Consider the following 136170-nt stretch of genomic DNA (forward strand, 5'->3'; position numbering starts at 1 on the left):
CGCTGCCCTATAAAGATCTGTACGCAGTGGCTTCGAACTGTCTTTGCTAGCCATCTGACATGGCGGGTGGATCAAAGACCTGAGCTAACATGGGGTTAGCTCGTTAAACTACAATAAAGCCTCATGCAATTTGCATCAAGCTTTCGCCTCCATTCTGTGATTGGGGTGGCTGAGGTCCTGGGCTAAGATTCTGGAAGCCTGAGCTTTCCGAGGGTCTTACAAATACAGTGTATTTAGGTCATATCCTCTCCCCCTCCCCACTTCAACTCCTTTTAGAACCCCTCTACTCCCTTCCCAACTTCATGTCTTCTTTAAAAAACAAATCCAATGTGTAGTTGGACATTTTTTGTCAGGACCATCAGCTCCCCAATAATGACATGGAGACTTAATATTAATTATAAAAGCTCAGACGATAACTTAGGCTTGTTTGTAGCTAGCTCTTATAACTTAAACTAACTCATTTCTATTAATTTACTTTCTGCCTCGTGGCTCTGTTACTTTTACTCTGTACTGCTCATGCTGCTTACCTGTTTCCTTCGTGTCTGGCTGGTGTCTCTGCCTTCTTCCCAGTGTCCTCTCTATCCTGAAAATTCTGCCTAGCTATTGGCTGTTCAGCTTTTTATTTGACCAATCGGAGTGACCCTTCTTCACAGTGTACAAAAAGATTATTCCATAACACCTAAGTTCAATTAGTGCTGACTGTATGTAGATGGGCATTGGATGCCATCCACTGGAACATGGTGACCTATTGTGGACCACAATGCCAAAGAAAACACTCTTCCCTTCTCTAGCAGCCATCAGCTGACAACAGCAACTCAGATAAGTATAGGGCATCCTGAGTCCCATGGTAAAGTGTTGACAGGCTCAATCTTGTGCAGGTTTTCTTTTATTTTTAATTATGTGTGATGTTTAGTCCTCTCTCTCTCTCTCTCTCTCTCTCTCTCTCTCTCTCTCTCTTCTCTCTCTCTCTCTCTCTCTCTCTCTCTCTCTCTCTCTCTCTGTGTGTGTGTGTGTGTGTGTGTGTGTGTGTGTGTGTGTGTGTGTGTAAACAGTGCCCACATAGACCAGAAGAGGACATCAGATTTCCTGGAGCTGGATTACAGGCAGTTATGAGCAAACCAGTGTAAGTACTAGGAACTGAACTGGTGTTGCGGAGTTTCTTGTCCCAGCCTGGTTCTGCCACCTTTGGGCCCCAAATATATACACGGGCACTATATTAATGATAAAACCATTGGCCAGTGTTTTGGGCTTCTTTTTTGTTAGCTCTAATTATTATCCCATTTCTATTAATCTATGTATTTCCACGTGGTCTTGTCTTATCAGAGAAGAGTCTGGACCTGTTACTCCTTTGGCAGCCTACATAGCGGCTGCTCTGACTATGTTTCCCAGAATTCTCCTCATCCTAGCCCTGCCTATCTTCCTGCCTCATTGACCAGTCAGTGTTTTATTCATCAACCAATAAGAGAAACATATATACAGAAAAACCTTCCCCATCAAACTGGAGTCCTTTGGAAGAGCAAGAGACTCTCTTAACCAATGAATTATCCCTCCAGCTCCTCACTCAGGTTTGGGGGGCCAGGAATACAACAACCTGTCCTATCTAGGGGAGACATGTGCCATGTCCAGGGGAGAGGATATGAAAAAATGAGCAAGTTGAGAATTTTCTGTGCTAGGATTAATTGTGACTTTCTGTATCCCTCATCCTTGGCATAATGAAGCTTCTCGATGACAGGTCAGGTCAGGGTTGTGCTAGTTCATGGGTACAATGATACACATTTAGAGGATAGTGTAGTGTTTGTCCTTTTAGCAAAATAGTAGTAGAGTTTATGACCTGTGGTGATATATTGTTTGTGATTTAGTAAAGCCACTGGAGATCAAAATAGCAAAGCAGCCATAGAATCCAGGCAGTGATAGCACATACCTTTAATTCCAGGACTCAGGAGCAAAAGGAGATGGATCTCTCTGAGTTCAAGGCCAGCCAGGGCTACACCAGATTGAATCAGTCTAAAAGAGTAACAGAGCTCATACCTTTAATCCCAGCACTAGAGAGGTATAAAAGATAAGAGCAGGGTCTTCACTAGTCAGTTTCAGACGTTGATTCTCCAGCCACATTGAGGATAGGAAGGCATATATTCTCTATCCACGCTAAGGAGAGGCAGCATTCTGAGGCTTGGTGAGAACTCGTGCAGACAGGATCAACCCTTTCAGCCTGGAGTAGAGGTAAGAGCTACTGGCTTGGCTGCTTTACTTTCTAATCTTCAGCTTGAAGCTTGAACCCCAACATCTGTCTCTGGATCTTTTATTTATCATGCTACAATTGGCACCCAACGTTAAAGTATGAATTCATGAAGAAGCTGCTTTGAGACTACCAGATCAGGCCCAAGCTTGAGGTGCAGGCAGGACTCTTGCATGAGTACCTCCTGCTCAGTCCCAGTTAGGTTTTCTTTTGTTTTCCCCTCAAATCTTTGAGCGAGATTTGAGGGGAATGTTTTTGGTTGTAGCTTTTCTAAACAGTCTTCAGCTGCCGCCAAAACTCAGGAGGCTTTTGGGCTTTTCCTAGAACCCCTTTCCTCTGGCTGACACTTTCAGCTCACAGGCAACAGCTGGTTCTCTGATTCAGACGTGTTATGCCTCACAGTTCACTTACATTGTTGGCAGATTTGGTAAGCCAATTGGAAATTCTTAAAGGAAGGGATTAGCTAAAAAAAATACAGTTTTTTTTCTCATACACTAAAAAATGGAAAACACTATTAAAGTGGAGAGAATTAGGTCTTGGTATGATTACATAATGGGTGTTTCAAAAATGGAACAAGTAAATGAAGAGATAATCAACTTAACTGGCATTGACATACTGTTATCGTTTTGATAATCTTTGTTGTCAGTTTGATAATTCTTGGTTTATCTCTAAAAGAGTTGGTTGATATGAGTGCTAAGATGCCGAATTTATAATAACTTATTAAAGCATATTATAGAGACATTCAAACCAGACTGAGGAATTACACGGAGAAACAAATTCAGCATTTCATTCTGAGGCTAAAAAGGAACACTCTAAGGTCTTAAGAGAACTTAAATATATCCAGTAACCTTACAAGAAGTGCCAAATGAAAAAGGTTCTATAAGAGCTACTTGGAAGCCTGCGACAATGTTAGATTTAGGGAAATTCAAGGAAGCTGTAGTCTCCTATGGCATCCATGTACCATTTGTGAAGCAGATGATAAACACATGGTCTGTTTGTAATAGGGTTATCCTTATAGATCGAATAGATTTGATTAAAGCTGTTCTAGAGCCTGGACCACAATTATAATGGGTTTCTTGGTTCAGAGAAGAGGCTAAGAATATTGAACAAAAGAATAAAGCAAGAGATAGGGATATCTTCCAAGATCTTGGGTTTATGATGTACAGCAGCTTTGAATGCTTGGGAAAGAATTGGGAGAACCAGGAAAGAAAATTTAATCATTTACAAAAGTTATACAGGGCCCAAGGAAGCAGTCACAGATTTCTTACAAAGACTTCTATCAGCAGTAAATAGAATGATACCAGATTCAGAAGCTAGAAAAATAAGATTGAAACCATGGCCTTTGAAAATGCTAATGCCCACCGGGCGGTGGTGGTGGTGGTGCACAACTTTGATCCCAGTACTCAAGAGGCCGAGGCAGTCTGATGTCTGTGAGTTTGCAACCAGCCTGGTCTACAAGAGCTACTTTGACCAGAGCTAGTTCCAGGACAGCCTCCAAAGCTACAGAGAAACACTGTCTCGACCCCCCTCCCCCAGCAAAAGAAAGAAAGAAAATGTTAATGCCCAATGCAAAAGGATAATTAGGCCTTTAAAAGCAAGGTCAGCATGTTTGGAGGATTAGATCTGAGTACAATTAATATTGAGACTCATGACCATAATGGCAATACGTGGATAGGAGAGGTGATTTCAAGAGGTTTAGATGAAAATTGAAATGTCAAATATTTTAATTGTGGAAGACAAGATCACCTGAAAAGGAATTTCAAAAAGAGCATTTCTAAGAAAGCATTATTCTCTCTACATCTATTATATAGTAATAATAATATATATTACCTTCTGAGAGGGCATACCACTGAGCCGTCTCTCAAGCCCATTTTTTAAAAATTATATATATATCTTTTCCCTCCCCTTAAGATGTGACTGAAGGGACCAGCTCCCCATTTTGGCAGCCATAACAGCTGAACACGTACTTGCCTGACCTTGGCTTGGTCACTAGGAGGTCAGATGCCTGCCTCGTGGCAAGGAACCAATCAGAAGTTAGCTGGTGGTGCTATGCTTTACGGCTCTGGGTGTGCTTTACGGACAAGCCCACAGCAATGACGCACAGAGCATAGCAACTGCCCTGGGAGGGCCTATGGGCCGTAACAACCAGTTGACCAATCAACACAGGGCAAACCCTCCAAGCCTGAAAGCACACCAATCCTGAGCTTGTGCATACTCCTAGACACTCCCCTTACGCTGCCCTACAAGATCTCTATGCAGACGCTTCGCAGCGTCTTTCCTAGCCACCTGCCATGGCGGGTGGATGAAAGGCCCGAGCTAACATGGGGTTAGCTCGTTAAACAACTACAATAAAGCCTCGTGCAGTTTGCATCAAGTTTCTGCCTCCGCATGGTGATTGGGGTGGCCTCGGTCCTGGGCTGAGATCCTGGGGGCCTGAGTCTCCGGGGGTCTGGGGGGTCTTACAGAGACCTTATGCTGTCCATAACATGATGCCATGCATCATCCTCACCAGAGGCCAAACCTCCAGGGCCACTACTCAATGTTGAGCTTTAAGCCACCAAAACTGTAGGCTAAGTGAGTCTGTCTCAGGGATCTCATTACAGGGAAGAGCGCTGACGAATACAGACATATGGGGACGTAGCACACAAAACAGTATAAAGCATGGGATAGGATGGAGGTATCCCTGAATGAAATTAATCCATTTTACAGCAACTAAGTCACGACTAACTTGAAATTAGTTATGATAACTTAAAAGTATATTTAATACCTACAGCAAACAGTAATATAATCTCTTTTCTCAGAAAGCTGTAAACAAATAGTCTAGTTAAAATGCTTCACTAAACAAATTTGTTCAACATAAATAAGATGGTAAGAGAGGAACTGAGAAATGAAAAAGATAAAACACAGAAAACAAGGAGCAAAATGACACCATTCGTGTGAATGGACTAAATTTTCCTAGCAAAAGCTTGATGATTCTGCTGCCCTCCTCTGAAGATGTGGATGGCGACCTCGCAATCTCCCTGCCATTCTAAAGCACTATTCCCATCTGTGGGTGCCATCGCTGCTGAGCAGGGCTTTGGTATCACATAGCACATCTGAATTTTCAGGACAAGAATCTGAGGCACTCATGTAGGGATCACAGTCAGTGACAAAGCCCTTTTTACCCCTGACCCACCCACATCCATGGCAGATAACAAGCAGAGCCAGGACTCCAACCTCCTAGAGTCCATCGCTGAGACACTGCTGAGTGGGCTGGACAGGAAGTGGGCACCACCAGTGGACTAGCATGGAGGGTGAGGCGCAGCAGAGGGGACCAGCCAGCAGCCTGAGGCCACACTGGGGCAAAGGTAAGAGTTTTTGCCGTATTTACTATAGCTGTTTTTCCTTCCTATATTTTTGCTATTGCTATAAGAGCCATTAATACAGAAGTGATGGGTTCCTATTTTCTCTCTATAATTCAGGGTTATTAATACACTCAGTGCTGTCCCTGAAAGTCTAATCCTAATATTCTCCTGCATGCTCCCCACAAGGCCCTGGCAACCACTGTCTACTTTGTGTTTTTGTGAATTTGAGAACTTTGGGGGCCTCGTTTAAATAGAATCGTGTGGCATTTGTCCTTCTGTGACTGGCTTATTTCACCGGACATAATGTCCTCAAGTTACAGCACATGTTGGAATTCCCTTCCTTTTTAAGGCTGAATAATATTCCATAGAGAACACACACACACACACACACACACACACACACACACACACACACACACAGAGAGAGAGAGAGAGAGAGAGAGAGAGAGAGAGAGAGAGAGATACACAACTACTAGTAACACCAACTTTAGGAGATCTGACGGCCTCTTCTGGCCTCTGTGGGAATATAAACAAAGATACATAAGTAAAAAACAAAAACAAAGAAAATGGATATTTTCAAATCTGTTTTTTTTTTTTCCTTTGGGTATGGATCCAAAAGTAGAACTGTTGGGCCCCCAGATACTGATTTGTTTTGTTTTGAACTGTGACACTGTTTTCCATAGCAGCTGTGTCATTTTACATTCCTACCAAGAGTGCACACAGGTTCCTGTTTCTCTACCTTCTCCTCAGCTTGGGTTATTTTGTTTTCTTTTGATAGTTGCCATCCCACTGGTTTTGATTTGCATTTTGCTGATAACCGGTTGTGAGTCTTTCCTCAGGCCTGTATTACGGTTTAGGTGTACTTCCAATGAGTTGTTGACATGAGATTTTTGGAAATTTTACAACAGACAATTGACATCTTCGCTGGGCTGGACAATCCCCAGGGAGGCAGGGCTCTCTCCAGCTGGCACCCAAATGCTCGGGTCTGTTCACAGAAGGCCGGCTGCCTGCTGCCTGACCTAGAGGTGGGGTGTGGGGGGCACGGGTTTGTGACTCCACCCTCAACTTGTCTCTACTACCAGGTCTTCAGGCCAGGACTCACCCAGCCCAGCCCTGCACGCCCTTTCTGCCCAACCCCTAGGCCTTTGGAAATTTCCGGAGCCACTCTGGGGACTACATCTGACTTCACACATTTCTTATGATCATCTCTGAACACCAGCCAAAAAATATTTGTCAAGCAAATTAACAGAAAGGAACCTTTCCCTGTAAACCCGAGAAAGCCTGCCAAGAATCTGGGCATGAAGGCAGCAAAGGCTTGAGTGGTGCCAGGCCCTTGTGCAGCTGTGGCCATGCAGGTCGCCGCCCATGTTTCTGGCTCTTTGCTCTGACCCAAAATTGCTTGCTGTGGCTTCCTGAGATAACAGAGTCAGTCAGCAGCACCAGAGAAGGTGCTGGTGTGGAACCATTCTTTGTTGCAGTAATTGCGCAAATGGGCCAAGGCCCCTCTGATGACTAAGTCCTTAGCTATACCGTCAGGGAGAAACCGTGGGCCCAGGGCTCTCCCACGGTTTGTCACAGATAATCACGAAGTGTGGATAAAGACACCAAGCCTTGGAAGACAAACATGGTATCTTGCCTATCTGAGAAGCTAGGCAGGACCCTCAGGGACTCCTCCTTGGCTGTACACACTGAATCCCCCTGTATCTGACTGTGAGCAACTTCAGAAGAGTGCTGGGGATTTGAACTCTGGTCCTCAGACTTGCACTGCTAAGACCTTTTTACCCATAGAGCCATTTCCCCAGCCATGATATGATTTGTAAAAGTACTAAAGTTTTGCCTTTAGTCTTTACCTTCTTCAAATAATTTTTGTTTTGAAGAAACCTAAATTACAGGAAAATAAAAAAGGTCAAGGCTTTATAGCCAGACCACAGTTACTGGACGTTACTTCAGCACCTCCTGAATGCTACTTTCCATCTCTGCTAGACAGGAAATCCTTTCAGGGTCCCAGTGGCTACTGTCTGAGGTCTTGCTGGTCCTTGTGCTGTGCTGCTGGTGGCCTGCCTGCAGTGACCTCCTTTCTCCCTTAGCCAGCAGTGAGCTGGTAGGAGCTGCTCACTTGGGCCCCAGTGCAAGTATATGTAAGAGGCTTTGCTCGGGTCTTAGACTCCTATACTCTGTTGGTGTTTCCTGGACTTCCAGCATTAGGTCTACTGGGGGGTGCATCTAGGAACTGGTGCTGGCCAGGGGCGATGAGTGTACAGAAAGGAAAACAGACAACCGTGTTAACAGTATCATTTGAATATACTTGGCTGCAAGTCAGGTTTTTAAGTATTGGTCTTTCTTTTCTTTTGGGGGGGGTATGAGTGGAGTGAGAGTAGGGTAGGTTGGGGGGCGGGTGGGGACACAATATGTAACCCTGGCTGCTCTGGAACTTGCTATGTAGACCAAGCTAGTCTTGAACTCACAGAGATCTACCTGCCGTTGCCTCCCAAGGTATGCACCACAGCACCTCACTTTTTTTTTTAAACATCAGAACAACAGTAGTTAATATTTATTGAGCATCTGTGGAACAATATATATATATATATATATATATATATATATATATATATATATATATCACATTCAATTCCACAGTGACATTATGAAGCAGCTACTCCTAAAATCATATCCTTTGCTACAAATGAGGACCCAGGCAGGTAAGGACCAGATCTCTGCCCTGGGGTGTCCAGAAACTGTCAGAACAGACAGGCCTGTACCCTGGGGGACTTGGCTGCAGAGCTCTATGCCCTAATCAGCATCTGCTAATGAACTAATAACACAGTGAGAAGATGTTCAAAAAGGCTGGAGAGACGGCTCAGTGGTTAAGAGCATTGACTGCTCTTCCAGAGGACCTGAGTTCAATTCTCAGCACCTACATGGTAGTTCACAACTCTCCATAACTCCAGATCCAAGGGATCCATCACCTTCTTCTGGCCTCTGACGGCACCAGGCCAACAAGCGGTGCACAAGCGCAAGTAAAGCACCCGTAACATAAAATAATAAAAGAATTTTTTAAAAAAAAACTTAAAGAAGGTATTCAAGAGTGCTGTTTCCATCAAGCTCTGGGGCTTTGGTGAACAACTTTAATTTTCTCTTTTGTTACAAAGCAAAAGGGAAGTAAAATATAGTCCTCAGTGGCATTTTTTTAAAAAAATCTTTTTCAAACTGAAGGTGGTTAATATTGCTACAGAGCACTGCCTGTTTGGGATAATTGAAACACTGAGTTACTCAGTTATGAAATACAGGTCGGGACCTTTAAGTTCAGCTCAAGGCAGGGATGAAACTGATACAGCCACCTGTAGGGAGACATTGTAGCCCCACCTCCTAGTAGCCCCTACAGGTGTGCCTGGCCACGCCTGTGAGGGCGAAGATGATTCAAGGACAATTCTTAAGGGACCGCACAAATGTGGATGCCCCCTCTCTCTGGCCACGATAGCTTGCGGCCTCTGGGCACGCTCTGGCTTGCATGTGGGCTGGTGTTTATCTAAATAAAGAAATCTTAGCCTTGCGGACTCCGGATCATCTTTGAGTGCACACAGCATGCAATACTCAATAATCATCAGCCACCTAGAAACCTGCAGGGCACAACTTCCCAATGCTGAGCAGGCCCTCACGCTCTGACCCAACAATTCCACTCTTACACACATACACTGAGTACACAGAGGCTGTGTGCCCAACAGAGATGTTTTTCCCAGAATGTTCTCAGCCAAAGTCAAGCATGGAAGCACAGGTTGGAATACCAGCACTTGGAAAGCTGAGGCAGGAGGATAGGGAGTTCAAGGCCTGGCTGTTTCAAAAACATAAAAATGGTTCTCTTCACTGAACTAAAAGTAGATCCAACATTTCCCCTGACAATCTTATTGTACTTCTTGTTTGTTACAGCGTTAGCTGAGGTGGGGAAATAAGGCATCCACTCATAGATGAATGCATTTTGAAAATGGATTCATTTGTGAGCATGGGTGCTTTTCCTACTTGTATGTTTGTGTACCTCATATATGCAGTGCCCTCAGAGGGCAGAAGATAGGGTTAGGTCCCCTGGGACCAGAGTTGTGGATGGTTGTGAGCCAATATGTGGGTGCTCACAATTGAACCTGGGTCCTCTGGAAGATGAGCCACTGTTCTTTTTTTGTTTGTTTGTTTGTTTTGTTTTTTCGAGACAGGGTTTCTCTATGTAGCTTTGGAGCCTATCCTGGCACTGGCTCTGGAGACCAGGCTGGCCTCGAACTCACAGAGATCCACCTGCCTCTGCCTCCCGAATGCTGGGATTAAAGGCGTGCGCCACCAACGCCCGGCGAGCCAGTGCTCTTAACCACTGAGCCATCTTCAGCCCTGATGAACGCATTTTTAAGAAGTATATTTACATAATGGGATATTAATCAATTTTTAAGAAGAATAGAATCCCGCTGCTTGCAGAACATGGCAAATCACAATAGACATCAGTATGTCAAATAGGCCAGGCACAGAAAGATATATACAATATATTTGCACTCATCTATGTTTTTCTACTTAAATATTTAAAATCTCTATTTTTATTTTTGGTGTATGAGTATTTTGCCTAGATGCATATGTACTTATTGTGTGTATGTCTTGTTGCCTGTGGAGGCCAGAAAAGGGCATCTGATCCCCTGGAACAAGAATTATAGATGGTTTCGTGATACCATATGTGTGCTAGAAACAAAACCCTGGTCCTCTGCAAGAGCAGCCAGTGCTCTTAACCACTGAACCATCTCTCCAGTCCCTTCAACTTGTTTTTGTGAATGCCTGTGTTCAGTGTGTGTGTGTGTGTGTGTGTGTGTGCGCGCGCGTGTGAGTGTATGTGCTCAAGCAAACACATGGAGATCTAAGAACAATGTTCAGGATTCAGCTCTTTCCTTCCATCCTTGGAAGCCAAGGGATTAAGTGTGGGTCATGAGGCCTGTGCAACAAGTTCGTTTACCTTCTGAACCCTCTCATTGGCCCACTTGTTTCTTTTTTGAGTTAGGGTCTCACATAGCCCAGGCTAACCTCAAACTTGCTATGTAGCTAAGAATGACCTTAAACTCTTAAACCTTCTGCCTCTACCTTCCAAATGCCAGGATCACAAGCAGGTACCAACACACCCAGATGGAAAAAAAGCTACTCTCATAGGATATGAATAAATAGTAGTAACCAGTGACTGAGGAGAAGGGGGGAGAGGGGACAGGTGATAGAGAGAGAGTACAAGGATTTGCCTGGACAGGAGGACTGAAGAAGGGGATGATAGCCGCCAACAGTAACTTATTGTATATTACAAAACAGAAAAGAGGATTATGAAAGTTCTCAATGCAAAAACAATAACAAACATACAGAATAATAGGTATGCCAATTCCCATGATGTGATTGCAGGGTATTATAGGTATTGCATATGTAGTGTTAAAGTTGCACTGTATCCCACAAGTGCACAGTTAGAGACCAGTTAAAGAACTTTAAACCAGTACTGGAGAGACAGCCTCATGGTGAGAGCACTGCCTGCAATTCCCATTCCAAGGAATCCAAGGAATCCGAGGCTCTGTGTGGTAGCTGCACTCATGTGGAAACACCCCCTCCCATAACACACATAATTAAAAATAAACCTTGAAAATGCTTTAAGCAAATCCCTTTTTAAAAAAGAAAAAGCTTTCCAATAGCATCCTATTATATAATAAATAAAATAATAATATTTTATAATAATAATAATAATATTGTTCGTATGGTGTGAGAATTTTCTCCCTGGGGCCAAAACTAGGCAACATCTACCTCACTCCTTACAAGATTACAATGACAAACCAAGGTTCAATTCTATCAAAGTTCACCCTGGGGATCCAATCAGTGTATTTGGCTTACTTACAGAACATATAAGTAGGGGGTTACAGGAATGGCATGGGTGACTTTAAAGTAGCCACAAAGTAAGGTCTGCACCCAGCATGATGGTGACCCCATGGCTGCACAGATGGAGCCCCTTCCCCTAGTCCTCTGGCCTTCCAGCCCTCCCCAAGGCTCCAAGGCCCCAAGGCCTTGGGCAATTAAGGCAGCATTGCTTACAACTGTTTGGGAGGAGTGGCTGGATGCCGAGGTGAAAGTTCCATGACCCTTCCTGCCCCATCCTTGTAAGAGGGAAGGTGGGCAGTCAGGAGTCCCAGCTGTCCCAGTTGTGAAGATCCTTTGCAAACAGGCATGGCTGAACTCATTGAGATGGTGGAAATTTGGTTCAGAGGGAGAGTACAAGCATGTGTTTTTGTACTATCTTCAAACTGAAAACTACTCAAGTATCCACCAAGAGAATGGAAGGGTGAATTGTGGTTTGTTGCCACAGTGTAATACTTTGCAATGAGAATGTGGTAAAAACATTCCCTATGTGGGTGTGAACTCCACAGCACAGATGTGGTTTACACAATTGTAACATAAAGAACAAAATCTATTCCTAGCATAGTGCCCACTCTGGGGTTACCTTTATGTACAGTCTGAAACCAGGCAGGGCACACAGACAGTTAAATGTTGTCTTGATTACATTTCCTGTTGCTGTGATTTAAAAAAATACCCTGGTCAAAGTAAATTTAGAAAGAAAAGGTTCATTGTGTCTCACAGTTCCAGAACAGCCCATCACAGTAAGAAAATCTCAGCAGCAGGAGCTTGAGACAGGCGGCCAACTTTATCCAAGTCAAGAAGAGTTTGGATGCATGATTGCACTCTGCTCACTTTCTCCTTTATATACAGGTCAGGACCCCAGCCTAAGGAATGGTGCCACCCACAGTGGATGAGTCTTCCCACTCACTACAACTAACCCAACATAGATGACCCCTCACAAGTATGTCTGGTGGTTTGTCTATTAGCGGTTCTACAATCACAGAGGTACAGATAATGGTGGTAACTCTTTTAATGGCTAATTTGGTATCAGCTGTGGTGTTATGTTCAGTTTGGAAAATTCATCCTACTAAAGTGTGGTGGTTTGAAGGAAAATGACCCCCAAAGGGAGTGGCACTACTATGTGGTGTGGCCTTGTTGGAGTAGGGCTGATCTTTTTGGAGGTGAAAGACCCCCAGACCCCTAAGGGCCTCAGGATCCCGAGGAGCCCCCAAGACTCAGAAACCAGACCAAGAGCTGCAAAAGCAAGAGGGTTTATTGAACGAATGTGCATTTGGGTGTCAGCAATATCGGGAAAGCTGCACACCCAGCATGGGGTGCAAGCTCCTTATATAGGAAAAAACCGCAGATCAGCATACAGGCAAGGGGCACAAAGTGATTGATTACAAAGTATGATCTCACGTTAGAGTGGTCACCCAGGTGTGACCTGCTTTTTTTACAAAGGAAAAACCACAGAACGTACCTTGAAAAGTCCTTGATTGTTGGCCAGCCAGGTGTGACCCAGAGAGGGTTGTCTTGGTGATTGCCCCATCTAAATCAAGGATGTGCCCGGGGTTGGGGCCAGCTTCCTTGTAATGGGCGAAGGCCAGTGGGCAACTTTTTCTCTCTGTGAGAGAAAATCTTTTATAAAAGCCCCTTCCCCTAGTCCTCTGGCCTTCCAGCCCTCCCCAAGGCTCCAAGGCCCCAAGGCCTTGGGCAATTAAGGCAGCATTGCTTACAACTGTTTGGGAGGAGTGGCTGGATGCCGAGGTGAAAGTTCCATGACCCTTCCTGCCCCATCCTTGAAGAGGATGTCTCTTCAAACCACCACACTTTAGTAGGATGAATTTTCCAAACTGAACATAACACCACAGCTGATACCAAATTAGCCATTAAAAGAGTTACCACCGTTATCTGTACCTCTGTGATTGTAGGATATTTAAAATCTTTCAAAACTTTTTCTCTCAGCAAACTAAAATCTTTCAGAGGAAGTATGTCACTATGGAGGTGGGCTTTGAGGTCTTATATATGCTCAAGCCATGCCTGTGAGATAGTTCACTTCTTGTTGCCTTTATCAAGATGTAAAACTCTCAGCTTCTTCTCCAGCACCATGCCTGCCTACTTGCTGCCATGTTCCACCATGATGATAATAGATTAAACCTCTGAACTTGAACTATAAGCCAGCCAATTAAATGTTTTCCTTTCTAACATTGCTGTGGTCATGGTGTCTCTTCACAGCAGTAGAAACCCTAATTAAGACACAAAGATACATTGATCAGCTGGGAGTGGTAGTACTTGCCTTTTGTCCTAGCACTCAGGAGGCAGAGACAGGCAATCTTTGTGAGTTTGAGGCTAGCCTAGTCTACAGCTGGGGCTACACAGATAAACCCTGTCTCAAAAAAACAAAACAAAACAAAAAAAATTACTGAAACATACTAAGAACGTTCAAGACTTGGATACCAAAAACAAAAACAGAAATAAATAAATGAAAACAAAGGGCAAAAGATCTGATCGGATAACTCACCAAAACAGACACACAAATCACAAAAGAACATAAGAAGAGATGCTCCTCTCCCTGTGACCTCAAGGAAATGTAAATTTAAAAGATAATGAGATTTGCCAGGCGTTGCGCACGCCTTTAATCCCAGCACTCGGGAGGCAGAGGCAGGCGGATCTCTGTGAGTTCAAGGCCAGCCTGGTCTCCAGAGCGAGTGCCAGGATAGGCTCCAAAGCTACACAGAGAAACCCTGTCTCAAAAAAAAAAAAAAAAAGAAAGAAAGAAAGAAAGAAAAAGATAATGAGATGCACGTCTATCAGCAGCTTGGCAAAAATCCCAGAACACTAACAACACCAGCTTCAGACAAGGAGGTGAAGCAAGTGGAACTCTGAGCTTTGGCTGTGGGATGCAAACAGAACAGTACTTTGGAACACACTTTAGTATTTTCTTGCAAAAGTATTCTTACTATGAAATCCTTGGCATTTAACCAAAACAATTAAAAAAAAAAAAACATGCCCACACAGACACCTGCACTCAAATAGCTACTTTGTTCATAACTGTCAAAACCATTAGGTGAGTAAAATGTGGTGTATTGGGAGAATGGTGTAAGATTCAGCCGTGAAAAGATACGGAGGAAGCCAAGGTGTAGTTTACTAAGTGAAAGAAGGGCAACCTGAAGGGGTTCCGTAGTTCAGAATCCCAGTGAGATGGCTGTCACATCTGGAAGAAACTATGGAGGTAATGACAAGATGCTTGCTGGACTTGAGGAGTGAGAGAGATGCGTGCAAGGCCTGTGCACACACGTGTGCAGATGTACTCTATGTGGAGGCCAGAGCAGGATATCCAGTGGCATGCTGGACCACTCTCTCCCTTATTCTCTTTAGACCTAGGTTCTAGTCTCATTGAACCTAGAGCTAGGCTGGCAGACAGCAAGCCCCAGTACACGAACATGTACACATACTCACACAAAACTAAAATAAAATGTAAAACCCCAAATAACAACAAAATAAACACCAGAAGTTTATTTTTTAAGATTTATGTTTTTTATTTTAAAAATCATTTAATTTTTAACTGTGTATGTGTGTGTTTGTATGTTGTTTGTATTTTAACTGTATGTTGTGAAAGTGTACGTACATGAGTCCCCTCAGAGACCACACGTCAGATCCCTGGGACTGAAGCTACAGGTGGTTTTGAGCCACCTAACTATAGAGCTGTAAGTGCTCTTAACTACTGAGCCGTCTCTCCTGCCTCAAAATTCTATATTTAATACACACGAAATATAAAATACAGCTGGGTAGTGGTGGCACATGCCTTTAATCCCAGCACTTAGGAGACAGAGGCAGGTGGATCTCTAAGTTCAAAGCCAGCCTGATCCTCAGAGCTACTTCTAAGACAGCCAAGGCTATGAAAAGAAATCCTGTCTCAAAAAACAAAACAAAACTAACAAACAAAAACCCAAACAAACAACAAAAACAGATAAAATACTTGGCAATAAACTCAACTAAATTTTTTTGGTTTTGTTTTTGAGACAGGGTCTCATTATACAGCCCTGACTGGCCTGGAACTATGTAGATCAGGTGTCCTTGAGATCCATCTGATTCTGCCTTCTAAGTGCCAGGATTAAAGGTGTGAACTACCATGCCCAGTGCCACAAAGAATACATTTTCTATAAGATGTGTTTATTTTTAATGTGAGTGTTTACCTGCATGTTTGTAAATGCACCACGTGTGTGTGTGTGGTGCCCTCAGAGGCCAGAAGAGTTCATCAGATCCCCTAGAATAGGAGTGACAGAGTTGTGAGCCACCAGTGTGGCACAGGAACAGAACACACCCTCCTCTTTAAGAGCAGCCAATGCTTTTTAATCGCTGAGCCATCTTTCCAGCTCCACAAAAATGTTTTAAAAGCTTAAAAAAAAATAAAAGCTAAAAGTTGCAAATGCAAAAGATGTAAAGAACTAATAGCATGGGCTGGAGAGATGGCTCAGAGGTTAAGAGCACTTGCTGCTCTTCCAGTGGTCCTGAGTTCGATTCCCGGCAACCACATGGTGGCTCACAACCATCTGTAATGAGACCTAATAGCATGCTTTCCTTCAAAATGTATCTAAACTTGAATGTGCTCTCCACTAAATCCAATGTCTTATGAGGTGAGCTGGTTCTCACTAGTGTAAAAAGTACAAGAAATCCAAGGAAACTCTACAGAAGAAAGCTAATTATGCATTTCAGTGCCTTCCAAACAGTCAGAGGCATCATAACACCTACAGATTAGGAAAGCCTGAAGCAGTCTGTGACGCAGGTAGATCAATGGACAACAAGATCCAAATCCATATGGAACAGTGGCATTTGAAAATAGCGGGGGAAGGATGGATTATTCAATAAATGGCTTTGGGACAGCTGACTGCCAGCTGGAGCCTGGAGCTGTCCCTTTCTCCTTACACCAGAGTCAATTCCAGATGGCAATGCAGTTTGAAAGCGTGTGGAATACCAGAAGATGGCTTGAGAGAATTTTTTTTTTTTCCGAGACAGGGTTTCTCTGTGGCTTTGGAGTCTGTCCTGGAACTAGCTCTTGTAGACCAGGATAGCCTCAAACTCACAGAGATCCACCTGCCTCTGCCTCCTGAGTGCTGGGATTAAAAGCATGTGCCGCCACTGCTGGGCGGCTTGAGAGATTTTAAAATGCAAATGCAAATGCAAACAGGAAAGACCTTTCTAAGGAAGACACATCTCAAGCCCCGAAGACATCACAGAAAGGACTCTACATGCTAGTACAGATATGTTGATTGATATTAAATTCCTATTCTCAAGACTTTCCCAGGACTGGCAAGATGGCTGGCCTCATGCTCCTCAGTTCGTTCCATCCCCGGTTCCCTTGGAAAGGTGGGAGGGGAGGACTAACTGACTTGAACATATGCACCATGGCACTCATGCCTAAACGTTATACATATGAATGATAATACATAAAGTCATTTATTTTAATTGATTTATGTGGGCTTTTTGTTTTGTTTGTTTGTTTTTTAAGACAGAGCTTCTCTGTGCAGCCCTGACTGTCCTAGAACTCACTCTGTACACCAAATGCAGAGATCCACTTGCCTCTTCCTCCCAAGTGCTGGGATTAAAGCAATGTGCTCTACCACCTGGCTATGGTTCCTTTTGAGACTAGGCCTCACTATATAGACCAGGCTGGCCTTGAACTCACAAAAATCACACTTGCTTTTGCCTCCCCACTGAGCACTCTGATTAAAAGCATTCAATATCACACCTGGCATAAGTAAAATTTTCTAAAGTTTTCTGGAATGACAAAGTTGGAAAATAAATAGCCCACTCATGTGACAATGGCTCAATTTGCCTTAATGGATATATAAAGAACTACTGTTATAAACAAGAGCAGGCTGATGAGCTATTTCAGTAAGTAAGGGTGCTTGCCTCCAAGCCTGATAAACCGAGTCCAATTCCCAGAACCCATACAGGAAGGAGAGAAATGATTCCTGCATGTTGCCTTCTGACATGGGCATGCACACACCCACTCGTGTGCCTGTGCACACATGCACAAACGAGCATACACACTCATAAATAAAGACAAATAATTAAAACAAACAAAAAGTACAAGAAGAGCTAGTAAATATCAATAACCCAACCTTTTGCAAAAGGAAACTGAGCAAAAGGAAAGGTTGCTCCACCCAGTTTCTAACAAAAAAAAAAAACACAGAAATTCCAAAAATGACACTAGAAAAATAAAAATAAAAAATTCACACTGTAAATGTGTAGAGAAAGAAAGAGGTGGATGACCGATTCCTTTTCACAGCTTCAGCTACCCCAAACAAAATAGCTGTTGTTCCTTGGGGTGCTCTCTTTCCTGGGATTTACCCAACTTGTGCTCCTGATGGCTATTACTGAGGCTATATTTAAAATAGCATGGGATTAGAAATGACCTTTCCATATAAGACTGGCTTAGAATGGGGCTGCCAAACTCCATCTTGACTGGTCACATAACATACTTGGGCTTTGTGGGTCAATAGGAGAGTCAGAAGTATCACGTAGGACGCAGTCACATAAACTTTATTACCATACTAAGGTGGACTATGAAAACAGGCAATGGGGAGCCCCGATCTGAGGGCTGTAGAATCTTGACCTCTGTTCTAGAATACTCACACTATTTAAAACTAGCCAGGGTATCATGAGATATACTTAAATATTGATTCCACAGGAATGCTGTAGAATAATCCTTCTGAACACTGTGAAGATTTTTTGCTCTCATGGTCGTTATAAAGCTGACTGGGCAGATAGTAAAGCAGGATTTGGGCGGCAAAGAGCATGCTGGGAGGAAGAAGGATGGGGCAGAGAGAGAGGAAGATGAGTGTGCTGTGTCAAAAGAAGTTATTACCACGTGGCAGAGGGTAGATAAGAAATACGGGCTAATTTAAAATGTAAGAGTTAGCTAGCAGCAAGCCCGAGTTATTGGCTTAGCATTTATAGTTAATATTAAGCCTTTGAGTGGTTATTTTTCGAGCAGTTGCCAGGACACAGAGAAACCCCAACTACATAAGGAAATCCCAACTCATATTTTTTTTTAAATAGGAAGTAGAACAGGACACAAAAACAACATACCAAAAATCATCCTGTTTCTACACACTATATGCACGTTCCAGAAAAGAAGTTTAGGAAAAGTCTCAGTTAGAGTACCATGAAACATAACAAAGTATCTAGGAATTAACGAGGTGAAGGATTTGTGCAATGAAAACTACAACACACTACTGAAAAAATTACAAGTGATATAAATACATGGAAAGACTATTTGGATTCAGGGGCAGGAAGATTTAATATGGTTGAGATGTTTCAGGGGCATAATGATGCATTGTGTAATTCCAGAATTCAGGAGACTGAGCTGGATTATAAATCAAGCCAGCCTGAACTACATAATGAGAGTATGTCTTAAGAACAAATAAGCAAATGAACAAAGATCTTGTTATAGTTCAGATCTGGAATAGCGAACAAAACATCATGGGTACTGGGAGGTGGTAGACTTTAAGAGAAGGAGCCTAGCAGGTGGTCTCTAACTGAAATTGAGCTCATCAACTGGCTAGGCTAGCTGGTCAGGAATCCACCCTTCTTCAGTTCTGCCTACCACTCCCCAGGAAGTACTAGGGTTACAAACATGCCTGCCTGGCTTTACTTTATATGGGTACTAGGGATCTGAACTCAGGTCCTCATGTTGGCATGGCAGACCCTTTGCCAATTGAGTCATCTTCCCAGTCCTCAAAAAGGGTTTTCTGGTTTGTTTTCTTGCTTGCTTTTTTAAAAAAAATCCATACATCTAAGTATGTTGCAACAGAATTCAAAGACAACTGACAGGACCTGAAGAAATAAGACCCCTGAACTTTTCTTCATTGTGCTACACAGACATTTGGTTTCCAGACCACTTATCTAATAAAGGAATAATATCCTGAATATATAAGAGTTCCTAAAAATGTAAACAGCAAATAAAATAAAACAAATAACCCAAGCTCCTAAAACTCAACAATGAAAAACAGCCCAATTGAAAAATGGAGCTGGGTGGTGGTGGCACATGCCTTTAATCTCAGCACTTGGGAGGCAGAGGCAGGTGGATCTCTGTGAGTTTGAGACCAGCCTGCTCTACAAGAGCTAGTTCCAGGACAGCCTCCAAAGCTACAGAGAAATGCTGTCTTGAACCCCCCCCCCAAAAAAAAGAAAAGAAAGAAAAATGGACAAAAACCTTGAATAAACATATTTTAAAAAAAACAGATACGCAATTAATAAACAGATGAAATGACACCTAATATCACCAATTACTAGGGAAATGCAAAGCAGTGCCACAATAAATACGACTTCACACCAATTAGGGTGGTTATTGCCAAAACCAAAACCAAAAATGAGCCCTGGGGAGATCCCAGACAAAGTGGAGTCCCCAAATGATTCCACTGCTGTAGGGAACAGAAGGGTGTTTTCTGACAAAGCAACAGACACAGGCATCATTGGTTCTGCATTCCACCTCTGGGTCAGACCCTGTGGTGGTGTGACTGACAATGGCCCCCATAGGCTCATAGAGAGTGGCACTGTTAGGATGTATGTCCCCGTTGGAAGAAGTGTGTCACTGGGCATGGGCTTTGGGGTTTCAAAAACTCAAGCCAGGCCCAGTAGCTCACTCTCTCTTCCTGTTGCCTGAGGATCCAGATGTAGAGCTCTCCTCAGCTCCTTCTCCAGCACCGTGTCTGCCGGTGTGCTGCATGCTTCCTGACACCGTGATAAAGGACTAAACCTCTGAACTATAAAAGTTCAGAAGCTCAAGACAGCCCCAGTTAAATGTTTTCCTTTATAAGAGTTGTTGTGTTCATGGTGTCTCTTCACAGCAATAGAAATCCTAACTAAGACATACCCAGAAGCCAGGGTATGCAATGGACATGTCCACAGATGAGGAGGGGTAGGAAAGGTATGGTGCAGACACACAGTGAGCATTATTTGATCCCCCAAAGAATGCAATAAACAACATGGACATAAACAACACGATGAGCCCTGAAGACGAAGATCTTATGCCAAGTGAGACATGCCAGACCCAAGAGGACAGCTCTAAACTGTGTTCAGATTGTAAACTGCACCCTACAGCCTCATGTGCTTAAGCATTTTGGTCCCAACTGGTGATGCTGTCTTGGAAGGCTGGGCCTAGCTGGGAGTCACTGGCCATAGGACCTGAGCATCAGAAGCCTGGTCCCAGTTTTTCCTCTCTGTTTTCTGAGAAGTCTTCTGTTTCCTAGAGAAGTCAAGAGCAGGTGTCTCACACTCCTACTGTCTTGTCTTCCCTGCCATGATGGACTAGGTGCCTTCATCAACTGCCAGCCATAGCAAACCCTTCCCTGTTTAAGGGTGGCTTTGTCATGTGTTTTGTCCCAGCAAGGAGAAATGTAATGAATACATTAGGGTGCTTCACTTAGGAGAAACTTAGCCACAGCAAGAGAGCCAGACAGTAGAGGTGTAGTGTCCAGGGCCTGGGTGGGAGGAGGGCTTGGAAAAATATTGTTCAAGAGATAGACTCACTTTGGGGTGAGGCGAGCTATGGAGCCAGGTAGCTGCACAATCCTGTGAAAGAAATTAAGCCCTACACAGAAACATTGTTAAAACGGTAAATTGTATGCTATGCTCATTTCACTGCAACAAACAAAGAATAGTGTTACAAAGGTAGAAACAAAGGAGAGAATAGTAAGCTGTCCTTAGCCTAAGTTACTCAGTGTGTGTGCAAATGGGTATTTTTACTGGTCCAGGAGATTTTCAAAGAATGTCTGAATAGTGTAAGTAGGTTTCTGGGACGGCAGAGTCTTACACTTTTGATAAGCAGACCAGACTTTTAAAAAAAGATTTGGGCCATCATATGGTAGTGTTTTCAGCAGTCATAAATCATCAAAATCCGTTTTTGTCATACCAGAATTTACACCTTTCAATCTGGTGCTCCCACCACACACACACACACACACACACACACACACACACACACACACACACACACACGACATTGGTAGTGCCAATGGCAATAGGCCATTGGCAATTCTGGGCAGTTAGGAAAGGGCAACCACCCCTATGAGCAGGGAAGACCCCAGCTGCATTCGGGGAACAGAGAAGAAGATGGGTTCCATTTGCATCTGTCTCTCAGCTGGGAAGCCACACTTTCCAATGAGTACAGTGTTATATTTTATAGATCTTATATTATGTAGAGCGTGGTAATGGTGCCTGTAAATCCCAGCACTTGGGAGGCAGAGGGCAGAGGATCATGAATTCAAAGCCAACATGGGCTACATAGCAAAGACACTGCCTTTCAAAATTACAAAGTAAACAACAAAAAATATAATACAAGTTTTTTTTAAACTTAATGCAGTTTCCTGAAATAGCTTTCTCTGAGAATCACATTCAAGCAAGATCTGTTCTTCTCAGTTGTTTTATGGATGTTATATAGCTTCATCTCTTCCTAACTGCTGGCTGCTATTTCACAACCACAAGGATATGCAAGACGTTCTGGGTTCCTGAACTCTGACCCTCCATCTCAGAATGCCCTAAGAGATTAGATAGTGAGGAAAAGTCTGTTTTTCTCTATTTCCTGTTCATCCTCAACTGGCTCCTAGTAACACAAGTCATGTATTAACAGATGGGGCATCTCTGGACCTGCTCTCCAATGTTGATCCACCAATGTCAGGCCAGAAGCAGTTGTACAGTCAACACAGCATGTGATTTCAGAGAAGTACGGATTGTTGAGATAGCTGCTGAGCAAGTATGAGGATGCGTGCGTGCGTGCGTGCGTGCGTGCGTGCGTGCGTGCGTGCGTGTGTGTGTGTGTGTGTGTGTGTGTGTGTAGAAATAAGCAGACCCCTGGAGGTTTCAGGCCAGCCATTCTACCTAATCTGTGAGCTCCAGGTTCGGTGAGAGACATCTAAAAACACAAGTTAGAGAGTGATAATGGAAGATACAACCTATGATCTCCACATGCACTCATACACATGTACATGCACAGATATGCACAACAAGCAGAAAGGTAGAAGTAATAACTCCAAGAAGCATGGTTCATGTGCACTAGGCTCTATGCTGCCTTGGTTTTCAGGGTTGGGGCAGCAGCCAGGGCCTCACATTGTAAGCAAGCACTCTGCCACTTGGCCTCAGTCACAGCTCTACACTGATGGGTTGTTTAGAACAAGGTGTTGTATATATCACACCCCAATGTGTGATTATTTGTAATCCTAAGTGATGGGTGTTCATCTCAACAAACCTAAAAAAGTAAAATGACCAGGTAATGCTGAGTCAGCAAAGGTGTCAGGTTTTTGTTTCTTATCCATAGACATGGAAGGTGCCGGGGTGGGGTATGCAAACAAGAAAGAGGAGATCCAGCTGGGTAGCCCAGACTTTGAGAAAAGGCAGGAAAGCATAAACAAATTTTCTCCTCAGCTCTGTCTCTGGATTATAGTCAATTTTCCAATGCACTCCAACCATTTACCAAATAGGTAGATAATATAGTGCCCTGCAGCATCTAATGGGGGGGGTATACAATTAGACCTTTCCTTTGTTCCCCACATCCGGTTGTAACAGAGTCCCAAACCTTGGTAGGCCCCCAGACCTTAACATAACCGACTCCATAATGGAAGTGCCATTCAGGTTGTAAAACTCAGCACACAGCACCACCTGCCAAAATATGAAACAAAACAAACAAACCAAAAAAACCTAATCCATCAAAGTCTATAGTTCTGGAAAAGTCTCTAAATGTACTAACCTTGCTTTTTGGCTTCTGGGGTTCTGTTTCTGGCTAACTGTTCTTGTTAACTTAAGTATGTCAACCCAGGATATGCTTGTGCTTAAAGGCTCCCCCTGGGAAGGGCTCGGGGCTACACCAGCATCCCAAACACCCAGTGTAGCTGCTGTACACTAATGAAGACTTTCTATTGGCTTCAGCCCATGTCCGAGCAGTCTTCTCCGGTGACTACTCCACATCTGTTACTTGGACCTTAGGTGAGTGGATTGAGTCACGTACGCAGCTGCCTGCGAATCTTCATCTAAAATAAACCTAAGCGGGTGCTGGCTGCTAATCTGCAACTCATAAACCTTAGATGCACCGAAGTACTTCTTGTTCTGATAAAACTCGTGGGGGACCTTGGTGGATTCCATGGCCGGCTAGGGTGACCGAGGCGGAGGGACAAACATGCCAGGCAGACAGAGCTTGATGAGAAATTTTATTAGAAAGGGAAAGGGAGGGAGGAAAGAGAAAAGAGCTAAAGAGACAGAGGCAGGACAGAAGAGAAGAGGGAGCCAGGAAAAGTCCTGTCTGCCCCTAGGGGAACAGTGGAAAAGAGAGCACGGAGAGAGAGAGTGTAAGCGGGTGGAGGTCTTTATTTTAAAGGGGTCCTTTGCCCCTGCTTGCTGACCAGGGTTCTGCCAGGTGCATTCTGCCAGGTGACAGGGGCAGGCCAGCGTAATGCCTGAATCCTTACACTTCTTTCTCTTGAAAAGGCTCCATCATATTTTATTCTCTACAGTAGTGACTGCTTTTCCTAAGATTTGCTCAGTTTTAGTTCTATTTTGAGGAAGAACAAGGCAACACAGCCGAGAATGTTTTCCCTGGATAGGATAGTTCTGCCCAGGCTTCCAGCCAAGGAAAACAGACATGACTCAAGAACCATCATCACACGGCCAAGACCTGCCACCCTTTGGCTTGCAGGCTTTTTTTTTTTTTTTTTTTTTTTTTACAGGCAAGGGTGAAAAAGTTAGAGGTGTTGTAATCTCTGTCCTCCGGGGCTCCCCTGTAGCTCTGGGCCTGCGTGCATTGTCAGCGCAGCAGAGGTGTGGGACAGGTGTGGCCAGGTGACGCCCTGTGGGAACCGCAGCAGAGCCAAGAAGTACATGACACCAAGAAAACAAGTTTAAAAAGCACGGAGACTGAGGTGAGAGGTCCTCCAGGTGAAGCAGCCAGGACTTGGAGAGGGCGGGAAGCTTGCCTTGGTGGTGAGCAACCTGTAATCCCAGCGCTCAGAGACCACCATAGGAAGACTGTGAGCTACACAGAGAGATCTAGTCTCAGTAACAAAACAAGGGCAGATGGTACTGTCTGCTCTGAGGTGGAGTCTTCAATCCTGTTAGCTAACAAGAAGTATGACTTTCTAGATCAATCCACCAGGTTCAGCTGTCTGAAGCTTTGGATTTAGTTACTTTTTCCAGCTATTGAGAGACTGGGGAAGAGAAGTCATTGGTTTGTCTGTTGAGATCAAGCATGTCTGGCGGCTCCCCACTCCCATCCCCCCATCCCAGAGTATAAAGGTGTGTAAGAGAACTCTGAACTTCTTTACAACTCGATAATCATTTTTTTGTTTTGTTTTTAAAGAGTTATTTATTATGTATACAGTGTGTATCCAGTGTTCTGCCTGCATGTATGCCTGCAGGCCAGAGGAGGGCATCCGTCTCATTACAGATGGTTGCGAGCCACCATCTGATTCCTGGGAATTGAACTCAGGACCTCCAGAAGAGCAGTTAGTGCTCTTAACTGCTGAGCCATTTCTCCAGCCCATAATCCAATAATCTTAAAAATAGGAAACCAGATGAGAAAAAAGAATGAAATCAAGGGAAATGTAGGCTGCTGCTGTGGATTGAATTGTCTTCAGGATACATGTTGGAGTCCCACTCCCAATCCTCAGGCTATTATGCCATCCTTTCAGATTTAGCCAAACCAGGATGAGGTCACTGGCACACAGGGAATGTTGGAGTTTATGGGAGTTGAAGGGTGTGAAGGGTATGGAGGGTGTGGAGGGTTAGGGTTAGGGTTTACGTTGACTCATAAGTTTTATCAGCCCCACGGCTTCAAATTTACAGCCTATAGCCACTTAACCTTGTTGCTTTGGGCCTGTAGCTGAATAGTAGAGGAGGCTGCTCATCTCACGGGAACCAGGCAGCTAGAGAGGAAGGGGTTAGACAAGGTATGTAGCACAGTGTACTTGCCTAGTACACATGAGGCCCCAGGTTCAAGCTCCAACATAGAAATAGGGATGGGGTTCCAAGAGCACTGTTGTTTTAACAAAGTCTCAATTGTTCAATTTTACCAGTAAAGAAGACAGGTGCTGGGGTGAGCCTGCTAGCTCAGAGATACAGACAGAACACCCAGCTGACCTTCCTCCTTCACTGATGTCCTAGAAAAACCGCTCTCACCTACGATGTCTCAAGCAAACAACAAACAAACTTCAAACCGAATGTCCCTCCTTACTGGTTCCTGTACGGCTGCCCTCCTGACTCCCTCTTACTCTCTGTTTTTTTTTTTTTTTTTCTTGTTCACTTCCTGTCAGTTGTTTGCTTGCTCTACCTATTGACCTATGGTTGACTTTATTTAATCCTGTTTACAATAAGCAAAAAGCTCTTGGATTAAAGGTGTGTGCTAGGGCTGAGCCACACCATAACTAGATCAAATTTCTTGCAATACATCCTGGGCCCCGGGAACCTCAATTTCTTCTACTAAGTCACACCTCCTAAAGGTCACACCATCTCCCAGCAGTGCTGAGAACACACTGGCCTCTGTGGGAAACATTTTGTAAGTGAGGACACAGTGAAACCACTAGACTAGGCCACTCTGTGTGTAGAAGGAAAAGTTTATAGGGGGAGCACCAGAGAGTAGAGTATAGCAGATCATACTATATGATGGTCAGTAGTGTGGGTTTAGATTAACCAGGAACGAGATGCCTTCGCTGAAGGTAGTTGACTATGGGCAGATAAGGAAGTAGTGACTTTCCTGGTGACAGAAACCCACCTTACCAGATTCCTGAGGAATGCTGAGTTTAGGTCTCTGTTTACCCAAAAATAGCCCAGATTGTCATTTTAGGACATTGTTGGCAGCACTGTCATTTGGGGGTCTGCTTTGAGCCTAACACATTCGAGGTCTAAATTACAGCAATTCTTACAACATTACATTTTACTTTTTTTTTTTTTTTTTTTTTTTTTTTTTTTTTTTTTTTTTTTTTTTTTTTTTTGAGGCAGGGTTTCTCTGTATAGCCCTGGATGGACTGAAACCACCTCTGTACAAACAGGCTGGCCTTGAATTCAGAGATCCACCTGCGTCTGTCTCCCAAGTGCTGGCCACCACCATACAGCTACATTTTAGATTTTTAAAATTACATCTATCTATTGAATTTGTGTATGTGCATGCACACACACATTGCACATGTGTAGAGGTCAGAGGCCAAGTTGTTAGAGTCAGGTATCTCTTCACACCATGGGGGGGGGTCCCAAGGATCAAACTCACGCCATCAGGGGGAGCGCTTTTACCCACTGAGCTATCTCACTGTCCACCACCATTGTGTTTTAAGTTGTCACAAATTCTTTTCCACTAAGAGGTAAGGTATTTGTCCCTTCCCTACAGTAGAGCTCTTTGGAGAGAAACTTGTTTAGTTTTGATGACACTAAATCCAAGCCCTGAATGTTCTAGAATTTCCTTTCCCAGGTGATACTGTCAAGCTGTGGGATGAAAGGATCTAGTGAAAGGATAGAGAGCCTTGCTTTTAAATGTAGTCTGGTGATGTCTTTCTTGTAGCTGAAGTATTTAGCTCATTTATGTTTGATGTACTTGTTAATATAATTGGACTTGAATTGTCATTTTTCTATTTGTTTTTAATTTGTTTCATCAGGCTTTTACTTACCAATGTCTTTTTTCTTGAAGTCCTAGGCTTAATAAAATCCTTGGCTAAAATTAAAATCTCTGATGCAGTGGAGTTAGAAGGATGGCTTAACAGTTAAGAACATATACTGTTCTTGTAGAAGACCCAAGTTTGAGCCCCAGCACCCATGTCACCTCTAACTCAAGATTCAGAGGGTTCTAACCACTCTGGCCTCTGTGGAAAAATGTACTCATGTGCACATACTGTTCCCCCTCTACACAGAAACATAGACATAAGAAATGTAAATCCTGGGGCTGGAGAGATGGCTCAGCGGTTAAGAGCACTGACTGCTCTTCCAGAGGTCCTGAGTTCAATTCCCAGCAACCACATGGTGGCTCACAACTATTCGTTATGAGATCTGGTGCCCTCTTCTGGTATGCAGATATACATGGAAGCAGAATGTTGTATACATAATAAATAAATAAAATCTTAAAAAAAAATGCAAATCCTGTTTTGTTCTGCAACTCAATCTGTAGACCAGGCTGGCCTCGAACTCAGAGATCTGCCTGCTTCTGCCCCGAGTGCTAGGCCTTTTGTTTTTGTTTTTGTTTTTTGCTTGTTTGTTTTTAATCTCAGAATTTTCTAGGTAATTGCTGATATCAGTAAGCTCTAAATTATGGATTTTGAACTTAATTTTTAAAAATATTTATTTATTCTCATTTTATGTCTGCAGGGTAAAAGGTCTAAGCTCACTTCTGGGTGTGAAAACCCATCAATCCTGCACTTGATCCAAGCTCAAGACTTGAAATCCCCATCCTGGAAATCTCCACCCTAGAAAATTCTGTCCTCAAGAAACCCTATATAAAGCCTGCCTCCCACTCAGTTCACTGCTGCTTCCCACCCAAGCAGAGGTAGCCACCCTCTTATGTCTTTCTCAATAAATCTCTTGTGTGAGGTTTGTTGTATGGTGTGACTTTGTGGTATTCCTTGGCTCCCAACTGCCAGGATGCCTTTCCCCTCCGAGCTGCACTTTTACTGGGGAAACTTTTCCTCTCAGAGTTGTAACACTTACAATGTGTTTTGCCAGCATGTATTTATGTGTACTATAAGTGTGCCTGGTGCCTAAGGAGGTGAGAAGACATCAAATCCCTTGGAACTGAACATTGTTGTGAGTCACTGTGTCAGTGCTGGGAGAAGAACCTGGGTCCTCTGGAAGAGCAGCAAGTGCTCTTATCTACTGAGCCATCTCTCTAGCCCCTGTGAACCTAATTTTTGTTATAGCATGTTTTCTCTACTATGCATGACGATGTTGGTGAAGTCACAATCAGGTTGAATCATATTTGAAATCATCAGAAGTATTTGGGTGTTGACTGAAAGGGTGATTTTGTTGTTGTTGTTTGTTTTGAGCCAGGGTCGCATGTAGCCCAGGCTGACCTTGAACTAGCTGTGTAGCTGAGGATGCACATTACTGCATGGCAGTTTCTTGAGATTAAAGCTTCCATCCTTAAGGGAAGCTCCTTAAGACACCCAGGATCTTCAAGGGGAGGTGAAACAATAGGCTCTTCTAAGGGGAGGTAAAAGATTCCATCCTACTGGGCAGCTCCTTAAACTTGGGAAGTAAACAATTTAATGTCTTCAGGAAGTCCCTCAAACTGACCAAATTCACTAGGCAACTCCCTTCTCAAGCATACATAAGCAGTAAGGTATGCTAAGAGACACTCTGAGACAAGCTGAGCTGCCTGGAAGAGGCTCACCTCAACTGAACTACCTGGAAAGGACACCCTCCAATGTGTTGAGCTGTGTGCAGCTTATAAAGGCTCCGGATTTTGTGAATTGTCATTCTTGATGGTGAGGGCTTTGGTGATACAGCCGACTTTGAGTCACTTCTAGTCTTGTAAGTAGCCCCAATAAAACTTGGTTTCACCAAGTTACACTTTGGTGATATCCTTACTTTAGTCGTCATTGGTTTTCTATCTGGAGTAACTACATGTTTGCCATGTCTTCAAGGAATAGTGTCACATGACAACCATAAACTCTTGATCCTTCTTAATCTTGAGATCCTATAATTCATAGCTGTGTGCTCCCTGCTGTGATCTTATAATGCTCCCCTTTAGCAAGTACTTATTCATTCATTTATGTAGGGAGAGAGCAGTCTGCAAGAAGTCAGTTCTCTCCTTCTACCATATGGGTCCCAGGTATAGAACTCAGGCCATTAGTCTTGGCATAAAGTGGCTTTACTCTCTAAGCGAGGATAACTTTTTAAGCCATTGTTATGTAGAGATGCTTCTGATAAATCCATATAAAGATGCTGATAATTGAGTACACAGTAGTTGCTCTTAGAAAGGACCCAGATTCAATTTCCAGCAACCACTTGGTGGTCTACAGATATCCATAACCCCAGTTCAGTTCTAGGGAATCCAACAGGTATGCACATACATGCAGGCAAAGCATTCATCCACATAAAGTAAAATAAATAAATCTTTTTTAAAAAATCCATATAAAAGAGAAACTACACATGCAAGAGATTAAAGCTCAGGGTGATTGAGTAATCATGGGAAAGATGACAAGTTAAAATGGAGGCAATTAACATTTATTGGTTTCTGGCTATGTTCCCAGCAAATTCCAGCTGAGGGAGTATAAGCTCAGGAGAGATGCAGCCCTCACAAGGAGATCAAGGCTGGTGGGAAAACGCACCTGCGGGCTCTGCAAGTATCACCATTGTGGAGAACAATATGGAGGTCCCATGAAAACCTGACTAGCTCAATCTCATGACCCAGCTGTCCCACTTCAGGCAGATGGCCGAAGGACATGCCATCAGCATATTGCAGAGACACCTGCAGCCCCATGTACCCTGCAGCACTGTTCACAGTAGCCAAGGTAAAGAATCGGTATAGCCACTGATGGATGAATGGTTAAAGAAAATATGTGCACAACAGAATGGCACCCATGCATAAAAAGAATGACATCACCTCATTGCAGCAGAATGGATGGGACTGGAGGCCAACGTGCTATAAAATAACCCAGACACAGATAGAGAAATACTATGCTCTCTCTCACATGAAAAAGTTCATTTTTTTTAATTTTTAAATTTTCAAATGTTCAAAACTAGTGTTGACTAGAAGTTGAGGATGGGGGGCAGCTTAGATGGATACTGGGTAATGGGTACCCAAACAGCAAGCTAGAGTAAGAAGGAAAGAAGTTCAAGTAACTATGGCTTATGGGATATATTATATGTGTTATTTTGTATATTTTATGGAAAACTAGAAGGGGGTGCTGTGCAACAATCTTTGTATACTGTAAATATGTATTACTCTTATTGGTTAATAAAGAGCTGACTGGCTTATAGCTGGACAGGAAGAGACTGAGTGGGAGAGCCAGACTAGGATACCGGGAAGAAAAAGCCAGGCTAGGAGGACACTGGGAAGAAAAGGCTAGACTAGGAGGACACTGGGAAGGAAAAGGGTGGAGTCTGAGGAGGAGTCACAAGGAGATGTCAGGACTCACGGGAAAGCAGCATGGGCAGTAAGTACAGAGTAAGGGTAATAAAAACGACATGGCAGCATGTAAATTAATAGAAATGGGTTACTTTAAGTTGTAAGAGCTAGTTAGTCACAAGCCTAAGCTATCGACTGGGCATTTATAATTAATAAGTCTCTGTGTGGTTATTTGGGAGCTGGCTGACAGGACAGAAAACAACGACTACAAAGGAGGATCTCAGAGGCTACAAGTGAGCTAGAGATGCTAATTATCCTCCTGTGATCAACTTTCCCTGCTCTCTAAATTCTTAAGACTGTCTCTAAGAAAGAGTTGAACCTCATGGGCTTTTTAAGAGAATCATGGGATGATCCTTAAAAGTTTCTGTTTGGATACATTGGCAAGGAGGCGATTAGCTGGTATCATTAATGACACCTACACTAGAAACTTCCACACCAGGTCCCAAAGTAATTTCCACGAGAACAGAATCTGGCATACCACGGATAGAAAAAAAGGGTGAGTATACTTCCATGAATATGCCATCATGAATATTCATAAAACTTTAAACTCCACCCATAGAATTCTATGGGCAGTTACTCACTCCCCTTCAGAGCAGCCTGCTTTACCTTTGTCTTCAGTGTAGAAGGGTCAATTCTAGAGATGCCTGCACCCATGCTCTCAGGTAAGTCTTTCTTTCCAATGTCCTCTATATTAACTACTACTTTTTAATATGTTAAACTTGTCTTTCAGGGTTCAGCAAGATCACACTCAGTGGGTAAGACTCACATTGTGGCAGAGGAAAAGCAACTCCTGAAAGTTAGTTATCCTCTGCCGTCTACATTTGTCAGACACACACACACACACACACACACACACACACACACACACACTCGTACCCACGCACGCACGCACGCGCGCGTACGCCTACGTGCACAATTTTTTAAGAGATTTTTAAGATTTATTTATTATGTACACAGTGTTTTGCCTGCATGTATGCCTGCAAGCCAGAGAGGGCACCAGATCTCATTACAGATGGTTGTGAGCCACCATGTGGTTGTTGGGAATTGAACACTAGACCTTTGGAAGAGCAGCCAGTGCTCTTAACCACTGAGCCATCTCTCCAGCCCCACAAATGTAATTTTTTAAAAAGTCTTTTAGCTGGTTGTGCCTGGCTTTAATCTTCTGGAGGCAGAGGCAGGAGGATCTCTGTGAGTTCAAGGCCAGCCTGATGTATATATTGAAGGCCAGCCAGGGCTACATTGATGTCGTTTAATAAACTAGTGGGGTGGAGGAAATGGCTTCTTCAGTAAAGGGCTTGCTGTGCCAGCTGTTAAGTAAGGCAACAACTGCAAGGCCGGGGAAGGCGTCAGGCCCTCCTGGAGCCTTCAGGAGTACAGCAGTCCTGGGCCATGCTTGATTTCTGTTTAGTGAGTTCCATTCTAGACTTCTGGCCTCCAGGCCTTAGCATCAGGAGTCTGTACTGTGTGCACTGATTATGCTGTAGTAAGGAGGTGCACGAATCTCTATTAAAAAGTAAAGCCAAGGATTCTCCTTAAGCAGCCACTCCGCCTTATTGTTATCATTATCATATAAGACACTCGACCTGCCAAATACCCGGAAATGCTCTTGCTCCAGTGGTATTAGGAAGCTCGGAGAGATGTTGGTTGTTTGAGACAGTCTCACTGTGTACTTCTGGCTAGCCCAGAACTCAGAGAGACCCACCTGCCTCTGCCTCTGCCTCCTTAGTGCTGGGACTACCTTACCAAGCACCTCCTGGGTTTTGTTTTACAAGCTTGAGGTGGTGCCTGTGAGATATCTCAGTGGGTAATGGCATTAAAGTCTGACAACTCAAGTTCAACTCCCCCAAACTGGGGGTCCCTTGTGAAGGCTGAAGGAGAGAACTGACTCCCAAAGTTGTCCTCTGATTGTCACAAATATGCCTCCTGAGACTCGCAGGATGTGCAGAACGTCAGCTGCACCAGACCTGCTGCACCAAAGTGACTGTTAACAAGATGACTATTAAAGTCTGACAAACACGAATCAAGTTCAAGTTGAGCTCAGACTCTCTACCCTGCCTCCAACCCTTAGCTTCCAATATACATTCTAGGACAGTGGTTCTCAACCTGTGGTTTGCAACCCTAGAGGGGTCCAACCAACCCTTTTATGGGTGTTGCCTAAGGCCATTAGGAAACACAGACATTCACATTACAATTTATAACAGTAGCAAAATAACAGCTATGAAGTAGCAATGGAAATAATTTTATGGCTGGGGGTCACTACAACATGAGAAATGTATTAAAGGGTGGCAACATTTTAGGAAGACTGAGAACCACTGTCCTGGGGACTCACCTGACCCTCCCTGATTTGACTTTCTGTAAAGATACCTATTACTTGCCACAAGGTAAGTGTCTGAGGGCACCTTATGTAAAGGTGCTTTATCCACTTTGAGGTGGCATGGGGTGGAATGCAGTTTCTCAACAGAACCCCTATGTCTCAGCACTGGAAATGCCACAGCTGAAGGTGGGCACTTGAGGAACTTTGTCGGCGGTGGCCTTTCCAGGGCAGATTTTGTATGGCAGTCACATCTCTGCTTTCCACGATGCATGTACAGATTCTCGGTAAATGAACAGCCAGGCCAGACTCTCCAGAACAGAGTATCACGGTGGGTTAAGGAACACCTCCCTTAGCATACCATGACTTTCCTGAGACCAAATCTCCACAGCAGAGCCTTGGGAGTTGACTTGAGACCAAGTAGACAGGAGTTAGTTTGGACGTACCCAGGGAACCTACAGCTACATCTTGGTAGCTGTGCCTCCTCACGGCCAGGATGCCATTCAATATCCTTGACGCTGTATTAGGTCCTCCCATTCCATCAGAAACTAAGGCCCAGGGCACCTTCCCAGTTGCAAGCATGCACACTAAAGAAAGGTCTACACCTCAAGACATTGGCTTCATTATAACATAATTTTCATTGTGGTTTTTACCTCCACCACCCCTTGAAGGTCTTTTTTTTTAAAAAGGAGAGTTGGAGTTTATTGGTGTGTGTGTGTGCGGGTATGCTAACCAATATAAATACATGTGGAGGTCATAGGTAAACCACATACATACATATACATATGTGTATATATATATATACTATATATATATGCTCTTTCTATATATGTTCTAAAATGTTTCTTCTATGGTCTCCACCACATATATGTGTATATATACTATATATATGCTCTCTCTTTGTGTTCTGAAATATATGTTTCTATACTCTCCAACACACACACACACACACACACACACACACACACACACACACACACACGTATATATTTTAGGGTGTGTTTGAAACAGGGTCTTATGAAGCCCAGGCTGTCCTGGAATTTGTATGTTGTGGAATATTAGTTTAAGATGTGTTACATTCATTTATGCTGTGGAATATGTGTTTAATGATACAAAGATGTGCTGCATTCTTTTATGCTGTATTTGAAGCTGTTACTTTGCCTGTCAAAAACACCTGATTGGTCTAATAAAGAGCTGAACCACCAATAGCTAGGCAGGAGAAAGGATAGGCGGGACTGCCAGGCAGAGAAAATAAATAGGAAGAGAAATCTAGGCTTGAGAGAAGAAGAAACGGGAGGGGCGAGAAAGGAGAGGAGGTCAGTCACCCAGCCAGCCAGTCATGGAGTAAAAAGAAAAGAAAGATATATAGAATAAAAAAGGTAAAGATCCCAGGGGCAAAAACATAATTAAAGAAAAACGGGATAATCTAAGTTAGAAAAGCTGGCTAGAAACAAGTCAAACTAAAGACAAGCATTCATAAGTAAGAGTAAGTCTCCATGTATTTGTTTGGGAGATGGGTAGCAGGCCCTTAAAGAATTAAAAAAAAAAATACACTCATACACCTGAAGATGACTCTGAACTTCTGATCTCTATCTCTCAAGTGATGAATTATAGGCATGTGCCACCATACCTGGTTTTAAACCTTGTTTTTTGAGACATAATCTCTCACATTGTGAATTTGATGTTTGCTGTTTAGGCTAGACTGGGGCAAGGAAGCTTACCCACCCCACCCCCATGCTGGGTTACAGACATGAGCCACTGTGCCCATCTTTTACATGGGTACTGAGGATCTCTACTCAATAAGCTATCCTCCAGCCACCCCACTTTCAATATAAATAGTAACAAACTATTCTGAATTTTACCCTTTTGGTTCAGTACGTCTTGTAGGTGGTTCCAAATAAGTGCATTAAGATTAAACCTTTGGGGACTGGGGAGATAGTCAATGTTAAAGAGCCAGGCTGGTGCTGTGCCTTTATAATCCCAGCACCAGAGAGGCATAAGACAAGCACATTCCTGGGGCTCGATGGCCTAATTGGCAAGCTTCAGAACCATAAGAGACTATCTCTAAATTCGAACACACACACACATACACACACACACACACACACACACACACACACACACACACACACACACACACGAAAGGAAAGAGAAAAAGATCGAGTTCCCCTTTCTGCCTTTGTTTTTTCTTACTTCAAACCCAGTTATTTCTAGTTCTTTGGTCTATTCTCAAGAATGACAATATCAAGGCGCTGAGCAAAAAGCCCAGTAAAGTCAAAGCTGTTAAGACCAGGCTTAGGTTTACATAATAACTGGATCTAATTTTCTTGTCTGTGGCGTCTTCCAGAGTGATCTCCAACAGCAGCTGTGGTAGAAAGTACTAGATGAGATGGCAGCCCTGAGGCCAGCACTTACTCACTTCAAACAAGGCTATTTGTGCCTTGCCTAGCAGAGGGAGGCAGCCAGCCTCTCTCTGTGTGTGTGTGGCCTTGGATTCCCACGGGGCCTGTCTGCTCTCCTCTCACCTGTCTCCACTCTTAGAGATCACAAGTTCAAGCCCACCCCACCTCTCCCAAGAGGCAGAAAAGACTGGGCCCACAAATGTCTCTCGGAGCCATGAGGAAAGCCAGGGACACCCTTGGGATTCAAGGGAACAGGCAGACATTTGAACACGACCCATTCACAGAGGCCATTTTTTTTCCTGGTAAGGCCAGGTTATGTTAAAGACACAACATATCTTGGCTAGTTCTCAGGGCAGGAACCAGCTGGCTTATTCTGAAGGGGACTGTAGCAGACATTTTAGCCCCAGTGAACCATATGATCTGTGTGGTAACAACCCAGCTTTGTGCCATGAAAGATCAGGCAGTACATACACCAATAAAATACCATTTACAACAAGAAGTGCCATTCAGACAGTTGTCTGCAGACCTCTACTCTGAGCACAGTGGTTAACAAGAAAATTAATGCTAGGCCTACTCTCAGTTACTCAGGTGTAAAAAAAAAACAAAAACAAACAAACAAACAAAAAAACACAAAAAAGTACCTGTCTTCATTTGATAAACATTTCCATGGTACAGAGGCAGGAGAAAACTGTGGAGATGGATGCCTGAGAGATGAACTAGGAAATGGGACAGCCACAGCCTGCAGCCCTTAGTCTACCTGAGTTTCAGTCAGTTATGGGAGCAAGCTCAGAAAAGCCCAAGTTATAGGAACTTGGGAGAAGTGGGTACTATATTAAAAACTTATAAAAGGTCACGGCAACACCCCCCCTCATTCTTCTGTCCCTTCTTGCCTGGCCACAGGTGAGGAACACACCTTTTACACTCCTCTGTGTCTCTCACTTAATAAATATCTTCTTCCCAGTAATTCATTGCAAAGAGGCACATGAACCAGGAAATTTGGCGACTGCCCTCTAGACTCAGATCTGCACCTTTTCAACTGTAGCCCAGCTGTTCATGAGAGCCTTGTCACAGTTATCTCAAGGACCCTAGAAGCCTGCATGGTTATTTTCTGTGACCGTAACTGTAAAAAGTGGTTGGGGGCCCTGACTAGGGTCACACAGTGGTAAATGCAAACTGAATCTGAAGGTAGGTAGCGAATGCTCTTTCCCATGCCATCTAGTGTGGAGAGAACAGGTGCTCTCTGTGGAGGAACAGCCACTGTGCACCGTGATCTGCCTCAGGCTGGAGGCAGCAGTAAGGATCACAGAGGTAAAGAGGACTCAGTCCCACCTCAAGGAGCTCCAGGCCTGTGGGGAGGTGCTGATGCAAATACACAATACATACACCAAGTTGGGAACTCAGAGCTAAAGCTCATTCCATTCATGGGGCGATCACGAATGAACAAGTCACCTCTGGGGATAAAGGTCAGAAAGTGGCCATCTTGGGGAGGCACAGGGAAGCCTCTGCAGCCCCGGAGAGGGCCGTAACCTTTATCTAAACATCTGATGTACCCAGGCAAGAAGTCAGCAAGCAGACACAAAACACCAGCATGGTTCCAAGGAACCAGGAACACAGGTTTTGGGAGCTGGCAGGTGTGAAGCAGGTGGGGCAGAAGCTGCAGTTCCCTGGGGGCCCTTCTAGGAGGCTGTCCCTGCCCTTACATCTGCAGCCCATCCCATTTCCTCACAATTATTTGTGGCTGGGAATTGGGTTTGGACAATGGCACAGTGAGCCACCCTGTAGGGCAGCCCAATTTCCAGACAAGAATTCAAGCCTTTCCTACAAAGCAGTTTGGGCTGGTCTGAGGTGCTTGACACAAAGCATGGTTAGACATGTATCCACAAAAGAGCCATCCATCCAGAGTGGCCCATCAAAAGGGAAAGACTGGTCACCAACCTAGACGCAGGCCGGCAGAACCCATTGCCAACTTTACCTTTAGCTCTGTGAGGGGAGGCCTGACTCCACGTAGGATCACAGCACCTTGCATAGGGAGGTTTAGCAGGTCAGTAGTAGAATGTGAAAAATGAGATGTGGAAACTGATCCAGCTCAGGTGCTACGTTGTCACATTTCTGATGAGAAAGCCAGTCTCCCTCAGTTGGAAGAAGCTCAACCCAAGAGATGCCTCCTATTGGCCCTATTTCCTGCCTCTAACGTCAGTGAAAACCAAGCAGAGAAGATGGAAGAGCTATCCTCAGCCCCTCCTATCCACTGGCCAGCAGCTCGTTGGTGTACCCAAGCACTCATTCTCCTATCCATACACCTACACCCCTGTGTTCCCAGCACCCACCCAGGCTCCACCTCCTGCCACTCACCCATGCCGCTCACTCTCTCATTCAGTCACCTATCTGTATGGCCACAAACCATCTGCATGCCACCTTCCACTTCTCCACACACCTCTCCTTCAAGGACCCAGTGCTCTTTCAAGACAGTTTTCTTTCTGAGGCCCACCTATGGGCTAGCATTCTCTATAAGTCCAGGTCATGGGAAGTAGCTATGGTCAGGAAGCCAGCATAAGCCCAGACAAAAGGGAGAAGGGGGTAACTGCTTATGCCTTACTGTCTGATCTGCCTTCCAACCTACCTACCATTTTTGGCTCAGTTCTTCCTTCTTTTGACCTACAAAAACAAGTCAAGCAATGACAAAAGGTTTGTCAAAACTTTTTTTTTTTTTTTTAAGACAGCAGTCTAACTACGAAAATGTATTTTTAAAGATTTTTGAAGCCAGGCTTTGGTGGCACATGCCTTTAGTCCCAGCACTCAGGAGGCAGAGGCAGGCAGATCTGTGAGTTTGTGACCAGCCTGGTCTACAAGAGCTAGTTCTAGGACAGCCTCCAAAGCCACAGAGAAACTGTGTCTCGGGGGAAAAAAAATATTTTTGAGACAGTGTCCCTCTATTATGTAGTCCCAACTGTCCCGGGACTCACTATGTTTTCCAGGCTGTCCTTGAACTCACAGAGATCAGCCTGTTTCTGTCTCCTGAGTGCTGGAGTTAAAGATATAGGCCACTGGAAAGGTTGCTGTCTGAACGTCTTGAACTCATGCTTTATGTAGTGTGACTTTTCAGCTCCTTCCAAGAGATGAGGTCAAGTCTCCAATCCAATGAATTTGGGCTGATCTGTGACTTGTTTTGCCTACAAAATGTGGCAAAATGATAGGCCAATCCTGAGGTGGACCTCTGTATGCTACCTCCCCCACCTCTGTCAATCTCTCTTCTCCATTTGTCTCCACTCTCAAGCTTTATGTTACCTCCCTCCATGTAAATCAGTCTGTTGGAGGAGAGACTACATGGATCAAAAACCACCATCATCCTAGTCCACAGTCAGTCAGCTTCCAGAGGCTGAAATGCCTAGCTAACCATCAAGGGGCTGAAACCAGGACTGGCTTGACCTAAATTATGTACAAATGATAAACAAATAGTAAGCAGGTTTTCTAACCCATTAAGTTTTTTGGAGGGTTTTCTGTAGAACTACTATGATAGGTGATAGGTAAGTGATGACATGAGGTTACACAACTCCCATGCCTCACAGAGCTATAGACAGAGTTAAATGAGATGCTCTATGTAAAAGTGCTTGACTGAATGCTTAACACAAGGCAACATTCCATGAGTGTCTATTATTTTTGGTGTGAGATGTTGTGTACCATGTGGAGATCAAAACTATGACTTGACTCCACCTGAGCATCTAGTCAGCTGCTTATGAAACATATGTTGCCCACCTACAGAAACCTAGGCCCTGCATAGAAGTTCTGACAAACACTTTTTAAAGTTATATCACCTTTTAAAGTTATATCCCCAGTGGGCACTCATAAAATAGCTAAGAAGAGATATGTGGGGTTTGGTAGACATATGGTTATGTTGGAGTCACCTACCAAATATGGGGAACCTGCCACAAAGAGCACACTTTCTTTTCTGAAGAGAAACCTGGTGGGTCTTGCTTCCTGAAGGATGCTCCAGCTCACCTTTAGAAAATACTGGGCTTTCCTGTAACTGGACCCAGGGTGGGAGCAATTGCCTCTGAAGACCACTTTTCTACCCACGATAAACAAGCTCGGAGCTTAATGGATCCTGAAGTGTTTGTTGTGTGTCTTGGCTCTCACTGAAATATTAATTTCCATCTTTGCCTGGAAGCCTATAATACCAGCATTGGGGAGGATGAGGCAAGAGAAACTTGACTCTAAGGCCAGCCTGTATACATCAAGACCCTGCTCCAAACCTACCCATCAACCAACTAACCAACCACCAAGCCAAGCAACCAAGCAATCAAGAAACCAAGCAATCAAAAATTTTTTTTATTTTATGTGTATTGGTGTTTTGCCTGCATGTCTGTCTATCCACCACATGTGTCTTGGATCCACAGGACTAGAAGAGGGAGTTGGACCCTTGGAACTGGAGTTACAGATGGTTGTGAAGCAGCACACCGGTGCTAGAAATCAAATGTGGGTCCTCTGCAAGAGCCGCCATTGTTCTTAACCACTGAGCCATCTCTCCAGCCCCCTTATGACATATTGAGAGAAGATCAAACTGCGCTAATAGCGAATGATCTTATTTTGACTTAAAAAAAAAAAAACTTAAGTTTTAAAATGTTAATGTGGTGCAGGGTATTAGTGGCACACACCTTTAATCCCAGCACTCGGGAGGCAGAGGCAGGCGGATCTCTGTGAGTTCGAGGCCAGCCTGGTCTCCAGAGCGAGTGCCAGGATAGGCTCCAAAGCTACACAGAGAAACCCTGTCTCAAAAACCAAAAAAAAAAAAAAAAAAAAAAAAGTTAATGTGGTTTGTGCGAGTGCACGGAGGTCTGGAAGACAAATACACAGAGGACTAGACAAGGCATGGGGTGAATTAGGGTTTCCCCCTACTTCCCTCTCTTCTCTTTCCTAATCTAAAACTCCATTCCCTCCCATCTACTACCACAGGCAGGGGTTTTCTGACCCACCTGAGAGTAAGTTACACATGCCACAGTGACTTATCTCTAGATGTTTCAGGGCAAGCTTCCTAAGTGTGGAGAATTCTATCACATAACCACAGTACAGCGCCAAACTCAGTAAACTTAACTCACATCAGGTTTGTTTGTGACCACAAGAGAATTGACCTAGAAATCAGTAATGAAGAGTATATGGAACTCCCCCAAGACACAAATTATGTACACACACACACACACACACACACACACACACACACGAATGAATGAACTGGACACGAGGAAAGGAAATTAAGTGTTTCACTTCTGGGGCTGGAAAGATGTGGGTCAGCAGTCAGGATTATACACTGTTCTTGAAGATCGCATTCAGTACTCTGCAGCAACATGGCAGCTCATAGCTGCCCGCTACTCTAGTTCCAGGATTAAGCATCTCTGACCTTCTCAGGCACCTGCACTCACAGGTGTATTAACCAACACCCCCCCCCCATACACACAAAATAAAAATATAAAAATATATAAAATAAAAATAAACATATAAAAATAAAATAAAAATATAAAATAAATCAAAATTGTTTAAAAATACTTAGAAAACACTTAACACTAAGGATTGCTACGTGTGTGTGTGTGTGTGTGTGTGTGTGTGTGTGTGTGTGTGTGTGTGTTTGTGTATATATATAGTCATTTGATACCTACAATCCTTTTGCAGATAAGGAAATTTAGGTTATGTTACTTGCCAAAGTCACACTGCTGAGGCGCTACAAAGCCCTGTGGCCTGGGGACACACTGCCTCTGGGTTTCTCCAGGAGTGATAACAACTGATGATAGCCTTTCCCCTCCCCCTTAGCTTTTGAGACAGGTTTCTCTGTGTAGCCATGGCTGTCCCAGAACTTGCTCTATAGACCAGGCTGGCCCCTAACTCAAGAGATCCACCTGTCTCTGCCTCCCCAGTGCTGGCATTAAGGGTGTGTGGCAGTACACCTGGCTGGGGATGGCCATTTTAAAAGCCAACTTGAGTTGGGGCTCTGCTATTTACTGACTAAAGGCTATTGCCTAATTCAGCTCTGCCGTCTTCTCTCAGCTTCATGGCTCTCACCTCCCCTCCTCAGTCCCAGGACCTGCTTTTCTCAAACATCACCTGGCCATGTGGTCCTCTATGCCTCTCGAAAGGGTTTATACTTTTGGAGCACCAAAGTCAATGAGTATGGTTTTTCCTTACACAGGGTCTCATTATGTAGCCCCAGCTGGCCTGGAACTCCATTTGTAGACCAGGATGGCCTCTAACTCAGAGATCTGCCTGCCTCTGCCTGCAAGTGCTGGCCTTTAAGGCTTCTTGGGGCACCACACCAGGAGTCTGTTTTTCTTAATTACATTCATTTATGTTGGGGGTGTGTGCTTGAATATGTAGCACACATGTGGAGGCCAGTGGACACATGCAGGAGATGGTCCAAATCTGCTCAGCTCACGTGGAACCTAGGAAGCAATCAGATCCACGGGCTTGCCATCAAGGCATTTGTCCTCTGACATCTTGCTGTCAACCAAAGGGCAGGGAGGAAAAGGACAAAGACTGGAGAAGAGAAATGAGCTGTGGTCTCTCTGAGCAAGTAAGTGACCACAGCTCAGGGCCCTGGGGCTGAGGGAAGACTATCTCGGAGATGTGATGTCAGATGCAAACCCAGGCCCAAATATCCAGGCCAGGCTTTTACAATCACACCACACACCCCTGTGATGTCTATGGCCTCCTACTTAGGAGAGGAAACAAGCTCTGTGAGATGCAAATGGGGGTGGACCGATGCAAACTGGGTGGACTGAACTATCTGCAGCTTCCCAGTCTCTAACACTGGTAGCTTTCAGGTGCGACGGGTACCTTAATTTATAAATGAAGATGTTGGCAGTTAGAAACTAGCAATTAAAAAAAAAAAAAAAAAGAAACTAGCAATAAAAATGAACACACCCTCTGACTTCTGACCTAAGAATTCCACTTCTCAGAATCTATCCAGAAGTAAAAGGCCCAAATCCCTGGTAGAAAAAAAAGTACAAATACGTTAATTGCAATGCTATTTATGAAAACACAGTAAAGATATAAACAGTGTTAGGAAAATAAGACATGAAAATTTCAGGAGTACTGTGAAGCTTTAAAAAAAAAAAAAAAAAAAAAGCCAGAGCTGGGCGGTGGTGGTGGTGGCACAGGCCTTTAATTCCAGCACTGGGGAGGCAGAAGCAAGTGGATCTCTGTGAGTTCGAGGCCAGCCTAGTATACAGAGTGAGTGCCAGGGCAACCTCCAAAGCTACAGAGAAACCCTGTCTCGAAAAACCAAAAAAAAAAAAAAAAAAGCCAACCATAATGTAACTTGAGAGTAAAATTAGTTTTTTACTTTAAAAATTTTCTCTATTGTATTTGTGTGTGTGTGTGTGTGTGTGTGTGTGTGTGTGTGTGTATGTTTTGTTTTTTTAAAGAAATACAACCACTCGGCATCAGACTTAAGGCAGACAGCAGGAAGTAATTAGAGGATGGCATAGCAACTTAAAGAGCTGGCCAAGGGGGAATGGCTAATATCCTAGAACATTTAGGACAAAAATACCAGACTGGGTGATTGATGCTACAGACATTTGGAGGAGCTTTGTTTGAGATGGTTTGTCTGGTGAGGGCTTATTCTGCTTCAAAGCCAGCAGGCATGTCCTCTCGTGGTGGAAGGGCAAACTTTCTGTTTTTTGAGACAGAGTCTTGGTCCAGGCCAGCCTTGGATTACTGGAATGCACCACCATACTCTGCTGTGCCCTCCTGATCTCACTGTCTCTGAAAAACTCTTAGTATCATCATATAATTTGATCTTTGCAGGGAGCAGAGATATTAAGACATGGCTGGGAGTGACAGGAGGGGCCAGGGTCAAGGGACATTTAGAAAGCTGAGTGACAGGACTTGGGTCTGAATGGCCAGGAATAGGGCAAGAGTAAGCTAAGCCCTGCCTGGAGTTCCAAGTGTGGTCCAATACATCTCAGCTACCTGAGCTGAAGAACACAGCATGGGAGCCTTGCTGCATCTCTACCTCATCTATCCTCTGGCTCTTTCCCTTTGACAGCCACAGGTAGTGTGCTACACTGCAGTGCTCTCCCTAGAACCAGCACACCAGTCACACAGTTCCTGAGGCTGTGACCAGAGCTGCCAGGGGCCTAGCTGACTTTCATGGTCCACTCCACCTGATCCTCTAGGCAGCAGGACAGACCTTAGCAGGTGGCTCCTTCTTTGCCTGGGTCCTGACCCTGTGGGCAGTCAAGGCTGGAAGCAGCTCATGGGCTCCACGACTCATGGGACTCCTAGGTGAGCTGCCAAATCACTTTTCACAGGCCCAAGAAATCGTCAGCAGGAGCTGAGGTTAGAAAGCACAGGCACAGGCCTCCCTCCAGCTCACGAAAACCAAACTTCTTGGGCTTTACTCACTTTTGCAGAGGTCCTCTTCGCACAGGGAAACCTGTATACAGTGAAAGGTTCTAAAAATGAGGAGTCTATTTCACCTCTATGTAGGGAAAGAGAAGGGGTGGGCACTAAGAGGCAACTGTGATAAATGCAAGTATCCTAGGCATGAAGAAGAGTGAACAGAGCAAGAGGCAGAGTTTAGCTGGCTCGCTTGGCCCAGTGCCTGGTACAGCACTTCCTTCCTGCTCAGCCAAGGCATGCGGAGCTCTGCTCAAGCAAGCAGTTCTGAGCACAGCCCTCCGCCTCCAACCCCAGGTGTGCTTTCTGATGTCAGGCTCCTAAGCTTTGAGCTGAGAGTTCTGATTTCTGGTATTGGTTTTTCAGTGCTGAGGACAGAACCCCAACCCTTGCATATCCTCGCCAAGTGATCTTCCACTGAGCTACAAGCACCCAGCTGTTTTAGATTTTCTTCCTTTACCTGTTGCTACAAAGCTCTGAGGTGGGTGTTATCCTCATTTTACTGTGGAATATTCCTTACTGTGACTGTGTTAGTAAAGGAGCTGTCTGGCCTATAGCTAGGCAGGATAAGGTTAGGCAGGAGAACGAGACTAAGAGGTCTATGGCAAGAAGAAGGGCGGAGTTGAAAGTTGTGAGGAGACGTGGAGAGAAGATGAACTTCCCGTACTGAAAAAAGGTACCACCATGTGGCATAGTATAAATAAGAAATATGGGTTAAATTAAAATGTAAGAGCTAGTTAGTAACAAGCCTTAGCTATCAGCTGAGCATTTATAATTAGTAAGTCTCTGTGTGGTTATTTGGGAACTGGCTGGTGGGACAGAAAAGTCTGCCTACATTTTACAGGCAAGGCAGTTGAAGTATGATATTCACTCTATCTAATACCAGCTAAGGCCACAAGACAATTGAGGAAACAAAGATTGTAACTGCCTATGAAGCACTCAGCTGTCTGGATTCTCAACCCAGCCCAGAGCCCACCAAGGAAAAAAGCAGCCACTGCTCCTAATTAAAGACAAGCTGAGTGCAAATGACCAGGCTGAAGCCCTGGCTGTGAGTTGTTACATGGTAGGTTTTTATTTGAGAATATCTGATGCTGTTGGAAATGCACTTACAGGGTCCAAAGACACCTGCAGTCATCTCCAGCATTTGCAACATAGGAAGCAGCTTCATCCTGTTGACAGGGCATCCACTTCTGCCTGCACCACTCCACACCTCCACTCCTGTGGTGCAACTGTTTTGGGCATGAGAAGGACCAGAGAAGGCATCTAATGCATCAAGCTTGGCTGTTCCTCTCAAGCTATTTTCCCAAGACACGCCATGAGTGAATTCCTTATACCAGGTCAGTGTCCCAATAAGGAGATGATAACAGGTAGATCAGGTAAAGCAGCATGGAGACAGACATTGAATTTATTCTTCCTGACTGAGACCTAAGTCAGCAAGAGACAACAGGACTTCAGTTCCCCATGAGTTCTCTGGGATTCAATGACAGCACACTGAAGGCTAGGAACAGGGTCAGAATCATTCCTGACACCTTATAATCTCTTATCCCAGGACAGCAGAAGGCCATGTGGGCTCTGCGAACTTTTAACACCTTTCACATTTCTTGAGCTGCAACACAGGACAAACAGACCCTTTCTCAAATGCATTGGTTTAGCAGCTCTCTTGTGCTCACTCATTACTGTGTGGGAAGTGGATGGCAGAGTCCCTTGGTTTGGTTAACAGTGGGGTCCAGGGTGCTGCTGGCCAGCCACTCCAGGAAGGGCTGGAGGGTCTCTGGATGGAAGAGCTGCCCACTCGTACCGCTGCACATGGCTTCACTCACCCAGCTGGGCCCACTTCGGATAACTGCCTGCACAGCCCCGAGGGCCTGTTCTCTGACAGCACCCACTGTTCTCTGGGAAGAACAGGTTCCCCTCAGCGTCGGAGCCTCAGGAAGAAGGCATGTTTACACTCTGTACTCTCCAGTGGGTAGTACTTATCATAAAAATCCAGAACATACTCCTCAGTCTTGAAGCCAAACTTCTGATACAGCAGCATGGCAGGGTTGCTTGCTGAGACGTGAAGAGTCACATCCTTGCCCATGCACGTCTGCCAAAAAGTGGAAAACACAAGGTGAAGCCACAGGGACAAAGAGAATGAACGAATGAGCACAATCTTCAGAAGGAAGCAAGAGGGGTTTGGGGGGGCGGGGGCTGAGGCAAGGCAACATGTAGCAACCACTGGAAGCCCAGGGCACTGGAGCGGATAGTAGCAGCTGGAAACCAGAGCAGTGTAGCACCTAGCAACAGCTGGAAATCCAGGAGCACTCTGCCACTAAGCTGTGTGTCCCCAAGACTAAAGGGATTCATGTACTGGGGGACAAGTGGGGGGGGGTTGTCTCTACCCTGAAGCAAAGACCATAGAGTATATTTTGTTATATTGTATTACATTTATTTATTTTACTATATGCTTGAATGAATGTCTATGTACCACATGAGTGCAGGGTCTTCAGAGGGCAAAAGAGGTGTTAATCCTATGAAATTGAAGTTACAGATGGTTGTGAGCTGTCATGTGGGTGCTGGGAACCAAACCTAGGTCTTCTGCAAAAGCAGTAAGTGCTCTTAACAGCTGAGTCATCTCTCCAGCCCTGTTCATTATTTCAATTACATTTTACTTACTTACTTATTTATTATTGTGTGTCAGGGGTGATATGTGTGTAGGCTCATGCATGCCATACTGCACAATATGGATGTGGGTCTCAGGGATTACACTCAGACCATCAGGCTCTGGGGCAAGTGCTTTCACTTGCAGAGTCATCTCACCAGCCTCTATATTAATAATTCAGTTTAAATATCAGACATGTCAGTACCACAGAACTAGAGAATGAGAAATTCTAGTTTCCATTCCTCACAACCTGTAATAATAATTCCTTTCCTAGAAATACTAGAAAACATACTAAATACTAAGCATAACTTCTAAATACTAAAATCTTAGTTATAAAGCCTAAAGACCTTGTCCACCTAAGTCCTTAGATCCCTTTAAATCTGACATAATTAACTTCCCAGAACTGAGGTTTCTATATTAAGGGGAAAAGAGTGGAGAAGGTCCTATGAACATAAAGGCATGTTTTTAGATTCTTTGATCAGCCACACAGAATGATGTACTCCAGACCACACAGGTATGAACTGTTTTAATGAGGAAGGTATCAAAATGCTGCAGGTGACAGTCCTTAAAACTGATGAGTTCTGGCTGTCAAGAACACAGCACAAGGCAACCAACAATTTCCTTCTTTTTCTACTTTACACTGTGCCTCCAAACACATTAGACACAAGAGAACATGATTAGTATCCCAAGGACAACAGCATGGTGTGAGCACACAGAGAAATTCTAGGGGGTGATTATCCATATAGACATCTCACCATGGCCATCACCAGATACTACAGACTGAGCCCATATTTGGGCCTTCTCTTACAGGCTGACTGGGATAGAAAATGCCCACACATACTGATGAGCTGAGCAAACAGTTAACAAGGACTTGTCCCATGCCAGGTCTCACACTAAGCACCAAGGATGCCTTCTGAGCTATCAGCCCACCCTACTCCAGCCTCTGCTAGTAACAAAAGAGCCAGAGAACTGCGAAGGCACTCTGCAAGAGAAAGATGAATATATGGAGATGCATCCTGGAGGGAGCATAAAGCAGAGAAAGGATGTGGAAAAGAAACAGAGCCAGTTTCAACAGAATCAACATAAGACAGCATGTGTAACACTACGCAATGTCTTACTGTCTCTGCCTTAGAAGTGATTTCTAGAAAGATGCTTTTCAAGATTCCTACCCACATCTAGGAATTATTAAGTGAGTTTCATTAACAATTGGAAAGACAAGCTTGGTTAAGCATTTCCACTTTATCATTTCCATCCTCTCTTGAGGCAAAAAGTTCTCAAGTTCCAGACCAGCCTATGCTATACAGAGAAAACTTATCTCAAAATAAAACAAAAAATTTTGCTCAAATTAATATTGCATAATCTTTGTTATTGTTTTGGGCAGGGTTTCTGTGTTAGACCAGGTTGGTCTCCAGAGATCTACTTGCATTTGTTTCCTGAGTGCTGGCAGTAAAGGTGTATGCCACCACCACCCAGTTTTCATAATCTTCTTTTTTTTTTTTTTAAGATTTTATTTATTTATTATGTATACAACATCCTGCTTCCATGTATATCTGCACACCAGACGAGGGCACCAGATCTCATAATGGATGGTTGTGAGCCACCATATGGTTGCTGGGAATTGAACTCAAGACCTCTGGAAGAGCAGTCGGCGCTCTTAACCTCTGAGCCATTTCTCCAGACCCATTTCATAATCTTCTATACCAAACAGTTTCTAAATAGGATTTACCAGAAGAATTCTTGAGAAAAAAAATATGCTTTTGCTTCACAGTGTTATACCTCAGAAGCTTAAGGTTCAAAGAGAAAGTAAGTTGCTATACCTATTAGCTCATGCAATAAAAATGTTTATAATAACTGTGAATCTTCTCGATGTTCTGATTCTGTGATAATCAGGGCAGGCTAGACATTTGCTATAGAGACACCACGCATGTGTCCCCAGGCCTGGTTCTTTACCTATGTCTGGCTTTCTAAATTCTGGTGACAAACCCGGTCTGGCTTGTTAGGATTATTCTGTGTGATCGTAGGATGGCTGAGATTCTAAGACGGTTTTTAGTTGGTCTTAAGAGTGATACTGTAATTTCAGATATTGCTAATCTGCCTTCTTGGTTAAAGACCGTGTAGCCACTCTAGGGAAGTTCTGTGATTACCAGTTGCCATTATATGAACGGTAGAACTATCGTTTTTATTTTCCAGGTGACTCTGATATTATTAGAAGCATGCCAGAACAGACTGGTGAGAAGTAAACCAGAAATGCCTTCCTTTAATAAAACCACTAGAGTTCTTTAAAAAAAAAAAAAAATGTTTATAACAGTCTTAAGAGAAAAAGAAAATATCACGGCTGGGCCAGGAGTGGTAGCACACACCTTGATACCAGCATATGGGAGGCAGAGGTAGGTAGATCTCTGTGAGTTCAAGGCTAGCAATGCTACATAATAAGATCCTGCCTAAAACAAACAAAAAAATCCTTGCTGGGTGTAGAAACTCAGGTCTATAATTTGAGCACTCAGAAGACTGCCATGAGTTCAAGACTAGCCTGGGTGACTGTGGTGGTTTGAATAAGAATGGCTCCCATAGGTTCAGAGATCTGAATGCTTAGTCACCAAGGAATAATACTATTTGAAGGGATTAGGAGGTGTGGCCTTGTTGGAGGAGTGTCACTAGGGGTAGGCTTTGAGGTTTCTGAAGTCCAAGTCAGGCCCAGTGGTTCTCTATTCCTGCCTGATACATCACACCCAGCAGAAACTAAACTCTGAGCTACCATGTTTGCCTGCATACCACCATGCTTCCACCATGAGGATAACGTTCTCAAACTGTAAGCACAACCCAATTTTTCTAAGAGTTGTTATGGTCATGGTGTGTCTTCACAGCAATAGAAAACTGACTACAGTGACACAGTTAATCCCATGCCAACCAGGGTTTCATATCAATATCTTGCCTAAAAAGCAAAACAAAATAGTTTTGGGGGAAAAAAATTCATTGCATTCATGCATTCACACATTCATTCATTCATAGTGTACTACTTATTGATTCAATTGTGATAAAAGGTTTATAAACAGGTAATGTACCCTCAAAGTCATTGGAGACACACTCTAAGAGCAGAACAGTATCAATACAGACAGCACATATGCTTTACAGTTTCACATGTGGTGCTTTGTTGTTTTATTTATGATATATGTTCACCTAGGGGCTTCTCTGAAGCCAAGAATAGAGTCTTATTTTAGGGGCTAGAAGTTTAGGAGCTTCCATAGTCTCATGACTGGTGACAACGCCTTCCTTTTGCTTGGACTATGCCAGCTCAGCCTCATCTCCTCCAAGCCTTTCCGGGAAGCCCTGAGAGATAAATCACCTACTTTAGGTGAGAGAGAACTTGCCTGGATCAGATGATAGATCATGAATGTGGCAATCCCCGCTCTTCTCCATTCAGGATGGACAAGGAGAAATGAAATGTAAGCTTCGTTGTACTTCACGTCCGGAACCATGAAGCCAAAGGCAACAATGACTTTTTTATAAAGGACTACAACACTGAAGTCTGGATACTGCAGACACTCAGACAGGTCAATGCCTAAAGAAAAGAACCGACCAGACACTCAGACCATGTGCCTTTTGGAACTAATGAACAACAAGCTGTTCAGCCTGTACTTACTGTTATACCTGCATGCTAAAAAAAATTCCCCAAATTCGAGGCAAAGACATTACCATAGATACCACACATTCAGACCAGAAAAATGCATTTTAGAAAATATCAAAATTAACATAGTCTTTTCTAAGTACATATGTTAAAAGCAGAGAGACAGGACAGGTTGGGTAGCAGAGAGCACTCCAGGTTCAGAATGGATGGACACACCTGGCTTTGACTCAGCCTCGTCTACCATGTGTTTGGTTTGGCACATTTTAAAATGTCTCATTTCTTGCAGTGAGCCCGGACAGAGCAGGGGTAAAGGTCCCTGAAAGTGCCAGTATCATTTGCCCTTTTCTTTTTCTTCAAATTCTATTTATTGTTATTGTTCTTCTTGTCGTGAGTTGAGTATGTATGATTACTAGTACATATGTGCAATAGTATGTATGTGGGGTGGGGCGTCCAAGGACAAAACTGTACTAAATCTGTTCTCTCCTCCCACTGTAGGATCTGAGGATGGAATTCAGGATGCAGGTTTACGTGGCAAGCACTTTTACCTGCTGTGCCATCTCATGAGCCTGCTAATATTATTTTCTTTATCCCACTCATACACCACTGACAATCTTTCTATCAAAGCTTTCACAATAAAATAAAAATTTTAAAGGTGGTGTGTGACAAATACTTAACATCAGGCAGAAGCAGCTGATAACCCAGAAAGTGACTTTTAGGCTCCACTACTACCCCAGAAGAGAGGGAACCACAGTCAGAACATAAGCATGGCAGGGCTCTGACCCTGATGAAATTTGTGACATCTGCAAGACAGATGTGTCCTGTAGGTTTCCGAGCAGGCCCACAGAGAGTATGCTCATATTTAGCAATGAGATTGCTGATTGATGGCCTAGGTCTTGGCTGATGAAATGACAAATCTTCCTGGTTTACTCTGACTCCTCAAGTCAGGGGGCATTTGGCTTCTTAAAAACACCTTTAGGGTGTCCTAACACTCTCTAAGAAATGGCTAAACAACAAAACCTAAAGAACTATTATAGGCAAAAAAACCCAAAAGTGTCCGCATGCCCAGCTATGAGTCTGTGTATCTTGGAGAGACATTACCTGGTATCTAAACATAGGCAGAAGCAAAACAGGATGAATCTTTTATTCTGGAAGCAGAGACAAACAGGGAAGAAAAACAAACAAAAACACTGTTGATTACTTTAATTGCTGGCTTCTTGACCTTAGGAAAGCGAGAGGCATTTATACTTTAATATTTCTATGTTAGTAAAGACAGACTAAATGGAATCAAGAGTAAACAGCTTAGGGTCACATGGCAGACACTATTTAAAAACACACCCAGGTGATATAGAGCGAAAAACCAATCTGCCTGGTGTGGAAGTAGAAACATACCAGGCCAGAAAAACTCCTGACACATGGAGTTGATCGTTGGGATGTGATTTGGTCGGACATAGCAGTAATCAAGAGGTGCATCAGGCTCAGGTGTCCAGTGAGGGTCACTCCTGTGCAGGTGGGAACGAATCTGTGACAGGAGCTGTAGTTTGGGTGGCTTTGTCTCATAATCACGCCTCCAGCACCACAGAAAATAAACAAATTAAAAGTCAAGAAAAATACTCATTACTGCTAGTTATCTGACTTACAGCTACTTTGAACTGCTTACAACATCATACCAAGTCGTTCTACTTTATATGCTAGCTAGCCAGGATGCAGTTTAATGCTTTCTAAATTCACTCTGAACACGGAACAAGGCAGAGGCCTCTGGTACCCACCAGGGATTACATGAGGTGAAGTGAGAAACAGAAACAGCACTTAGATATGCTCAGAAGTGCCTGACACAGGGATGCTTCACTAGCATGAGCAGAGGCCAAAGGAGGGACTGCCAAACTCCACTTGTAGCAGGCCTATAAATGGCCTTTCCACAGGTTTGCCTAGGAACTGAATGGTAGGTGAGGGGGATCAGGGTAGTGGTAGAGCTGTAGAGTAAGCATGGCCTCTCCAGGAAGTTTGTCTTCCATTCACTGTCTGGACCACATTTATTAGAAGCTGTCCAACAGGAAGAAAAACTGGGGCTAGGAGATGGCTGAGTAGATGAAGTACTTGCTATGGAAGCATGGCGACTTGAATCCCCAGAGCCATGTAAAAGTGAGGTGTGACAGTGCATGCTAGTGGAGCAGACACAGATAAATCCCTAGAGTTTGCAAGCCAGATGGCTGAGGGTGAAATAGTCACCTCTAGATTGACTGAGAGACTCTGTCTCAAAAAGTAAAGTGCAGTCCAGGTGTGGTAGCACAGGTCTTTAATCTCTGCACTCAAGGGGCAGGGGCAGGCAGACCTCTGTGAGGTCAAGGCAAGCCTGGTCAACATAATGAGTTCCAGGACAGCCAAGGATACACAGGAAGACCTTACCTCAAAATTAATTAATTGAATTTATTTTAAAAAGGTTCACAGGGTAATAATGAAAGATACCCAAAGACACCCACAGCTCTTCACAGATAAGTGCACCTGCATGTATGTGCACGCACACACAGAGGCACACACCACACACAAAAGGAAGGAAAACAAACTGTTCCAATGTTCAGTTCAGATATTGGCTTCACTGAGAATGCTTTCCTTTCTTACTTTTCAGTTCACAGACTATTAAAGATACATAATTTTCATAGAGTAAATAAGAGCCAGGTGTAATGGCAGGTGTTTTTAACTCCAGCACAACAGAGGCAGAGACAGGCGGATCTCTGTAAATTTAAGGCCAGCCAGGTCTACGCAGTGAGTTTCAGGGCAGCCTAGGCCCATGTAGAGAGACCCTGTCTCAAAAAATAAAAACAACAACAAAAATGATGATGACGAAGACTGAGAATCAAAGTTAACTCAGTCTACTTTTCATACCTCTTTCTAAGGACCATCTTGCCTGCCCTTGCCTGAACCTGTTGTGTCAGGACATATTTACCCTGTAGACTGGGTACAGAAGCCACCAACATCACCTCTCCTGACAGCCTTCACTCATGGATACCTGATATAAGGCTTTAAGATCCGAGAAGTATAAGGGCTGACGATACTTTGGTCCACAGCCAGATCTTCTGATCCCACCAAACGATACAAAAACCTGGTGGTCTGGTGCCGGAATCCTTTCCTGGTTGGCAAGGCAGTCTGTGGGAAAGAAACAGCTTATATAAAAATAAAACCACTTAAAAATGGTTATCTTCCATGTCTAATGATCTTTCTGTGTGTCAGGTGTAGATCTTTTTGCTCTATCTATTTGGAAAGCTGAAGTTCTGACATAAACTCCACAGGTCTTTGCCTAAAACTAACATGGCTGGGCTACTTACTGTTTATTGTACAACCACAGTTTTATCTTAAGAGTCATCAAAACCAATAAACTTTTTTTTTTTATTGTGTCCCATTTTCACTAAGTAAATATGGCAAACACAGGAGTTACATTGCTTACCAGCCCTAAAAGCTGTCACTACAGTAAGGAGGCCCAACAGAGGCTAGGCAAAGGCATGGCCTTAGTTAGTTAGGGACTGGGGCAGAACTGGTTGGTTTACATACTTGCTCTGTACTGGCCACACTGATGGTAAGCTGTTCTTCAGTGAGGGTTGCTAACCTGGGGCCCTAGGTCATGTAGCAACAGAACACTGCAATTAAGGTTGTAACAGCAAAGAGCTCTAACAAAGATTAAAAGACCTTTACAAAGAGGGTGCCAAAAAGAACCTTAGAAACTGAGTTGTCTTTTAGAGACAGTTTGCTCTTAGCCTAGAAAATAACTTGTTGAAAGAACAAGGTTTCTTCCTTTATAATTTGCCTTCAGACTTTTCCAGCCTGGACACCAAACTCCTCAAAAGCCAGCTTTGAAATTCTTCCAAGGCTTCAAGTGAATTTCAAAGGAATCTTCAAAGCTTCGGCATGCAGTCTCCAAACATGACCACTAGCAACTCCTCCTACCCTTGCAAGTATAATGGCTCCTCCAATCAGAAGGCAGAGTCTACTCCTGAACCCAGCCGTTTGTAAAGAACTTTGACCTATCAGAGTGGCAGAAATAACACCTGGAACTTCAAGCCCAAATCTTAAAACAACCGGCAGCTTCTTCCACCTTTTGTGGCTGCCAGATGGCTCCAACTAGGCCCTGGAGCCAGATCCTGGAAGAAAAGCAGTGTCCCAGTCAGTCCAGTCCCAATCAGCTCCCCAGTGAATGCAGCCACAACACAACCCAAGTAACCCAGCCTTCAGCTCACAAGGCAAAAGAACCATTCAGCAGAGTCCAGTCAGGCACAGAAGTCCAAGAAATATTTAGTAGTTAGTACAGCAAGTCATTAAGTTTGGGGTGGCTTTCAATGCGGTATCAGGTCATTTGTAGACCCATCAGTCCACAAAATCTCTCCCTTTTAGCAGTGTCAGGGTGAGCCCTGTGGATGTTCCCCCTACCTCTGAAGCTTCCACTCCTCTGGGAAACACCCTCCACCAAGCCTGGACCACCATTGCCTCCTATTGGCCCACTCTTGCCCTAAACCACACAGTCTCCACATACAGTTTAAAAATAAACTAACATGGTGGTGCTCGCCTTTAATCCTAGCACTTGGGAGGCAGAGACAGGCAGATCTCTGAGAGTTCAAGGCCAGCCTGGTCTACAAAGTGAGATCCAGGCCACCCAGGGTTACACAGTGAAACCCTACTTAAAAAGCAAATACCAACTCACCACCCTCCTGCTGCTCCCCTCTTCACAATTCCTACATGAATTCCCACTGTATGCTCAGAATATATTTCAAGGTCCTCACCTGTGCCTTTTGGGGAACCTGCAAGACCCGACCCTGTTAAACTGTGGCCTCATCTCCAGGACCATATTCCTGTGTCATGATGTTGCTATGACATCTACCAGTTTTTCTTGTGCCTCAGGGCCTATGTCTGTCTGGTCTCTTCTCCTCCTCCTTGTACCTCCACTGAGGGGCTGATCTTAAGAACATAATGGTCCTACACACACACACACACACACACACACACACACACACACACACACACACACATCCTGAGTCAAGAGATCTGGGCCCAGTAAGCTAACACTGTCATTTCACTGTTTGAAGATGTCAGCTAGAGAGGGTAGAAACCCACTTAGCATTAATTTACCGTGGTATCCCCAGCTAGAATAGTGCCTGGCACACATCACACAAAGTTACAGGGAAAAAAATGGTTTCAAAGTCAAGTAAGGTGTGGGCAGCCTTAAATGTGCTTCTTTAGGTGTGTTGGGTCCATTCCCAAATCAGCCTGGGAAAGGCCAGAGAGATCAACCTCTGCTGAGGAAAAGCCCAGAAGGAACAGGTAGCTAGGACTAATAACAAAGTGAAAACAGAGCAGGGCTCTGCACCAGAGGAGCCAGAGAGGCCTGGTTACACCCCTCTCAGTGGCTACTCTGGGTGGTTAACTGCCAACCAAATTTGCCTGGAAACTGTTTGCTGGAATCTTCCTGAGCCAGAGGAGAGGAACCACTACAGTCAGAACTAAGCATTCCACATCCCAGGAAGAACAGTAGAGGGATAAAACAGCAGCAGGGGTTCCTAAGAGGTGAAACTGCCTGAGTTTGCAAAATAGAAAGAATGGGAGGTGACAGGCCAGCGCCTCTTAAGTTACTGAACACTAAGAGAGCTTGGCTAGACCAGGCCTCTAGTCCCCGACTTGAAGAGGCAGAACAAACTCCAGAAGCACACTTAGTGCAGAGGCAAAGACATTTAACAGTTGTAGTTGTTGGGTTACATGCTCTAAGGGGCAAGCGTGCAAGAGCAGATGGTAGTTTAATTGGAGCTGGAAATCCTAAGAAATAACTAAATTAATGCTTAGAGACATCCTTAGAAATTAAGGATGTTTTTGACAGTGGACTAATCAATAACCTGTACAGAGCTTAAAGGAGACTCTCTAAGCTTGAGCATCTGTCAATAAGACCTTCCTAAACCAAAAAGCAGAAAAAAAAAAAAAAAAAAAAAAAAGACTAGAAATGAATGGAACAGAAAACCCAAGAATTGTGGGAAACTATAAAAGGTATGGCAAGGAGAACACAGAAGGAAAAGGGAACAGAAGACATGTGAAGCAGCTACAACTCTAATTAATGTCAGATACCAAACTACAGATGGAAGAAGCTCAGATGATACCAGGCTAGATAAATATCACACAGGCATGTTGCTGTGGAATACCATCCTCCAGGCATGCCATGCCAGTGCCCTCTAGACCTATCTATCAGCAGCTGTGATTACCTGAAGGAGCCCAGAACAAGACTGTTGATGGAGAGTGGGGAAGGGATCACTAGGCTATGACACTCCCCTAAGGATGTACAGATAGTAGGATTTGCAGATAGTAAATGGCGAGTACAAGGTGCTCATGAGGTCACTCCTTTCCCCACGATTTATAAACAGTTAATGAAGAGATTTCCCCACCTCCAATGGTGGAGCTGCCCATCAGCTGCCCACGTTCCTGTAAGTAACCCTTTACATTTTTTCAAGTAGATGTATTGTTTAGTGTTAACTGTCATCTAGACTCAATCTAGGTCACAATTGTTCTCACCCTTTCCAATACTACCACCCTTTAATACAGTTCCTCATGTTGTGGTTACTCTGACCACAAAATTATTTTTGTTGCCACTTTATAACAGTAATTTTGCTACCGTTATGAATTGGAAAGTAAAACTCTGTGTTTTAGGTGACCCAGGTGAAAGGGTCATTAGACTCCTCTGGGGTCTCAAACCACAGGTTGATAACTGCTGATCTAGGCTGAAGCACCTCAGAGACTCTAGGAATATGTGCTGAGGGTTATCTGGATGGGAAGACATGCCCACAGTGGGTGAAGCCATCACCTGGCTGGGATAATAAGAAAAGGGAATGAGCAGCAGACTTATTGCCCTGTTCCTTGTAATAGGTTCCATCTGACCAGCTCTCTCTGCTCTAACTTCCCAATTCAGATACACACTGTACTTGGAACCATGAGTCAAAAGAAAACCATTTTCTCACAGCAATAGGTAAAGAAACTAAGACAGTGACCCTAATTAAACTCACTGTCTTTACGACCCAGAGTGAACTGTTGTTTTGGTTGATTGCTGGTGGCCTACCTAGGACCAAGAGTTGTTTGTTTCTCCCCAGGAAATGTTTGCATAACAACTGCTAACCTGATTTGAATTTTCAAGTAAGATTAAAGACAGAAAAAGCAGTGGAAACGCACTGAAGCTCAGAAACAGAAAACCTTCCAGAAGGGTATTTTTAAAAGGAGGCCACAAAGAAAAAATAAGATTGAGAATGGTGTTCTTACAGCAAGGCATGGTGGCTCATATCTTCAATTCCAACACCTGGAAGGCAGAGGCAGGCAGATCTGAGTTCCAGGTCAGCCAGTGCTATACATGAGACCCTATTTCAAAACAAAAGAAAATGGGTCTTTTGAGAGCAACACTGCACACATGATGCTAATGAAGTTACAACTTCAAAATGTCAAAGGAAAAAACAAAACTACAACTTTGTAAGCTATTGTTTAAATGCAAGAGTGAAATAAAGATATTCTAGGCATACAGATTTCCAAGATATCTCTCAAAAAGATCATATTTAGAGATGGTGAGATGGCTCATTAGGTAAAGGCACTTCCACCAAGCCAGAAACCTGAATTCAAACCTAAAAACCCACATGGTGAAAGAGAACCAACTACAGCAAGCTGACCTCTGACCTCCACATATGTGATGTGGCATGCACATGAACACATGTTATAAAGAACTGTTGGAGAAATAAGTCAAGTAAGAAATTAATTCAGGAAGCTGGGTGTTGGTGGTGCACGCCTTTAATCCCAGCACTTGGGAGGCAGAGGCAGATGGATCTCTGTGAGTTCGAGGCCAGCCTGGTCTCCAGAGCGAGTGCCAGGATAGGTTCCAAAGCTACACAGAGAAACCCTGTCTCGAAAAACCAAAAAACAAGAAAAAAAAAAAAGAAATTAATACAGGAAAAAATAAAAATCAGTCTGCTATCTTTTAAATAAGCAACTAAAGAGGAGAGAGGAGAGCAAGGAAAGGCACTCTAGGGGAGGGGTGATCGGCATAACATTTAACATGATGGAAAAACACTTTTGTTTTATTTTTTGAGGTATCTTTTCTCTGTATGTAGCTCTGGCTGTCCTGGAACTCCCTTTGTAGACCAGTCTGACTTTACACTCACAGAGATCTTCCTGCCTCTGCCTCCCAAGTGCTGAGATTAAAGGTGTGCGCCACCACTGCCTGGCCAGAAAAACACATCTTAAGTCAGGACCTACGAGAGCACAGTCTTAGTGATATGTACCTTCAGGCCAACCCTTGCCCATCTTAGCAAATGAACTCTCTAAGGCACAGCTGGAGTCATTCACTACTACGGCGCCTTCCATCACAGGTGGGTCTCAGTTACCACCCAGACTGTGTGCCTGAAGAGCCTGCAGTACTTACTCTCAGGACTTTTACACAGAAGGTATGCCCATTCAAAGCAATAGGGAAGTCGTAAAAGACAGAACAGAGGAAACTGAGGACAGAAAACAGGGAGAACTCCAGAAAGGAGATAACCAAATGGAAAGGGCCTCACACCAAGCTCCAAGCACACCAGAGGAAGAGGCCTGATGCCTGGTATGTCACTGACAATCAGACATGTGACAAAGATTTCCAAGAGAGTCAAAAGAGGACAAGAGAAAAATGCCATGGACTATAAACCAGAGATTCCCAGAAAAACAATCAGGAAACACAAAATGTTCAACCTCCCCTATAATCAAAGGGAGAGATGTAAATATGACAGGAGATTACACTCACAGCCAGACTGGTAAAGTTGAGGCAGATGAGCACCAAGTGCTACCAAAACTACATCACTGCTGCTGGCGGGGAAGCCTAGACGTCTTAAGTGGAATTAGATGTTGTCAGAGCACGTGTGGAATTCACCCTGTGAGTAATGCTGACCCCATAGTTCTTCATAGTTAAGCCCTAAGTACACAGATAGTTACATACCACAGCTCCAGCTCATTACGGTCTAGGATAGATACTACATGTCTTCAAATCTGTCAATCAAAACCATGAAACAGACTACATATAGCTACCCTCAAGAGAGAGACAAGAAATGTCTAGGCTATTTCTTGGATGCCGGGTAAGAAAGAAACTCAGATATAGGAAGGGGCATTAAATGAAAAGCAATGTTGGAACAAGAAGCCCAGCAAGTTTTGCATTGCTTTCTTCTCAAATTACTCATGATATCAAATGCCACAGTTTACAGTAGCCATTGCCAGGTGCTGCCTACCCCACTTCTCTTCCACCCCACATCACCTGGTACCGGTCAAGGATCCTGAAGTCCTGGCAGGTGGTCCGGTATGTAGCTTGTCCAGCCGGAAGCCGGGAAGCTCCTCCGTCTTTGGCTCCATAAATCCCATCGACTAACAGAAGTGCAGCGTTCACAACCTCATCCAAGTCAAAAAGTGGTAAACCCCTATCCCTCTTAGCTTGCCTGATGATCAGTTTCCGCTTTAGCCTCCGGGCTTCCGGAGTCATGGCCACAGCACTGGGGCACGCTTCCAGCCTCTTAAGCAGCAGCTTCTCCTCATAGATGCTCACAGGAGCATACCTGGGCCCCTTGGGCTTCACATCCTTCTCCAGGGGTGGCTTCCTCTTTTCTCTAGCCCTAGTGTGCAAAGAAGTGTTTGAATCTGTGTCTTCGCTATCTCCATCCATCCTGTCTGGCTTCTCCTCATCACTGTCCTCCTCCTGTTTTATCTGTTCGGGAGCTCTGACCTTCTTCCTGCTCCCAACCAGCCCAGAAGCTGCTGACCCAGCTGGGGGTGGGATGTACTCCATCCCTGGGTCTATAACTCCGTCTCCTTCCAGCTCATCATCATCTGTGCAAAGTAGAAAGTACTGTTGTCAAGATACAGGAAAGCAAGGCACAAGGCTTTATAGTGATATATTATTTATGATTTATTAAAGCTTGCCTGAGGATTCAGAAAAGCAAAGTCAGCCACAAGCCATAAAAGCCAGGCGCACACCTTTATTCCCAGCAGCCAGAAGTGGAGGTTGTAGTACACACCTTTAATCCTACGACTCAGGATTAAGAGGCAGACAGATCTACGTGAGTCCAAAGCCACCCAGATCTACACAAGAGTGAATCAGTCTAAAGAGAACTATAGCTCACACCTATAATCCCAACAACAGGCAAGTATATAAGACAGAAGCAAGGTCTAAGTGAGATATTCATTCTTCAGTCATATTGTGAAGAGGCAGCAGTTTGAGACTTGGTGAAGAGCTCATGCTTGAATCAGCCCTTTCAGCCTGAGCTAGAGATGAGAGCTAGTGGCCAGCTGCTTTGCTTCTCTGATATTCAGCTTGAAGTTTGAACCCAAATATCAGTCTGTGGGTCTTTTATTTATTTGTGTTAAAAGGCTCACTCACCCACAAGGTGAAAAACACAAGTAAGTCATACCATGAAACAAGGCTTGGGGTGGCATCACATCTGGGATGAGGTCTGCTTCAGAAAGCAAGCTAGGCGTGGCTGAATGCGAGGCTGGTGTGCCCGGGGCAGAGAAATCCAGAGAGGGGGAAGGAGATGGGCTTGTGAGCGGGGTTCGGTCTGAGGAGCTAAGGGATGAAAAGTCAATTACTTCCCCTTTCTCCAGAACCATATCTGGCCTCCGGGCTCGGCTTATGAACTTGACAGGGGTAGAAGAGGTGCTCCTGTCAAGGAGGCCAGCCGCTTCCTTCTGTGCTCTTCTGATGTCTTTTGCTTCCTGTGTTCGGGAACGCTTCTCTTTCAATTCCATGGCAGATTCCACAGGGTTCCGGCTTGCCCGTTTCCTGAGTCCCTCCACAGTGATGATGGGATCCAGCGTTGGTTTTGAGGCTGCCAGAAAAGAATGAACATCTAATTTCTATGTTAACTGTTCTTTTTAAAAATGTATTTTATTTCTGTGTACATGTATGTATTTCTGGACATTTATGTACAGGTGAAAGAAGGCACCAGATTCTTTGGAGCTGGATCCAGGTGGTTGTAAGCCACCTGGATGTGGATACTGGGAACTGAACTCCAGCCTTCTACAAAAGTCTCAAGTGCTCCTAATGGCAGAACCATCTCTCCATCCCTTAACTATATTTTTAATGTTAACTATTTCTTTCATAATTTACTATTGGCACCATGTTCAATACACAGAAATGTTCAATGAATACCCCAACCAAAAACCTTGCTTCACTTTCGGAAAAAGTTTTGGCTCGGTATGATAGTGCATACTTATTATCTCAGTAGTAGAAGGATGAGAATCTCAAGTTCAAAGCCAGCCAGAGGTAAATATTGAGTTAACGCCAGCCTATATAGCAAGAACTTGCTTAGACAAAAGCTACAACGCAAATTTAAACAAATTAACACCATCAATTCTATCTTTCACATACTAGAATTGGTAAAATTTCATAATGATCACCAAGAATATGGTTTGCCTTCCTGACTTTTTTGTAGAACATAAATTTTTACATTTGGAGGGTAATTTGGCATTACCACAGACATTTTTACCTAAATAAACCCTTTGCTCCACCAACAGTATTTTCAGTAATTTATCATACTATGTATATATATGAAAATTTGTAGCACTGTTTAAAATACTGACAAAAAAAGGGAAAAGCTGAGTATAATGGTTCATGCCTATTCAGAGTATTTAGAAGGTACACCCAGGAGGGTCAGAATTCAAGGCCAGCTTAGGCTACATGAGATTGCCTCGGGTGCTAGTTGAGTACCTAGCAGCAGACTCTGCCTCAAAGAACCCAGGCTTCTACTGAGGCTGACCACCAGAGCTCCATCCTGAGGTGACTCCTACAAGTCGCTCTCTGACCTCCACAGGTGTATGTGGCACGCCTCCTCCCTACACACACAAATTTATTTTAAAAATAGGCTGGTCGGTGGTGGCGCACGCCTTTAATCCCAGCACTCACTAGGCAGAGGCAGGCGGATCTCTGTGAGTTCGAGGCCAGTCTGGTCTACAAAGTGAGTTCCAGGACAGCCTCTAAAGCCACAGAGAAACCCTGTCTCAACCCCGCCCCCCACAAAAGAAAATAAATAAAATAAAAATAAAAGCTCAGGCATGGTGGCACAACTGTAATCTCAGAACTGAAGAGGTGGAGTCAGGAGTATCATGAGTTCAAGACCAGACTTGGCTACATGAAACCTTATCTCAAACCAACCAACAAACCACACAATAACAACAACAAAGGAAGAAACAGCCAAAATGTCCATGACAGGTATGCTGGCTAGTTTTATGTCAACTTGACACAAGCTAATGTCAATGGAGAGGAGAGAGGATCAGTAAGATCAAGCTATAGGATGGCCTGTAGGATATTTTCTTAATTAGTAATTGATTTGGGAAGGCCTAGGCCATTGTGGGTGGTTCCACTCCTAGGCAGGTGGTCCTGAGTTCTATAAGCAAGCAGGCTGAGAAAGCCATGGAGAGCAAACCAGAAAGCAGCATCCCTCCTTGGCCTCTATATCAGTTCCTGCCTTGTTTGAGTTCCTGCCCTGACTTCCTTTGATGATGAACAATGCTTTGGAAACAAACTGAATTAACCTTTTCCTCCCCAAGTTGTTTTTGGTCGTAGCGTTTTATCATAGCAACAGGAACCTTAAAACTAAGATAACAGGAAAGTGTTTTGATGTTACTATAAAATGATCATATAATGCAGTCAATGAAATAAAAAAAAAAAACAGGGTAGAACTACATGCACTACAAATGAGTGTTCTCTCTCTCTCTCTTTCTTTTTTTGGTTTTACGAGACAGGGTTTCTCTGTGGCTTTGGAGGCTGCCCTGGAACTAGCTCTTATAGACCAGGCTGGTCTCGGACTCACAGAGATCTGCCTGCCTCTGCCTCCCAAGTGCTGGGACTAAAGGCGTGCGCCACCACCATCCGGCATGCACTACAAATGAAAGAAGTCCAAGGCATTTTAAGGGGAAATGTGAGAATTAATATTACAATATATTTCTGCTTTGTACTGATTTTGAGACAAGAGTCTTGCTGTAGCTCAGAATGGCCTAGAAGTCATAATCACTATGCCTCAAGTCTCTCTAGTACTGGATTATAACTGTGTGCCATTGTATCTAGTTACGCTGTGTGTGGGTGTGTAAGAGAGAGAGAGAGAGAGAGAGAGAATATGATATGTTCAAATCTAGAGATAATCTCTGATAGCATTGACAAGAGGTAGAAAGTGGTTACTCCGGGAAGAGAAACTCAGGTGAGAGACTGTAGGAGACTATACATTCTTCAATGCTATATGACAGCCCATCCCCTGTTGTGGACTATTAGTTCAAGATGTGATACATTAGTTTATGCTGTGGACTATTTGTTTAATGATACAAAGATGTGTTGCATTCTTTTATGTTACATTTGTTTAACTCTGTAAAGCTGTGTTACTCTGCCTGTTTAAAACACCTGATTGGTCTACTAAAGAGCTAAATGGCCAATAGCTAGGAAGGAGAGTAGGTGGTTGCCAGGCAGAAAAAATAAATAGAAGGAGAAATCTGGCTTGAGAGAAGGAGAAGAGGAAAAGGAAGGAGAAAAGGAGAAAGAGAAGGAGAGGAGGATGCTAAGAGCCAGCCATGAAGCAAGAAGGAAAGAAAGATATATAGAATAAAGAAATGTTTAAAAGCCCAGAGGCAAAACATAGTAAAGGAGAAATGGAACAATCTAAGTTAGAAAAGCTGGCTAAAGCCGGGCATTGGTGGCGCACGCCTTTAATCCCAGCATTCGGGAGGCAGAGGCAGGTGGATCTCTGTGAGTTCGAGGCCAGCCTGGTCTCCAGAGCGAGTGCAAAGACAGCCTCCAAAGCTACACAGAGAAACCCTGTCTCGGGAAAAAAAAAAAAAAAAAAAGAAAGAAAGAAAGAAAAAGCTGGCTAAAAACAAGCCAAGCTAAGGCCGGGCATTCATAAGAATAAGTCTCTGTGTTATTTATTTGGGAGCTGTGCTCCCAAAGAGGAAAAAAAAAAAAGAGAAGAAGAAGAAAAAGAAAAAGAAAAAAAACTACAATCGCTAGTGTCTGTCTGTCTGTCTGTCTGTCTGTCTGTCTGTCTTTTGGATCTCACTGGATAGTCCTGGCTGTCCTGGAACTTACTATGTAGAACAGGCTGCCTCTACCTGCCTCTACCAAGAGTACAGGCCAGCCTGGTTTACAGAGCGAGTTCCAGGACAGCTAGGACTGTTACACAGAGACAGCCTGTCTTAGCAAAACAAAATAAGAAAGAAACATCTCTACAGACACGTGAGACACATACTGGAATATTTATGGATAAAATACCGACACTTGGAGATCTGGCTAAAGAAGTCAAGGGTATAGATAGATGGTAGAAGGGTGAGGAGAGTACCAGAGAACTGGATAAAGGGCAACACTGGGACTGGCTGCTGCTGCTGAAGTAGGAGAGTCTGAGGCTCTTGTCACCTTCAGATGAGTTTAAATCTCCATAATAAAAAGCTAAAAGGTAATCAGATTGAAAACAATCTTCTGTTTGGTGTAGTGGTTCAAGCTTGCAATCCCAAAACCTGGGAGGCAGAGGAAGGAGGGCTGTTCAAAGTTGGAGGCCAACATCTGCTACAGAGTGAGTTTCAGGGTGGCTTTGGCTAAAGAGACCATGTGAAGACAAGCAAACAGGAAGAATGAGGGGACTGGAGAGAGTCACCAAAGGAAATGGTAAAACTTGATTAGTTAATGAATTAGTAAAGTGATTAGTTGTTGAAATGATAAAATGTTTTTTAGTGTAACACTCTCCCACACACACACCTACCCACCCGTTAGTATTCAGGCATCTGAATACTGGCCTATCCTCGGTGTTCTGACAGGATAGTCCTCAGCTGCAACCACTAAGAGCACCACCCGTGCACATTCACTAAGTTCCCTTTTAAAAGGGCCCTGCCCACCTCCCTTCTTTCTCTCTCTCTCTGCTTCTCTGCCTGTCCCACCTCCCTTCTTTCTCTCTCTCTCTCTCTCTGCTTCTCTGCCTGTCTCCCCGCAACTCCCCCTCTGCTGCTCTTGTCTTCAGAGGCTGGTCTCCTCCTGCCCTTCCTCCTTTTCCCATTCCCTTCCCCCTAATTAAAAAGCCCTCCACAAGAGGTCTGTAACTTTGTGTCTTTTTCTTGAGCACAGCTTTTTTATAAATTACAACCCCATTGATTGAAACTGTCCAGCCTCACAGCTCCAAATGCAGCTGGAAGGCTGGTAAGTCTCCAGCCTGGGTGCTGGGCAGTTCTCACACTTTACCTTTCACTTTCAAAGTGGAGGCAGACAGCTTCTCTCCCTCCGGTCTCATTGTTGGGGGCCTGTTATGAACAAGTTTCCACCATCCAGGCTCTCCAAATTCCTGAGCGCCTGAACGGAAGTACACAGGACTTCCCACACTGAGGCAACCTGCTACCGTGCTCCACCAGGTTGAAGTCTTCTTCCTAAAACACAGATAATTTAAAAGCTACTGACACTTCAATTTGATCATAGCACAGCAAATACATTCCTAATTAAACTCTCACTGATGCTTGGCTGTCAAGTGGAGAGAGCAATGCAGCCCAGAGAAGGGTCTGGGGTCTGCCTGATGTCAAGTCCTTGCTGTCACCTTCCAGCTGCCTTAGTTTCCTCATCTGTGAAACCAGGATAACAGAATTACCTTATAGGGTGACTAAGAGGATCAAATAAAGTAATTCAAACATAAAAACTCTTATCCCAGTCAGACGAGAAGGCACAGGCCTTTAACCTCAGCACTCAGGAGGCTGAGGCAGGAGATCTCTGAGTTCAAAGCCAGTCTGGTTTACAAGTTCCAGGACAGCAAGGCTATATAGAGAAACCCTGTTTCAAAAACACAACCACTTAATAATCATGGGGGCAGTGGGGAATTAAGAAAGCAAGCCAGCTTTCTTGACTATGAGTCTGGGCACAGGTAACACATTTAATCTGCTAGTGAATAGCTGCTTCACCCGGAGAATATATCTGTCTGATTCAGAGTGCCCTGACGTACTAGAGTGGTTCCAAGGAATGCTTCACAGACAGCAAATATAACAAAGTCAAGAAACATGCTGAAGGCCAACTACTCATCCACTGAAAATTACTTTAATGGCCACTATTTCCACTTTGCAACATAAATCAATTACGCAAAAACTCTTTCACTAAAGGAACAATCTAATAGCCAGAAAACAAGAGGAACAAACATATACTAGAAAATGAGGGAAAAACCTTCAACACTTCACTGAGGTGAGTCCCCCAGTCCATGGGCAAAGGCTTCTTTGAGCTCCATGGATCTCTCCTACATCCTCACTTTAACCTTTCCAGCCCATGCCACCACACCCAAGAGCTAAGACCATGGGAGAAACTGTCTCTCCTGCTTTCTCATGCCCCCCCCCCAATCCCTATCAAGGTTTTTTAATGTAGCTATTGAGATCCAAAAATAACAAGAAAAAGTACAGTATCATGCCTCCCAAAAAGCTAACATTCCTCAGAGTTCAACCAAACCAGCAATTCTTTTAAGGGTTTTATTGTTGGTGGTTTTTTGGGTTGGTTGTTTGTTCTTTTGTTTTGTTTTGTTTTTTTTGAGACAGGGTTTCTCAGTGTAACAGCTCTGGCTGTCCTGGAACTCTCTTTGTAGACCAGGCTGGCCTCGAACTCACAGAGATCCGCCTGCATCTGCCTCCTGAGTGCTGGGATAAAAGGCATGTTCCACCACCACCTGTTAGGATTTCCTTCTTAGTACTAAAGTATTACATTGCATATATACTACAGGTAGCTCACCCACTCCTCTTGAATTGGACATTTGGCTTGTCAGTCTTTTTAAGAAGCTGAAAAATATCGATGCTTCCATCTTTTCTTAGTTACCCCGGTGTTTCACCTATCTACTCCTCTCTAAACCAAATTTTTATTGTGGTAAAATAGGCAAACTATGTTCATCTTAACCATTTTTACGTGCACAGCTCAGTGGCCATTAAGTACATTCATATTCTACAACCATTACCATCACCCACCTTCATTTTATTGTACAAAACAAAATTCTATACTCATTAAACAAATAACTCTCAAAGCCTGCCCTGCTCCCGGACTGACAACAAACATTCTACTTCCTGGATCTATGTATATTACTAGTGTAAGTGGAATCATACAGCATACTTATGATTGAGTTCATTTATCTTAGTGTTCTCAAGATTTGTGCATGTTGTAACACATGGCAGAAACTTCTTCCTAAAACTAAATATGTATTCTATTATATGTACATACTTCTTCCTAAAACTAAATATGTATTATATTATATGTACATACTATGCTCATAAATTCATGTGTGGATAGACTGGTATTGCTTCCTCATTTTAGTTATTGTAAGGAGCTCTAGATATGATAATCCTACTTAGTTTCAAACTCATGATCCTCCTGCTTCATGCTCCTAAATGGGGATTACAGGTACGTGCCACCATGCCCATTGACATGGCTGCCATGTAGGGTAAGGTGGTACCTCATAGCAATTTTATTTGCATCTTCCTAGTGATTAGTGACTTTGAGCATCTTTTTATGTGCTTATTCACCATTTTTGTAACTTTTGTTACCCACATTTGCAGTGAGGGTAAATGCAGTGACACTGGTTGCTGTCCACTGCTGTATTGAGAAGCAGCATCCAGTGACCAGAACACAAACACACAGTATTTACAAAAGGTTCTTTCTGGCTACCCTGGGTCTTATAGTCTATTTGCAAACAGCTACCAAATCAGGTGTATACAGCTCCCTGCCTCAGGCTGGAGGTAGGTGACATGTAACCAGTTACCCTCTGTGGTGCTAAGAACTGAAACTGACCACTGAATTCCCTAGAAGATACAAGCCTTTATTAAAGCCCGGAGCTCAAACATAGTTTCCTTAAACTAGTTCTACAAGTAAGATTATAATAGATGGGGACAGTATTGGCCCAGGATCATCTTCAGGTAGTCGAGGTTTTGTTTATTAAATTTGTTTTTTTTTTATGGGTATGAGTGTTTACCTCCAAGTGTGTTAGTACAATGTGTGCCAGGTGCTTGTGACATTCAGATGAGCTCTTCAGAGTCCCTGGGACTGGAGTTACAGATGAGTGGGAGCTGCCATGTGGGTACAGGGAATCAATCTGTGTATCTTGCAAGAGCAACAAGTGTTCTTAACCATTTGAGCCAACTCTCCAGACGATGCTGTTTGTTTTGGTTTTCTTTTTAAGAGAGGGTCTCTCTATGTGGCCTTGGTTGATCTGGAACTTGTAGATCAGGTTAGCCTTGAACTTTCAGGTATCTTCCTAACTCTGCCTCTAGAGTGTTGGGATTAAAGTGTCATGTCAACATACTCTGTTTTCAGATAGTTTTAAAAAATGTAACTGTTATGACTTGTTTCTTTCATATTGTATCAACTCTAAAACCCATTGACTAAGATAAACCATTTATGTGCAACTAAGGAAAATAAGATGCTAGTTACCTATTAAACTACAACATAACAAAACTATCAAACAAAATAAGATATTATTTTATTGGGGCTACAGAAATGGATCAGTAGTTAAGAGCACTTACTGTTCTTGCAGAGGTTCAATTTCTAACACCCATATCAGGTGACTCACAACTATCTGCAACTCCAGTTCCAGAGGATCCAACACCCTCCAGTCTCTGTGGGTACCTGCAGGCATGTATTATAGCTAAATTCATTCTCTCTCTCTCTCTCTCTCTCTCTCTCTCTCTCTCTCTCTCTCTCTCAACACACACACACACACATACACACAGAGTATCCTCTACAAGCATTCAAGGCTAGAACTGTAAAAGCAGATTAAACAAAATTATACACAATGGCAACTAATCTACAAGAGCCAGACATGGTGGTACATATCTATAATTCTAGCACTTGAAAGGCTGAGGTAAGAATATTTCCTAGTTGAATGACACCTGGGCTACACAGGGACAATCTGGTGGGCCAGAGGTACACAGTAAAATACAGCCTCAAAAAAACAGACAAAACACTGCCTGATGTGGAGGAGTACACTTTTAATCAGGAGGCAGAAGCAGGCACATCTCTATGAGTTCGAGGTCAGTCTGCTCTATATAGTGAGTTCTAAGACAGCCAGGACTACATAGTGAGACCCTATTTCAAAAACAGAGAACAAAAAGCAGACAAAAACCAAAACCCCAATTAATTGCTGGGCAGTGGTGGCTCACAACTTTAATCCCAGCACTTGGGAGGCAGAGGCAGACTGATCTCTGTGAGTTCAAGACCAGCCTGGTCTAGGACAGCCTCCAAAGCCACAGAGAAACCCTGTCTCGATAAACAAACAAACAAACAAAAAAAACAACCTTAATCTGTAGGAATTAAATTCTCACATGTACATAAAAAAATTTAGGTTATTCTTAAATAAACATTCATATATTTAAACTACTAAGACACTAAAGGCATGAAATAAAAACATTAGTGAGGAGTCTAGCCAAATTTAAAAGTTCATTACATAGAGTACTATACCCTTAGCTTCTGTGACAAATGAGGAAATACCATATTTAAATGTTTAAGGACTAGGTCTGGGATATAGCTCATCAGGTAGAGTACTTACTTAGCATGCAAGAGGATCTAAGTTGTACAACAATCCCTGCATAGCAGTGTAAGCCTGTACTCTAAACACTCCAGAAGAGGCAAGAGGATCAGAAATCTTCAGCGACATAGTGAGTTTAAGGCCAGCCTGGGCTACATGGAACCTTATCTCAAATATTTAAAAAGGGGGGCTGGAGAGATGGCTCAGCGAGTAAGAGCACTGGCTGCTTTTCCAGAGGCCCCAGGTTCAATTCCCAGTACCCACATGCAGCTCACAGATATCTGTAACTCCAGTTTCAGGGAATCTGACACCCTAAAACAGACATGCATGTAGGCAAAACACCAATGCACATAAAATAAAAATAAATAAATCATTAAAAAATAAAATAAAAAAGGGGCTGTCCTGGAGAGAACAGAATTAAAATAACTCAAAAAAGTTTAAAGGTGCTTATAGGTAGCTTATGTTGTGGACAGTGACGCTGCTCAGAGAGATAACGGGCACTTGGTACTACCTGGGGACCTTTACAATCACTGATGTTTAAAGCAGGTCCCAGGTGAGTGACAGCACTGTTGCTGGACACTCAGGAAATAGAGTCACAATGACTTTTAATTCTATTCCTACCCTCTGGGTAGACTACAGAAAGCTTACTGCTGTACACTGTCACTATACTGTGGCCTTTCTGACCAAAAACAGAATGCCAGGCTTGTCCTTACAGCATGGGATCCAGATACAATGTCATACTGTTGGGTTATCACCAGTGGACTGATGTTCAGAGTTATATTCTATTTATGGCAAATCATACATGTGTTCCACTTACAGTGTGATGTTCTTTTAAATAGGTATGTTTTTGTTTGTTTGCTTTTGTTTTTTCAAGCCAGGGTTTCTCTGTAGCTTTGGAGTATGTCCTTGAACTCACTGAGATCCTCCTGTTTCTGCCTACCAAGTGCTGGGATTAAAGGCGTACACCATCACAACCCAGCAATAAGTATGTTTTTGCAAATAACTTTATTTAAGTAGGTAGGTTAAGTATATAATTCAGGTGACACCAACATTATAACCCCAAACTATTGGTCTAATGGTTAACTACACAGAAACTGCAGGGTAGTGAGAGCTTCTCACTGGTGTGTCAGAAACAAAAAAGCCTTGGCCAGTTCCTCTCAGAACATGTTCTGGAACATGGTGAACAACTCCTATTCAAATAAGTAATAATCTTAAAAACAGGTAATTTACATTCACTGTCTTCCAGAAGATAACTCACTAAGCAGAAAGCACTTGGAAATCATGAAAACATTCCAAGATCTAATTTTACCATTTTCTCCAATTCTTATCCCATATAAATAAAAACAGGGCATATTAAATTCCATAAATAGTGCGTTAAATTAAATTAAAACAACAGATTTCCTTTTGTTAAGAGAAGGCACTAGTCATAGTGTCAATTCTTTTCTCAGGAGCACTAAAGAATTCAAGAACTGAAATAGCCCCTTTTGTAAATGTCTGGTCTATTCTACTCTCACAGCAGCTTTCAGGCCTATAGGAAAACCAGAGCAAAGCTAACTTCTCAGTACCACAGGGAAAAGGCTGCCAGAGCTCAGAATGCAGTCCAACTTTGCTCTGCTGCAGTGATCAAGAGCCAGTATCATCTCTATGATGACCTAATTTGCAGCGTTTATGCATCTTAACTAGGACCTCAGAGAACAACCAGAAACCAGGGTTCCAAAGTCACCTGTGCAGCAACACTCATCCCTAACACTCAGAGCTCTTTAAGTCGACATGGCCGTTAGCATGTGGTCTCAGTGGGGCAGGTCCAAGTCTAATGTTCATCCCGAACCCCAGTGAAGCAATGCAGCCAGCAAGAAGGCTTAGAAGCAAAACTTAAACCACAATTACAGCAAGAGCACTTAATGAATGAGCCGTGTGTGTATTAATGTGGCAAACTTAGCTTAGCACTGTGGGCAATAAGTATGGGCGCACCTCTAGATTAATAAATAAGAGAAAAAACTGTAAGACTTGATTAATTTAGAGTAACCTAAACGGGTGCAAGTATGAATTGGCTTTTCTGTTTCTCTTCTGATCTTTATGTCCCCCATTTTAAAAGGACATCACAGTACTGTTTCCTCAAGTTAGCTATTCAAACTCATTTTAAAAAACCTAAGAAGACACAGGCAGTAGTGTCATATGCCTTTAATACCAGCACTTTGGAGGCAGAGACACAGGCAGGTGAATCTCTGAGTTCAAGCCTGGTCTACAGAGCCAGTTGCAGGACAGCCAGGGCTACACAGAGAAACCCTGTCTCAAAAAACCAAAACCAAAACAAAACACTAAGAATCTCTGCTAAAGCAACATGTTCAGTAAACCTACCCTCTCCTCTGGAGCAGAATAAGAAAACAATGTAAGCCCACATTTCCCCTTTGAGCTACACTGTTAAAACCTAACAGGGTTACATTAGGGTGTCAGTTTGTATATACCTTGCTTACAACTTTCTTCTAGTATATTTTAAAATCATGTTACCTGTTTCCTAATAAAAAAGTCCAATGTTTCTCGATAAAAGCACAGATATCTTCTTTCCACCGGAAATAACCTTGACGTCCACTTCCTTCCAGAGACAAGTTGTACATTGCCAACATGACCACCTGAAACACAAATGGAAGACCGGCAGGTAGGTTAGCCTGAGGAGGGATCCATGGGGGAAAGCTGTTCTGTTTTAGATTCCAAGTAAGAATGAGGGAATGGAGGAAACAGGATGAACTCCTGCAATAATCCAGGCAGACTCTTACTTCCTTCCTTTTTTTTTTTTTTTTTTTTTCTTTTGTAAGGGATCACTAGTTCGGTTATTAGGTGCAACACACAAAGGGCTGATGAGTGGATGGACTGACCAGGAGGCACTGTCACAAGCTCCTTGCTATTCACAGCAGCTCTCAACATCAGACCTCCAGGAGCTGACTCCATACACCATGTCCTGACTGATGGCGCTAGCTTTTATTCAATGTTTAAAAACTCACTTCTGAATGCATAGTTTTCTAAGCGTTTTACAGAGCAAAGACAAGATTAAAAATCCAGATCTAGCCGGGCGTTGGTGATGCATGCCTTTAATCCCAGCACTCGGGAGGCAGAGGCAGGCAGATTTCTGTGAGTTCAAGGCCAGCCTGGTCACCAGAGCGAGTGCCAGGATAGGCTCCAAAAGCTACACAGAGAAACCCTGTCTCGAAAAACCAAAATAAATAAATAAAATACAGATCTGGGCAATATTGCAGGCATCCACTCAGTGTCACAGCAATTTGGAGCTGAAGATACCTTTTTTTTTTTTCAAGACAAGGTTTCTCTGTGTAGCTTTGGAGCCTATCCTGGCACATGCTCTGGAGACAAGGCTGGCCTCAAACTCACAGAGATCCACCTGCCTCTGCCTCCGAGTGCTGGGATTAAAGGAGTACACCAACAACGCCCAGTCCATACCTTTCTTCAAATGGAGTACATACTAAACAAGGGGCGAGAACAAAAAGCCTTGGCTGCCTATCCCATTCATAGAGGGCTCCAAGAACCCTGAAGCTCAGTGTACCAACTGCTATCTAGTCCAATCCTGTTATCTTTTATAGACAGTGATTCCTGGCCTACTATGAAAAGTAAGATCCAGAAATACAAAAACACATGCCATTATAGAAGACTTCAGTAGCACAGAAGAAAGGAAAATAAAAAGCATCTGAAATCTACCATCAGGAAGTAAACACTGGGGGCTGCAGGGCTGGCTCAGCAGTCAAGAGCCCCTGCTGCTGCTCTTCCAGAGCTCAGTTCTCAGCACCCATACCAACAGCTTACAACTGCCTTTAACTCCAGCTCCAGGGGATCTAATAGCCCTCTGACTTCCATGAACACCTCCACATATGTGCACAAATACACATAAACTAAAATCTTAATTCTTTTAAAGTTACTATATAAAAAAGAAATATGCACTTTGCTATGAGCAGTTAGGTACCTATTACTGTAGTACTCAGGGTCGTGAACTTAAGGACAGCCTAGATACATAGGAAGATCCTTCAGTGGCTATGCTTTCAGTCAATTGCTGGCATCTATATTAATGCATGTTTTATATATGCAATTTTATAGAGATGGACAAAACTGTAAAGGCAACTGAAAATCATAGGAGGTACTAAGATTTTCCAGAAGACCCAAATTCACTTCCCAGAACCCATGTCAGGTGGCTCACAATTGGTGGAACTCTCCCAGTGTTGGTGGCGCATGCCTTTAATCCCAGCACTCGAGAGGCAGAGGCAGGCGGATCTCTGTGAGTTCGAGACCAACCTGGTCTCCAGAGGGAGTGCCAGGATAGGCTCCAAAGCTACACAGAGAAACCTTGTCTCGAAAACCAAAAACAAACAAACAAAACAAACAAACAAAAAACCCCAATTGCCTGTAACTCCAGGTTCAGGGGACCCAATACCCTTTTCTGGCCTCTGCAGGCACTCAAATACATGTGCACAGACACATACATATACACCTAAAACCAAATAAATCTTCTAAAACATGCAAAATTATACTGAGTCTAAGAAATTAAGTAGAGAATAGAGAGTCTGGAAAAGAATTCTTAAATATCCCTTCTTTCTACAAAGGGGTCTGATAAACTGCAGTTAAAGCCACCACCAGGTGTGTTCAACACATTAACCCCCCAGGGATTCTAAGAGAAGAGCTATGTCCACATCTATACCATGCAAAGGGCCCTGGCATTATGCCACCAAGTTTCAACTTCGTACGTTATCATGTGATAACATACTGTACACTGAGCCCCCAAACAGACTGTTCAGGTGTCTTCTACTTCTTTTTACATTAGGTCAACATTAGCCAACAGTTAAAACTCATGGAGAGTCACATAATGGACATGAAGTTTCGTCTGGGGAGATAAAGTTTTGGAGATGATTATACGTAAACAATGAAAAACAGTACATCTTACATTCTATATATCTTACACACAGAAAGAGAAAACTATCATTCAACAGACACCTTAGTTATGGAATAGGTTTACCATTCTCAGACTCCTACTCAGAAAATGTATTCACTGCCAATCTCACACACAGATGCCTTCCTGTTATTATTTCTACTAAGTTTAACATATTTCATGAATTACAAGGTTTACTTGAAAATGGCTTTTCTGTTACCAGTATTCGTTGGCCACCCTAAATCCTAATCTGAAAGGATCCATTGTTTCTCCTCTTCCAGAACGTGATCTATAGACTTAAATGCCAGATCAGTTTTCACAACACCAGACCAAGCTCGCTGTAAGGAAGCTGGTCTTCTGGACAAAGTATCTCCGGGGCCCATCAGGGCTGTCTGAACTGGTGACACAGCGGACACTGGGAGTTGCCTGCTGAAGGACCCAGAAAGAGGAGCACAGACAAGGAATGTTTGCGACAGAAGGAGGCCCCAGACAAGAATGTGCAAATGTCTCTGGCCCTCAGGTGTTTCGAAGTTTCTCCTCTTGCTGCATGCAAGTCAAGCGTCATGGAGAAGAAGAGAAGACACACACAGAGGGACATGAAGGGAAGAAAGGGGTCTTCAATCCAGAGGGCGACCTTCACTGGTGGGATTTCGTAATGCAAAGAAAATGCTGTGTTCCAAGCATCTTCCTTAGTTCTGCAGTAAATCAAAGATTGAGATTTAAAAAGCTGAAAACACAAACTATAATGCTCTAAGTATCTGGACCCCTATTGAAATCACTGAGGACTAGCTGGTTCTCTTTCAGGTTTCTGGTAAGACAGGCTTTTCCAGTTGCCAGCAACACTGGTTGGTAGTTTATAAGAACGCATGCCTAAGTCATATGCATATCCAAGATACATAATTTATCACTTCTTCCTTCCAGGGTATTATCTAACCAATGTATATTCCAGAAGTGAAAAAGTCTTCTCAATCAGTGCTAACCTGATTAAGTACATAAACGGGGCCAACAGTCCATATTCTGAGGACTATATGAACTAAGTTTTCTTTTAAAAATACTACATTTCTAACATGTTAGTTAGAAAACTAACATTCTTGAAAACGACCCCTTATATTTGCTTTCCTCCATTTTACAGCTTTTATGAGATGCTACTTGCAGGCTACATACAAGTCCACCTATGTATTTGCATTTCTCTTTGTAGTAACACACCTTCCCTACATATAACATGCCATCTACAGGGGGGTGGGAAATGCAATTGTGATCCCCATGAAACTATACACTCATTTCAAACTTCCTTTATTTTCTACCTATGTATTTTTGGCAAGTCAAAGCAGCCTCCCAAGTTAAGGGACAGTTTCCTGGGGTGAAAAAATAAAACACTGGTGATGAGGACAACTGTTCAGATTGTTATGGCAACTACAGTCTACAAGAAACACCCCAAGTGGCCAACACAGCACATCTAAAATCTTCCCCCTAACTGTTTGTTTTCTTCAAGGCAAAGAGTGCTAGGGCAATTATCACATTTATCTGCTTGTGGAATGCCAGTGGCCCCTAAGGCCTAGGAGTGGAGGCTTCAGTTGGCTCACCCACCACAGTACTCTCCAGACCTCAAATAGTACCTGGGTTCATTGTAGGCACTCAGTATATGTCAAATAAATAAAAATAAACTAAAAAGCACCAAGCGTTGGTGGCGCATGCCTTTAGTCCTAGAACATGGGAGGCAGAGGCAGGTGGATCTCTGTGAGTTCGAGGCCAGCCTGGTCTACAGAGTGAGTGCCAGGACAGGATCCAAAGAAATACAGAGAAACTGTCTCGAAAAACAAAAACAAGAAAAATAATAATAAACTAAAAAGCAAGACACCCAGGGGGTCTGGAGCACAGTTAGAAGGTATAGCACTTAATGTAAACAAGGCAATGACTTTGATCCCAGCATCACAAACATCAACAAAACCAGAGATTACTGTAAAGTTCTTTATTTTTAACTTAAGGATTGGCTATACCTTGTTACCTTACTATATATATGTGTATGTATATTAAAATAAAACCAAACAATTTAATAAAGTCTTAAGATCAGTAAAAAGTTACTATCTAGAGTGCTGGTACTTGCAGCTAAAAGTATCCACCAATAAAGACTTGCTTCCAAGTGCAAATGCAGGAAGGCTAAACCAGTTGTTACTTTGTCTTTGTTATCAAGTCAAACTGTTTCTGCCAAATCTATTTCCAGTGTAGCCACCTCTGGTTTTATTATGCCAGAAATGACTGCCAGAAAATGTGGGCCTGGTTTTCAGTTGAATCTAAGCTTGGTATGACACAAACGAAACTGATTCAGATTCTCAAGAATTCAATAAATCAGGAGTGAGGATTTTTTTTTTTTTTTTAAGCCACGAAGTGTTCTTTCCACACAATGTACCCCTTTTCATTGTGAAGTGTGAAGCACCCCACCCCCAAACCACTCCAGATAATCATTCCAATTTCTTGGGCATCCAACCTGCTGCATCTAAGAGAAGCGCTTGGTACTCACTTGCTGCCACGTCAGCTTCAGCCGCTCGTACTGCTCCTTGCCATCTGCTGAGCAATCGGAACAAGTAAACCTGAAAAAGTTATCGCCCTTAAGGTAACTGAGCTGTTCCCTCAGCTGACCTATGGGGAAAAAAAAAAACAACAACAAATACAAAAACAAAAGTCACATCATGGGTTTATCTCATGCAGTGGCAACCCAAAGGCTCAGTTAATTGACCAGATTTCCAAGTTTCCCATGGAAGGCTTTTTTGTTTTCTGCAGCCAACCCAGGACAGTAGCAGAGGAGAGGAAAAAAGGTGTTTCTCCTTCTAAAGTCAGGCACATGCCCCTCCTAGAACCCGTGGCTCCTTAGCTTTTCAGGAGAAAGGTCCTGGAAAAGCAGGTAAGATTGCTCTAACTGGATTTCCCAGTAGCCACATTCCTGACTCCTCTAGGCAGGTCTCTTCAAACATTCTTTCCGGGAATACCTGAGCTTGTACTACCAGCCAGGCACCAGGCTAGGAGCTGGATATGCAATGTCTAAGGCAGACATGACCAGCGCCTGTTCTCATGGACTCATAAATCTGGAGGCAGCAGAGAACACAGGTATGCACAACTGCACTGATTCTGGATTCTCGTGGAGCATCAGAATCACCAGGTGGCTGGGCTTAATATCCCTGCTATGGCCTTGTCTGCCCCAGATGAAATGCTTGCCTCTGAGCCTGGGTCTGGGCTCTACATTAAAGCTCCTAGGTGATGCTGATGCTTTGTGTACCATGAAAACTTCCAGAGTAGACTATAATATACATCACTGGGCAGTGTAAGGCATAGGAAGAAAAAGAGATGTCCAACCCCACTAGGGAGGGAAGAGGGGTCTCCTGGGCCCAAGGGAAGGTTGCATGTGGATCAGGAGTGCAGGGAAGCAGTCCAGGTGAGTATTCCAGAGAAAACAAAAAGGTACAAAGTCCTAGGAACCAAGCGTTATTTAGAAAGAATGAAATGTTCACCTACCTCCCTGAAAAAGTTAGCAGAGACCAATCATGAAAGTCACCTTAAAATTTACCCTGGGAGGACAACAGGAAAGCCAGAAATTTGGAGTGGAACCCAGCTTTACTAGATAGCTGAGAATCAAAAACGGTAGTCAATTCTAGGTTTGTTTTCTATGAACTGTTACTATTAACCTATTTATAGTAGCTATTAATTTGAACAATTGGATCCATTTTTAACAAAAGCTTCTACATACCAGAAAATAACCAACTTTGCTAAGTGAATTAATACCTCCATTTCACCAACTATGAACCCTTACACAAAGTGTTCCTCCAGTGCACATGCCTTCTGTCTCTTGCCTAATGGAAAATGCTGTGTAGGTAAGAATCATGATGGCTGACAAAGCATGCTATGAAACAGGCAGCCAGAAACCTCAAGATCTGTGCATTGTGACTCCTTCCAGCAGATAAAAGGCCCACAGTAGAAAATAAACCTGGACCAAAGGCAGGAAGCAAACACCTTTGCACTGCCAATTCTTACCTCCCATCAGAAGAGAACAGCAGTTTCCACAAATGTCAAATTAACACGGTAAGTTATGTGAACTTGAACCTTTAATTCTATACTGGCAACAACAGAATGTGTCCCTCAACCCACAGCATAATCTTAGAAAAATATGGCCAATTCCTTAAGTGACATAGGATTCCTAGTTTTTCTTGGGCTACCACCCTGAATGTTAATTTAACAATGGGATAGTGGTTGACAATTTTAATTAATACAAATATGGTTTTGTGAGGCCGGAGAGCTGGCTTGGCAGTTAAGAGCACTTACTACCCTTGCAGAGGATGTGTGTTCAGTTCCTTGCACCCACACAGTGGCTTACAACCATGTGTAATTACAGCTCCTCTCCTCTGACCTCTGCAAGCACTGCAGGAACATGGTGCTCATACACTCAGGCACATACACATACATATAAAACAAATGAGTCTTTAAAAAACTAAAAACAAAATAATGTGGTTTGATACAAATTTACATTTGGTAAACTACACTAGTAATAATAAATATAATTATCTTTTTTTCAAGTCTATTTTATTAGTGTTTTTCACAGACTGGAAAACAAACCATCACACAGGGATCGACCGATCAAAGGAATTGAGAAGCTCCTTACTGGCTGGGATCCACTTCTGGCACTTGTCACAGAAGTAAGACAGCTGCTCCTCCATCCATGATACATCTCCTTCATCGCTGTTAAGCGAGTCCCCACTCTGGTCGTGAGATAAGTCCACTGACGCCTGATCCTCTGATTCAACAATTAGGAGAGTTTCTCCCTCCACCTCACCTTCCTCCAGCCCTTCTGAGGTGGATGTTCTTGTGGCTTCATCATCATGCCGACTGAGCAGACCACTCAGGTGGATGTTACTCTCCATCATTCCCTGCTCACAAGCACACCTAAGCTGACAGGGACTGCTGCAGAATCCCCCAGACAACTTCAGAAGAGCATCTGCCCACGAGTACTTTATCCAGACAGAACAGACTCTTAAAAGAATTATTTAGAAGACAGGATCCACTGTCCTTTATTTAATAAAGTTTAAATGGACAGTGATGGGGGAGGGGACGGCTTTCACTAGCTATTCTCTATCAACACACACCCACATACACACACACACATACACCCAGCACTGCCCCATCAATTTTCACAGTCAAGTGTTTTGAGATCCTCTTTCCAACATCTTCTCTCTTTCTGCTTCAAGTTGCTTAGTCAAAATAATCTGTTCTCCCAAAAGACGAATGTTTTCTTTTTTCTGATTCTGCCTCTCAATGTCTCTGATCACTCCGTCACGAAGCCTCTAAAAACGTAAGAAGCAGATTTTAGTTACCCCCTGAACAGGTGGCTCCCATCCTGTGCCTCCAAATCTAAATAACAGCACCACCAAAATACACTCAAAATGTTCCGATTCCAAATACCCAATTACTATTTTAACTTCTGTACATTGTAAATAAAGAAACCACCAAGTAAATCATGTAATGTGTTATGCTAATACTGAAGTGACTTCTTACCACGTTTTAAGAAATCCCTGAACACAGAAAACTTAGTGGGAATTAATAATAAAACAGACACTCTGTTGGATTTTATAAATGTAATTGCTAAGTGATACTTCTAAAAGGTGATGAGTTGGTACAGCAAAACTGTGAACTACCTTCCTATAATCAATGACCTGAGACAGACAACAAACATCAAGAGAAAAAACAGACAGGAAGAATGTGAGAAAATAATGGGCTTCTATCATGAAAAGTCAGAGACATAAAATTTCCAATCAATTTGATTAAAAATTTGAAAAAAAAAAAAGGACTATTATCAGTGAAAAAGTAAGTTCCTCAATGGTCATTACCTTGATAAACTCTAAAAACAGAATCTCAGAGTGTGAACCCTGGCCTAGCATGAAATTTAAAATCTCCACTTAGTCACTATTACAAATATTTTATAGTTTGTAGCTCACAAGAGTACATTTTTAACAGAAACTTCATGAGATTATTATTTTTACTTTTTCACTTTAAAAACTTTAATTCTAAGCCAGGCGGTGGTGGTTCACACCTTTAATCTCAGCACTAGGGAGGCAGAGGCAGGTGGATCTCTGTGAGTTCGAGACCAAGAGCTAGTTTTAGGCGGTGGTGGCGAACTCTACAAGAGCTAGTTCTAGTACAGGCTCCAAAGCTACTCAGACAAACTGTCTTGGAAAAAACAAAAAACAAAACAAACAAACAAACAAAACCCACTTTAATTCTATTTTATGTGTATGAGTGTTTCGTCTACAAATTATGCTGGTACAGTGACTGTGGAGGCCAGAAGAAGGTGTTCAATACTCGGGAACTGGAGTTACAGATAGTTATAAGCTATGACATGGGTGCTGGGAATAGAACCCAGGTCCTCTGCAAAAGCAGCTAGTGCTCATAACCACTTAGCCATCTCTCCAGTCCCTATATCTTTTTTGTTTTTTTAAAATTATCTTTCTATGTAATCCTTACTGTCTTGGAACTCCTTATGTAGACCAGGCTGACTTCAAACTCACAGAGATCTGCCAGTTTCTGCCTCTGCCTGCCACCTATTTATTTTTAAAGACTTGCCTAAGAAAGAATTGAAATCAATCTAGTTGTCCAACAGATGAATGGATAACAAAAATCTGATGTGCGTGTGCAAATACACACACACACACACACACACGCACGCACGCACGCACGCACGCACGCACGCACGCACGCACGCACGCACGCACACAGAATACTACTCAGCTCTAAAGAAAAATAAAGTTTAAAAATTGCAGTAAAAGCCAGGCGGTGGTGGCGAATGCCTTTAGTCCCATCACTGGGAAGGCAGAGGCAGGTGGATCTCTTGTGAGTTCAAGACCACCCTGGTCTAGAAAGCTACACAGAGAAACCCTGTTTCAAAAAACCAAAAAAAAAAAAAAAAAAAAAAAAAGACTCACCTAGCACTTGCTAAGTCTCTTCCAGGTCTACAGCTTCATTTGCTATACCAAGGGAGTTGGGAAATTTAAGAATGCAAGGGTAAGGTCCAGCATGGTGGTACACATCTTTAGTTTCAGCACTTAGGAGGTAGTATCAGGCAGATCTCTCTGAATTCCAGGCCAGACAAAACTACATATCGAGACTTTGTCTCAAAATAAAATAAAACCTTTAAAAAATTGCCTAGATGCAACTTAACTGAAATTCATTTTTGTTTTGTTTGAAATGGCAACTTAACAGAAATCCAGTTTCTGTTTTGAGATGAGTTCTTGTAATGTAACCAAAGCTGTACTGGCTCAACCTTCTAAACCCCCAGGTGTTCTTGTTACAATGTTCCTCATACCAGGATATACCTCAAAATTCCTTCAGACTAATCTCCCAGCTCCAAGCCCTCCTTTTGCAGGACATGTGCTAAAACCTTCATCTCCACCCACCAGTCTTCCAAGAGACTCTCACATCTCACTCCCACTTGCTACACTAACTTAAAACCTCTTTGTCTAGGTTAGCTTTATGTCAACTTGACCCAAGCAAGAGTCATTTGGGAAGAGGGAACCTCAATCTAAAAGATGCCCACACAAGTCTAGACTGTGGGCAAGTCTTCTTGATTAGTCGTTAATGTGACAGGGCCCAGTCCTTTATGGGTGGTGCCACCTTAGGCAGGTGGTCCTGGGTGTGTATGAAAACAAACTCACAAGCCAAGAGCAAGCTAGTAAGCAGTACCTCTCCACAGCCTCTTGTATCAGCTCCTCTCCCAGGTTCCTGTGCCCTGACGTCCCTCAGTGATCAACTGTGATACAGAACTGTATTGAAATAAACCTTTTCCTCCCCAAGTTGCTTTTAGTCATGGTGTTTTTCACAGCAACAGAAACCCAGAGACAGAAATTGGTACCAGAGTGGGGTGTTGCTGTGCTAGACCTCATGTATTTGGGAGAAGGAGACAGCACTTGGGCTGTAAACGCCGTTGAGTGCTCAGAGTTCATTCAGTAGGTTGTTCTCTGGGATCTTGGAAGGTAAGAGTGTTGAGAGTGTGCAAGTGGTGGAGGCCAGCTTGTGAAACTAAAGAGAGAAGTTTTGAGAGTCCTTTACAGATTATATGAGGGCTACTTGTGTGATATTTTGAATTAAGAATATATGGCTCTAGTCAGCTGAGGTTTAAGAATCAGCTGTGATTAGGAAGACACCAGCACCACTGAAGTAAGCCCTATACTGGGACAATTTACAGGGGTTGGCTGGAGCTGAGAAACCAGCTTTGTTGAATAGACCAGCATCAGTGAGGTGAAGTCTTCTGAGAAGTATTTCCTCAGGGTCGAAGCTGTGGTCCAGAGGGGGCCAAGATTGTGCACCTCGTGCTGGCAACCAAACTTGATGATATGTAAGTCTCCCAGGCTTAGTTGAAGTTGAAGCCCCAGGAACCATGGAGAGAAGTTAATGCTTGCCCCACATTTCAGGGTCAGAGTACCTAAAGAGAGCCCTCCAGAGCTTATCGGTAGCTGTACAGCCTAGTTGCAGTTCAGACCCCAGTATTTTGGAGATGCCAATATCATGAGATGACCACTAAGAACAGCAACTGCTATGGAATAGAACCTGCCTGAGCTTAGAAGGCCAGTTTCACGTGCTGTGGATGGCAGAGCTGGAGAAATACCACAGCTAAGGCCCCCTCAGAGTCCAAAAGGATGGTGAATGGGTCCTAGATGCCAAGCACTGAACTTTTTACACTAATGTTTTTGGTTTTGCTTTGTTTAGAATGTAATTGTGCCCTGGTTTTTCCTTACTGGAGTGGGAAAGTATTTAACTTATGTTTGATTTTACAGGAGTCCACAATTAAGAGACTTTGGATATTTTAGAAAGGGTTGAACTCCGAAGAAGACCTTTGACATTTTAAAGAGTCTGAACTTGGGCCAGAAATGGTGGTACATGACTTTAATTCCAATACTCAGCAGACAGATCTAGTGAGTCAGCAACCATCCTAGCCTACAAAATGAGTTCCTAGACAACTAAGACAATTTAGAGCAGTAGTTCTCAACCTGTGGGTGACCCTTATGGGTGGAACAACCCTTTCACAGGAGTGATTTCAGACCATCAGAAAACACAAATATTTACACTGAGATTCATAACAGTAGCAAGACTACAGTTACAAAGTAGCAAGGAAACAACTTTATGGTTGCAGTCACCACAACAAGAGGAACTGTATTAAAGAGTCATAGCATAAGGAAGGTTGAAAACTGCTGATTTAAAGAAAACCTGTCTCACAAAAGAGCGAGAACCTGAACTTTAAAGACAGAGACTTTTAAAGTTAAGAATATGTTTTATATTATGATACTGATATTAATATGAGATCTTGAGGATAAGATTACAGCTTAATAAGTGATATGTTGTGTCAAGCTGACAAGGGTCAATTGTGTGGTTAGTTTTTACTAACTTGACACAAACCTAGACATGTCTGAAGAGAAAATTTCTTTATTTTACACTCTCTCTCTCTCTCTCTCTCTCTCTCTCTCTCTCTCTCTCTCTGTGTGTGTGTGTGTGTGTGTGTGTGTGTGTGTGTGTGTGTGTGTGTGCAGGTTCCTGCAGTGAATCCCTGGAGCTGGAATTAGAGGCAGTTGTGAGTCACCTGACAAGGGGGGTTATGGGTCCTTAGGAAGAACAGCAGTGCTCCTCACTGCTGAGCCATCTCTCTAACCCCTGAAAGAGGGAACCTTGGGAGAATGCCTCCTAAGACAGGCCTAGAGGTAACTCTATGGAGTATTGTCTTGATAAATGATTGACACAAGTCCTAGCCCATTGTGGGTGGTGCCATTCCTGAACAGGTGGTCCTGAATGTACAAGGAAGCCAACTGAGCAAGCCAGGAGCAAGCAAAGCAGTGAGCAGCATTCTTTCATGGCTTCTGCTTCAGTTCCTACTTCCAGGTTCCTGCCTCAGCTTTAGATGATGGGCTATGATATGAAACTGTAAGCTGAAAGAAACCCTTTCCTCCCTAAGTTGCTTTTTGGTCATGGTGTTTTATCACAGCAGTACAAACCCCAAGACAGCTCTTTACTAACCTAATACTAACATCTGGAGCTGTGATTCCTGTAGAATCACTAACATCCTCAATTTACCATAGGACTACACCCAGAAAAACTCATAATTAACTGGAAACAACAAAGTCAAAAGGGATACTGAGTCTGCCTAACCTATGGAATGCCTGGACTCAGCAACACACTATACCACAGAACATCACCATCCTGCAGCTCCCGGGGGAATGTAGCTTGTTCTGCTGTCCAGCATGTTGAAAGAATCCTACCATTCATCCACAGCCAAGGAAAATAACAGAATTCTATATTCAAAGAAAGTTTCACTAAATACAAAACATGTTGCTTTCCTATCACTATAGTCAAAACCAAGTTGAACCGATTGTAAGTTAGGGCCCATCTGTACTTGGTTTCTACTAAGTTGCTTCGAGGGTTAAGACAATGTACGTAAAGTGAAAAACACCATGCCTGGTGTGGGGTAGACAGAAAACAAGTCATTATTTCATTTATTGCTGCCTTGAAGTTTTCGACACATCCACCATACCAATCCTGCCTTCCTCGATGTTAGACAGGAAGTTGCTAGAAGATCTAAAGGAGAGGCTATTCGGTCAGTCTTTATCACTAACTTCCACAAAATACCTAAATCTTTCTGTTCTTCCACACTTCCATTGTCAACCCTGTTTCATTAAAGCCCTTGGCATAGCTTTGGAACATAGCTGAGTCTCCATGTCTCAAGGGATCTGGTTTCATTGGTCTGTCTGATCACATTGTAAAAATTTCTCAGGAACATGGCTTGAGACAAAGCTCTAATTCCAACCCATCTTCAAAACACACCAGGATGACACAGACATCCTGTCCTGGCCTACAAGTTTAATCAGAACCCCCATCTTTTCCTTTTCCTTTAAGAAGGAAGTTTCATGCTTCTACTCCAAAAGATATCCCTATGGAACTATTCTTAACGCCAAATCTCTAATCTCTTGTGTTCCTCTAATCTCTTGTGTTCCTCTAAATCCCACCCTGCTCCTCAAAATGCTTATGACATTTTAAGATTCCTCTCCGGTTTTTAGATTGTGAATACCAACCAACTCTTGATGGTTTCAATTCATTACATCTGCTTTTGGCAAAATTCGGTTCAAGTCAAATACCTGTCAGGCCAAATACAAATAAATACTGGCCTGCGGAGTGTAGCTCCGTTGTAAAAAAAAAAAAAAAAAAAAAGAACAGACTCCAGAGAGGCCATTATTAACTATGTGTTCTCAATGTGCCTAGCGTACTAACTGTTGCAAACTTGAATGAGAACATAAGAACTGACGGTCAGTCGCTGATCGATAAGCCATATACTCCCCCCAAATAAAAAGCTTCAAAAGAAAACGTGGAGGGCTCTATCATCTACCATTTCCAGAACCCGCTTTCCAGAGCAGACTGCTCCTTTACGCCAAAATTACAAAACTCTCAAGTTACCTTGACCAAAGGCACTTGGGGTGTGTTAGGGTGTGAGCCGCGTTATCTCAGGATTTAACAGTTACTGGGTATTGCTTTGTGGGGTGTGGTGCCCCCCGGGCCTTGAGCTCGCCCTACCAGTGCTCTAACTCAGGGATACACCCCCCGCCCCAGGTTTCCGCCCTAGCCTTAGGCCTCGTGGCTGAGGAGAGCGGTCAGAAACCCGAAAGCGCCCTGGAAGCCCGGCCGGCCCGCCACGCGCGCGGGGACCGCCGAGGGCTCCGCGCTCCGGAAGGCGCGGTCACGTGACACCGACCTGCCGGTCCTGCCGCTGCTTCAGATGCACGCCGGCCACCGTGGCCGCCGTCAGCAGCACCGAGAGGCCCAGCACCGCCTTCGAACTCCTCGACATTCCCGCTCCCGGCCGCGGACTCGCACCCGCGCACTCCCCCGCTGCCGCCGCCACCGCCGCCGCCGGCCAGGCTCGACGCCTCGAGCGCAGAGCTGTCGCAAGGGCCTTGTCGTCGCCAGGCTCGAGCAATCGAGCGCAGAGCGTAGAACCTGCCCGACTTGACTTCGCGGCTTCTACTGGGGCCCTGGGGCAAGGGGGTTCCCCGTTTGGGGACCGCCTCCACCAGGAAGTCGTCGTGCTCGGCAGCTTTGCAGACGCGACGGTCGGCTTGGGGAAGACTTGAGGAGGATGTGCGGAGACCAGCTTAACGCTGTGGGGCGACTGGATCAGACCCTGAATTTTCTTAGGTTGGCTTTTGACAAGGTCTTGCTGGGCAGCTCAGACCGGCCTCAGACTCGCAATTCTTGTGCCTCAGCCTCCGCCACACCGTGCCGCCTGTTCACAGCTCCACTTTGGGAAATGCGCTAGGTCAGGCAAGGATCCGGAACGTGTGGCCGATTTGTCTTTGATTCCCATAAAGCCTGCCGGAAATGTCATAGTAACTAGGAAAATTAGAGACTAGAGTAGTTCACAAGAAGCTAAGGATGGTGTCATTTGTAGTTCCCCAAGAACTTTAACCAAGCTGCCAATGAAGAGCAGTGTATCACTAAATCAATCTGACCCACGAAAATGGTGTTCGTAGGGCGAATCCAGCTTTTCCCAGGGCTCCTCCAACATTCACCTCGGTTCAAAATGCACACCTGTAATCCCAACAATCGGGAGGCTGGGGCAGGCGGATGTGTAGCCTATAGGTCTATAGCTCTATAGGTCTATAGAGCGAGTTCCAGGACAGCAAGGGGTTGTTACACAGAGAAACCCACTCTTGAAGAGCAAAACAAAAAGCATTTCGCTTCCATTCTGTTAAGTCGACCTAGGTGATGAAGAAAATACCACTGTAATAAAATAAATAAAAGGTGCCTTTTTGCAAATGTCAGTCTGACTGACTACAGCATTTTAGCAGCCTATGGAAGTTGTATCTTTGAATATGGAAATAGAGTTTGGGCCTGGTGAATTTTGGAATGAGAAGAAATTCAGGATGTTTTGCATATGTCTCTCAAGAAATAAAAAGTATGCCACAATACTTCTTACTTGTTGTAACCCCAGATTTTTCATCCAGTAAATCAGTGAGCTCAACAGCCATGAATGGTCTTGGAATGACAACAAAAAGTTTGAAGGCCTTCATTTTATTTGTGATTAATTTTTCAATTTGTCTTCTTGAAATGTATTCTATGTTTTTTGGTTGTTTGGTTTAGTCTGAGTTTTTTTGTTGTTTTGTATGGGGGTGTTTTTTCATTTTTGTTTTTTTTTCACCCAAGACTGTATTCAGTTTTTTAAAATCTTATATACCAGACGATGGTGTTGCACCTTTAATCCCAGCACTCAGGTGACAAAGGCAAGCAGATCTCTTGAGTTCGAGGTCAGCCTGGTTTACAGAGCAAGATCCAGGACAGCCAGGGCTACACAGAGAAAACGCCATCTTGAAAAAAACAAAAAATAAAAGTCTTTTAAATGTTGTGTCCCAAGTAGTGCAGACCAATGTTTATAAGCCTAAGCAAGATGTTTTATATAATTATCATTATTTAACTTAGTGGCTGAGTGACTACATGCCATCAGACAATGAAAAGCAGTGTATTTACTTTTGAAGTTTTTACTAAATAAATTCTCTTGTTTTCTCTCTTTTATGCCAAGACCTTTCAGAGAAAGCTTACTGATGAACACATTGTTTTAGCGTCTTTGGTTAACTCCTATGTTTTATGCTCATCTGAAATGCTAGGAGGGTGTGTGACAGGGCAAGACAAAGCAGAGATTCTTCCATCTCTTTTTTTTTTTTGGAATTTTTTTTCTTTCAGATTTTTTTATTTGAATTAGAAACAAGATTGTTTTACATGATAATCCCAGTTCCCTTCTCCCTCCTGTCCTCCCCTACTACCTACCCCAACTAAAACCCTATATATCACATATCCTTTCTGCTCCCCCTGGATGGTGAGGCCTTCCATAGGGGATCATCAGAGTCTATCGTATCCTTTGGGATAGGGCTTAGGCCACCACCGTGTGTCTTGGCTCAGGGAGTATTCCTCTATGTGGAATGGGCTCCCAAAGTCCACACCTATGCTAGGGATAAATATTGAAAAACTACAGGAGGTCCTGTAGATTTCCGAGGTTTCCTCAATGAAATCCATGTTCCTGGGGTCTGGATCAGTCCCATGCTGGTATCCCAGCTATCAGTCTGGGGAGCAAGAGTTCCCTGATGTTCAGGTAAGTTGTTTCTGTGGGTTTCACCAGCCTGGTCTGGACCCCTTTGCTCTTCACTCGTCCTTCCCTACATCTGGATTCCAGTTCAGTTCAGTGATAAGTTGTGGGTGTCGGCTTCTACTTCCACCAGCTGCTGGATGAGGGCTATTGGGTGGCATATAAGTCAGTCATCAATCTCATTATCAGAGGAGGGCATTTAAGGTAGCCTCTCCTCTGTTGCTTAGATTGTTAGCTGGTGTCATCTTTGTAGATCTCCAGACCTTTCCCTAGTGCCTGATTTCTCTGTAAACCTAAAATGTCTGTCTCCCTCTATTATGGTATCTCCATTCTTGTTATCTTCTATTCTTCCCCTGACTCAACCTTTCTGCTCCCTCATGTCCTCTGCATCCCTCTTCTTCTTCCCTTCTCGTTCTCCTAGCTCCCTCCCCCCTCTTCCCGTGCTCTCAATTTGCTCAGGGTTTATGACTTATATGCCTAGAGATTCTTCCATCTTATATTCTTGCTAACTCCATTTTAGGTTTGACTAGAATTTGATCTCCTTGATGGAGAATCCTTTGGAAAGTTACCCAACTCTGTATTAGGAACCTGAGGTGACAATGCCCCAGCTAACTTATCTTGGCTTCTGTTAAATGGATTGCTTTCGCAAAACCTCCCTCTGAAGCTGCCATGTGAGATACCAGGAGGTGCTTTTGCTTTAAAAACCCCTAAACACTGAGTGATGTGTTTGGGTCCCAAATATCTGAGTGCAGTCCCAGGCAGCTGGACTAGACTGTCAGTTGCCTATAAACTGTGTCTCAGGGTCATCTCTGGTGGTCTCCCGATAGCAGGCTTATCCCAGGGACCACATCCCTCAGAGAAGGGAAAGCTATAGACAAAAACAAGCTTTCTTTTCACACAACTTTGGTCAACAAGAAAGAAGTTGGAAGAGACTACCCAAACATCATCAGGGCTTTCCACTGTGGAGTGACAGGGCTTACAAATTCTAAGTACTGAAAACCAAGGACAAAATTATAGTTTAAGGATAAGAAAAGATAGCCTTTTCAACAAGGGTGCTGAGAAAAACAAACAAACAAACAAACAAAAACGGGTATCCACATGTAGGAATCTCATCCAAGCATCCTGGCCCTTATGGTTAGAAGGCTCTCTGGCAGCTGTGACTTACTGCACTGACTAGCATCATGAAAAAGGATTGCAGGAAAACATTAAAATTCAAAGTTGGAATTGGGTGTTTAACTTAATGCTAGGCTACAAGGCAGTCGCTCCCCCCTACTGAGCAGGTGTCACTCAGCTGCCACAGTATCACCAAGTCCAAAAATGTTAAGGGGAAACATCTTAAGTCAGGTCCCTTCTGTACATGATTTGACAGAATTATTTCAGATGCAACATCCTCTCACAGCATTAGTTGATAAAAGAAGAGGGCTGTTAGGTCCCTTAAACATAATTTAAATACACTTAGAAGTTATCTACCACTGATTAAATAAGCATTGACTTCAGTTGACATACAATATTCTGTGTTGGCAAACACAGGGAGCAGCTGGAATGCTCTGTACACCTGGAACCCCACGATACAGCAAATGCTCCATGATTCCCACAGCCAGCAGAGCTACATGCATATGTCCTTAAAAGTTATGGTAAGGCAAGGCAGACATGGTGAGAATGCCTTTAATCCCAGGACTCAGGAGGCAGAGGAAGGAGAATCTGAGTGTGAAGTCAGTCTGCTCAACATAGTGAGCTCTAGGACAGTCCTGTCCCAAAATAAATGAACAAATAAATGTAAACAAATAAAAAAAGATAGGTAAGGGACAGATAGATGGATTAGTGCTTAAGAATAATGCCTGCATGGCTGAAGAGATGGTGCAGTAATTAAGTTTTGGTGCATGTACTTGTTCATGCAGAAGACCCAGGTTCAATTCTCAGCACCACCCATAGTGGCTCACAACCATACATAACTCCAGTTCCAGGGGATTGGGCACTGCACTCATGTGATGCACAGTGATGCATGCACATAAAACACCCACACACAAAATAATAAAGTTAAATTAAAATTTTAAAAAAGGACAATGCCTACTCTTCCAGAGGCCCCACATTCAATTCCCAGCATCCATGTGTTCACTCACAATCATTTGGAACTGTGGTTCCAGGGGATCCAATGCCTTCTTCAGGTATCAAGGTACACATATAGTTCACAAACATACATGCAGGCAAAATACCCATACATATAAAATAAAATAATAATTTAAAAAAATTTAAAGACAGACCAATGTGCACCAAACACAAAAATAAATATTAAATTATTTAATAATGAAAAATAAATATTAAACATATACCACCCAGACATCTATCAGCAGGAAAAGGAACAGAGAAGCTCTGGGATTGTCATATAGGTAAATACTAAACAGCCTTAAGAAATAATGAACTCGGGCTGGAGAGATGGCTCAGAGGTTAAGAGCGCTGGCTGCTCTTCCAGAGGTCCTGGGTTCAATTCCCAGCAACCACATGGTGGCTCACAACCATCTATAATGAGATCTGGTGCCCTCTTCTGGTGTGCAGGTATACATTCAGGCAGACAGCTGTATATATAATAAATAAATAAATACATACATACATAAGTTAAAAGGGGGGGCAAAAAAAAAGAAAGAATGAACTACCAGGCAGCGGTGTGCTTGCCCTTAATCCCTGTACTTGGGAGGCAGAGGCAGGTGATCTATGTGAGTTCAAGGCCAGCCTGGTCTACAAAGTGAGTTCCAGGACAACTAAGGGAACACAAAGAAACCCTGTCTCAGAGAAGAAAGAAACAATAAATCCCTCTTATACAAAGAGATTCACAGAAGAATTTACAGACTTAATGCATAGTGCAAGAACCCAGACATAGCCGGGTGTTGGTGGCACACACCTTTAATCACAGTGCTTGGGAGGCAGAGGCAGGCAGATCTCTGTGAGTTCAAGGCCAGCTTGGTCCACAGAGAAAGTTCCAGGACAGCCAGGGCTGTTAGACAGAAAAATCCTGTCTAGAAAAACCAAAACCAAAATAAAACAAAGCAATACACAAAAGACTGTATTTGCATAAATTCCTCTCCAGAAGGGACTATGGCAGAGACCTTGTTAGGATCAGGAGAGGGTCTATCTTCTAGGAAAATATGTGAGAGGAGCTTCAGGGATGCTGGTATACTTCAGTCTCTTCATCTGGGTTATGGTTCCTGGCTATGTGCAAACTATGATCCAGGGGTGCCCTGAGGCTATATGCATATATCCTATGCACAATACACTTCTATCCAGATCTTGAATAAAAATAGGAATAGTAAAAAAATGGCTTTTCAATTCTTACACATACATAGCCCCTCCCCCCAAAGTTTTTTTTTTCTTTTCCTTTCTGATGACTATTAAGAACTGAAGAATAGCCATTAAGATAACTCAAGGGGAAGGGCAAAGTTCAAGCCTGGTGACCTGAGTTTGAGTCCTGGAACCCAGGTAAAGGCAGAAGAAAAAAATGGACTCCACAATGTTGTCCTCTGACTTCTACAGAGGTGCTGTGGCGTGTGTGTTATGGGGAGTCCACCAGAGATGACCACTGAGACACAGTTTATAGCTAATTGCTCAGACTATACCTGCTCAGACTAAAGTCAGGTATTTTAGACCCATGTATAGCACTGACAGTTTGGGGAAAGGGGTTTATGAAGGCAAAACACACATCCTGCTATCTCACTAGGCAGTTGTAGAGGGAGGTTTTGTGCAAGTAAGCAGTTTAGCAGAAGCTAAGGTAGGTTAGTTGGGGTATCTTGACCTCAGGTTTCTAGAGTAATTTTCCATCCGGCTTCCCATTAAGTAGATCAAATTCTAATGAAACCTAAAATGGCCTCTATAGTAGGCTTTCTTTTGGGCCTCGAACCAGCTCTCAAATCATGACATTGAGATTTTTTATTACTTAAGAATGTCTGGACTTATATTATTCTTGTTTCTTGCTAGTTCTTATAACTTAATTTGACCTGTTTCTCTTCATCTACATTTTGCCTCAGGTTTTTTTTTTACCTTTCTTTTATTCTATATGTCCTACTTTATGTCTGGCTGGCTGATGGCTGTCTTTCCCTTCCTTCTCTTCTCCCTCTCTGAAGCCTAGATTCCTCCTCCTTCTTACTTTCTCTGCCTGCCAGCCCCACCTATCCCTCCTTGCCTAGCTATTGGCCATTCACCTTTTTATTAGGCCAATCAGGTGCCTTAGACAGGTAAGGTAAAACAGCAACACATCTTTACAGAATTAAACAAATGCAGCATAAACAAATGAAACATACCTTTACATACTTAAAGTAATATTCTGCAACATAAACAAGTGTAACACATTTTTACATAGTTAAAATAACATTCCACAACAGGCCTCAGCAAGAATAGAAAGTGGAGGGACCTTCTCACTCTCTTGCCCTGTCATATGTGCACCCCTGAAGACAGAGGTTCCGTTCTGCCTGGTCCCAGAGCCATTTAGTCCCAAATAAACACACAGAGGCTTCTGTTTGGCCAGTGGCTCAGGCTTCTTATTGGCTATCTCTCTCTTAGTTATTAACCCATTTCTATTAAACTATGTATTGCCACCACAAGGCTGTGGCTTACCTGTGAATGCTCCAGCATGTTACTCCTTCAGCAGCTACATGGTGTCTCCCTGGCAGCTCCCCTCTTCCTTCCTCTTCCCTGTATTCTCTTAGTCTGGTAGTCCCACCTATACTTCCTGCCTGGCCAATCAGCATTTAATCACCAACCAATAAGAGAAACATATATTCACAGCATACAGAAGGACATCCCCCATCACACCGCTATACACATACACACATCATTCAAGTGTACATGCATGCAACTAATAATAATAATAAATAGTAATTTTAAATAATTGAAGAGATTATCCTTTAAAATGATATGTTTTTTTCCCCAGATAATAAGTTTCCCCACTGACCCAGTAAGCCGGATCAAGCCAAACTGCTAGTATAACAACAGACCTATTGAGGACAAAGCAACTCCCGAGCAGGTTTATTGGTCTCAGAGAAGAAGGCCAGAGAAGTCATACCCCCAAGCTAAGGCAGGGAGGTTTTATGTACCTTAAGTGAGGGTTGATGATGTGCCAGCCAGGAGCTGGGACTTTGCCCAAGTATGCTCAAAAGCTAGGTCACTGGGCCGGCACCTGGGTGCCATTCCTTTGTTCAGAGCTTTTGCAGTGCAGGCTGGGTTGAGGGAAGGAGGGCAGACAGGGTTTTCCAGCTTGTGCAAGGGAAAGCTGGAAGCTCCAACCACACATAAAGTATCTTGAAAATTTAACTAATATATGCTATCTGATCAGAAAGTATAATAAAAAATTACTTAAACACACACACACACAAAAATGGTATGAAAGAACTTAGACTCCACCAAGCTCGATGGTACAGGTACACAAACAAGTTTAGCTCTCAGGACATGGAGGGAAGATTATGAGTCGGGGCTAGCCTGGGTTATTCACCAAAACTCAACTCAAAAACAAACAAACAAAAAGTTAGATTCCAAGAAGAAAGATCTAGTTTTTTATTTTTGAAAACAAAAAAGTCACAGCTAGGAATGTAATTCATTAGTAGAGTACTTACCCACATACACAAAGCCTTGGGTTCAACCCTCCACCTCAAAAATTAATAAGTTAATTGAGGAGTCATAGATATATTATCATAAAATTTTAGACATTCAAACCTATCCTACCAATTTCTTTTTCTACTCATAATTATGTAACACATTTTTAACTTTGTTTCTTTTCATGAAAATATCATGTGCATAAAATATAAATAGCTACTAGCCATGAAACTCCATTTTGAAATCTGCAAGCTTCCTCACACTGATCTCATTGAACTATATAAATAGTATCCTTCCTTATATTTACCAAGGTGGGATGTAGTGAAGTTTTGTTTATGATCTAACAAATAGAGTTTGCCTGAAAATCAGAGTGCAAAGCTAGCCACACCTGTCAGCCATAGAACCCAGGCAGTGGTGGCACTCACCTTTAATCCCAGCAGCCACACAATAGAATCTGGGTGGTGGTGCACTCCTTTAATCCCAGCACTAGAGAGGGCTATCAGGTGGGTGGAGATAGGAGTGCAATGTATTCTGTCTGCAGTCACCCTGAGGATAGGATCCAACCTTTTGGACTAAGCCTTGGTAGAGGTAAGAGCTCTCTAGTGGCTTGGCTACTTTGCTTCTCTGATCTTTCAGCTTTCCCCCTAATATCTGTCTCTGGGTTTGTTTGTTTGTTTTTTATGATTCGTGTTACAGTGGGACGATGACTAGGAAGTGCAGCTGACATCACAGTTTTGTTATTATTATTATTATTATTATTATTATTATTATTATTATTATATCATTATTATTTTCTGCAGTGCTGGAGGAGCCAGGGCCTTATATTTCACTCTCTACCATCATGACCATCACAGTGCACTTACTTCCAAAGGCCACGATGCAGGGTTGACCTTAGAAACTTCACAGTGGCTCCCCATTCTTGCAGATAAAGCACCCAGGTCCTTGGAACAGTATTCTAGCCAGCCCTTCCTTTCAACCTCCTCTAAGTAACAAGCATCATCAATCAAGAAGTACAGGGCCTGGAAAAGAGTCAAGAAATGAGAGTTTTTTGGAGGAAACACAGCTATTGTCCCTGGAAGGAACAATGCATTCAAACAAAACTCCAGCCACTTTCACTCCCTCAAGGGCAGAGACTTAAATTGACTCCTTAGTGTTCTGTATAATTTGGCTGTGTCCTTTTGGCTTGAGTCAGGTCCAGGTGCCCTTAGCGATTATAGAAGAGCTAAGTTTAAAGTCACTTTGTCGTAGGGAATACTGATCATTACTGGGAGGCAGAGGGCTAAGGCAGAATCTATGGTGGGCAGCGATGTGACAGGTGATGGGAATGGGGTTAAGACTGTGGTGGGGGCAGGATGGGGAGCTTTGTTTGGGAAGAAGGTGGAGATATCAGGAGAACTGGCATCACTGACCAACATTGCTGCACATTTCACACACACTTCACCTCAGCACCAAATGAGGACAGACATCCCACCTTGGGGAGCCCCAAGACACTATTGTAAATGTAGTTCCTTCTTGAAGCTGAAGCTCTGAAGGCAGACATTAACATATAAGGGGGAAAATCAGAATTCACAGCATCATTGAAATTTCCTCAGGGTCAGGAACATGATCCCAGCACTTGAGAGACTGAGGAAGGAGGTATGAAAGTTTGAGGCCAGCTTGTGCCACACAAAGTGAGATCTTGACAAGGAGGGAGAGGAAGAAAGGTGTCCAGTTGAAAGCCTTCTAGGATGCTCAGGCATAGTGGTGCACATTTTTTTGTTGTTGTTTTTTGAGACAGGGTTTCTCTGTGGATTTGGAGGCTGTCCTGGAACTAGCTCTTGAAGACCAGGCTGGTCTCGAACTCACAGAGTTCTGTCTGCCTCTGCCTCTCATGTGCTGGGATTAAAGGCATGTGCCACCACCACCCGGCTAAATAATTCATTTAACTTTATTTTATGTGCATTGGTGTGAATGTGCCAGATCCCCTGAAACCAGAGTCACAGACAGTTTTAAACTGCCATGTGGGTGCTGGGAATTGAACCCAGGTCCTCTGGAAGAGCAATCAGGGCTCTTAACCGCTAAGCCATCTGTCCAGCATCTTGGTGCACATTTTTAATCCCAGCATTTGGGAGTCAGAGCAGACGGATCTCCATGAGTTTGAGGCCAGCCTGGTCTACATAGCAAGATCCAAGACAGCCAAAGCTACATAGTGAGACCCCCCCTCTCAGAGAGAGAGAGAGAGAGAGAGAGAGAGAGAGAGAGAGAGAGAGAGAGAGAGAGAGAGAGAGAGAGAGAGACTTCTAGTCATTAGGGAGAAGCCTTTGAAAGGCACGGTGGGAACTAAGCCCCTCTTCTCCTCTTTCTGATTTCCAGTCGTGGCCACAAAGTGAGCAGTTTCATTCTGCTTCTCTGCCTTTCATGATGTGCTGTTTCATCTCACAGGGCCCGTGGATCAGAGGCTGAAATCTCTAAAACCAAGAGCCAGAACTTTTTTTTCTCTCTTTTGTAAATTTGTTTAATTATTTATTTTTCTGTGTACAGATGGCATTTATTTATTTATCTGTATCTATATGTGTACACATATGCATGGGTCAGAAGACAACTTTCCACTTTTGAGTCCTAGAGATAATACTCAAGAGATAAGGTCATCAGGGACTGGAGAGAAAGTTCAAAGGCTAAAGCACTTGTTCTTGTTCTTGCAGAGGATTGGTTGCTCACACTATCCCTAATGCCAGTTCTAAGTGATCCGATGCCTTCTGTCCTCGGAGAGCACTAGACATGAACATGGTACACACACATACACACACAGAGGGAAAACACTAAAATGTATGCATTTTAAAAATTTAAAACAAAAAAAATTAAAAAAAAAAAAGCCAGGCGTTGGTGGCGCACACCTTTAATCCCAGCACTCGGGAGGCAGAGGCAGGTGGATCTCTGTGAGTTCGAGGTCAGCCTGGTCTCCAGAGCGACTGCCAGGATAGGTTCCAAAGCTACACACAGAGAAACCCTGTATCGGAAAACCAAAAAAATTAAAATAAAATAAATAAAAATAAAAATTTAAAACAAACACTAAAATCACCAGACTTGGCCATCTTGCTGGACGCTTTTGCTCTTTTTTACATTTATTCACCTTGGGCAATTGTTATACTACAGAAAACTGAATGACACAGAAAGTCACAGTGTTAAAGAACATTGACAGTCTCTTACTGAGTTCTGAGTAGCCAGTTTCCCCCTCCAGCGCTGAAATTAGTCACAGTGAGTTACACAGAGCGTCTACAGCACTAGGTTGGAACACAACTCAGATTCAATTATTTATACTAATACTGACCCTAATACTTATATTTTCATGTCACATATGTTCTTCTCCAATCCTTTCTGGAACACTATCATGGGGACATGTGAACAAACGCCTACTTATTTACAGGAGCAGAAATGACTTAAAGACAACTGAACACCAAAAGCCTACCCCAGCATGGGTGACAGCTGATAAAAGCTGGAATCCTGGAGCACACTGCCCAACTTGCAGATGGTTCAACAAGTTAGAGAGTGTCTCTTTCATGCAGCTCCAGTCATCCGAGCAGCTACCTGGTCTCTGCCTATTTTAGGTGGCTTAGCTGGTCTGAGAGTCTTCTAGGTAGCTCAGCTTGACTGAAAGTATCTATCTCTCAGCATGCTTTACTGCTTACATATGCTTGGGAAGGAGCCTTCTAGTGAATCTGGTCAGCATCAGGGACATCCTGTGGCTATTGAGTTGTTTACTTCCTGGGTTTAAGGAGCTTTCTTGCAGGTTGAAATATTTCACCTCCCCAACATCCTGTTGTTTTACCTCCCCTTTAATATTATGTATCGCCACAGACATCCCTCAAAAACTGTAAGTTTTATTGTCATAGGAAGTGTTTACCCCCCACAGCTACTTTAATATTGCTTTTTCTCCTCTCATAGTACCTTTCTAGTTTCATGACCTACAAATTCACACATATAAAAACACTTGTATTGAAGGAACCGGCTTCCCTTTTGGCAGCCATAACAGCCGAACACGTGCTTGCCATAAACCTGCCTTGGTCACTTAGAGGTCAGATGCCTGTCTTGTGACAAGGAACCAATCAGAAGTTAGCTGGTGGCGCTATGCTTTACGACCCTGGGTGTGCTTTACGGACAAGCGCACGACAATGACGTAGAGAGCATAGCAACCACCCTGGGAGGGCCTATGGGCCATAACAACCAGTTGACCAATCAACACAGGGCAAGCCCTCCAAGCCTGGAGGCACACCAATCGTGAGCCTGTGCGTAAGCCTGTGCGTACCCCTAGACACTCCCCTTAGGCTGCCCTATAAGATCTTTTGGGAGCCCGTAGGAGCCGTCTTTTCTAGCTGTCCACCATGGCGGGTGGGTGAAAGACCCGAGCTAACATGGGGTTAGCTCGTTAAATTACAATAAAGCCTCGTGCAGTTTGAAGCAAGCTCTCGAATCCGCCTGGTGATTGGGGTGACCGCGAACCTGGCCTGAGACCCCGGATACTTGAGTTTTCGGGGGTCTAACAGTATAAAAACTAAAATCTGTTGGGCAGTAGTGGCACACAATTTTAGTGCCAGCACTCGGGGGGCAGAGAGTGGCGGATCTCTGTGAGTTTGAGGCCAGCCTGGTCTACAGAGCGAGTTCCAGGACAGCCTCCAGAGCTACAGGGAAACCCTGTCAAATAACTAAATAAAAAGAAGGACTGCCTCACGAATATGCATGTCATCCCTGCACACATGCGGGGGGGGGGGGGGGGAGGGGATGAGAATTCTGTCTGTACTACTCTAACTTTTACACATGTGCTGCTGAAGTGAGCACTTCAGTGCTTTTTAATACTTCCTTATACTTCCTTACTTCTGGCACTAAGGAGCACCAGGCCTATGTACTTCCCTCCTGCCCTAGTCCTAGCAGTCAGCCATTCTCCAAGGATCTGAGTAGGGCATTGGAAATCAAGAACTGAGCCTACGAATGCTTGGTGCTTCTGGAGGATTGTCTTTGTAAACAGGCCCAGCAAGGAACCCCCAAACAAAGCCACTATGTGGAGAGAAAAGTAGTTCCTTAAGGGCAAAACTGCCAGGCTGCCTCAGAAAGTGAAGGACAGTAACAGCTGCAAAAGCTTGTTGGGTTTCCTTTGGGTAGATAACAGGGGGAGGCAGCTGGGAAGCTGGAACAGCCAGGGGGCAGGGCATGGGTCTCTGCCAGACAGAGGAGGTGCTGAGGCTGGCGGTTAGAAAGGTTCAGTCAGCCATGAAGGGCTTCCAGGCCTTTCTATGTAACAGAGGAGATCAATGCACACACTAACCTGTGTATGCACAAGTGTCTCTTCGATGATATCTCCATGCAACCATCTGAACTGATAGACAGTAAGGCATAAGCTGTTCTCATGTCCCCAGCTCTAGGCCCTTACCACTTTCCTGTAAACTCCAGCTCCAACAGTGAATGTCTTAAACCCTTTTTTTTTTTTTTAATTCCTAAGACGCCATGATCAAAACAATTTAAGCAGTTAATAAAGAAAGATTTTATTTACTATAGGGGGTTTTCTTACCCCCTATAATAAAGAGTTAAAGATTCATGATTACTGTGGCAGGGAGCATGGCGGTAGGCAGGCAGACATGGTGCTCAGAGTGTTTACATCTTGAGGCAATGACCATGCAGTAGAAAGGGAAATCTAACTAGGGATAGCATGGGCCTCTGAAACATCAAACCCCAAGCCCAGTGACACACTTCTACCAACAATGCCACACCTCCTAATCCTGCCCAAACATTGCCACCAGCTAGGAACCAAGCATTCAAATACAAGAGCTAATGGGGACCATTCTCCTTCAGATATCACATCAAACAATTTGCCTCTGCTCATCACCATCTACTATACGATTGCTAAATCAGTTTGTGTGGAGAGGGGTCTCAGGATTTTAGCCTTCCACCCCATGGTAAGAATTTTATCAACTAACTACGATGCAGGTTTGGGGTCTCCATTGCTATTATTTTTCGATCCCATTCATTCTGAAGTTTTGCTATCCATATTCATTCTACAGTTACTGAATCAGTACGGTTTCCCTACATCCTACATTGAGGTTTTTGTTTGTGAAACAGATCTTGTCATAGCTTGAACGCCTTCCTGCCAGCATGCATGGACCCTCTATTACTCAGTACACTTTTTTATTTTTTATTTATTTATTTTGAGACAGGATTTCTCTGTGTAGCCTTGTTAGTACTGGGACTTTCTCTGTAGATCAGACTAGCCTGAACCTCAGAGCATCACCTGACTCTGTCTCCTGAGTACTGGGATTAAATATGTGCTGGGGCCCGGCGTTGGTGGCCCATGCCTTTAATCCCAGCACTCGGGAGGCAGAGGCAGGCGGATTTCTGTGAGTTCGAGGCCAGCCTAGTCTCCAGAGCAAATGCGAGGATAGGCTCCAAAGCTAGACATAGAAACTCTGCCTCGAAAAACCAAAAAATAAAATAAATAAATAAATATGTGCTGGGATTAAAGGAGTAAATATATATTATATCTTAAATATATTTACACGTCTCTGCTTGATTTATCAGGTTGAAATGACTTTTTTTCTGGTCTTCAGGTCTGTCTTAGAGTTACTATTTCTGTGACCAAAAACAACTTGGGGAGAAAAGGATTTATTCATTTTACGCTTCTATAACACTGTTCATCATCGGAGGAAGTCGGGAGAGGAACCTCAAACAGGGCAGGAACCTGGAGTCAGGAGCTGATGCAGAGGCCACTGCCTACTGGCTTGCTCAGCCTGCTTTCATATAGAACCCAGGACCACCAGTCCAGGGGTGGCCCCACTCACAATAGGTTAGGCTCTCCCCCATTAATCACTAAGAAAACGCCCAACAGACATGCCTGCAGCCTGATCTTATAGAGGAATTTTCTTAATTAAGGCTCCCTCCCCTCTAACGACTCTAGCTTATGTCAAGTTGACATAAAACTACCAGCACAAGGGCCAAAGATGAAAGAAGTCAGAGGTAGATACTTTCTGCCTGTGTCTCTTACTCAACTTTTGTTAGCTGTATCTTTGAGTGCTGGTCAGTTTTTTTGTTGTTGTTGTTGTTGTTTGTCAACACAAGCCAGAGTTCCCTGGAAAGAGGAAATTTCAACTGAGAAAGTGATGCCATAAGTCTGGGCAGCAGGTTAAGTCTGAGGGCATTTTCTTGATTAATGATTGATGTGAGAAGGCCCATCTGGAAGTGGGTAGTGCCACTCCTGGGCAGGTAGTCCTGAGTTGTATTAAAAAAAAAAAAATCTGAGCAAGCCCATAAGAAGCCAGTTCCTCCATGACCTCCACTTCAATCCCGGATTCCAGGTTCCTGCTTCTGCTCCTCCCTGACGTCCCTCTATGATGGACTCTGATTAGGATTTGTAAACTAAATGATCCCTTTCCTCCCTGAGTTGGTTTTGGTCATAATGTTTTATAACACCATAGAAAGCTCACTAGACCACTTCCCTCACCATCAGCTTATGATATTTATGCCATATTTCCTGTATTTACTCTTGTCTTACCCCTTTGTGTAAATGGATCTGATGACCATTCCCAGCGGTCTGAAAACATTTTGTCTTATCTCTCTTTTTGTGTGTGTGTTGAAACGATTTTGTGTAATGATACATTCTTATTCTCATCACATTTGCTTTCGTGTAAATTCTGTAAATGCAGCTGTTGTGTCTATGAGAATCATACAGGTTATTAAGTTATATGATTTGAATTAATACACACAATTTGGTCACAAAGATCCTACACTTATAAAATTTTCTATCTTGTTATTGGCATTAAAAATGATAACTTTATACAATTTATCCGGGCATGGTACTGCATGCCTTTAATCCTGGCACCCTGGGCAGGTGGATCTCTGTGATTTTGAGGCTAGGCTACAGAAGTGAGTTCCAGGACAGCCAGAGCCATATAATGATACCACGTCTGGTCTCAAACAAAAATTTAAGACTTTATGTAATTTTATTTGCATTAACATCAATTTATAGTTATGTGTTTTTTATAGAATTATTTATTTTATGTATATGAGTATTTTGCCTACATGTGTATGTATATTCATCATGTGTGTGTCTGGTGTGTGTGGAGGTCATAAGGCTTTAGATCCTCTGAAACCAGAGTTAGAAATGATAGTCAGTCACTGTATTGTTGCTGGGAATCGAACCCTGTAACGATAAATCTTTCTGCCAGCTGCCTGAGCCCCACAGCCACGTTAAGGTCCCAAGTAACACACAGAGAGTTATATTAAGTACAATGCTGCTGGCCAATGACTAGGACTCCTTATATGCTTGCTCTGTCTTAATTGTCAACCACAGCCATAATCTATATATTTCCCAGAATCCTCCTCGACTCCTAGTCCCACCTCTCTTTCTGCCTCATTGGCAGAACAGTGCTTTATTCAACAACCAATAAGATAAACATACACAGCAGGACCTCCTCCATCAGAACCCAGGTGCTTTGCAAGTGCAGCAAGTACTCTTTAACCTCTGAGGCATCTTTCTAACACCTGTATTTATTTTTAAATTCTGTAGAAAATTAAAGGGAGATATATAAACTAAGATTATAACTGGTGTTTTGTTTTGTTGTTAGACAGAGTCTCATATAGCCCAGGCTAACCCTAAACTGATTATGTAGCTGAGAATGACATTGAATCTCTGATCTTCCTGTTTCTATGTCATGAGTACTGAGATTTCAGGCATGTGTACCACACTCAGCCTTTATTATTGTTTTTGTTATTTATTTTAGTTTTTGAGAGTATAATAATCTTCTCTCGTAGAAGAGCAAAGGCAAGGGCTGACAAGATGACTCAGTAGGCAAGAACACTTGCTACTAAGTTTGATGTCCTGAGCCTGACCCCCAGAACTGACACAGCAGAAGGAAAGAACCAATACCTTCAGGTTGCCTCTGACCTCCACATGTGTGCCTTGGCATGCTCAGTCACCCCTCATTCACATTTTCCTTTTTGCAATTTCGGGTATGCATGGTCAACAGTGATTTTAAAATAATAAGCAGAAAGTGCCACAAATAAACAATTCATGTTTATTTTATTTTATTTTTTACTTGAAGAAAATGGGTCTCTCTTTATGGTCCTGGGAATCTAATTTAGGTAGTCAGGCTTGGCAGCAAGTACTTTTAAGCACTGTGCCTTCTCCTCAGCCCCAATTCATGTTTTAAATTGCATACCATTCTGAGTTGCATGAAGCAGTCTCATATGCAGAATCCTGCTCTGCCTGTGTAGAATGCAAATTGGCCCTTTATCCAGTGTGTCTATTCTACCCGCTACCCACTCAGAACTCACTGGGCGCTGTCTTGGGTATCAGATCGATGTCTCTACATTGCAATCCTGTGTTCCCCAGCCTACTTCACTTCATAAGTGCCTGAAGAGCATTGATGCTATGCTTGAGACGCACAGAGTGAAGTCAGAGAATGCATCCTATAAGTAAAAAGCAGAGCATTCTCAGCCTAAAAAGAAAGAAAAGTAGGAATGCTGAGGTTTCGAAGATCTACAGGAAGAACAAACCCATCTGTGAAATTGGGAAGTAAAATGAAAGCCATGCTACTTTTGCACCCCAAGCCACCAAAATCACAGTCACAGTGAGGCAGAGGCAGGCAGATCTCTGTAAGTTCCAGATCAGCTTGGTCTACAAGAGCTAGTTCCAGGGCAGCCTCCAAAGCCACAAAGAAACCCTGTCTCAAAAAACAAAAAGCAAACAACAACAAAAAGCCTATTGAAGATGACAATAATTTAAAGAAAAAATAAGATTTTATTTTTAATTTGTACTTGACCTAGGAGAAAACAGTTTATCCAAAATCATGGCAACAATATATTGGATTATATAATCTTTTTTTCTTCCTTTCTTTCTTTTTTGGGTTTTCAAGACAGGGTTGCTCTGTGTAGCCGTGGCTGTCCTAAAATTGACTCTGTAGACCAGGCTGGCCTCCAACTCAAAGATCCTCCTCCTCTGCTTCTGCCTCTGCCTTCTAGTGCTGGGAGTAAAGGCATCCACCACTCTGCCTGGTTTGTTTCTGGTTTTATTTATTTGTTTATTTACAATCTACTTATTTATTATGTATAGTGTTCTGCCCGCATGTTTGCCTGGAGACCAGAAGAGGGCACCAGATCTCATTATAGATGGTTGTGAGCCACCATGTGCTTGTTGGGAATTGAACTCAGGACCTCTGGAAGAACAGGCAGTGCCCCTAACCTCTGAGCAATCTCTCTAGCTCTTGTTTCTGGTTTAATGTAGAGATGAGAGCCAGTAGTGAACCTCAATAGCCACCAAGCATGACCACCAGAGTTCTATCTGGAGACCCACATGGTAAAATGGGAGAACCTATTTCTACAAGTTTTCCTCACATGTACTATGGCATATTTGTGTACACACATACACACATAAATAAATGTAACTGTAAATAAATGTAACTTTAGGGCTGGAGAGATGCTTCAGTAGTTAAGAGTACTCACTGTTCTTGCAGAGAACTCAGATTCATTCCCAGCCCCCACATGGTGGCACATCTGTAATTCCATTTCTGCAGTATCTACCTTCTTTTGACCTCTGCAGGCATGAGTTAAATATACACACATGCAGGCAAAACACTCATACACATACAATAAAGTAATTTTTTTTGTTGGGAGGGAGGGGTTGAGACAGGGTTTCTCTGTGACTTTGGAGGCTGTCCTGGAACTAGCTCTTGTAGACCAGGCTGGTCTCGAAGTCACAAAGATGGGTCTGCCCCTGCCTCCCGAGTGCTGGGATTAAAGGCATGAACCGCCATCACCCAGCTAAAATAAAGTAATTGTTATTTAAAATGTAGAATTTGAAATAAAAAATGCAATACAAACCTGGGTGTGGCAGTACACACTTGTAATTCCAACACGTAGGAGACTGAGCTGTGATAATTACAAATTCAAGGCCAGCCTGGGCTACATGGCCTCATTTGTATAACAACACTCTGTCTAAAACAAACAAAAATCCAAGGCAACAAAGTTCAATTTACATTAATATCACCAACTAAATATTAAGGTACAAACATAACAAAATATGGACAATATCTTGATGAGTAAAACTATAAACTAGATAAAGGAAATCACATCACTAAAAAATAGAGAGTTGCCAGGTGTTGGTGGCACAAGCCTTTAATCCCAGCACTTGGGAGCCAGAGGCAGGCAGATCTCTGTGAGTTCGAGACCAGCCTGGTCTACAAGAGCTAGTTCCAGGACAGCCTCCAAAGCCCAGAGAAACCCTGTCTCAAAAAACAAAACAAACAAAAAAAGTGAAGAGTTTTTGCTTGTAAAAGATACCATCAAGCTGGGCAATAGTGGCGCACACCTTTAATCCCAGCACTCGGGAGGCAGAGGCAGACGGATCTCTGTGAGTTTAAGGCCATCCTGGTCTACAAAACCACACAGAGAAACCTTGTCTCAAAAAAAACCCTAAATAAATAAATAAATAAATAAATAAATAAATAAATAAAAAGATACCATCAACAGAATGAAATGACTAGCTGTGGGTTGGTAGAAAATTTAAAAAGACAACTCCGCTAAAGGACTGATATCCAAAAATATATGTGAAACTGTTAAAATTGAACCTTTTTTAAAGCACACAATTAAAATGGTCAAACATTTTTAACAGACACCTCATCAAAGAAAATATATGAACATGAAACAGAAACATGAAATGATCTCTATTGTTTGTTACAGGGAAATAAACTAAAACAATTATTACAATGAATATATATATATATTGCCACAGCCCAAACCTAGAACAATGACATCATCAAATGCTGGCAAAGGTGTAGAGCAATGGAAACTCTGATTCATTTCAGGAGAAAATGCAAAATGGTTCAGTTTGGAAGACAGCTGAGCAGTTTCTTACTAAATATACTCCTACTGTGTGACCTATTAATCACACTCTTTGGCTGTGTTTTCTTTTTAGAATTTTATTTATTTATTCAAAGAAGCTGAAAATGTATGCCCACAAAAACCTACACAGATTTTTATAGAAGCTTTTTTTTTTTTTTTTTTTTTTTTTTTGAGACAGGGTTTCCCTGTGGCTTTGGAGGCTGTCCTGGAACTAGCTCTTGTAGATGAGGCTGGTCTCAAACTCACGGAGATCTGCCTGCCTCTGGCTCCCAAGTGCTGGGATTAAAGGCGTGCACCATCGCCGCCCGGCCTACAGAAGCTTATTAATAATTGTCAAAACTTAGGGACAAACAAAACATCATTTAATAGACTAAATAGATAAACCATGGTATCTAGGTGTGAAAAGATATGTACAAAATATAAATGGAAATCAGTCTCAAGATTGTGTGTTTCCAATTATGTGCAATTCCAAAAAATGCACAACTCTAGACAGAGTGCAAAAATTAGTGGGTGGTAGGCATCTTAATTTTTACAGAAAATGTGGCAAATAATGAATGACTGTATCTCTTTAAACACACTGGGTAACCACCCAGAAGCAGGTGACTAATACACCCCATACTCTAGAGTCTCTCGAACCTCTGCTTTGAGTTTTCCCAGTGTTCTCTTACACAAATCAGCTTCCTTCTTCAAAACTGTATTGACATTTATCTGTTCGTTGTTGCTTCCTATGTCCTAACACTATTTGCTTATTGATGATGTAAACTCAAGAATGAATGGGAATGAAGGCGTGCTCAGTCCACATACTTAATGTATCATTTCTTCTGCCTCATCAGGTTAGACTCCAGGGTGATTTAATCCTTTTCCGAATCCTTACAACGTTCCACGATTTAGTTTTGTGGCAAGAAGTGGAAACAGCCACTTTGGAGTTTATACTGTGAAGTACAGGGAGGGTCCCTGGCAGTCAACTCTTTCATTTAGAGCAGCGGTTCTCAACCTTCCCAATGCTGCGGCTCTTTAATGCAGTTCCTCATGTTGTGGGGACCCCCAAGCTTGAAATTATTTTCATTGCTACTTCACAACGGTAATTTCACTAGTGTTATGAATTGTGATGTAAATATCTGTTTTCGCTGGGTGATGGCTGATGTTGTCAGGCAACCCTGTGAAAGGATTGTTCCATCCCCAAAGGAAGTCATGACCCACAAGTTGATAACCACTGATCTAAAGTCATGCCTTCCAAGAGATAGGAACTGTGGATTCTTTTTTCTAGAAATTACACAGGCAGAAGGAAGGGGAGAAGAAAGAAAAAAAGTAGAAAGCAGTAGAAGCAGAGGAGAAGGAGGGGAAGACAGAAGAAGGAAGAAGAGAAGAGAAGGCAAAAAAGGAGAAAAGGAAGAGGGATGGGAAGGGGGAAGAGAGGAATGAAGGAGGGAGAAAGAAAAAAACCAAGAGGTTGATTTTCACACATTTTTATTTAATCCAATAAATCCAAAATAGTCTTTCAACAAACAATCACTACAAAAATTCATTACAAAGATATTTACATGTTTGGGGGATGGTAACTTATCTAAATAGTGTGTGATTTACACTCCTCGTGCATCTCAGTTCAGACTAGCTGCATTTCAAGTGCTCACTAACCACGTGTGTTAGGCTACCATGTTGGACAGTCAGGTCCAGAAAATGAGAATTGTCTTGGAGGAGATGACTGTCAGCTTTTCATGAAATAGAATCCATCTTGGGCCTACCCTGGACCAGAAGCCATCATATAACATGAAGACCTGGCCATAAAGGGCTTGCTTGGATATCTGAAAGTGCAGACTACAATCCCAACAGGGACACATTACACTCTTACATTAATAGCTAATTATTTCACTTGTGCTGTTGTATCACTAATCATGTTTTGTGTTTTCTTTTTTCTTTTCTTTTCTTTCCTTTCTTTTTCTTTTCCTTTCTTTCTTTCCTTCTTTTTTGTTTGTTTCTTTGGACTTTTAAGTCAGGGTCTTACTGTGTAGCCCTGGCTGGCTGGAACTTGCCGAGATCTGTGTGTCTTTGCCTCACAAGTGCCGGTAAAGGTGTTTGCTACCACACCTGTATTTCCTGATGCACTGACATCCTGGAGACCTTGCTGACCAGGAAAGGCTGCCCCTTCCAGTGCTCAACAGTTTCTAACACAGAAAAGGATTCCCGAAGAGCAAGCAAATCCATCCAAAGCCATACCCTACTTGCCCCCCCTCTGCCTCTCACACCCAGACTACTGCTCCCTGCTGCATTCACCCCAGGAAACTAGGCATACATAGCCCCTTAAGCCCCAGAACACATTGCAGTTTTCCACACCAGCCAATCCCAAACTCTCCAGCCCTGGCTCATCTGCTCCATCCCACAAGAACTACAGTAAGACTCTCACTGATGTTCAATACCTCTGTCTCCTGACCCACCCTGCAGCTTTCTCATGGGCCCTTTGCCTAGTGTGCCACAGCCTATTTCTGAGCACAATAAACTTCTTCCTTGTGACAGTCATTTCTGCATCTCAATATGTCACCTGACTAGAACAAACCCTTGGGTACACTTTAAAACAAACATTACCTACTTCCTAAGGCTTCTGAACACTCAGCAAAAACCCTCCTATTTGTCAAGTTCTTCCCTGGCCCTTGAGTAGCTTCTGTCTTGGTTTTCTTATTTGGCTCTCATTCATAATTATAGACTTAACTCTGCAATCCAGCTAGACTTGGAGGGGAATGAGGACAATGTGGACCACAAAGGACCACAGTGAGAATATAAAGATTACTGGATACTGCCGGTAGATGGGGTAGAGCGTGCTCTCCTGAGATGCAGGCCTAGTCTAATGGTTAGGATGCACACTTGTCAAAAGCATTAGCACTGTCCACAGTCTGCAGTGGAGTCTTCCCTGCTGGCTGTATTGTTCCAGGACCTAAAGTGCTCCGCAGCTTCCACATTGAACATTTGTGCTATCGTGCCCTTACCTGCACACACTTGCCATCTAACCACTCAGTCTTGGCAGTGAGAGGAATAACTAGGAACCATTTGTGCTTGGTCCAGCATTTGCCACAGACAAGATACCATGACCGGTATGCTAAAGGAGATGTTCTCATCCTCAAATGTCTCCTCACAGATGAACTTCCTGCCAGTGACACACGTATGAGGTATGAAGTTGCCACTCTAGTACATCAATCCTGGAGTAATTCTGTAAAAGCAGGAGCCCTTGTAACCAAGTCCTTTCTCTCCAGTGTTCAGAGCAGAAGAGTTTTCTCCTGTCTTTGGAACTCTTTTTGCAAACTAATGGAAAGAGATGATACCCAAGGGCCCAGCAACCACAAGATGTTAAATACAGAAGGGTTGACGATGATTGACAGCAAGCAGATGGAGGGGACCGAGGCATCTACTTAGCCTTGTCTTAGTTTTCTATAGATCTTTCCAGAGTTGCTTTAGTTATATTTAAGCACATACAAATAATTCCTTCCTCTTTACAATAATAATGATGATAAGGATAGGGCTGGAGAGACAGCTCAGAGGTTAAGAGCACTGGCTGCTCTTCCAGAGGTCCTGAGTTCAATTCCCAGCAACCACATTGTGGCTCACAACCATCTATAATGAGATCTGGTTACCCTCTTCTGGTGTGCAAAACATACATGCAAACAGAACACTATACATAATAAATAAATAAATCCAAAAAAAACCCCCCAAAAAACAAAAAACCAAAACGCTGGAAAGATGACTCAAATGTTAAGGACACTGGCTGCTCTTCCAAAGAACCTGAGTTCAATTTTCAGCACCCATATATGTGGTGGCTCACAACTCTACTTCCAGGGCATCTGACTCCCTTTTCTGGCTTCTGCAGGCACCAAGCATGCATGTAATACACATATCTACATGCAGGCAAAACACCCACATAAATAAAGTGAATCTAAAAAGGGAAAATGCCCCATAGAAATGCCTACAGGCTCATCACAATTCCTCGGTTGAGACTCCTCTTCCCAGGTATATCTATGGTTGTGTTGGCAAAAGCTAACCAACATAAAAGGAAGGGTTTACTTTGGCTCTGTGGGCACCAGGCACACACATGATGCACAGACATTCATGCAGGTAAAACATCCATATGCATAAAACTAAATAAAATGAATTAAAAAGTAAAAACAATGAAGGGTTTGTTTTCACTCATGGTTTGAGAACATATTCCACCACGGTGAGGAAGGTCTAGTGGCAACAGGAATCTGAGGGGCCTGGACACATTGTGTCCCAAGAAGCAGAGACAGGGACGGCTGGTACTCATCTGGCTCCCTCCTCTTCCCCTATAGATTCAGTCCAGGACCCCAGCCAATGGCATGGTGCTGCCCCCATTCAGAACGGGTCTTCCTTCCTTGATTAAACCTTTTGGAAACACCCCCATAGACATGCCCAGAGGTGTGTCTCCTGGGTGGCTCTAAATCCAGTCAAGTTGACAACGAAGATGGAACCATTGCAGAAATCAAAAAACAAAACAATAACAACAACAAGATTACAGGGCCATGTGTGGTTTTATTTCCTTGTTGTACTATTATTTCCTCATTTAGCTTCATTTGTTGATTTCTCCTTCCAGTTACATCCTGCCTTGCGTTATCTTAGGATAATTCTGCCTATTTTCAAAGCCCTTAACTTAATATTATGTCTGTGGGACTCATCTATATGAGATTTTGGCAATACCCTGTTCCAGGATGCATTTTATAGTACAGTTTAGATTGTTATAAAGAAAGCTACTCTGAGCATTCTATTTGTTGTTGTTGTTATTTTTGTTTTTCAACACAGGGTTTCTCTGTGTAATCCTGGCTGTCTTGGAACTGGCTCTGTAGACCAGGCTGGCCTTGATCTCACAGAGACCTACCTGCCTTTGCCTCCTGAATGCTGAGATTAAAGGCATGAGCCACCATAGCCTGGTGCATTCTTTTATGTTAAGATTTACTTATTTTAGGGGCTGGAGAGATGACTCAGAGGTTAAGAGCACTGACTGCTCTTCCAGGGGTCCTGAGTTCAATTCCCAGCAACCACATGGTGGCTCACAGCCATTTGTAATGAGATCTGGTGCCCTCTTCTGGCCAGCAGGCATACATACAGACAAAACACTGTATACATAAATCTTTTTAAAAAATATTTACTTATTTTTATTTTATATTTACCAGTGTTTTGCCTGCATGTATATATGTGCACCATGTGTGTACAGTGCCTGTGGAGGCCAGAAGAGGAAGACGAATCTCCTAGATCTGGAATTATATAGATGATTATGAGCCAAATGTTGGTGCTGAGAACCAAACCCAGCATGTGAGCTGCCATGTGGGTGCTGGGATCCAAACCTATGTCTTCTGCAAGAATAGCAAATGCACTTAGCCACTCAGTCATCTCTCCAGCCTCACTATGAAGATTCTTATTTATAGTTGTTAAAATTTTATTATTTTTTGGATTTATTTATGGTATGTATGTATGTTGCTTGTATGTATGAATGTACCAGGCATGCACATAGTACCCATGGAAGTCAGGAAAGGTCATTGATCTCCTGGAACTGGAGTGAAGGAAGTTGTGAACCACCTTGTGGGTGTTGGGAATCAAACCTGTGTCCTCTGTAAGAGCAACAAGTACTCTTTACCAGTGAGCCATCTCTCTGGTCTCTTGATTTTTTTTCCCAATTATGTGTGTGAGTATGAGTGTGTACATATAAGTGCCGGTGCTTGCAGAGGCCAAAGGCATCAGATACCCCTGGAATTGGAGCCACCAGACATGGGGACAGAACTCCAGTTCGCCAGGAAAGCAGTTCATACTCTTAACCACTGAGACAACTCTCCAACCCTTTTATTGCTTTTTAATTTTTTCTTTACTTTTTGAACTTATCATTGCATCATTTCCCTCCTCTCTTTGTTCCCTTCAAATCCTCTCATATTCACCTTCTTGTTCTCTTCCAGATAAATTCAGGGCCTCCTTGTTTTCACTAATTATTGTTACAAGTGTGTGTGTGTGTGTGTGTGTGTGTGTGTGTGTCCTGAAATACATAAATGCAACCTGTTCGGTCTGTATAACGTAACTTGAATGGACATGTTTTCAGGACTGACAATTGGATATTGGGAAATCAATTGATGCGCTCGTCCCTAGGTGAGACTATTTCTCCCATTCTATGAATTCTTTAGTTGTCCATAGTTATTTTTTCTTTGTGTAGCATTGAAGCCTGTGACTCACCCCCACCACCGCACACATTAGCATGTCTATTAGTGTTGTCCTTATCGGCTCATGTTTAGGTGGTAATCTTGATGTGAGACTTGTGGGTGTAGCGTCTGACTTTCCTAGGAGACTCAATCTCATAGTAAATTCCCTGTACCTCTGACTCTTTCAGTCTTCCTGTCCCCTCTTTTGCAATGGCCCCTAAGGCTTAGGTACAGGAATTGTATTGCAGATGTATCAATTGGGATTGGACTCCACAACTCTGCATTTTGATTGGTTGTGGTTTTCGGTCTTGATCTCTGTCAAAAAGAGTTGGTTTTTTTTTTTCTTTCTTTTTTTCTTTTTTTTTTGGGGGGGGGGTCCGAGACAGGGTTTCTCTGTGGCTTTGGAGGCTGTCCTGGAACTAGCTCTTGTAGACCAGGCTGGTCTTGAGCTCACAGAGATCCACCTGCCTCTGCCTCCCGAGTGCTGGGATTAAAGGCGTGCGCCACCACTGCTCGGCAAGAAGTTTTCTGGATTAGGGGTAAAGACTATACCTACCTGTGTGTATAAGGATAAATATTGCCTGGCAGTGGTGGTGCATGCCTTTAATCCCAGCATTTGGGAGGCAGAGGCTGGCGGATCTTGGTGAGTTTGAGACCAGCCTGGTCTACAGAGCTAGTTCCAGGACAGCTAGGGCTATTATTACACAGAGAAACCCTGTTTCAAAAAAAAACACCAAAACAAAACAAAAAAAGGACAAATATTTCCCATGTAGTTCAGGATTGCATTGGTTTAGTGAAGTGGGGTTGTAGTTCCTCTGAAAGAGCACTTCACTCTCTTAGCCACTAAGCCATCTCTCCAGCTCATTAATAATCTTAAAAACAAAACAAAAACTTGTTTTTATTTTATTGATCCTTTTGTTGTAAAAATTCTACAGACTTTAACATGTGTAGATACATGTAATATCTAACAAAAAAAAAGAAAAAAAAACAGCGACAACAACAAAAAAACCCCAAAACCTTATAGTTCCATCCTCCGGAAAAAGCTCCCTAGGGCTATCCCTGTGTGGTCACTCCCTCCCTTTAGCCCTAGTCTTTATATTCTCCATCATGGTACTCTGATATTTTTGAGAATGTTGTAAGTGGGGGAGGGAGAATGCGTGTTCTTCAGGGATGCCGCTTTGAGAGGTTGCACAGCAGATAGCCTCACTTTCATGCACATAGTGGCATCAATAGCAGACTCAGTAAGTCTCTTAAAAGAACACATGGTGGCCAGAGAGATGGCTCAGCAGTTAAGAGTACTTGCTCTCAAAGAGAATCAAGAGTTCCTTTCTCAGCATCCATATTTGGGCAGCTCATAACTTATAACTTCAGTTCCAAGGAAGTTCATGCCCTCTTCCGCCTCCACAGTGACCTACCTATTGGGGCATATGCTCACACAGATGCACACACATACACACAACTAAAAAATAAAATTAAGCTTAATGTGGTAATGCATGCCTTTAAACCCAGCACTCCAGAGGCAGAGGCAGAGGCAGATGGATCTCTGTGAGTTCGAGGCCAGCCTGGTCTCCAGAGCAAGTGCCAGGATAGGCTCCAAAGCTACACAGTGAAACCCTGTCTCGAAAAACCAAAAAAAAAAAAAAACAAGACCTGCCTGAACAATAACATCAATAGACATTAGTAGAAGGGGGGAAATGTCAGTGTCCCACACCCAGACAAATAACCACAGGTAATAACTGCTGAGAGAATTAGCCTCTCCCAAGGATAAGCATCTAATTGGTTATCCAATCATATACACTTAAGCTGCACTAAGTGGTCCCAGCAGATTGTATTTATATATTTATGTACACATATATGCAAAAATAATAATAAAAGAAAAGGCCATCAATTTGAGGGGGGATTAAGAGAGGATGGAGGAAGAGGATATGGAAGGGATTGGAGGGAGAAAAGAGAAGGGGGAAATTATGTAATTATATTTTAATTAAAATTATTAAATAATAGATTAAAATATTAAAAATAATCTCATAGTTATGGAATCAGGTACTTAACACATGTAACCAGTGTAAGAATTCAGGCATTGGGGCTGGAGAGATGGCTCAGAGGTTAAGAGCATCGACTGCTCTTCCAGAGGTCCTGAGTTCAATTCCCAGCAACCACATGGTGGCTCACAACCATCCATTATGAGATCTGGTGCCCTCTTCTGGTGTGCAGGTATACATGGAAGCAGAATGTTATATATATAATAAATAAATAAAGTCTTAAAAAAAAAAAAAGAATTCAGCCATTATGCTGGCCTGCCCCTGTCGCCTGACAGAATTGCACTCAGGCAGTACCCTGGGTTCCATGACTGCTAGTTTGCACGAAGGTGCAAAGGATCCCTTTAAAAGAAAGACCTCTGCCCACTTACACTCTCTTTCCTGCTGTTCCCTGGGGCACACAGGACTTTACTGGCTCCCTCTTCTCTCTCCGTCTGTCTCTCTGTCTCTGTGTCTCTTTACCTCTTTTCTCTTTCCTCCCCACCTTCCCTTTCTAATAAAATTTTTCACTTGAGCTCTGTCTGCCGCCTAGCATGTTTGTCCTTGTCGTCATCCCCCCAACCCCGAGATACTGGCTTCTGTCTCTTTTGTGGACAGTGCTAGGGATCAAATCTAGGTCCTTGAGCATGCCAACCAAGCACTATACCACCAAGATAAATGGCCAACCTTTTAAAATATACTTTGAATTTTGAAGCAGGGTCTGACTAAGTTGCCCAGGCTCCCTTTGAACTCAAGGCCCTTCAGCTGCAGCACTGAAATTCTAAGCATACAGAACCAGGCCCACTTTTGATGTTTGGATTTGAACAGTCGTTTTTATTGGGCAATTCACAGCATAAGATTGCTTTATCGCGGGGTCTCCATGCTTATAGAGAGTTCTGCCAAATGGTTTTCCAAAGTAGCTGAGCTAGAAACTAAGATAATTCCAGGCACTGCCTCCACCCACATTTAGGAAGCATTCTGGTCCGTGTGTGTGTGTGTGTGTGTGTGTGTGTGTGTGTGTGTGTGTGTGTGTGTGTGTGTAACACTTCAGCCATTCTTGTAGGTGCACATGCAAATCAGATTTTATCGTTGTCATAAATCATGGGAAGAATTAGTCATCTCCTGTAGCAGATGCTGCCACTGCCCTGCCCATTTCCCCTGGGATCCCTTTCACAGTCTCAGCTGTTACAGGGGAAACTACCGAGGGCTCACATCTGCACCTTCACCCAGAACAGCGTTTCTCAACCTGTGAGTCGACTCTTTAGCGGTTGAACAACCCTTTCACGAGGGTTGACTATCAGATATCCTGCATACCAGAAATTGACATTACAGTCCATAACAGCAGCAAAATTACAGTTATGAAGTAGCAACAGAATAATTTTATGCTTGGGGGTCAACACAACATGTATTACAGGGCCAGAGCATTAGGAAAGCTGAGAATCACTGACCCCAAGCTTGCCGCTGGGTAACAGGTACTGCCACACAGTTTTGACACTAGGCCTGATAGGAAACACAGCTTTGCTCCCCACCATATACACACACACACACGCACGCACGCACGCACGCACGCACGCACGCACGCACGCACGCGCGCGCGCGCGCGCGCGCGCGCGCGCGCGCACGCTTCCCAAGCCAATCAAGTGAAAAGCTGACTGAAACACAGTAGAGTTTTCCAGGCTGAACCTGGGTTTCTCTCTATCCTTTCTTCCTCCTGCTCTCATTTCCAGGCTTCCCTGTGAGTATTCCTCAACACTGTATTTTCTGCTTCTCCTGACCCAATACCTAGTGGTAGTAGCACAAACCTTTAATCCCAGCACTCAGGAGCCAGAGGTAGTTGGGTGTGAGTTCAAAGCCAGCCTGATCTACAGAGCAAGTTCCAGGACAACCAGGGCTACACAGAGAAACCCTGTGTTGAAAACCACAAGCAAAAGAAAGAAAGGGAGGGAGGGAGGGAGGGAGGGAGGGAGAGGGAGGGGGAGGGAGGGAGGGAGGGAACCAGATCCATGATGCCTTGCAACATCGATTTCAACGTCCTCCTTCCTCCTGCTCCCTATGTATGGTTTAGTTAACTGATGGCAACTACTAAAAACCTATTCGTTTTCTAATCCCAGCACTCTGGAGGCAGAGGCAGCCCGGGAGTTCGAGACCAGCCTGGTCTACAGAGTGAGTTCCAGGACAGCCTCCAAAGCCACAGAGAAACCCTGTCTTGAACCCCCCTCCCCACAAAAAAACCCAACAACAAAAAACTATTAGTTTTGTACTGTTGAGTAGCAGCTGAAACAATCGTGGAAGATGAATGGGAAAAAACAAAAATCAGAGTGATTCCCAAAGCAGAGTGCATAAAAGCTGCTTGATCCACAATTTCCACCAATCCTGAAGGCCAAAAAGCCATGCAACTCATATTTATAGATATACAAAATGTGAATTAAATTAGTCTTCGGCATGTGACAATTGAACATCTTTCTATCCTGTTCCTACTATCATTCTCGTTATTTTATCCTAAGCAATTTCTATCACCTTTTAAAATAAGAGTTTATAAGTGACATTGAAACAAACCAAGAGTCTTTGCCTTTTAAAATGAGAACTTAGAGTTTTGTTGTTGTTTGTTTATTGAGACAGGGTCTCACTATGGTAGCTCTGACTGTCATGGAACTCACTATGTAGAACAAGCTGGCCTCGAACTCATAGAGATGCACTTGCCTCTGCCTCTCGGGTGCTAGGATTAAAGGTGTGCACCCAGCTGAGAACTTAGAATTTTTTTTAAAGATTTTATTAAGTATACAGTCTTCTGTCTGCATGTGCCCTGAAGGCCAGAAGAGGGCATCAGATCCCATTCAAGGTGGTTGTGAGCCACCATGTGGTTGCTGGGAGTTGAACTCAGGACCTCTGGAAGAGCAGTCAGTGCTCTTAACCTCTGAGCCATCTCTCCAGCTTGAACTTAGAATTTTTAATCTTTATTTTTGAAAAATAAACAGTTTTGGGGGCAAGCAAGCAACCACATAACATCTCATAACCATCTATAATGGGATCTAATGCCCTCTTCTGGCATGCAGGCATATATGCAGACAGTGCAGATAAAATAAATAAATAAATCTTTTTAAAAAGCAGTTTTAGGGGCTGGAGAGATGGCTCAGAGGTTAAGAGCACTGACTGCTCTTCCAGAGGTCCTGAGTTCAATTCCCAGCAACCACATGGTAGCTCACAACCATCCCTTATGAGATCTGGTGCCCTCTTCTGGTGTGCAGATATACATGGAAGCAGAATGTTGTATACATAATAAATAAATAAAACCTTTTTTTTAAAAAAAAAAAAAAAGCAGTTTTAGACTTACAGGAAAATTGTGGGAATAGTATAGATTTACCTATATCTTGTGCCCAATTTCCCCATTCTTTTTATCCAATTTATTTTTATTTAATGTATATGTGTGTGTGCCTGAGTGTAAGAGTACCACGTTTGTGCCTGTGAGGGTCAGAAGAAGGCACTGGGTCCCCTACAACTGGAGTTACAGAAAGTTGTACATCACCACGTGGACTCTGAGAACTGAACCCAGTCTTCTACAAGAGCAGTAAGACCCCTTAATTGCTGAGCCATCTCCAGCCCAGACTCTCCAACTCTTAATATCTTTCATTATTGTGGTACATCCATCACAAATAGTGAGCCAGTGTGGATATGCTGTTGTTAGCTAAAGTCCATATTTCGTTCCATTTTCATGAGTTTTTCTCTATTCTGTGATTCCACCAGGCCAGGCCAGTACTGTTAGTTGTGGCTTTTCTGTAAGTACGACTACACTGCTACTGTTCCTGAGGTTTTTTTGGTTTGTTTGTTTGTTTGTTTTTATTTTTGTTTTTTTCAAGACAGGGTTTCTCTGTATTGCTTTGGAGGCTGTCCCGTAACTCACTCTGTAGACCAGGCTGGCCTGGAACTCATAGAGATCTGCCTGCCTCTGACTACTGAGTGCTGGAATTAAAGGCAAGCACCACCACTAGCTTCAAACAACAATTTTCTTTCTTTTTCTTTTTTTATTTGGGGGAAGGGGTTTTGAGACAGGTTTTCTCTGTGGCTTTGGAGGCTATCCTGGAACTAGCTGGTCTCTATCCTGGAACTAGAGGCTATCCTGGAACTAGAGACCAGGCTGGTCTCTAACTCACAGAGATCCGCCTGCTTCTGCCTCCTGAGTGCTGGAATTAAAGGCGTGCACCACCAATGCCCCGCATGTTCCTGAGGTTTTACTTGCTTGCTTTTTAATGACCCAAGACATTTTGAAGAGTGCAAAGCTGGCCTTAGGTAGAGTTTCATTACACCAGGGCTATGGTTTTGAGGGTGGGAGGCTGCAGCAGTGAAGAGCTGGTACTTACGTTAAGTATGTTCAGTCTGCTGTAGTGTGGATCTATAATGTTCTCCAAAGGGACTATGTGCCTGAAGCCTGGGTACTACTGGGCGGAACCTTTAGGAGGCAGGACCTACTGGAAAGAAGAGTGATCATTAGGGGTGTGCCATTGAAGTGGATATTAAGACCCAACCCCTTCTCCTATGTCCTCTCTTTGGAAGCTGACCTGGAACTAGCTCTTGTAGACCAGGCTGGTCTCGAACTCACAGAGATCCACCTCCCTCTGCCTCCCGAGTGCTGGGATTAAAGGCATGCGCCACCACCACCCGGCCTCCTATGTATTTTATTTTATTTTATTTTATTTATTTTTTGCTTCCCAGCAACTTTGAAATAAAGACATTTGAGAATGAAGGTAGAGCCCAGCGGTGGTGGCATATGCCTTTAATCCCAGTACTTGGGAGGCAGAGGCAGAGTTAGAGGCCAGCCTGGTCTACAGAGCTAGTTCCAGGACAGTTTGGGATGTTATACAGAGAAACCCTGTCTCAAAAAAACAGAGAGAGAGAGAGAGAGAATGTAGATATGTAGATAGATCAGGTAAAACATAACCATAATAATCAGGGAGCAAGTGAGGTCAGGAAGCCCTTAACCGGCATATAGGCAAATTCTCAAATATAACTTGAATTATTTGCCTTTGAGTTAATTATAAGCAAAATAATGGCCTAAGAACCATACTAAAAGGACCAGGACGTGTGCTTTGTCTCTTGGAGTCTGTGTCCTCCAGTTCTGCATCTGCGATTGGCTCTGAGTGGTTGTTGGCTCTGGCTTAGCTGGCTGTTGTGGAATCTCACAGAACACACTCTTGGCATGGAACTAGGCAACTATATACAAAATAGAGAGGGGATCCTGGTGAGCCCTTGAAGTGGAAAAGGGCAGAAGAGGCTAGACTGACAAGTGTGGAAAGATGGACTTACCATCACGGCTTTGATGGAAAGCCAAGCACAGCTAAGATTTTAGAACAGGAAAGGCTAGCGTGTCTGTCCTGGAGCATCTACACGAAACCAAAGAGCACTGTTAGACTTCTGACCTCCAGGGGCGTCAGATGAGCAGCCATAGCTGCATAAAACCAGGATATCTCTGGGTGTAGTGGCTCACACCTCCATCCCAGCAATTGGGAGGCTGAGGTAGGATTGCCACAAGTTTGTGACCAGCCTGAAGGGGAGACCTTGACATAGGGATACCCAGTCTCTAAACAAAAACAAGCAACAAGACCCCAAAATATCAACATTAAAAAACGGAGTGCCAGACCTGCCAGAGGGCAGGGCTTGAAGAACACACAACCGTTAGTTGAAGTATTGGAATAAGGCTGGAAAGATGGCTTACAAGCCCTTGTTGTTCTCAGAGGACCCAAGTTCAATTTCTAGCACCCACTTTGGGCAGCTCACAACTACCTGTAACTCCAGCTCCCTCCTTTGATCGTCTCTGGCAACCACAGACACTGAAATATCCTCACATGTACACATAAAGTAATCTTTTTTTTTTTTTTAAAGCCAAGTGTGGTGGCTTTAATCCAGCACTCAAGAGGCAGAGGCAAGCAGATCTCTCTTGAGTTCAAGGCCAGTCAGCCTGGTCTACAAAGCAAGTTCCAGGACAGTCAAAGGCTACACAAAGAAAACCAAAAAAAAAAAAAAAAATTAAAAAGCATTGGAGGGTCGTGCCTTTGAAACAGGTCACTAGAGAGACACTGGAGAAAGATACCCATCATCCGAAGCCTCTAAATCTTCCATGCACGAGGCCTATCATTTGTTTAGAATGAGGGGCTTGAGACAAAGCTCCATTGATAGAGGGCTTGCTAAGTATACGGAAGCCCTGGGTTCAGTCCTCAGGACTTCATAAAACTGGGTGTGGTGTTGCATGCCTATGATTCCAACTAAGGAGATAATGGCAGGAAGATCAGAAGTTCAAGGTCTGCTGGGTGTGGTGGTGCCCACCTTTAATTCCATTGCTCAGGAGGCAGAATCAGGTGGATTTCTGTGAGTTGGTGGCCAACATGATATACAAAGTGAATTCCAGGATAGCCAGAGCTACATAGTGAGACCCTGTCTCAAAAAAACAAAACAAAACAAAACAAAAGAAAACCAGTGGATTTAATGCCACCCTGGGATACATGAGACCCTGTCCAGAAACAGGGAAAAAAATAGACAAGTAGCCTAACAAATGTATAATCTAGATGTTAGTGGTTTGGGTCTTTATTTGAGGAGTCTGGGGATTGAACCCAGGCTCGTGTATTCTCAGCACTGATCAAAAACAAGTGTGAATAATAATAATAATAATAATAATAATAATAATAATATGATGATGATGATGATGATGATGATGATGATGATGATGATGATGATGTGGTCACCAGTCAAGTGGAAGAGGTGGAACCTTGACACTGTGCTTAGGAGGTAGAGGTGGGAGGATTAGTTCAGCTCTAACCTGGGATACCTGAGACTCTGCCTCCAAAAACAAATGTGAGCATTGTGTTCTTCTGCAGTACCTAACCTGAACTCTTTCTGCTCCTGAAGAAAATGCCTTGCCACCTAAAAGACTAACAAAAGAGAACCAATGGCAGAGAATTTCAAGAAACAGTTGAAATCTAATGAAAAATAATTGTTGTGCCCAAGTTGCAAAGATCCCCAAAGACCACCAGGGAGACAGACCCATTGAACTGTAAAAACAAGGTTTTATTGTTCATCCAACCATGACAGGGATCCCATCTAGCAAGCTGATGCAGCAGCCTCCAGAGGGAGTGAAGTTCCCTGTCTACTGTTAGGTTTTAAAGACAAAAGTTACAGGATTACAGGTTGGTTTCTGATTGGTTGACATTTGGGAACAATTAGGAGAATTTCTCAAAGTCATATTTTGGCATGAAATACCTGTGCACCAATTATTCTCATTGGTCAGCGCTGAGAGGGAACAGTCTGTGGTTTCTATGGCTTTGTTTGTTACTTGTAGGTAGCCTGTTGTACATAGATACCAATAGTTTTCAGAACTGTATCCTGGAGACTACAGGGGAGGTTTTGGTCTCCCCTGGAGTTTCTTTTGTGGCCCAACAGTTCCCAGGAACCAAGTATCTAGGAAGCTGGGGGGGGGGCAGGGGGATAAGGGGGGTCATGTCTGGAGTTTCTTTGGTGTCTAGGGTTCAGTTTTGGCCCTAGGCTTCTGGAGGCCAGAGGATCTGGAGTTTCCTTGTGTCAGAGGCCTACATGTCTTTTCTGTAGCCTGTCATGGATGCTAAAGCAGGGGCTAAGTGCCTGACCAGGTAGGTCAATGGGTAAAGGCACTTGCTGTCTTGCCTGAGGACCTGAGTTCAATCCCAGAACCCACACTGTAGAAGAACCGACTCCTACAGATTGTCCTCTGACCTCTACACATGTGATGTGGCACACACACAGATACACACAGACATACACAGACACACACAGACACACACACACACACACACACACACACACACACACCTAAAACTAAACTTTGAAAATCAAGAGTCAAATGAGAATTGCAAAATATGATAACTGAAAGTGAAAGGCAATTAATAGTTTTAAATGTGGATTAGATTCAAATAGGGAAAATTAATAGACAAAAATAACAGGGATGTTTTTTAAAAATTATTTTTAAAGCATAAACAAAATGTGACACATGTTGAAAATTCCTTCAAGTGGAACACCACAAAAAAACTGAAAATATTGAACAGTTGTAGTTTGGACAAGAATGGGTCCCATAGGCACATAGATTTTAATGCTTAGTCACCAGGGAGTGAAACTTGATAGGTTTAGAAGAATTAGGAAGTGTGGTCTTATTGGAGGAAGAGTGTCACCGGAGGTGTACTTTTGTTAGACCCCCGGAAAACTCAGGTATCTGGGGTCCCAGGCCACAACCGCAGTCACTCCAATCACCAGGCAGATTCGAGAGCTGCAAACTGCATGAGGCTTTATTGTAATTTAACGAGCTAACCCCATGTTAGCTCAGGTCTTTTGTCCACCCACCATGGCTGTTGGCTACAAAAGACAGCTTGAACCGCTGCAGAGAGAAATCTTGTAGGGCAGAGTAAGGGGAGTGTCTAGGGGTATGCAGAGGCTCACGATTGGTGTGCCTCCAGGCTTGGAGGGCTTGCCCTGTGTTGATTGGCCAACTGGTTGTTATGGCCCATAGGCCCTCCCAGGGTGGTTGCTATGCTCTGTAGATCATTGCTGTTCATTTGTCCGTAAAGTACACCCAGGTCGTAAAGCATAGCGCCACCAGCTAACTTCTGATTAGTTCCTTGTCACGAGGCAGGCATCTGACTTTCTAGTGTCTAGGACAAGGTCAGACAAGCACATATTTGGCCGTTATGGCTGCCGAAAGGGAAGCTGGTCCCTTCACTTTGAGGTTTCAAAAGCCCATGCCAAGTCCCCCATCTCTCTAAAAGTGACCTGTACATACTACAGGGGCTCCCCTCTGGACCCAGATGAGTCAGGCACAGACCACACCAAAACACCAATTTTCTTTCTTTTCTTTTTTCTTTTTTTGAGACAGGGTTTCTCTGTGTAACTTTGGAGTCCACCTGAAATTTTCTCTATATTGAGGGCTGGCCTGGAACTCACAAGAGATCTGCCTGCCTCTGCCTACTGAGTGCTGGGATTAAAGGCAAGTGCCACCACTAGCTTCAAACACCAATTTTTTTTTCTTTCTTTGGGAGGGGCGGGGGTTCAAGACAGGGTTTCTCTGTGGCTTTGGAGGCTGTCCTGGAACTAGCTCTTGTAGACCAGGCTGGTCTCGAACTCACAGAGATCTGCTTGCCTCTGCCTCCTGAGTGCTGGAATTAAAGGTATGTGCCAACAAACACCAATTTTCAAGTACAAACCAAACATTAAGAGATCCTTTATTAGGCAAGGCAAAGAGACAAGGTGGATGGATTAGAACTGGGCAGAAACAGCTGCAAATGGCTTTGCAGGTGTTATTTTTTTTTTCTTCTAGGTGTTCATTTTAAGAGGGAAAAGGGGGAGGTCTGTGTCAGAATGAGCTAGCACGGGTTGGGAAGTTCTGAATGGGTATTTTAATTAGGGTAGTCAAAATAATGAATTTTATTTGCTGGACCTTGATGCTTTGATAGGTAGACCTTGATGATCAGCCTTAGGAATGAGTCAGGAATACAAAGTGGCCAAACAAAGGAATAGACCTCTGTGGCTAGCTTTAGGAATATAATCAGTTTAGCAAGGGAGAGGGAAGGGGAAAGGACAAAACCTGCTGGAGCCATGTTTGCCATGTTCGAACCCACTAGAGCCCTTCATTCTCTGCCTACAAATTAGGATGTAGCTCTTAGACACTTCTCCAGCTCCTGCCTGTATACAGCCATGATTCCAGCTGTGATGATAATAGACTAAGCCTCTGAAACTGTAAGCAAGTCCTCAGTTAAATGCTCTCTCTTATATTTGCCTTGGCCTGGTGTCTCTTCACAGCAATATAACAGTGACAAAGACAGGGACAGGAGCAATACTGAAGCAATAGTGGCTGAGTAATTTTGAAAATAGAAGAAAAATGTTAGCATTTAAGAAACTCTTCAACACAAACAAAGAAGTCCAGCCAGGTTTCGGTAGTGTTCCTCTTTAATCCCAGCACTCAGGAAGCAGAGGGAGGTGGATTTCTGAGAGTCTGAGGAGACCAGCCTGGTCTACAGAATGAGTTCCGGGACAACCAGGGCTACAGGGAAACCCTGTCTTGGAAAAAAAAAAAAAAAAAAAAAAAAAAAGAATTCCATGTAGTAGTATTTTCTCATTTAACTGTTGAAACTAAAGACACACCTTTTTAAAAAGGTTTTCTTAGCATATATTTGTAAGACCCCTGGAAAGCTCAGGCCTCCGGGATCTCAGCCCAGGACCATGGTCACCCCAATCACCAGGCTGATTCGAAAGCTTGATGCAAACTGCATGAGGCTTTATTGTTGTTTAACGAGCTAGCCCCATGTTAGCTTGGGTCTTTCATCCACCCTCCATGGCGGATGGCTAGAAAAGACAGCTCCAACTGTTTGCATAGAGATCATATAGGACAGCGTAAGGGGAGTGTCTAGGGGTATGAGCAGGCTCAGGATTGGTGTGGCTTCAGGCTTGGATGGTTTGCCCTGTGTTGGTCAACTGGTTGTTATGGCCCATAGGCCCTCCCAGGGTGGTTGCTATGCTCTATGCGTCATTGCTGTTCACCTGTCCGTAAAGCACACCCAAAGCCGTAAAGCATAGAACCACAACCAAGCTAACTTCTGGTTGGTTCCTTGCCACGAGGCAGGCATCTGACCTCTTAGTGACTAAGGCAAGGTCAGACAAGCACATGTTCGGCTGTTATGGCTACCGAAATGGGGAGCTGGTCCCTTCATATTGATTATACATAATTCTGGGTTCCATTATGACATTTTCACACATGCATGGGATGTGTTTCTAGCATATTCCCCTCCCCATGTCCCTCTCGTCTCGTCTTGTCTCCCTCATCTTCTTCTTCCCAATTAGCGCTCTCTCTCTCTCTCTCTCTCTCTCTCTCTCTCTCTCTCTCTCTCTCTCTCTGTGTGTGTGTGTGTGTGTGTGTGTGTGTGTGTGATGCAGTGGGTTTCCTTAGCATTGCTCACAGATGTATGGACACTATGCATTCTGCAGCTCTGCAATAGAAGAAAATATCAGGGCATGATCTTAAGAATCAGCCCAAGGGGCAAAAGGTCACTGCTGCATTGGGAAAACAACAAGAAGAACAAGAAGATTTACAGCTTACTTCACAACAGAAACAATGGGACCCTGAATACATTGGGATTACTTCACAACAGAAACAATGGGACCCTGAATACATTGGGATTTCTTTAAAGAGCTGGAAGGAAAATAGCCACCAACTATTTCCATTTTCAATTGAAACATTGGTTTAAAGATTCAGGTAAAATAAGATGCTTCCTTACAATCAAAAGCAGTTTCCCCCCCCCAATGGATGTATAGGAAAAGAGAGAAATAAAGTAGGGTATTTAAACTTTTAAAATGCACAAATATTTGGAAATTCAGAAAAGATACACAAATTTGAACCAAAGAAACAAAAATTGGAGTATAATGAGATTATTGTCACAACACAATGTGTGGAATATGACTGCAGAAGTATTTAGAGGGAATCCAGGCATAGTGGCACATGCCTGTAATACCATCACTCAGAAGGCAGAGGCAGGAGGATTGCCACAAGTTCAAGGCCAATGTTGTCTACATAGTGAGTTTCAGGCTATCCATAGCTACACAATGAGACATTCATTAAAAATAAATGGAGGCAACTTTATGTTACAGAAGAGAAATGAAATAAATGATAGATAGACAGACAGACAGACAGACAGACAGACAGTCAGTCAGACAGACAGACAGACAGACAGACATGGGATGGATGTTAATAGCTGAGTTGAAGCCACTAAGCCAGTTTGTGTTGAAACCCTATCTAAAGAGGCAGTACCGAATATAACAGATACAGTATCATTTCAGTCTATTTGTTCTACTACAACAAAATACCACAGACTGCATGATCTATAAAGCACAGAAGTCAATTACTTACTGTTCTAGAGGTCCAAGATCAGGATGTTCTCACAGGTGTGTGCTGCCTCATCCTCACATCAGAAGGCAGAGGACAGGATAGGTGATCTCTTTCTGGGTCTCTTTTTTAGAGACATCAATTCATTTATGAATGGAACCATCCAAAGGTAATCACTTTCCAAAAGACCCTACCTTTCAGTTCTACCACATTTGGGATTAAATTTCAACAATAATTTTAAGGGGAACCCTACATTCAAACCCTAGCACCTCTCTCTCCCTTGCAGAATTCATCCTAATAAAGGTCTGACTATTCACCCTCCAGCTCCAAACCTCTTGGATAGCCTACACAATCAAGTATGAATTTGGGGGTGTGATGGCGCAGTGAGCTTTATTGATGGTATGTGAAATAGTAGTGCTTCCTAAGCTCCTCCCACTCATCTGGGGGTTTGGGATAGGAACTAAGAGATGCTCAGTGTTGGGAACTGAGTTGAGCCAGGAACTCCCCAGCAACTGAGGGACAACCCCTTCCTCTGGTGTTTTTGCTGGGGTGGTAGTGTGGGCAGGCCTCCTTATTCATCACAGCCATGTGGACTCCAAGGTCTCCCATTTTAGCTGCTTTAGCCAAACTCACTGTAATTCTAGGAGATGGGCTTGAAAAAATGGCCATTGAGGGCGATTCTGGCCCCAGTATCAAAGGAAGAATGGGTATGTCTGTTAAAGTAGTAGTAGACAACACAGCTCTTGGATGTATTTCAGGGGACCTTCAGATGCCTGCACCACTTGGTTTTGTTTTTGATTTTGTTTTTGAGCCAGGGTCTCCCTGGTTAACCTAGAACTCACAAAGATCTGCCTGTCTTTGCCTGTGCCATTTGGGGATTAAAGGCATGTGCCACCACACCCGGCAGTCACCACCTTCTTGACATCAGGTACTTGGCAGCTTTCTCCGGGCAGCTATCAAATCCATAACAGGCATAGTAAGAGTAGGAACATGGAAGGCTATGCTAGCAAGCCTCCCATTCAGTTCTGGGAAGGCTTGACAGCTCTAGAACTTACAGGTACAATATAATGAGCAGCCCCATGGCCATTTCACCACCTCTCTCAGAGGGGTTGTTTATGGTCTTCTGGGTGGCCATATGTTCCTCCATGATGCCAGACCTTGGCTGTGGGTGTAATCTAAGTAGTTGGAGGTGCAAGAGGCAGGGCCAACAATCGTGAGAGAGATGTACTTCATTGGTTTGTGCCCATCTCTGACATGAAGGACTCAGCTGAAGGGACAGAGATAACTACTCCCTTAGCTTCAACTTGGCTTCTTTATGGTAGTTGTCTTAGTTACTATCCTATGGCTGTGAAGAGACACCATAACCAAGGCAACTCTTATAAAAGAAAGCATTTGATTGGTGGCTTGCTTACTGTTTCAGAGGGTTAATCCATGATCATTGTGGCAGGAAGCAGACATGCATGGCCCTGGGGCAGTAGCTGAGAGCTTCACATCCTGGTCTGCAGGCAGCAGGCAGATGGGAGGGCACCTCCTAATTCTTCTAATCCTCAAACAGTTCATCAACTGAGGACTAAGCATTTCAAATATATGAGCCTATGGGGGCCACTTTCATTCAAAACACCACAGTAGCAAAAACACTGGAGGACTCCACAATATTATACTCAGCACCATGACAGCTTTCCAGGCTGTTCTTCTCACTGACAAAGCTGCATTTGAGTCCCCCCTGATCGTGTAAGAAACCCCACGTACTCCCTGATTTACTAAACTAGACTGGTGTGGAATGATTTCTTTGGTTTGTCCTTGGTGCCCTGCCTAGGGTGAATAGATGTGTGTTCATTTCTATCCTGAAAGAATCACTCAACAAGAGATTATGGACATGGGCCATCACACCCAGTCTGGAGTCCTTTTCCATCTTTAAGGATCTCCCAAATCTTGCCTAGCCTGGCTTCCCAACTGTGCTCTGCTATGGAATGATCCCTTTGTATACTGTGAAGATTTGTCATTGTGATTGGTTGAATAAAGACGCTGACTGGCCAATAGCTGGACAGGATTAGGTTAGGCGGGAGAACCAGACTAAGGATACTGGGAAGAAGAAGGACGCAATCAGGAAAGCTGAGAGAGATGCAGAAAGAAGCAAGATGAGCATCCTGTGTTGAAATAAATTACCGCCATGTGACAGAGAGTAGATAAGAATTATGGGGTGATCTAAAATGTAAGGGTTAGCTTGGAACAAGCTTGAGCTATTAGTCGAGGAATTATGATTAACCTTAAGCCTCATTGCCGTTATTTGGGAACTGGAGGGCAGGAAAGAAAAGTCCACCTGCAGTGATTCCTGATTCTTATTATCCTAGCCGGTGTCAGAGATCACTGGTGATCCTGGACATTTTGTGCTACTTATCTATCCTGTAGTGTGGTGTTGTCTCTTGAAGGTGGCTTCCCATCCACTTCAGGGGTTGGATTTTTTTTTTTTTACAGTTCATTTATTTAATATGTATGTGTGTGAACCTGCATGAATATATATACATGGAGTGTGGGGAGGAGCCCATGGCTGTCAGAAGAGGAAGTCAGATCCAGGTAGTTTTAAGTCACCATGTGGGTGCCAGGAACCAAACCCAGGTCTTCTGCAATAACACTGAGCACTTGTAACTGCTGAGCCACCTCTCCGGTCCTTAGGTTGGGCATTTTAAATTTGAGTGGGAAACGCCATACCTTGTCATTCTACTGGTTAGAAAGAAAGAAGTCTGAGATTCTAGTGAGGGCAGAGCTACCAAATACCAATGTCATCAACTATGGAGTCACCCACAGAGGAAATGTTACTTGCCTCTAAGTTGACCTTTATTTTCAGTAGTTAGGGAGCAACAGAACACCTCCAAAGTCCAGAGTTATGGTTATGCAAGCGCCTATAGCATGCAGAAGGAACATAAAGACCCAGGAAGATGGGTAACTGCGCTGTGCACAGACTGATCCAGGAAGACAGGTAACTAGCTGTGCTGTGCATAGACTGTTCCAGGAAGACGGGTAACTAACTGTGCATAGACTGATCCAGAAAGATGGGTAACTGTGCTGTGACTGATCCAGGAAGAAGGTAACTGCACTGTGGGTAGACTGAGAAAGATGCCCTGCTCACCACGCAGGAGCTTCAGGTACTCACATGACAAATATTTCCCGGGACAATAAAGCAGTGATCTGAGTACAACAGCAACTCAGCAGTGTTGATGGGGACTTAGCACAAGCCAGGTGACTCAGCAGGCAGAATGCTTACTGTGAAAACCCGATGGCCCGAGTTCAATCCCTTCACCCCACAGTGGGAGGAAAAACCAACTCCAGAAGCCGTCCTTTATCTAACTTCCACATTCAGGCTGGTACTAGCCCACTCATGCCCACAGGCCACACATCACACACACACACACACACACACACACACACACACACACACACACACACACACGCTGATAATAATAATAAATATTTATTTAAAATCTGGCAGGTGTGGTGGCACACGATTTTAATCCCAACACTCAGGTGGAAGAAACAGGCAGATAGATCTCAGTGAGTTTGAGGCTAGCCCAAGCTACAGTGAGATTTTATCTAAACTGAAAAAATAAATAACCTGAAGGAGATTTGATAACTCTGGGAATTAAGGCCTGTAGTTTTAGGCCTGCTAGGCCAGCACCTGCCTGCTGTGTTACTCCCTAGCCATAAGTTTCGACTTTTTTTTTCTTTGTAGGTTTAGAGGCTGTCCTGGAACCCTCTTTGAAGGCCAGGCTGGCCTCGAACTCACAGATATCTGCCTGCCTCTGCCTCCCGAGTGCTGGGATTAAAGGTGTGTGCCATCAACACCCAGCTTTTTTAGTTTTGACTTTTTAAATTTAATTTTATTATTTTTTATGTGTATGGTTGTTTTATTTGCAAGCATGTCTATGCAGCATGTGTATGTACGCCTGGTGTCCTCACATGTCAGAAGAGGGTGTTAGATATGCTGGAATTGAAGTTATAGATAATTGTGAGCTGCCATGTGGGTGCTGGGAATTGAACCCAGGTTCCCTGGAAGAACAGCTAGTGCTTTTAACCACTGAACATTTCTCTAGTTCCTAGTTGTAGGATTTTGTTTTGTTTTGTTTTGTTTTTGAGGCAGGGTTTCTCTGTATAACAGCTCTGTCTATCCTGGAACTTACTTTCTAGAACAGGCTATCCTTGAACTCACAGAGATCCACCCGTCTCTGCCTCCCCGGTGCTGGGATTAAAGGTGTGCACCACCAATGCCTGGCCTGTAGTTGTCGAATTTTTGAGACAAGGTCTCACTATTTGTACTCTAGGCTGGCCTTGAACTTGTGATCCTCTTGTATCAGCCTCCGAAGTGTTAAAATTAGAGATATGAGTTCCCGTGCCCAGATGAATTCTATTTTGACACATGACACAGCTGAGGCAACACGAAACCCGAAATAATGAACTTTCTTGATATGTGTATAGAGTAAGTTACACATGTAAGATAACCATATGAATATTAGGGGAGTGCTGCAAAGAAGAACATTCTCTCTCCAATATCATCTAAATCAGGCTTTATCAAGCCTAAAACATTGAGTGTGCTGGGTACTTATTGTTGCAAAAATAAATAGAAAGCCCTTTCTTCCATGCCCTTTATGAACTTGACAGTCTCGGCCTTGTTTCAGCTGCTCAAGCCCTCAAAGGTTCAGGCTCTCTGCTTTGCCAACTCTTGCTTTTAGATTTTCAGTATCATGTTAACTTCCTCATTGTTACAACATGGCTGCCGAACATCCTTACATTGTACCTGGGCAGAGTTTTGTGTATGACTCATTGCATGAAACAATGTCAAATGGCTTGACTAATGGGAATCTGACGCCCTCTTCTGGCCTCCAGTAGGAAGCTGCATACGTGAGCATATCCCATCCCCCTCACCCCACTCCATAAATAAAAATCAAATCTTTTTGAGACAGGGTTACTCTACATAGCCCTGGCTGTCCTGGAACTCACTCTGTAGACCAGGCTGGCCTCAAAAATCACAGAGATCTACCTGCCTCTGCCTCCTGAGCACTGGGATCAAAGGTGTGCACCACCACCACCCGGCCTGGCATCAAATCTTAAAGAAAAGAAAAACAAAGGAGACTAATAACACAGAGGACATTCAAGGACAGAAACTAAAGTTACCTAACGAAGAGGTATGGAAGGGACATTAATTATCAAATTAACACTTCCTTTGCCGAGTTAATAAGGAGGGCTGGGGGAAAATATGGAATATGATCAGAGAAAGAAGGCAGAGGAGGAAGCACTAAAGGAGCGGGAGGGAACAGCAGGGGTTATGGGAGCATTGGTTCCCCATGGCTGCTGTAACCGGCACAACCTTGGTGGCTTAAAACACAGGAGGCTTGGGGTAGAGAGGTGGCTCACAGTTAGAGGACTGGAGTTCAGATCCCATCACCCATGTTCAAAGCTGGGAGTGGTCCTATGAACACCTGTGACCCCAGCACTGAAGGAATGGAGACAGAACGATCTCTGAGGTTTGCAAGCTCTGGGTTCAGACCCTCAGAGGAGCAGAGCAAAGAGAAAGAGAAGAGGACACCTGAAGGAAGCTCTTCTCGGACCTCTGCAAGGGCATGTGTGCACAACCTCATCCCACACACCCCTACACTACACACATAAACATATACGACGTAAATAAAGAACCCCAGAAATGCAATCTTACATAGTTCTGGAGGACAGAAATCCTCTATCTGTACCCTTGAGCTGGAACCAGGGTGTCAGCAGGGCCCTATACTCCTGCCTTTTGCAGTTCCTATGACTACCACCATTTCTTGGAGTAATGGTGCCATTACTCCAAGCTCTGCCTCTATGGTCACAAGGCAAACCTTTTATCTGTATAATCTACCTCCTTCTCTCTCTCCTAATGATGTTTATAATGACATTTAGTGTCCTCCCAGATAATTGAGAGTAATCTAATCTCAAATCCTTAAGTATACCCATAAAGACCTTTGTTCCAGGTAAAGTCACACTCATGGTTTCTTCCATGGCTTCCATGAATGGACACAAAGATACCTTTTTTGTGGGAGACAATATGCATAGTTTAGTCTACAACAGTGTGTGTGTGGGGGGGGAGGGAAACAAGGAAGAGCAGGAAAGGACTTTGAGATCTCAGACTCTCCTACTTGAAGGGCCACCTTCCTTTAGAATAATAGTACTGTCCCCTAACCATTCTTTATGATGTCACTGGCAGGATGTTAGCTCTACTCATGCACCAGTGGCCTCTCTCAGCTGTGGCTGCAGAAATAGTGAAGAGACATTGGGCCTCAGCCACTGTCTTCTAAGGTTCACTGTGCTTTCACAGCTCTAGCAGAAAAGGCCTTGCTTCCAGCCTTCCCTTCCTTCCTTGGCATCCTTTGCAGGAAGCTCCTACCTCAGGCTTGATCACTCCCACACCCTAGAGGACAGGGCTCTCCTCCCTTGCTCATCTTCAGAGCTGATTCTGTTTGGGTCTCATGTTTGACACTAAGGCGGTCACTATGGCCAAGTTGACAGAGGCTCTAATTAGTTGAGTGAGATGTCCTCCTCCCAGAGGAGGGGTAGAGCCAGCCGGCCTAGAACCACATAGGCCGGAAAGAAGCAGTTTACCACTGAGAAAGACTACAGGGAAGGCATGTCCTAGAGCAAGTGAGAAAACTCTCCTGCTTTTCCCAAACCATGGCATGCCTCAGAGGAGGAGACAGTGAGACCTTCTCAGGAAACTTCCACTATATTTGCAGACTGAGTAGACAGTTGGAACGTTTCCCTGGAGACTCCTGGCTCAAGTGGGAAAGGCCCTGCTGGTTCCTAACTGGGAGCTTTACACATGTTATAGAATCCCAGTTGAAAGCTGGGGAGCATTCATGCTACTCCTTTTACAGTTCTATTGGCATCTGATCCATTGGGTTGTGGAATATTCCTTTACACTGTGTGAATATATGTCACTGTGATTGGTTTGATTAAAAAAAGCTAAATGGTCAGTAACTAGGCAGGATTTTTCTGGGCAGAGGAAATGTTAGGGAGAAGAGCAGGGTCTGGGGAGTCACCAACCAGATGCAGAAGAAGCAAGAAAAGTACATAAATGAGGTAAATGAGCCTTGGGGCAGCACATAGATTATAGAAATGGTTAATTTAAGTACTAGGAGCTAGCCGGGTGGTGGTGTTGCATGCCTTTAATCCCAGAACTCTGGAGACAGATGCAGGTAGATCTCTGTGAGTTCGAGGATAGCCTGGTCTACAGATCGAGTTCCAGGACAGGCTCCAAACCAATACAGAGAAACCCTGTCTCAATCCCGCCCCCCCAAAAAAAGTTTTAGGAGCTAGCTAAAACAAGCCTAAGCTATTGGCTGAGCTTTCATAATTAATAAGAAATCTCTGTGTGGTTATTTGGGAGCTGGCTGTCCAGACCAAAAACTCTGCCTACATTGGGTCCATACAATAGTCCTTTAGAAACATTGACTCTTTACACACACACACACACACACACACACACACACACACACACACACAGACTCAAAGTCTCTATGCAACCCTGGCTGATCTGAAATTCACTACTAGCCCAGGTGACCATAAACCCTCTCACCACTGCTTCCTGAGTGGTGGGACCGCAAGTGTGCACCACCACCAATCCTGGCTCCTGCAGAACTTTGGAACAAGTTTCTCACAGAGCAGAAAAGGCCTTTTGTTCCAAGTGCTCTAAAGGATTGTATTAAATTTATAGATGAGAGCCAGGCTGTAGTTCAATGGCAGGACATTTGTACTGCATGGGCGAGCACTAGGGATACAACCCAGTACTCCAAACTAAGTAAGTAAATGAAAATTTAAGAAATCTACAGATGGGGTCTGGAGAGATGGCTCAGAGGTTAAGAGCACTGACTGCTCTTCCAGAGGGCCTGAGTTCAATTCCCAGCAACCACATGGTGGCTCACAACCATCCATTATGAGATCCGGTGCCCTCTTCTGGTGTGCAGATATACATGGAAGCAGAATGCTGTATACATAATAAAATATTTTTTAAAAAAATCTACAGGTGGACTTAAGCTTTCTTCCTGGTTTGGAATCTCCCAGCCTGTCACATGGTGTGTTCACTGATTAGTATCTTCTTTAATGTCTTTGTTTCTCCAGAATAAACCTGCACATTCAAAAAGGTCTTATTTCCAGGATCTTCATGTTGTTGATGCTACTGTAAGCCATTCCTCTTCATGGGTTTATTTTCCTGACTGCCGCCTGCATTTAGCAACGTAGTCATGGGGCTAGCACAATGGCTAAGCAGTTAAAAGCATTGGCTGGCTGCTCTTTCTGGGGACCTGGGTTCAATTCCCAGCACATGGCAGCTCGTGGCTGTCTGTAACTCTAGTTGCAGGGGATATGACACCCTCACACAGACATATATGAGGCAAAACGCTAATATACATATGATAAAAATAATTATTTTTAAAAAAGAAATGTAGTCATAGCACACACATTTTATATATAATGACCTACCTTGCTAAATTCTATTAATTTAGTAATCTACTGACAGATTCTCCTGGGTTGTTCACATAGATATCCAAACTGACTATAATAAATGGTAGTTGTATCTTTTTCTATCATATCAAAATCCTTGTACCTTGACTTTTTTTTTTTTTTTTTGAGACAAGGTTTCTCTGAGTAGCTTTGGAGCCTGTCCTGGCACTCACTCTGTAGACCAGGCTGGCCTTAAATTCAAAGAGATCTGCCTGTCTCTGCCTCCCTAAGTGCTTTAAATTAAAGGCATGTGCTACCACTGCCCGGCCTAGCCCTTGTCTTTTTGTTGTTGTTGTTGTTAGACAGTGTTCCTTGGCTGATCTGGAACTCACTATGTAGACTAGGCTGGCCCTGAACTCAGAGATCTGTCTGCCTCTTCCTCCAAAGTGCTGTGATTAAAGGTGTTAAAAGGCTGCTCTGCCACGCCCAGCTTTACTTCTTTTCTATTTAATACACCAGTAGGGAAACTGACAAAATATTGAATGGAGGAATGAGACCAGCATTAGCCTATGTTTTCCGGTGTTGCTTGTGCAGGTGAATTTGGTTAACACACACACATACACACACACACACACACACACAGAGAGAGAGAGAGACAGAGACAGAGAGACAGAGAGAACACATACTTCTGACTTGTCTGTTAAAAATTGGACTATTCCTCCAGCAGCACCCTATTTCCTATGGCCGTGTGTTCTGTGAGTACCACTGAGCAGGTCTGTACCTGTCTATTTCCAACCTAACAGTAGTTTCTGGAGAAAAGAAGCCTTAACTAAGAATATATAAATCTGCTGACCTGAACTTGAACTGTGGGAAGAGAAGGCAGGGGTGGGGGGACTCAAGAAAAGTGTGTCACCTCCAGGAAAGAAGGAGAGTTGAGATGAAAACACAAGCTGAAGGAGATATGTTTAACCATAGACTACTCAGTTATTCGAGATAGTGAGCATCCTAGCACTGGAAGCATTCTACTGAGCCGGGTACCCATTCTAAGGATCCCATACAAGACTTTCATCCCCAGCATTTAACCCGGTGTGGATCATATCCTGTTTCTCATCTCTTGCTTCATCAAGCCTGAAGTTTTGTTTTGTTTTTTAATTAGGTTTATCTGCATACTGCTTTTGAGGCTGCATTAAAGGCAGAGGCTGGTCCTTTGTATGTTAATGACGTTGCTAAACACCTATCAAGACTGAGTTTTAAAAATAAGAGAATAAAAACACATTAGGATCCCTTTCCTCTAAAATATTTTCTTAGAGAGGATCTGGCAAGTTGGGGGAGGGGAACCGTTATAATATATGAAAAAAAATATTTTTGAAATAGATTTCTCTGTGAAACAATCCTGGCTGTCCTGGAACTCACTGTGTTAACTATTTTCAATTAAAAAAAAAATTTAGGTGTTGGGAGTATAGTTCGGTGGCAGAGCACATGCCTGGGGTCTTGGGTTCAATTCCCAGCTCTGAAAAAAAAAAAAAAAAGCTGCTCAAAAAAGAAACGTCTAGCAAATATCATAGATGTATACCCCCAAATCGTAGAATAAAAGCAATTATCTTATTCTTCATTCGTAGTGCCTCCAAGTTTGCAGAACCTTTTAAGGTTTCTAAGCATATAGACCACAAGTCT

At 43.4% G+C, this 136170-nt stretch overlaps 2 protein-coding genes, 1 long non-coding RNA gene and 1 other non-coding gene across 5 annotated transcripts; 2 read left to right on the forward strand and 2 right to left on the reverse strand.

The window, feature by feature from the left end:
- The first annotated feature begins 5416 nt into the window (after nt 1–5416).
- Nucleotides 5417–28022, forward strand: LOC107979452. The gene is made up of 3 exons (XR_004770540.1): nt 5417–5583; nt 23392–23448; nt 27802–28022. It is a non-coding gene; the product is annotated as an uncharacterized LOC107979452 (long non-coding RNA).
- A 16685-nt stretch (nt 28023–44707) lies between these two features.
- On the reverse strand, nt 44708–79309 carry Kat14 (lysine acetyltransferase 14). 2 transcript variants are annotated; one of them, XM_027421625.2, is made up of 10 exons: nt 79019–79309; nt 76889–77007; nt 71955–72076; nt 65156–65337; nt 60354–60770; nt 59207–59772; nt 52931–53067; nt 51316–51491; nt 49670–49860; nt 44708–45746 (listed from the first exon to the last, which is right to left on the reverse strand). In XM_027421625.2, the coding sequence occupies exons 1-10, from the start codon at nt 79278–79280 to the stop codon at nt 45573–45575; spliced, it is 2346 nt and encodes a 781-aa protein (XP_027277426.1). In that variant the 5' UTR covers nt 79281–79309; the 3' UTR covers nt 44708–45572. The 2 variants fall into 2 exon arrangements, with proteins under 2 accessions (XP_027277426.1, XP_027277427.1); XM_027421626.2 differs by having other exon boundaries at nt 76889–76958; nt 79019–79156.
- LOC113836456 lies at nt 48153–48284 on the forward strand. Its single transcript, XR_003486679.1, has one exon. It is a non-coding gene; the product is annotated as a small nucleolar RNA SNORA72 (small nucleolar RNA).
- Nucleotides 79310–79396: 87 nt separating the features above from the next.
- On the reverse strand, nt 79397–86315 carry LOC100768012 (protein PET117 homolog, mitochondrial). The gene is made up of 2 exons (XM_027421627.2): nt 86138–86315; nt 79397–79697 (listed from the first exon to the last, which is right to left on the reverse strand). The coding sequence occupies exons 1-2, from the start codon at nt 86231–86233 to the stop codon at nt 79551–79553; spliced, it is 243 nt and encodes an 80-aa protein (XP_027277428.1). The 5' UTR covers nt 86234–86315; the 3' UTR covers nt 79397–79550.
- Nucleotides 86316–136170: the final 49855 nt, after the last annotated feature.

Source organism: Cricetulus griseus, chromosome 6, assembly GCF_003668045.3.
Source record: "Cricetulus griseus strain 17A/GY chromosome 6, alternate assembly CriGri-PICRH-1.0, whole genome shotgun sequence".
Classification (NCBI taxonomy): domain Eukaryota; kingdom Metazoa; phylum Chordata; class Mammalia; order Rodentia; family Cricetidae; genus Cricetulus; species Cricetulus griseus.

Coding starts and splice junctions, on each gene's coding strand:
- Kat14 (XM_027421625.2), bottom strand. CDS start 79,280: ATGATGGAGAGTAACATCCACCTGAGTGGTCTGCTCAGTCGGCATGAT. Junction 65,338..71,954: donor ACTTTTTTATTAGGAAACAG/GTAACATGATTT, acceptor TCTGTGTTTTAG/GAAGAAGACTTCAACCTGGT. Junction 59,773..60,353: donor ACCCCAAGCCTTGTTTCATG/GTATGACTTACT, acceptor TACTTTGCACAG/ATGATGATGAGCTGGAAGGA.
- LOC100768012 (XM_027421627.2), bottom strand. CDS start 86,233: ATGTCGAGGAGTTCGAAGGCGGTGCTGGGCCTCTCGGTGCTGCTGACG. Junction 79,698..86,137: donor AGCAGCGGCAGGACCGGCAG/GTCGGTGTCACG, acceptor TTACGTTTTTAG/AGGCTTCGTGACGGAGTGAT.